General features: G+C 36.8%; 5 protein-coding genes across 8 annotated transcripts; 2 read left to right on the top strand and 3 right to left on the bottom strand.

Annotated features, from left to right (window-relative positions):
- The first annotated feature begins 1089 nt into the window (after window positions 1–1089).
- Window positions 1090–15866, top strand: LOC120772128 (spermine oxidase). The gene is made up of 2 exons (XM_040100544.1): window positions 1090–1245; window positions 13213–15866. Exon 2 carries the CDS (start codon window positions 13267–13269, stop codon window positions 14788–14790), a length of 1524 nt encoding a protein of 507 aa, XP_039956478.1. The 5' UTR covers window positions 1090–1245; window positions 13213–13266; the 3' UTR covers window positions 14791–15866.
- Window positions 15867–19624: 3758 nt separating this feature from the next.
- Window positions 19625–21260, top strand: LOC120771914 (spermine oxidase-like). The gene has a single exon (XM_040100201.1). It carries the CDS (start codon window positions 19629–19631, stop codon window positions 21258–21260), a length of 1632 nt encoding a protein of 543 aa, XP_039956135.1. The 5' UTR covers window positions 19625–19628.
- An 819-nt stretch (window positions 21261–22079) lies between these two features.
- Window positions 22080–27091, bottom strand: LOC120772356 (beta-ureidopropionase). Its single transcript, XM_040100922.1, has 3 exons — window positions 26806–27091; window positions 23024–23286; window positions 22080–22943 (listed from the first exon to the last, which is right to left on the bottom strand). The coding sequence occupies exons 1-3, from the start codon at window positions 26907–26909 to the stop codon at window positions 22153–22155; spliced, it is 1158 nt and encodes a 385-aa protein (XP_039956856.1). The 5' UTR covers window positions 26910–27091; the 3' UTR covers window positions 22080–22152.
- Window positions 27092–39703: 12612 nt separating this feature from the next.
- Window positions 39704–75185, bottom strand: LOC120772153 (MAGUK p55 subfamily member 7). Of its 4 annotated transcripts, none has more exons than XM_040100584.1 (12): window positions 73969–75185; window positions 48562–48640; window positions 48110–48291; window positions 47924–48019; window positions 47706–47837; window positions 45132–45161; window positions 42259–42426; window positions 42013–42195; window positions 41812–41950; window positions 41222–41515; window positions 40811–41154; window positions 39704–40017 (listed from the first exon to the last, which is right to left on the bottom strand). In XM_040100584.1, the coding sequence occupies exons 2-12, from the start codon at window positions 48602–48604 to the stop codon at window positions 39841–39843; spliced, it is 1788 nt and encodes a 595-aa protein (XP_039956518.1). In that variant the 5' UTR covers window positions 48605–48640; window positions 73969–75185; the 3' UTR covers window positions 39704–39840. The 4 variants fall into 4 exon arrangements, with proteins under 4 accessions (XP_039956518.1, XP_039956520.1, XP_039956519.1 ...); XM_040100586.1 differs by having other exon boundaries at window positions 41222–41398; XM_040100585.1 differs by lacking the exon at window positions 45132–45161.
- Window positions 75186–77256: 2071 nt separating this feature from the next.
- Window positions 77257–78108, bottom strand: LOC120770166 (keratin, type I cytoskeletal 10-like). Its single transcript, XM_040097374.1, has one exon. It carries the CDS (start codon window positions 78106–78108, stop codon window positions 77257–77259), a length of 852 nt encoding a protein of 283 aa, XP_039953308.1.
- Between the last annotated feature and the right edge of the window lie 27991 nt (window positions 78109–106099).

Genomic DNA, 106099 nt, shown 5'->3' with positions numbered 1-106099 from the left:
ACAGATTTTCGCCGATGCGCACTATTAAGAAGAATGCAAGATTAAGATAAGAAGAATGCAATTTTCTGCGATTCGTTCACCACGTCTGCGATGAACTGTTTGATACCCATCACACCCAATAAAGTTAATTTTCGAATCGTCAGAAAACATCACAAATTGCACTTGATTTACAACTGCGGTTTCAAATTAAGTTTTTTAGCCCAACTTAACCGCTATTATTTAATTTTTCTGGTCAAGAGTGGTTTTTTGCAGGTCACTTTATATTCCCACTTCGTTAAGCTGATTTTGTTTGGTTCGATTTGAAATATCGTTACTAAATGATTGCTGCAACTTTTAGTCTCGGCTGCGTTTTTAAATCGGTCTTGTAATCTTGTTGTAAGTTTACACAGTATTCTTAAGCTGATGCTTAGTTTTCTTTAAGAATCTTTCGTCCTTTCTAGTTCGTCAGTTTTACGATATTTTTCCAAACAAAGTTCCATTGAGCTTTTGTAAAAATGTGCTTGTGCTGTTTATTTACCAATAGAGTTTTGTGCTTATGAAAATTTTCGAAGGCCTCATTATGCTTACTGGGTGTTCTTGCAATTAAAGTTGTTTATTGTTTATTTGTGAAGTTATGTTAAGGCTCTATGTTAGCTAACATTCTTCTTTTCTCTACTCAAACTAACACTCTTTAGAATTACAGTGGACATTGAAGAAGTTAACATGATTGTATTGTATATGCTATTTGCGCTGTGTTTTATAAGGTTAAAACCAATAAATATTTTTTTAATATTAACTACATATAATTTATATTTTTACAAGATATTTTGTTCATATGTATGAATGTACATAGATATGTATATGTATATTACATGCAATATAAAACAACAAACATTTCTGCAAAATCAACAGCACACAATATTTAAACGGATTTAACATTCTTGAATTTACTTATTTCCACTGTTAAATTCGCGCTGCTAACTTTAGCCACGAATGTTAATAGAAGGAATATGTAAAATTCTCTGCTGTAGCAGCGGCGGCTGCTGCTGTAGAACGTCGATAACAGTGGAAACGGCAAACCAAACTACTGAGAGCGGCAGAGTAATGTCGGCAGCAGAAACGTGTGCTTCGTTGGCGGCGCTTTAGTGTTCGTTCGATTGAAAATATACATAATTGCACAAAATAATAATTTATAAGCACAAATTAATTATTAATACAAAAAATAATTGCTTAGAAAGGTGCCAAGTAAAGGGAATTCAAAAGCAAGTGAGTTTATTTTATAAAATGTGTATTTTCGTTGGCTGAAAAGCAGCGTGTATGGTGCGTGTCTGTGTGGTTGTCTGCAGCCCAGCAACCACCCTAGCCGAGTTAGCACGTGAACGCGCGGCGAAAATGTGCAAAACATAACATACGGAAGAGGAACAAGGCAGAATAAAAAGTGTATTAATAAAAAAAATTAAATAAATTGTTAATTTATGGTGACTATTCCTCGATAGCAATGAAAGTTGCAGCAGTTGCTGGGCGGCAATAGTCTGAGATGCAAAAACTTATCTGAAGGTCATTAGTGGTTTAATGGATTGTTGCTTGGTTGGCGACTGGTGTGTGTGTGTTGGCTTGTGGCTTGTTTGGTTGTTCAGCGCTAAATCTTGCTACGAAAATCAATTTTTCTACAACAAAAATACACGGGATAACCACAAGTTCAAAACGATTTCAATATCATAAGCTAGTCGGAACATGAAGCACCTCTCAAGCGCAGTGCTACAGATTCATATGCACATACATATAGAAGCTTCATGTACATAAATACATATGTATGTATGTATACAGTAATGTGGAAAAATTTAGCAGTGTTCATAAACAAAATTTTATCTTAAAAATTAAAGAGTAGTGCAAATTGACAAGATTTTTAATTCATTGCTCTTAAGCAATCTTCCACGCTTTATTTTTTCTTCAATTTGTAACAATTTTGAAAGATAGATGTATCTACTGGCTAAAATTTAGAAATTTTTTTTAATTAAAAGCTATATATTAAGAAAAAAGTTGCACCGGATCGAAATCAAGGAGTAAAAATTTAAGTGGCATAATTTATTTCCCTCTCTTAGATTCAATAAGCTTGTTTGCTTCCCAATTGTGATGGAGAATTGACTCACTCTCTATCGAACTTTTTATTACACAAGAGTTCTAAAATTTATTTCCATTCGCTGATTAATTAAATGACCATAATCAATATTGTTGCTATATTTTTGCTCCATATTGTGTCTGTGTCTGTCGTTTTTGTATACATACATACGTACTCGTGCATATGCTATGATACCAACATTTTTATTCGCTAGCCTATGCTCGCTCTGCGAACTAAAAATAAATAGAAGCCGGCAGAGATAATAAAATTTTCCTAATATTTATTCACATACTTTGTATACGTACATGCTTGTGTATATATTTCAAATGTAAAAGGAATAAACATTTATGTTTGTATATACATACATATGCCGCGGGAAAAGCACGAGAACCTGTAGAAAAATTCGCTTTGCCGGCGGGTTTATTGCTTGAGTAGTTAATACAATATCATAGCAAGGCCATGAAAAAACGTTAACTTCTGTTGCACCCAAGGTTATGGTAATATCCCTTACAAATACAAAAATTTTAATAAAAGAACTTGATTTTGATCAGTCATATGTATGACAGCTATATGATACAGCTATATGATACAGTGATCCGATCTGAGCAGTTTCTTCAGAGATTTTATTGTTGTCTTGGATAATAATTCATATCAAAGATATCCCGTTAAAAAAATAGTTGTCCATTCAAGAACTTGATTCAGCCAGCTTATACAGCCACTATATTCTATGGTGGTTCGATGTCGGCAATTCCAAAGCACTGAGTACTTGTTCGTATATATACGGGCATGAAATTTCAGCTCATTATGCTAATCACTTCTGTCTGTGATATACTTGATAGGGACGTTTCCTTTTGGGTTTTACAATCTCCGTGGCTAACTTAATATATCCTGCTCATGTAGTTGTGCATAAAACCGTACATTGCTTATGTACTAAATTGCTGAGCACAGGCCTAATTATAAATGTTCTCAAAACTTCTGGATATGTGCCCCGTGAAGAAAAATTGCATTATCGTAACTGTACTACTATGAGCAAAAATAGTAAAACTTTATTCATAGTTTAAAATTTTCAATTTATTCTTCAAAATCTATGTCATTCCCCTCAAAGTAGTTCACCCTGGTTTAAATACAGTTGTGCCAACGTTTGTCCCAATCCCCAAAACAGTTGTTATAGTCAATTTCCGGAACAACCTTCAGCCCTCTTTTACGAATAGCTTCGCGCAAACGATGCATAATAATCAAATAATATTCCTTGTTGACTGCAATTCGCAGCGCAACACACCTCGATAATCGAAGAACTGTTAACATAACCTTGATTTTTGACCTGCTTTCCCGTGGTTTTCTCTGCTTCGGGTCACCTTTGCCTACGATTTATGGCCAATTGATTGTTTGTTTCCAGGTCATGAGCATAGATCTAAGACTCATTACCAGTAATAATACGTTTCACGACATCCTGGTTGTCGGAAAGCATTGTTTCACAGGCGTTAAAGTGACGCTGTTTTTCGAAAAAATTTAGTGATTTTGGAACCAATCGTGCTTTCACTTTTATTAGGAATATTTAATCTTTCAAAATGCTTTTCACTTATCTTTCCGATATTCCAACGATACCATTGAGATCAGTGACTGTTAACCGTCGATTATCAAGCATTAATTCCTTTATTTTGTTGTCGTGTTCATCATCAGTTGACCTTGCTTTCCGTTCTGGACATGGTTCGTTGTCAAAAAAGCACTTGCTCGAGACTTTTTCCATTATTCTGAACGTTTTGGTATCAGAAATTTGATTCCGCACACAAAATTTCAAGGAGCTTCTTTGTTGAATAATTTCACTCATTGTAAAAATCGCCCAATGCACTTTATGTACTTCAGAAAGACACGCGTATACTAAACACTAATGACTATTTTGATGTGACATTTGCATAGATGTCACTCACAGATATATACAACTACAATAAAAAATTTTGACGAATAGGTTTTCGCGTGAAATTTATATTAAAAGTCTTACTATTTTTTTCCCACTCTTCGATTCTAATCGTAGATGTACAAGGTCTGTCGCAAAAAAAAACGGAACTTTTTAAATATAACTGTTTCTGGTGGCGCCACTTATTGGTGGGTATATGAAATAAAAAGTCGTAAAAATTTTAAGACAATTGGAAAACTACAATCGATGTTATCGATCAAAAAGTGACAGCAGCTTTTGGTCATCGGTCGTAAAATGCATTTTGAACAAAGAGCAAATATTTAATTTTGTTTTAAACTTGGGAAAACGTTTACTGAAACATTTCAAATGATGAAAAAAGTTTATGGTGATCAGTGCCTATCCCGTAGTAATGTGCATGAGTGGTTTAAGCGATTCCAGAAGGTCGTGAGGACCTCTGTGACGATCAGAAGTCAGTCGTCTTCAGAAGTCAAAAATAAAGACAATGTTGATTTGTTTTTACGATTCCGAGGGTATTGTACACCGAGAGTTCGTCCCACCTGGCCAAACGATTAATGCTGTGTTTTACCTTGGTGTTATGAGCGTCGTTTGTCATGCATTCGTCGTGCTCGACCACAATACCGTGAGGCAGGGTCCTGGCGCCTGTTGCACGATAATGCGCCGTGCCATCGGTCGACGCAAGTCACTGATTTTTTGACAAAAAACTCCATATTAACCATTAATCACTCACCCTACTCACCTGATCTGGCACCCTGTGATTTTTACCTATTTGGAAAACTTCATTTGCCCATGAAAGGACACTGGTTTCAGGACATTTCAGCTATCCAAAAGGCGACAACCGATATTCTCAAGAGCATTCCGAAAAATGACCTTAAACACTCATTTGAAATGCTAATTGACCGGGCTAAACGTCTGTATCGAAGCACAAGGAAACCACTTTGAATAAAATTATACAACTTTGAAAAATATTAATTTTTTGTTGTTTTTTTAACAGTCCTGTTTCTTTTGAGACAGACCTTGTATATACATATATAGGCCAAAATTTTTTTCTATTTTTCGTAGAAATGCCCAATCAAATAGACATGTATATTCATAAATTATTTATTGCAGCGGGAACCGATGTCCTATATTTCGCATGGCTACTTTGTTCTATGCTCAGTTTAAATTCCTGATGCTTTCCACATTCTTCGTTTTTAAATATCTGTTCATATGATAAAGAGGGTTGCGCGCCCGGAGTCCTCAGTATAAAGTTAGAGATATATATTGAGGTATCTAAAGGCTAGAGAACGTATAGTCCAATCTCGGGAATTTTTATGCAGATAACAGGGGCGTTATTTGTGCTAAAATTTACCCGATATTATTATTGAATATACTTACATACAATGTATATACAATGCACGTTGGTCTTATCCATAAGACCGAAACACCAATTCAGAATCACTCTTGCAAACAAGTTTGGACTGAGTAGGCAATTGAAGAGTAACGCACAAAACCAAGTTCTACAAGTCCCTTAGCATTCCCATTCTGCTATATGGTGTGGAGGCATGAACAATGGCATCATCTGATGGTGGACTCATTATGAGGATTCGAGAGAAACGTTTTGCGTAAGATTTATGGTCGTTTGCGCATTGACAACCGCGAGTACCGCAGTCGATGGAACAATGAGCTGTACGAGACATTGACATAGTACAGCGAGTTAAGAGACAGCGGCTGCGCTTGCTAGGTCATGTTGTCTGGATGAAAAAGCATACTCCAGCTTTGAAAGTTTTCGAAGACCTCCGATCCATTGGAGAAATCAGGTAAAGAAGGACCTGGCTTCGCTTGGAATCTTCAATTAGCACAACCTTGAGAAAAAAGAAACGACTGGTGCGTTGACGTTAACTTAGATATAACCGCGTAAGCGGTGTCTACACCAGTAAAGAATGAGATATATACAAAGAAAATACGATTCGTACCATTATGAATCGCTTTAAGCTGAAGCAGAAATCGTAGCGTTAGTATGAGCCGACAATGTCCTTATCATATATATTATATTGGCGAAACATTGTTGAAATACTTGATTTTAGGTCAATTAAGCAGACTGAAGTCTCATGGCAATTGGGGGTAACAAGAAATAATTTCGTTGGGAGTTTCTCTGCCGCTAATAAATATTTTCTTACGCAAACTTAATTTCTGATATGAACATTTTGATAGGCACTTTTTATTTCGTATCAGAACTTATGTAAGTTTTCTTCAGAAAATTCATATGCCGCTCATAGAAACTCGTACATACTACGTAAGAAATCGCTTTTCTATAGAAATAATTGATTGATATTTAAACTCAATTAAAAATGTTTATTTGCACATAGACTAAGGGATCTTAACTCTGGACAATTTTTTGTTATCTTTACTGGAAACGGAAAGCTTGCAAAAATGACAACAAACATTATACTATACATACCATGGATACTACATATGAACACATGTATGTATGCATGAAAATGCAAAGAGAACGAATACACCCTGTCAAGAAAGTATCTGGAATTCGTCATTTCCTCCCTCTCATCGCCCGCTTATATGGAAGACAGGTAAATTTTGTTTTCCAAGGTTGCTGCAACTGTCCTTAATTATGATGCCAAAAATTAGCGCGAACTGTCAGTCAGTGTGTTTACAGCAGCAGTTTATGTCAGTGACCTCATTAGCAATAGAATCAAGTCTCTTCCTTATTTGACTTCTTTTAGTCACAGCGAATCGCAGCGAAATCGCTGGAATTTGCAACCAGCACACGTGTGGTGTGAAATCCCAGGCTAATGTTGAATCCTCTCTCGCTAGTCATGACTTCTATGACCGGCAAATTGGTTAGAATTGATATAGCCGCCTTAACAAATTTGTGACAGGCTGAAGATGTTTTGTAGATATGCGACGTTTGTTTCGGTCAATACTAAGGAGTTCTGGACAAAACAACGAGCGGCCTTTTTAGCTGTACAAATGGAATGTCTGATTAACAGACCTAACCTATCCTAGAGCTAGACTGACATTGCAAATGAATGGGATAGGATCTTTAGAAGTACAGAAGTAAACTAAACAAAGCCGGGTCCATTGGCAACACAGAAACTACTGCACCCATTTTTATAATATCCAACGAATTTGTTGTATTTTCCAAAAAATACCCATAATCACTTAAGTTTACTGTGAAGGGAATTTAAAATTGATTCGATATATAAAACTTATACATTTATTTTGCTTTAGACTTCGAGAAAATCAAAGTTCGGCCCGGTGCCATTTTAAGTGTCACTTCTTTAAATATTTATGTTTTCTAGATACTTATGTATGTACCTTTATCTGATATTTCTCATCAGACAGTTTATTTAATGTCAAGTTTGTTTATAAACAACTCGGCTGTTTTTACATACCTAGAAATGTCTGCAAGTTCTCTGCTCAACATACATACACAATTAAATCGCCAACGTTCAATTCTGAACAAAAGAACATACTTTTCATATACTCAGGCGTTATTGTAGCTCTTATTGAAATAAGCATAAACATACCTTCCGTTTCCATTCATGAATCCACCCTGTAGAGAAAACGAGAACTTTATACTTAAGATAATGATATATGTAATAATTGTACATATGAGGTGTTCAGACATTTTTGATTGTGAACTGTTCTGAGACCACCCAAGGATCAGTTACCGATAAATAATAGAATTTACTAATATATTTCGCGAGTTGTTCTTAAAGATCCCGTTATGCACAATGCAGCGAGCCTCTGAACCTTTTCCATTGGCTTCTAGTAGTTGGCTTTCAGTATGCCTGTTCACCATACTACTTGTTGCCGGAGTTGGAATCCTCGGCCACCTACTACAACCATCGCAACTTACTCCGGTTGCAAGGGAGATGCGCTCGCTATCTATACAGCTTATAGGATCGTTGTGCCTGCCGGTGGTAGCAGCTTCATCTTTCACCGACACTTGGAATGATATCGCAGGTAACTCATTAGCAATGGCCGTGGTATTACCCATTCACCTATCTCTTATGATACATACAAAGCAGTCCATCACAAAGGGATGATTGGCAAAATACGCCAGTTCGCCTTGAAGCGACACCCATTGCCAAGTCGACCATTGCCGGCCAAGTTTCAAGTTAAAACTGAAGCAAAGCTAATACTGAGTTCTTGGCAACTTTTAATAAAAAATTTCGAGTGTATAAAAAAAATATAATTAATAAGTGTCTATACATTTATAATGACATTTGGTAGCTGCTGTACCAATCTTCGAAATACCCTCTTTTCTTTAATTTTTTAAGAATTTTTGGTATTCGAAACAATTAAAGAATGGGATCTTGATATACTTAAACAAATATTTATAGCAAAGTACGAACTTTCTTTTACCTAAAATGAAAACAGATCCAGTTTTTCACAAAAAAATTTAAAAGAATAACGAAAAATCTCTCGTCACTTATTAGATAATATTACTCTGGCAATAGTTCGATCGCTTAGACACCAAAGTGTATTAAATTGTGAAATGTTCTTTTTTCACTATGCTACAATTCTTTTAATTCATGACTGTTGTAAAATAAAAACAGAAATTTTTGCCTCCTTGTCCTTGATATTCCTGCAGGGGTTTGTAAATATTTACGCCACTTGATACGTTGCATGTTGCGTGTGGTTACTGGCACCTCTGTCTGCCCATTACCTTGCATTATACCATTTGAATTTGCACTTTATGAGTTGCAAAAGTGGGCTCGGCATGCATTTCCACAATTTTCACACATCAACATTTACTTATACGTATATATGTACATACATATATACTTACAGGTATATGTAAGTATGAGAGTGCATCGTTGGCTGCTTTGTTGGAACATTCGCAGAAAAACTCTTTGGTTGTGCTTTTTTCCATAAGAATGCAGCAAAGCTTTGTGTGTTGTTGTTGTTGGTCGTTTTTGTTACTTGTGTGCATAATGCGAAAAATTAAGCATTCAGTGAAACGAAACGCAACAAAAAAGTCGGCAATAAGTGGAAAAATGCACAATTTCTATTTGTTTGCAGACGACGGCATAATGAGTGGGCGTGTAGTGTCGGTGACATAAGTATCTTTTTATACATATACATACGTATAATACGTATATATATAAATGACGTATGTATGTGCGTTCACGAGTGAATGAATGAAAATGTGCGATTTCCTTGCGCAATAGCGCCACTTAATGTAAGCCGGCTTTGGGTACTTAAAGCAATAAAAGTTGTATATAGTTACCTCAGAAGGTGTTAAGAAGCTTATTTAAGACTGGCTTAATTGTATTAAAAACTATTTGTTGTTATTGTTAAGTGTGAAAATACGATTTTTATTGAATTAAGGGCGAAGAATGTTTTCAGGTAATTTTTAAAGTGTCGTACAAAAAAGGCAATTCATATTTTTACTATCCATTTTTTTACTAGTTATTTGTTAATTTTAGAAGAGTACAGAAAAAAATTCAAAACTAAAAAATTTCAAAAATTATATGCTGACGAAGTGGGGGGTCTCTAAAAATTTCCACGTGACCATACCCATGATTTCAACCCTCCTAGTTATCTGAAACCAAAAAAAAGAAGATTATTAATCTAGATTAATGTCGCAATGGCCGGAACTACGGAAAAGTGGGAAAATTTTTTTTCACAAAATGGCGACTGCCTGAAAAAAAAGTTTTTTTGGATCACTTTTTCTGACTATTTCGAATTTTTTAAAAATAAAAGTTTAGGGATGGGGCTAGTTCCAACCATAGACAAGCCTACAAAGAAGGCTCTATAAAAATTTCAAGTAAATCGGTCCAGTAGATCCTGAGAAATCGTGGGTATCGTTCCGAAAAAGTCAGTTATGAGAAAAACGCGTTTAAAGTTTCGCGTAAAGTCTTTTGTTCGATTAGTTCCGGCCGAACCAATTTGGATGCCGGGTCAGAAAAATGCCTATATCTCCGAAAATAATTTGAATTTTGAAAAACTCTCTTGTACACCTATTCTTGAATAGTTAAACTTTGAAAATATTAAAAAGAATTCAATTTTTTTGTAATTTCTAGACCAGAATACCCCCTTAATACAAATAATTAGCTTATATATGATTATATTAACGAAAAGTATAGAAAAAAAGTTTGATTAGACTTCGACCACGTTGTTTAGAGTGTAAACACTATATTGAACATACATATGCACATTAGGGTGGGTAAAAAAACGAATTTTTTTGCGTTTCATATACTGTAAAATTGGTGGATACACTTCTAAGAGAAGCTCACCTAGTATGAAATCTTAATTGTAACGGAAATAACCTCCGTCGAGCGATTTTCCATTTTTTCTTATTATCAGATAGAAATATCATATCTTGCTTCCATTTTTTCTTTATTGGCGTAGACCTTATGTGGTTATAGCTGAACTTACAAAAGCAGGCCACTCGTTTTTCCTTTTAGCTATTTGGCGCCAATTAGAGATTCCAAGCGAAGCCAGGTCCTTCTCCATCTGATCTTTCGAACGGAGTGGAGATCTTCCTCTTCCTCTGTTTCTCTCGGCGGGTACTGCGTCGAATATTCTCAGAGCTGAAATGTTTTCATCTATTCGGACGACAGGACCTAGCCAGCGAAGTCGCTGTTTCCTAATTCGCTGAGCTATATCAGAACCTTTATCTCGAAAATTCATAACGCCGACTTATCAGATGTTGTCATCGTTCATGCCTCGGTACCATATAGCAATAGGGGGATGATGAGTGACATGTAGAATTTGGTCTTTGTTCGTCGAGAGAGGACTTTACTTCTCAATTGCCTACTCAGTCCGAAGTAACACCTGTTGGCAAGAGTTATTCTGCGTTGGTGTTAATACTAGTTTCAAGATAGACGAAATTATTTACGACTTCGAAGTTACGTGGGAGCTAAGTCGCGAGTGCGACGACTGTTTGTTTGAAACGAGATCCATTTTCTTAGTTTCTTTGTCCAACCAGGAGAAAGCAGAACTAACAGCGCGGTTGTTATGGCCAATGATATCGATGTCTTCGGAGTACACCAGCAGTTGTACACTGTTGTAGAAGATTACACCTTCTCTATTCAGCTCTGCAGCTCGATTTATTTTCTCCAGCAGTATATTGAAGAAGTCGCACGATAGGGCGTCGCCTTGTCTGAAACCTCGTTTGGTATCGAACGGCACGGAGAGATCTTTCCCGATCCTGACGGAGTTTTTGGTATTGCTCAATGTCAGTTTACGTAGCATTGAATTCGACGAAGAGGTGGTGTGTGTCGTTCTTCTTTTCTCGTCTTTTCCAAGACTTGGCGTATTTATCTGGTTAGAATTGTTGATTTTCCAGGCCTGAAGTCACACTGATAAAGTCCACTCAGTTTGTTGATGATGGGACTTTCACACAACACGCTCGACAGCCTTATATGGATGTTGAAGAGGCTTATCCCACGGTAGTTGGCGTGGATTATTGGGTCTCTTTTTTTGTAGATTGGGCAGAGCAGAGCAAATCGTCGGGCAGGCTTTCACCCGACCTTATTCTATAAACAAGTTGGTGCACGATCCTTATCGATTCTTCGCTGCCGTATCGCGTTCACCACATTCATCTGTCATTGTTGGTTTGGGACATATAACTGTAAAAGCTGTATTGAGATTCTGACTCGTAAGGCGTCCTGCTAAAATCCGGAAATACTCGTAGATTGTCGTGCACTGAAATCAGCAGCGATTGATAAAATGACACTTGTCTGAAGACAGCCATGAGATTTTTGCAAGGCGAGTGTATAATGATTGATCTTTAGTCGCTGGTGGATAGTTTTAGGAAAGTAATTCCAGGTTGAACACCAACAATAATCTCTGAACTAGTTTCTTTTAAATATTTTTCACAAATTTTAGACCACTAAATTTACATTAGATTATAAGGCAAATCAGGTATGGGAAACTTTTTTATTTGAAGAAATATCTTCATGAAATTTGAGGAGTACTGGTCGCATCTAAGCTAACATTTTTTCTTATTATTTTTTTTTTGTTTTTATTCATTGTAAACTCGATTAGATTGTTCTTGAATAACACCTATAATTATCTTTATGTGGATTATGGTTTAGGATATGTCGTCGGCTCTAACGAGTACATAGCTATTGTTAGTTACCGAGAGCATTGAATGGGGCGAGTTAGACAGCGGCGCAGGGATTAGCATATACATATATGAATGGGACCAAACTAGATAATCGAGTGATAGGTGGTATAGTAGATACAGAAATCGCCTTCCCTTTACTAGACCACTGCAGTGTCTTCCAAACGGAGATCACAGCAATCAAAGGAAGTATTGTTGTTCTGACAATTAGCGTACTCACATTAAGGAATATATTTATATACCCATATGAATAGCCAAGTGGCGTTGAAATCACTGAAGTCTCCTATGGTTTCGTAAAAGTTAGTGAAAGAATACCTCGACCTCTTAGTGGATCTAACAACATATTTCTCGATAAACCTCCAATGGGTTCCAGAGTACAGAGTTTCGCTTGGTAACTGTGAAGCAGTTGAACCAGCCAAAACAGACACCAACATAGAATTAGACTCCGAAAAAGAAGGTATTTACATGCTTCTGACCACTTATAGATGTATAGCCGAGTCTCGGTGGCAACAATCCCTAACTTGCGCAACAAGCAAACGGCCGAACATGCCGACTGTTAAACTTGAAAAAGAGAACTCTAGTACGGGTGCTAACAAGTCACTGTCTGATTGGCAGACATGCCAGCATACTAAGTGCACCATGCAAAGAATATTGTTTACGCTGTCAGGAGGTAAAAGATGAGAAGACGGTAAAACATCTTCTATGCGAATGCAAGTCTCTGTACAGAAAAAGAATTGCAACTATCGCTCGGTTTCTGGATGACGTTTCAGTGATTGCAAAATTAATACTACATGTACTGATGCACTTCAGTAGAAGGACGGGGTGGTTCAGGGAGGAAATATTGGTCCTGGTGGTATCAAAATGGGCCTCCTAAAGGCCTAGATGCGTCATCAGACAGTCACTTTCGCTACTTCTCCAACTGCCGGAGACATTTTTTTTGAAATTTCAAGAAAGTGTTAACTTATCGACCAACTTTTATCAAAGCGATATTTCATTTCGGGTTTAAAAAAACAACAAAAAATTTAAAATAATTATTAAATTTATTTAATTAACCGATGAGTTTTTTAAATTACTTATTTTCCATACCTTATTTCATTTCAGACATTTTAACACCACCTGATTGCGAACATTCGAAGAGCACTCCACAGTTAGGTAATGACGAGTAGTACGGGTCCGAGAATTGTTATCATAGGCGCAGGCGTCTCTGGAATTTCCTGTGCTGTACGACTGCTCGATTATGGCTTTCAAAATGTACTACTACTGGAGGCTGAGCCTCGGATTGGCGGGCGTGTGCATACTATTCCGTTCGGCGAGAATGTCATAGACTTGGGCGCACAGTGGTGCCACGGTGAAAAAGACAATATTATCTTTGAGCTAGCCAACAAACATAATTTGCTCGAATCGACGGGCGACGTCTACGAAAATTACCAGTGTATACGCTCAAATCGAGAGGTTGTGCCCGAAAGTGTGAGTCAACGGCTGAAGGATATAGTCAACGACAGTTTAGTGACACGTCAAATGGAACTGCGGAACTGCAGCGGTTCGCTGGGTAGCTATTTAACAAATAAATTCTACGAGGCTTTGCGTAGACCCGAAAATTCCGATATCGATATGGCGATAGCTAAAGAGTTCTTTGAAAATTATCAAAAATTCGAGAACTCAGTTGAAGCCTCGGACACGTTAGATGAGGTGTCTGGACGTGGCTATTTGGAATATTGGGAATGTGAGGGTGACATACTACTCAACTGGAAGGATAAAGGATTCATTGAATTCTTACGTTTGGTGACGAAAGCGCGTGAGTTGGACAATGAATTGGGCGTACTGGAGAAGCGCGTGTTGTTGGGCAAACGCGTGACACAAATTCACTGGCGCCGCAATGATTACGGTGTGGAAGTGAAGTGTGACGATGGTGAGAAGATCATTGCTGATCACGTGATACTCACTGCATCGCTGGGTGTACTCAAGGAACAACAAATAACACTTTTCGAACCGAAATTGCCTGTGGAGAAGCAACGTGCCATCGATGGACTGGCTTTTGGCACGGTAAATAAGATCTTTGTGGAATTCCCCGAAAAGTTTTGGCCTGACGACTGGACTGGTTTTACAATGCTGTGGCGCGAGGAAGACATCAACGAAATACGTGGCACTTCACGCGCTTGGCTAGAAGATGTCTTCGGTTTTTACTGTGTTAGCTATCAGCCAAAAATTTTAAGCGGTTGGATTATTGGTGCCAACGGACGTCACATGGAGACATTACCCGAAGATGAAGTGCTTGACGGTTGCATGTATCTCTTCCGCAAGTTCTTGCAATGGGATATACCCAACCCAAGTAGCTTTAGAACTTCAGCCTGGTATACGAATGCCAACTTCCGTGGCTCTTACTCATTTCGTTCCATGAACACCGAAGAGATCGGCACCAGCGCACGCGAATTGGCGCAACCGCTCACGGTCGTCACGAGTCCGCCACTAAGTAACGGCGGCGAATCGAATGCGAATCCACTCTATCCACAAACACGTTGTGATAAGCCGATCGTGCAGTTCGCCGGCGAAGCGACCAGTGACCACTACTACTCCACCGTGCATGGCGCTGTGGAGGCGGGTTGGCGCGAGGCGAAACGCTTGGCGGATTTCTACGGCATGCCACGAAATGGCAGAAAAGAACCAAGAGCACAGTTATAACAGTTTTAGGACTTTGGGTGCTAGTAGTGACACGTGTTGGATAATTTTGTCTCACGTTAGTCACTGTTGCAGGCATTCAGAGTCCCGAATATGCATATTGAAAGACATAAATCGACAAATTTCCATTACTATCCTCAAGTAAATATACAGAGAATTGTATTCTATTAAAGACACTACCTGCTTAACTTCCAGTCAACTGAGAAAACTAAAATAAATCAGTCGGTAATTATGTAACTATAACTTTTTTTAACAGTAAAGTCAGCGCTAGTTTGCGCTTAATTTCCGAAGTTAAAATCTCTTTATTTCTTTGTAAAAAATAGTAGTGGTAGCGGTGATGCAACGCTCGGAAAACTATAAAACCACTCATAGAATTGTTTGAGATTGCTTTGTGAAGCATTGTGCTTTCGCTTAGCATACTCGCAGGCGTTCTTCTTGTTATTTTTGAGCGTCACGTATTCATTGCCTTTTCATCGATTTTATTATTTTTCATTTCGTATTCGGTTATTAAAATTCATGATAATGGTTGCCATGCAATTTACAAGATTATTAACAAAAAAAAATAAATATTAAAAAAAATAATAATAATAAAAATTAATATAAAATTAAAAAAATCCAAAAAAAAAAATAAAATAAAAAATGTAACAGTCAACAATTTTGCTATATTCACAAAAGTATAATAATCTATATTTATTTACGTACGTACAAAATTAAAACACAAACAATGGTTGATATTCTTATATAATTATATAAAGTCACGTAATAAATTTTAAAGAAACAATATTGAGCTTGATTGTTAAACAATCCATATTAATTTTAACCACTGAGAATTGTAATGTTTGCAAACTAATGTAACTTTTTAATGCATAACAATATAATATTGTACAAACTTTAATGAGAACAACTTAGAATAAGTGAAATTAGCTCCTGTGTATATTATACTGGAGAATTATCGCGCGGAATTAAATTCCAAATTTATATTTCTCAGCAGCGTATACTTCTGCTCAGACAAGTTCTACACATTTAGCCTACATTTTATGAAACTAATAAAACACAAATATTTGCTGAAAACACCAATACCAATATTGTTTTAAAATTTCCAAACAGTTGGCAACGCCGCTTAAAAATAAAGGGAGGGGGTTCAAGGTTTCAAGGTAAAAAAAGACCTTTTTGCGAACTTATTTCTTAAATTTGGATTGAGTAATTTTATTCAAACCTTTTGTACTTTATTGAGGAATTAATGGTAAAAGTGGAAGATTTCATATCTGATGAACGACAGATAAGGGCTGGTGTACCACAGTGCAGTGTTTTAGGCCCAACTCTATACATCATATACACAGCAGATCTTCCAACAGCTAATAATGTATTAACATCAACTTTTGCGGATGACACAGCTTTAGTGAGCCACATAATAACATCAAGAATATTATCGGAGCACTTAAGTTCTGTCGGAGAATGGTGTATAAATGTAAGCATGGCGAATAAATGCAAGCACGCTACTTTCTCGCTTAGATCAGAAACGTGTCGGACGTTAAAATAAACAATGTTCTAGTACACCAAACGAATGAAGTAACTTATCTTGGTATTCATCTAGATATAAGACTTACGCGGAGAAAACATATAGCGAGTAAAATAAATTGCATTAAGATAAGAGCTAGAAGTTTAATTTGGCTTTTAAATAAAAACTCTAAACTTGGCCTAGACAACAAAGTGTTTTCTTAATATAATGCAGTCATAAGTCGATTTGGATCTATGGCATTCAACTGTAGGGTATGACTTGTGCATCTAATATTGATATAATACAAAGGTTCCGATCAAAAATGCTTAGAACAATTACTTGCTCACCATGGCTTATGCGGAATGAAAATATCTATAAAGATCTTGCTATTCCTATGGTAAAGAAAGAAGTAGGAACAGCAGAATGGAATATACATATATCTAAACTCCGAGATCACCCAAAGCAATTGGCTAATTCTTTAGTACATTTCTGCGATCAAACACGCCTAAAAAGAAGAGATATGCTTGCGTACTAAAGAGCAATGTATTACCAAAAAAGCTCAATCACTTGCTTGAGCTTGTCTAGTTTTGAATAGATTTAAGATTTCATAACTTATTGTTAGGCTTTCAAAACAAAAAGCAGATCCAATAAATAAAAAATATTACAAAAAAACTTAAGAAATAAATTCGCAAAAAAATTTATTTTTACATTGATACCCCCTTAAGCCCTACTTTAAAGAAGAGAAAACCTTAACTTCGGTTGCACCGAAGCTAAAATACCTCTCACCAATACACAGATACATAAAATATTTCTTACAAGAACATTGATTGGTTAGGCAGCTATTGCTGCAGTGGTCTCATTTGAACAATTTATTCGGTGATTGCTTCATTGCTTCAAATAATTTATTCTCATGCAATTGCTTGAAGATATTTCGTCAAATGAAAAGGCTTTCCATACAAGCACTTTAGTCCGATCGTTCAATTTGTATTATAGTGCTCTAATGTCGGCGGTCTAGATCGCCCTGCATGCAGGCCTGCATGTCTAAATCGATTCAGCTCGTCATGCTGTTCATTTATATACTACTGTGAACAAAAAATAGTAAGACTTTTAAATTAAATTTCGCTCGAAAACCTATTCGTCGAAGTATTTTTTTATGTTGGTATGATTGTTTGTGACATGTGTGCCAAATGTCATATCTAAAGATTACCTTTAGTGTTTAGTATACGCTTGTCTTTCTGAAGTACATTAAGTGAATTCAGCGATTTTTACGATAAGTAAAATTATTAAAAAAAATTGCATTAAATTTGGTATGAGGAATCAGATTTCTGGTGCTGAAACGTTCAGAATGTTGGCAGAAGAAATAACGGAGACTTCGTAAAGTATATATTACTATGAGCAAAAAATAGTAAGACTTTGTTAATAGTTTTACAATTCTTAATTTATTCTTCAAAATCTATGTCTCTCTCAAAGTAATCCTCAATACACTTATTTTGAAAATGGGACAAAATGGCGCTTTGAACAAAAGTTATTCAATTTGGCCCTTTTTACGTCAGTTTTTCGTAGAAAAAAATAGAACGATTTCAAAAAACAGACTTCCATAGCGCGATAGAGAATGACGGTAAAAATGTTCTCTCGAAATTGAAACTACACATCTTCGAAACACTTTCTTGGAAGTGGAAACCGTTTGGAAAAGCAACATTCTAAGAAAAACGCGTTTAAAGATTGGAGTCGCTATGTTCTCCACTCTGTTTCCTTTCTACACGAAACGCTGTAGCGACCGCAATAATTAAAATTTCGATTTCAAAACTTGAGAAAATGTTTATTACAGTGTATAATGCCCGATAATGCAACAAAAAATCGATTTTTCGTATATTTCACACTCAGATGCTCCCTTAATATATCCTTGATCAGGGTGTATTCCATGCAAGAACTTGTTTTTGATCATTCGGTTTGTATGGTACCTATATCCTATTGTGGTCTGAAAAATAATAAAACATAGTTGGAGATTATAATGGTTCTTGGGTTATAATTTCGTGAAGATACCTTTGTCAAATAAAAGAGGACTTGAGTTTGCTACAGTCAAGCGATACGAACAACTTGTTGAAAGATTGTAGCGATGTCATGGATAATAATATTTGTTAAATTGGGTGAAGACTCTTTGACAAATTAAAGAGTTTTCTATACAAATGCTTGAATTTGATCAGTCGGTTGTATGACAGCAATTGGTAACAGTCCAACATTAGTATATTGCAAACTCACATTCTCGAAAAATTCGCAAATTCACAATCATCGTCTAATCATCACCTCAGATGAGGCCCAATTCTGGCGTAATAGCTTCGCCTGCAAACAAAATTGTCCCTATAAGGGTGAGTTAAAAGCCTCGTGTGGTTCAGGAAATGCAATTGCATCCTCAAAACTTGACTGTTTGGTGCGAATTGTGGTATGGCGGCATCATCGCGTCATATTTATTTGAAAGTAAGGTAGAAATTTCCTTTACAATCAACAGTGATTGTTATAACACGAGGTTAATGGGCCTTTTCCCTCTTAATTTGGTGAAATCGACGCGGACGCTCTCTATTTCCAACAAGAGGGTGCCCCGCATCAATTTTAAAATGGGTATATTGCGTGCTAATTTTGTTTGCTCGTTAATTTCGAGATATGGCTCAGTCTAATGGCCGCCAAGATCACGCGATTTAACGCCTCTGGATTATTTTCTCGGGTAGTAGCTTTTTTTGAGCTACTAATTTTTGAAAATGACGTTGTCATAGTTTCTAATCAAACTCCGGAGCTATATCATAATTTAAAAAATTAAATGTACTCAAATCCGATAACAAGTAATCTCAACTAAAATAATGCATTGACAACAAATAATAAGTGTTACTATATGTAGTATTGTTCAAGCGAAAAAAGATCACTAAAAAGAGAAAGAAATGGAAAATCATTTAATATTTCGCATCTCTTTATAAGTACCGGTGTTGGAACAACCGGGGTAATTTTTTTTTAAATGTGAGCGAAGACCGCTAATGCATAAAGTGTTTCTTTGTCAAGGGCCTAAGCACATCCTGATGTTGGACGGAACAGGGTTATTTTTAAAAACTTTGAATTACGTGTATTTGTTTCATCGATATTAATTAAAAAGAAAATTGTTGAAAATCTTAAATATTCGAACGGTTTCGGTACGAAAAGGCTTAAGTGCTACTTATTGCTTTTTTAAATTTTGAGTTTTCCACTCTTTGCATGCTGAAATATACTTTAAATTTACATGACATTCTACATTTTAAGATTTGTTTTGATTCCTAGAAATGATTTCAATATTTTCCTAGACAAATTTTTAAATTTGTTAATGAAAAATTCTATTTTGTGTTTTCTTTTCTTTGGCTTTGCATTTGAAATGTGTTTATTACCGGCACAGAAGAGTGGTTCCAGTTTAGACGTCAGTTTAACGTCCGTCAGTAGTGAGTCCTTCGTGCATTCAACTAGTTTCAAGGAAGGATCACAGAATATCGCAGGGGAACCCAAGTTTCTTATTGTCGGCGCCGGTGCGGCCGGTATCGCCTGTGCGGTGTCGTTGTTGAAAAAGGGTTTCAAGTGTGTGACCATAATTGAGGCGGAAAATCGGATCGGTGGACGGATTTATACAAAACAATTTAGTCACAATATCGTTGAAATGGGTGCACATTGGTGCCATGGTGAAAAAGGTAATATTGTCTTCCAAATGGTTGATGGTAAAAATATGCTGCGTTCCTCAAGTTATATCTATACGAACTTCGATTGCATTCGGTCTGATGGCGAGGTTGTGCCGAGTAATGTGGTGCAACAATTGAAAACTATATTGGCACAAATATTTGCCAAACGTGACGAGGAATTACCAACATTTGAAGGTACGCTCGGTGAATATCTTTTCAGGAATTTCTTTAAAATATTACACCGTGATGAATATAGGAATATCAATGAAGTAATCGCAAAAGAGTTTTTCGAGAATTTCGCGAAAATTGAACGATCGGAAACATCAGCGGGACTTGATGAAATGTCTGGGCGGGGTTTTCAAAGTTATAAAACCTGCGATGGCGATTACTTATTGCATTTTGAAGAGGGGTTTCTGCACTTTCTTCGCACACTAATGGGAGCCGATGAGCTTGGCAATGATTTGGGCATACTCGAAGACAAAATTCTATTCGGTATACGCGTGAAAGAGATCATATGGAACCGGCATGACTTCAAAGTCGAGGTGACTTGTGAGAACACAAGTGCCATTTTCCTCGTCGATCATGTTATAGTGACTGTGTCATTGGGTGTACTGAAAAGCAGAGTAAATGAAATGTTCACTCCTGAATTGCCAATATCGAAGCTTAATGCCATCGAAGGGCTCGGTTACGGTAGTATTATGAAAATATATCTCGAATTTCCCGCGCCATTTTGGAGTAGTCAATGGACCGGTGTGGCAATGCTTTGGCGTGAAGAAGACGCTGCTGAGATACGTGGCAGCCAACGTGCATGGTTGGAAGATATTTACGGCTTCTACAGAGTACCCAGGCAACCATGCACATTGGTCGGTTGGTTGGTCGGCTCAAATATACCACTCGTTGAAACAATGCCAGATTTTGATGTAATTGACGGTTGTTTATACTTGCTGAGACGTTTTCTACCACAATGGAAAATAAGTAATGTTGTAGATTTGGCTAGAAGCACATGGGATACCAACATAAATTTCAATGGTTCATTTTCATTTCGTTCACTCAAAACAGAAGAGTTGTCCACATCGCCGGCAGAGTTGGCACAACCAATAACTATGCTGGGGCCGGCCCCAACCTATCGTGTGATCACTCCTCTTAAAGGCGCTCTAGCCGTTAAGCCGGTTGTACAGTTCGCCGGCGAAGCTACACACGATTGCTATTTCGGTACAGTGCATGGTGCAGTAGAAACCGGTATACGGGAGGCCAAACGTTTAGAAGGTTACTATGCCGTAGATATTTAGATAACTCGATGTAATATTCACAATAAAGCATTTTACGAGTATATTGCAAAATAAAATTGTTAATTGTCTTTATATTACTCTGAAATGAAATGAGTCCGAAATGAAATATGTCTGTCAAAAGTAAAAGCCTTGAGAGACATGAAGAGCAACTATCAATACAAATAATTATAGAGACTCGATTATAGAGATAAGTAAAGTCCATTATACAGGTCCTTCATTAGAAAGTTCTAGGTCATTTTAGCACTGCCAAGTACTCCTCACCTAGTCTTATGGGTAGGTATCATATCTTTTATCCATTCATGATATACTCATAGTCCACTCCTCCATTACTTCGGACTAAATAAAGTCTCCTGTAGCAGAACTAACTATATGAGTCACTCATTATTCCTGTCCTGCTATATGGTGCAGGGTGCGTCTGATGAGTCGCCGTTTCGAGTTTTCGGGAGAGAAGTTCTGCGGAAGATTTATGGTCCTTTGCGCATTGGCAACGACGAATATCGCATTCGTTGGAACGAATTATACGACGAATTAAGAGATAGCGGCTACGCTGACTAGGTCATGTCGCCCATATGGATGAAAACACTCCAGCTCTGAAAGTATTCAACACAAAACCCGCCAGGGGAAGCAGAGGAGGAGGAAGACCTCCACTCCGTTGGAAGGACCAGGTGGACAAGGACCTAGCTACGCTTGGAATATCCAATTAGCGCCACGTAGCGAAAAGAAGAAACGATTGACGCGCTGTTGTTAACTCGGCTATAACTGCGTAAGCGGTGTCTACGCCATTAAAGAAGATCATTCTCCCGAGAAACAACTACAATATCGGTTTTTATTACAAAAGTATATTTATTTTATAAGGAACACATATTAGTTAATCACATGCTGCCTTCTTCTGTTACTCCCTTATCACTTGGGGCTTGAAATCAAGTTCAGAGGCTCGTTTAAAAGATTCAGCATACAACGGTAGACGCTGTGTCATTGGGAAGTTCCAGAAATCTTTCACCTGTCTGCACAAATTCAAATCTAGCTCGGTCACAAGTAGGCCATCACGATGCCGTGATAAGCCCGGGGTTCGTGCACCATTCGGTGCCGCTACATAAGACGAACCGTAAAAGGGTCCGAAAACTTTATGCGCCTTCTTGCCATCGCCGGAAGTATATTCATTGGGAAACTCCTCGCTACCCACACGATTTATTGCGACTGTGAAATAACTATTTGCGATAGCTGCATTCCGCGCTTCAATTCCCCAGAGTGGTTCGCTCAGTGCACCCACGGTGGCCGATGGATTAAATACAATTTCGGCACCGTTCAAACCGAACATCATCCAGTTTTGTGGATGATGGCGTCCATAGCAGATATTTATAGCTATCTTGCCAAAGTCTGTCTCGAATACTGGATGACCGGTGTTACCTTCCATATAGTAAGTGGATTCGTTGAAGTCACCAACACGTGGAATGTGATTTTTACGATGTTTGCCGAGGTAACGTCCACGATTGGATATCACGACCGTTGTATTCCAGATGGTGTCGCCATGCGCCGTATCACGCTCGAGCACTGACGACAAGATGACCATATTGTAGGCTTTGGCGAGGTCTTGCAGCATTTTTGTTGTCGGACCGTTCTCAGCCTCTTCGGCGAACTCGCACCATGGAAACTTTTCGCGTGTGCAAAAGGCAAATGGCATTGCTAGGTGTGGAGAAAACAAATGGTTCAGTCAAATTTTTATATATATTTATATATGTAAACGTTTGTTTTTTGCAACTTACTCCACGCCTCCTGCATGCATATAATATTAACTTCCGCCGCCGCAGCAGCTTTGATTATAATCTGTATTTTATTCCAGATGGCTTCGCGTTGTTTGTCCACTGGAGCGGTGGTGGGCAGTACAATAGAGTTCTGTATAGCGCCGACTCGCACGATGCGGGGCTTTCGTATGTGCTCTTTCTGTGCTGAAATGCGATAGCCCTGGATCTCAAAGTCATTGTCAGCAGCTAAGGCGGTCGCAGACGCTGGCAGTTCCAAGACATCACTGTTACAAAACAAACAAATAAAAAGTTACATGTATACATTTGTATGTAAATAAATCTTTTATAATAGTTCAGAATGTACGAAGTTTTCTTTTTAGAGAAACCGTTTAAAATGAAGTTTACCATTGATTTTGGGTTCACAGAGCAGCGGTAAGCTGCAGAATTTGGAATATAAAAATAAGTCTAAGGGTATTTAATTCCAATACGTTTAGATATTGTCTTTTGTGAGTATAATTAACTTCTCCAGAGATCAGTGTCTAATAAGGAATGTTTATTGGATCTGATAATCTTCTTAAAATTTTAATCACCTGGACTCAGTCAACTATCACAAAGGTTAGAAGAATGAGGCAAAAACAGAAGTGAGAGGTTTAGTACTAACTAATAACCAAATATAATTTTTCGTAAGTAAACTCGAAATACGAATGTGTTGTATTTATATATTTGGAACTCAATTTTTTGGTCTATTTCTATAACTCTGACAGCACGTAGCAACATTAAAAGCCAGTATTAGCCCAATAGGGACTGTTTTGTTTAGAAACGATGTTTTAAGTATTGGGTGGTGATCTTAGCGAGTTAAAAGACGTGAAATAGACGTCTGCATTAGGAGGATCTTCCCTTTCTTCCCGACAACATTAGTATACTCCAACACACTAGTGCAAACGTTTTTTCAAATCCTTGAAACAGTTGTTAAAGTAAATTCAAGAATTGCCTTCAATGCCCGGAGTGAACGAAACGGTTTCCCCGAAGCGGGATCCGACCAAACGATTTCTACAAAATTTAGTACATGTTATTCTTATTACATTTTTGTATTACATTGTGAAAGCGAACGAAATCGGACAACAACCACGACTACTTTCCATGTAGCACCATTTTAAATTCCACTAGAACGAATCTAGTTTCCAGTAAAACACATCAATAAGCAATCAATGTAACGGGATAAAACTTTGCACAAATAATGTTTTTGGCGTGGGCCACCTTATGACCGAAAATTGTTTAAATCCAAGAAAAACTGTTGAAGCCCCTAAGTACCGAATATTTAGACCCCGGTACCTAGTTGACTTTTGATCGAAAATGTCCCCCTATATACTTAAAATAAAGATTTTCGAACTTCCGGCCAATATGTGAGTTATCCCAATGAAAATAAGAGAGCGTACTTTACTCAGAACAGTGCATCTTTGTGCCCAAAATAGATAAATTCGAGCGAAAATTTGGCCTAGCTCCTCTATAACTAATATCAGTTTTTTTAAACTCTTTACAAAAACTAGTTTTCTGGGAAAAGCTGTTAAAAATAATCGTCAGTTTCTCGTTATCTCATTAATTGTTCTCCTTTTTTTTGACACCTAAGCCCCCTTTCCGTAGACCAGGTCACATATATGTTTGTATGTATGTACAGTGATGTGCAAAACAAAAGCAACAAAACGGCTATAAGGTTTCCATTGACATTTTCAACAAAAGAAACAGAGCTAAAAAAAATTTCACTCAAGTGTATGTTTACTTATGGGTAAGAAGCAATTTAAGCACCGGTACACTTCATCAAGCGGTATTAAATAAATGCAAAAATAACAAAAAATACATAATTATATTTGAATTCGAGTTGTGCAAAACAAAAGCAACAATTTACTTTAAGGTAGTAGGCGACGAAGTTTTTGGAAAATAACGGATTTACAGTTATGCAGGTGTCGTTTTACTAATGCATATAACTATTTAGAGCAAAATAAAAATTAGTTCGTTTTATATATTGGGATCAAACAGACGTTTGAAATGGCGCGAGAAATGTATTGCGATAGTTTGAAAATGAGCATTATAACTGATTATCGTAACGGAGACGCTCAAAGTAAAATAGCTAAAAAATATAATATCAATAGATCTATCATTTGTAGACTAATTAAAAAGTATTATTTGGCCAAAAGTGTTACGACAGTGCATTTAGGTGGACGACCGCGTAAAACCGACCCTCGAACTGATATGCAAATGTGTAGAGTTTTCAAGAAAAATCCATTTGCCACTTCAAATGAAGTTGTAAAAACTCTTAATTTAAATATTCATGCAAGTACAGTTCGTAGACGAGCAATCGAAAACAACTTGCGAACTTACAGACCAGCGAAGAAACCAATGCTTACAAAAAAACACTTGCAAAAAAGGTATATTGACACCTAACATCATAGGCTTCTATATATTGATGACTATTCAACCAAATTTTTTTTTCTAGATTGAATTTCGCCAATGCACATCGTAATTGGTCCGTTGCTAAATGGAAAACAGTTTTATTTAGCGACGAATCAAAGTTTAATATGATTAATTCGGATGGAATGAGTACAGTCCGCCGGCATAAAGGTAAACGCCATAGTGCAAGGAACTGTAGGATGAGTTTCAAGCATGGTGGCGGTAGCATTATGGTGTGGACGTGTTTTTCCGGCAGCGGGGTTGGTCCTTTTAAAAAAATAGATGGAATAATGGATAGGTTTTTGTACAAAAGTATTTTGGTAACCAATATGCTACCATATGCTGAGTGGAAAATGCCACTTTCTTGGGTCTTTCAACACGACAACGACCCGAAACACACATCTAAGCTGGTAAAAGACTATCTTAGGGTCAGTGGTGTTCAGGTTCTTGATTGGCCTGCTCAATCCCCGGACTTGAATCCAATCGAGAACCTGTTTGGCATTTTAAAGCGAGCAGTTTCTGATCGGCGTTTTGGCAACCGAGAAGAACTCTTTGACACGTTAAAAATGGAGTGGATAAACATCCCACAAAACACAATTGATAATTTGATAGCATCAATGCCCCGAAGATGTGCTGAGGTTATAAAAGCTAAGGGTTCTTATACAAAATATTAATATGTTGCTTTAGTTTTGCACAATTACTAATTGACCGTGAAGCATATTTTGTTATTTTTCTCAGCAATATTTACTAAGAGCAATTAATTGGAAAATGTTTTAGTTACTTTTTTTACAAGTATTTTATTTTCTGTTATACAATTTTTGTTAAAATATATTTTGAAAAAAGTATAACAAAAATTATTATTGAACTAAATTTGTTGCTTTTGTTTTGTATGTATATAGATATATTTAGTAGTTTATGCATACCAACATCGCTGGGGGTTTGTCGCGCGTAATGAATGAACTATAAAACAAAACATACACATACATATCAATAAAATATAACATATGTATGAACATACGATTTTTTATAAATATATTCGTATACACATTACTTAAAATGTTCATATCATTTACAAATCAGACGTCTAATTTATGCATCAAAATAAAGTTGTTGTCTCCAGATAAGCCTGTGTACATAGCATACCAAGAGAATATAACTTTTATGACACCCTTCTAACTGATAAGACAAAGGTTGTATTATTTATTTAGAGTCGCAGATAAATTTTTTCTAATTCACTGTTATATAATTAATGTTTGCATTCACTCAGCTGTTCCAGTTCGATTTCAAAACAAATTAGTCTCTTAGTCTATACGCAATTGAAAATTGATATTTTTATTGTTTTGCTTTCAACGACTTACTGTTCGGGGACGCCGTACAAAATACGCTTCACTTCCTTCAGCTCATTTTGCGGTATGTGTTTCTCCAGGCACTCTTCCAGGCTGTTCAAGTTGAAATCAGACATCTTGAGTTGCAGATTTTTTTAATTTATGTTTGTTGCAGTACAAATTTCGAAGCTTAAGTGTTGTTTAATACTTATTTAATTTAAGCAAATTTCTTGGTGTTTTGTAATTTATGAAAATATTCAATTTTGACCGAGTGGATCTAACCAAATCCGCTGCTTGCTCGCGAACGAATGACAATGTTTAGAGGGCTCCCTCACTTGGGTGGTGCCAATGCAATCTTAGATTGTTTAAAATTTTTGTGCCGTTCAATTGCGTGGCTCTCAATTTTTATTATTTACTCGCTACATATTTATTAAGTAGGTGAATTTTTTTGGCTCTATGTTAGCTAGAGTGTACGCTCTTAATTAGTTTGTTAGTAGCTTTTGCGAGACATCGCTGTTTGTACATGTTTATTTATAAATATTATACCTATATAGGTATATGTATGTGTATATGAGTAAGTTTATTCCACGATCAGCTGAGTTAAGTTGAGAGATAGCTAGAGAGAGAGAGAGAAAAAGCTTTATCTGTCATTTGAAATAATTTGTTTTTATTTTGAATACATGTTTTTATACCCAAAGAAAAATGTTAGGAATGCCATAAGTTCGAACCGAGATCGATAAGAAATACAAGCAGCTTTTATGAAGAAAACTTTATAGCCAGTTGAAACCAAAATGAAATGAGTCTGAAAGGAAAAAACATAATACATTTAATACTCTTGCAATTTACAGTATTTAAGGGGGGAGCCTGCTTTAGAGGCTTAAAAAATCTATTTTTTGAGGATTTTTTTGTGAGAGAAAGAAAGCGAAATTTCAAGGGTTTATAGTTATATATTTAAGCATCATTCACAAATTTTTTGCTTACGAAATCTTTGATATTCCGCCTTTGGGAATATCGGTCGTCGCCTTTTGTATAGCTGAAATGTCCTGAAACCAGTGTCCTTTCATGGGCAAATTAAGTTTTCCAAATAGGTAAAATCACAAGGTGCCAGATCAGGTGAGTAGGGTGAGTGATTAATGGTTTTTGTTTTTTGGTTTTTTGTAAAAAAATCAGTGACTTGCGTCGACCGATGACATGGCGCATTATCGTGCAACAGGCGCCAGGACCCTGCCTCACGGTATTGTGGTCGAGCACGACGAATGCGTGACAAAAGACGTTTCATAACACCTAGGTAAAACACAGCATTATCCGTTTGGCCAGGTGGGATGAACTCTCGGTGTACAATACCCTCGGAATCGTAAAAACAAATCAGCATTGTCTTTATTTTTGAGTTCTGAAGACGACCGACTTCTGATCGCCACAGAGGTCCTCACGACCTTCTTGGAATCGCTTAAACCACTCATGCACATAGGCACTGATCACTATAAACTTCACCATTTGCAATGTTTCAGTAAACGTTTTCCTAAGTTTAAAACAAAATTTAGTATTTGCTCTTTGCATTTTACGACCGATGACCAAAAGATGCTGTCACTTTTTGATCGATAACATCGATTGTAGTTATCCAATTGTCTTAATTTTTACGAAATGTCAACAAGAGATCAAACTTATTATTTCATATTCCCACCAATAGGTGGCGCCACCAGAAACAGTTATATTTAAAAAGTTCTGTTTCTTTTGCGACAGACAACGTTCAGAATGTTGGACAAAACTTTCGGCGATAATTGTTTGTCGCGACAGGATTTCACGAAACGTATTGAGTCTTGGCTCTATGGTTACGACCCGGACAAAGGTGTGCCCAAGAATTCTTAAAAAGACGCCGCAATTATGGGCCGACAATTCTCGTTTTTTGCCCCATTATAATGTATTGTCGCATACAGAGTTTGCCCAGAAAGTAATAGGACTGATTTTCTTCCACTGAAATTGTACTGTGCGTTTGAGCAGAGGTACGCGATTAAATTCTGTGGAAAACTCGGTAAATCGGCGACAGAGACCTTTGATATGATCGAGCAGGCTTACCCAGATGTTGCTTTAGCAAGAAATGGTGTTTTTCGATGGCAAAAGTCCTCTTTGGAGGGAGAGAGGACGCTGATGAAGACCAGAAGAATGAGCAAATCCACAGTGAAAACGATGCTCATTGTCTTTTCTGGCATCAAAGGCATCGTCCACCATGAATTTGTTCCTTCTGGACAAAGCGTCAACGCCACGTTTTACGTGGAAGTCCTCAAGAAACTTAAAAGAAGGGTCAATCGGGTCCGACAAGACATCGCAGCCGATTAGAAGTTGTACCACGAAAACACCACGACTCATTACGCCTTTCTTGTGAACAGCTACCTACCCACGGCCGGCATGCCAACGCTTCCGCATCCGCCCTACAGCTCAGATGTGGCCCACTTCGAACATTTTTGGTTTCATTGTCTGAAAAGGCCGATGAGGGGCAAGTATTTTGAGACGAAGAGGGGATCAAAGCAACATGCACTTCGGCTCTCCGTGACGCCTTTAATGCTTGGAAATCGCGCTGGCAGCGCTACATCGACGCAGAAGGAGCCTATTTTGAAAGTTTTTAAAGAATTGTAACGATTGGTTCAATAAATTTTTTCAAATCGACTCAGTCCTGTTACTTTCTGGACAAACCCTGTACTGCATTGATCCTTCGTAAGTTTTTTGGGACGTTTGAGGGGGACGACATGGATTATAAAAAATAAATTAAAAATTTTAATATTATGAACAAAGTCTTACTAGTTTTTGCCCTTAGCAGTACATCCTATAATAAAGAAAGCTTTCAAATTCTAAATTCATTATTAGATAAAATGTGAATGGATTTTAATTATATATTATATATATATGATTCGTAAAGTCCAAAATATTTGTATTACAATTACTCTAAATAACTCAAATTACGATACTAATTATATTAGTAATACTGTGGAAAAGTAATTACAAGTAGATATAATCATACCCTGAATAAGGTACATTCAATTTATCGCGAAGTTTATAACATCCAAAAGACTGAAGACCTTATAAAAATATAACCTATATAAAGCATATACTATATATAAATGATCAGCAAGTCTGACCGTTTGTATATACGCGAAATAAGGGACTAGTCATTTCTTGAGATATCGATTTGAAATTTTGCATATCGCCAAAAGCTGCTCGTTTTTTGGAATTGGCGATATCGGACCCCTTACGATTTAAGGGCATGCACCTGTAATGTCCGGTTCCTTAATTGGGAAGGTGCCGTTGCCCAGCTGGTTGATGTTATCGTAAAAATAAAGGCTGACATCATCGTGGTCCAAGAAGTGCGATGGACGGGACAAGGACTGAGATGAGTAGGTCCTTGTGGCATTTACCACAGTGGCCATATAAAGGAGCGCAAATTCGGTGTGAGATTCGTGGTGGGAGCATATAGCATATAGCTGCCATACAAGCAGATCAATCAACTGCTGGAAAACTTTTTTATTGAATTTAATTAATTCTCACAATTTCGGCAAATATCATTATGCTATGCATCGCTAAAATCTCCAAAGAAATTGTTCAGAGTGATCCAACATTGCATACACCTATCGCACAATCTCAGTGATAAAAACGAAGTTCTTATATGAAAACTGTTGTTTTTTTTGTGAATGGTATTACAAATTTGGTGCAACCGAATTTAGGTTTTTTTCTGTTTTTACATCCAAGGCTAACAGAAACATTCTCATCTTATTTCAATGAGAAAAAATCCATAAGAGGAACCGAAGGCATTATATGGTAGTTGAGCAATGGAAGCAAGACTAAGGTCTAAGATCTCCCAGATTGTCCAATATTTTCGGTAACCGTCAAGCGGAAGTTTGATAAAACTAAAGTATAAGAGAGCTGTTTTGGCTCGATTTTATGCATTTTTAGCACAAGGACACAACGTTGTCAGACAATTATATTCTCTGAATTTTATTAATATATCTCAAAGTCTGTCCGATATTTTCCATAAAAGCTCAGTTTTCGGTATCTGGCGTTTGAAAAATTTTAAAAATGATGGTACGATTTGGAGAATTTTTAAAAAGCGTGGTTAAAGATAGTCCTTGTTCAAAGTTCTATTCCGATACCTTCATTAGCGCTTGATTTATAAACTGTAAATTGAAAGAAGCAGATGGCATTTAAATGGTTGGTTGGTTGGTTGAACGGTTGTCTGATTATGTTCGATAACGCACATATTCAAACTGTCACTGCTTTTTACTTATATAAAATTAGAAATATTACAATTTAGAAAAAAAAAATAACGTATTTGATTAAGATTTTCTCTTCTTTTGCGTTTGTCTTTTGTAATCACTGTTAGGGGTATCTCTTTTCAAATTCCAGCAGAAGTCCGCTAACACTGACGCATCCCATCGGCCCTGGTATCTCTTTTCCATTGTCGACATATCTTGGTGGAATCGTTCACCATGCTCGTCACTTACATCACCGCAGTTAGAAGGGAAAAAAATCAAGATGAGAGTGAAGAAAATGAATTTTTAGGGACATATTGCAACCCAACTGTTGATACTTTTGAAGGAGATTGTTCACAAGTTCAACATAATTTTTATTTCTCTTATTGCCCAAAAAACCATTCCATTGCTTAAGTCTCGATCATAGTAATTCCGCTTTATCTTTTGGCAAATTTAAATCTCGTATAAGGTCGCTGAGTTCATCTTGCGAAATTCTATGAGGTTCGTCACAAAAAATATTGTCACCCACAAACTGTGGCGATTGTGAGGTTGTAGGCTCATTGTACTCAACTTCCATTGAATTAATCGCTTCTTCAGAATCTTGCTGGTATTCTTCGGGAGGTCGAGGAACAGGTAAATCGATTCCATGTAGTATAGGTCGCGATACAGAGGCTACGTCAGGGTATACTACGCTTCATTTCTTTTTTCGTGATATACCGTGCTGGATGGGTGGAGTCAGGCAAAAGTAACAGTCATTCGCATGATTGGTAGGTTCCCTCCACATCATTGGTACACCAAAAGGCAATGAACGTTTCTTTTTGTTTAGCCACTTAATCAGATTTGTGGAACTAAAATGTGGTACCAGGATTTGTCTTGGTTTTTAATTTTAATTCCAAAATAATGGAAGTAAGCAGTTTCTAAACGTTGTGTTATTGAGCATCTTTGGTTAGTAAGTGTCACCTTACCACAAATGTAGCAAAAATTGTCTGCACTATTAACACATTTACGCGACATAACGAAAACTGTAGATTTTTCACTAAAAATGACAAAAAAACGGTAACAATTTCACGTTTTAACTGTTGAACAAAACACAGTCAACGTTAAACACAACAAACAAATGTGAAATAATAAAATTTCCGCGTAATGTGATAAATCTGTCGCGCTACTCTCTATTATATTTATAAGGCATAAATGCACAATAAGAGCTAATTATGAATTTTAACTTGTATATTTATGTTCAACGAGTGAAATACAATCAATATAGTATATTTTCATGTAGAAGGCAATTTTGATGTAGACCAGTGTAATTTAATGTGAATTCAAAACTCAACTATAACCTTGTCAGCCGAGTGTCTCGAGCGTTTGGGACTGCCTACTGAAGTCCATTTCGTAATGATATACTGATGCTTTATTTATTCTCTCAAATTGTCAAAGAAACTTACTTATAGAGTTTTATCAGTGCCAGACTGTTCTTTGAAATTTTGTTTTTAATCGCGATCAAAGCTTTTTAATTTGTAAAAATGCGTGAATCACGCAATCTACGCATCGTTTTGAGGTGACAACTAACTCACTCAACTTTATGTTAGTTTCAATGGTCTATAAAATACTCACTCTATTCCCTTACTTTCGAATTTAGCCGGTTACTTTTAAACGTTTTGAAATGGCTGCTTGAGTGCCTAGCAAAGATTACGCGAGCTCTTTTTTATGTACATACTTGTATCTTCAAAAATGGTTGGTCGCCCCGGACGTTCCTTGTGCTCCAAGTCAAAATCAACACTTTTAGATAGTGCAAACCACCTTTGGCACGTTTGCTCAGTTATAACATTTTCACCATAAATTTCCACCGAAATGCGATTGTGCGTGATTCTGATAAACTAAGCATGCAAAAAATGTGTGGTTGTAATTACAGTTTGTCTGGACCTATATTTATTAATGGTGCTTAGCTGGGTGTTTAGAACAAGCTTTGATAACCTTTCTAACCTTAAATACTATTGTACCCATCATTCACATTAGTCGGTATTTCCAATAGAAGTTGCATATAACATATTTATAAAAAATAATTCCAAATAAAAGAGATTGATATTCATTGTCATAACTTTTTTATTAACAAAAATGTTCCATTCTTTATTTAAGTATGTTCTTTATAGAAGTTTAGATATTATGTTACACTTAAATAATACAACAATGTTTGATTTAGAAAAAAGCGAGTAAGTATGTTTAAAGAATAATAGCCATTGATGTAAGTTATGGAGGGTAGAGACTGCTCTTAAATTTGTGGCGATGAAGTAGAAGGCAAAATTAGACTTATGTATATGGATGGAAAGTGCAATATTTCACAATTACTCAATGTTTTAATAATGAGAAACAAGTTTATTAATTTTTGACCATTACTGTTTGAAAAGTAGAATTTGTAACGGGTGATCCAAGTATAGATCGTGTCAATTTGTCATGTTATTTTTGTTCAGTATTGTTTGGCTTTTTGTCATAGAAAGACTTAGCCCTGAATAACGTTTACAAACGCAAATTCACGTTGGGTAAAGAATGTGTGTCTTATGTTCAATATAATAGGCCTATTGAGCTCCTATTCACAATACCATCACCCATCTTGAGACCCAACATTCATTATTGGATAAGAAGAAGTGAAGAAAATATAGCAGCCATGGCTGAGAGTGTACACGAAGACCCCTGGAGAGTCGATTCGGCGCTGGTCGTAGCAACTCGGACTGACGTATGGAACGTCGAAAACCTTAAATTGAAAGAACAAAATATAGCTTTTGCAAGAATTAAAGCCGCTAGTCTTTCGCAAGCGACTTCGCTTCGCTCTATGATGTCTTGGAAAGTGCTAAGAAGATCCGACGTTTTGCAGCAAAACTTTTTTTCAGTGATTTTCTGGTTGAATGGGTATGTAAAAAAGCAAAATTGGTGCTTGAGACGAAGAGCGGCCTGCAGAAATTCAAGAGTTGCCATTTCATCTACAAATAAAACGGTTTGGTGTGGTTTGTGGGCCAGTAGAATCATCGGTCCATGTTTCTTCAAAAATGATGCCGGTAAGAATGTAGCCTGAAATTGAAGCTCGTGATCTCGGCGACATTTGGTTTCGACAAGACGGCGCCACTTCCCACACATCGCATCGATAAATGGATTTTTTGAGAGAACATTTCGGTGAGAAGATAATTTCAAGTTTTGGCTGATCGATTGGAAACCAAGATCGTGTGTTAGTACACCGTTAGACTGTTTCCTTGGATATATGTAAGGTCTAAAGTCTAAACGAACAATCTCGCCTCAATTCGGGGTTTGAAGCAAAGCATCACGTGCGTCATTCGCCAGTTACCAGTCGAAATGCTTGAACGAGTCATCGAAAATTGGACTCAACGGATGGACCATCTGAGCCGCGCCAACAGTTGAAAGAGATAATCTTTAAATAAATGGCAAAGGATGTTGGATGATAACAAACATTCCCATTGAATTTGAAGATACTGTGTTTTTTCTTTAAAAAAGTATGGAACCTCGAAATGGATCATCCTTTCCAGTAATGTAAAACAAATTCATTAATTTTTGCGATTACTTCGTGAGAAGTAGAGCTTATAGCTTAAGCATAGAGCCGATAACGTTAAATGTGTTTGGGAGTTTGCCATCTAAGTACATATACATACGAGGTGTGTTCAAAAAGTATCGCGACAGTTTGCTGACAGTTTTCTTCGATTGCAGTGGCGTGGTGCATCATGAGTTCTTGCCACAGGGAAGAACGGTCAATAAGGAATATTACCTGCAAGTTATGCGCAATTTGCGCGAAGCAATCCGCCGGAAACGCCCGGATTTGTGGAAGAACAAAAATTGGCTTTTGCACCACGATAACGCCCCTGCTCACACATCGTTGCTTGTGCGCGACTTTTTGGCCAAAAACAACACACTAATGATGCCGCAGCCACCGTATTCCCCAGATATGCCCCCCTGTGACTTTTTCTTGTTCCCTAAACTGAAGAGGCCCATGAAAGGACGACTTACGCTTCTCTTGAAGAGATAAAGACGGCATCGAAGGAGGAGCTGAAGAAGATAAAAAAAAATGATTTTTTGAAGTGCTTCGAAGGGATGGGGATTACTTTGAAGGGGACCAAATAGATATTCATGAATAAATAAATAATTTTTGAAAAAACATCGTACATTGAAGAAAATTGTTAATTTAGTTGATGTCGAAAGTTTGACATTTTGAATACTTCTGGAAAGTTACTTTGCTTTAACTCTTTTCTTTATCGCAAATTGTGGCCATAGAACGAAAGTTTCGAAAACTTACACGAAAATAATTCAAATTGCTTTCATTAACCAAATTCGACTTATGTAGAGTATGGTTCTTTAACATATTGCCACAGAAATGCATTAAAGTATGTATGTATGTGTTTATTTTTGTTTGAGTGGTGAACATACAGTTGTCATGTTTTGTCTGCAATTTTTTAACATTTTGTTGTTTTGTTTTTATTGTTTAATAAATTTTTTATTTCAACATTTTCATATTGATAACATTTCATTATATTATAATATAAGAATATGCATTTTCAATTTTAATTACAATAGATAATAATAAGGATTATTTGTTTATAATTTCGCGCTTATATACACTGTAAATATATATATTTGTTATTACACTTTGGACAATCTGCTGTTTTTATATAATTATACATATGAAATAAATAGTCACATTCTTATAGTTTAGTACTTTTATTATTGCATTTGTTCGAATAGAGTTTGGTAACATATCTTAAATTTTTGGAAACTCTATTTTTAATTTTCATTATTCCTTTCATTATTATCGCTTGTTTTATTTTTGTTCTCAGTAAATTGGTAAATTTTTTTAATGGATGTGACCTTAAAAAAAAACTGGACAATTTTATGTAACTATCTGCCACAAAAGAGACAAGCAAACTGCTTTAAAACCTTAAATAACTTTTAAATAAAAAATATAAAATACAATTTAGAATTTTAGGATTGAGGTTTTAAATATGAAAGTGAAAGCCTGATTGGTTTCAAAACCACTCAATTGATGAGTCTTGGATCTATGCTTAGGACCCGGAAATAGGTGATCAATCGACCGAATGTCATGACAAAGCAGGCCGAAAATCAAGATTATCTCGACTGTTTTCTTTGATTATCGAGGCGTGGTACACTCGGAATTTCAAACTCAAGTGCCATTTCTGACTCGCGGCTATCCTCTGCTGGTGACAAAGGAAAAGTGAGTATTATGCATAGTTTGCGCGAGGCTATTCGTAAAAAGAGGCCGAAATATGGCCTGCCAATTCTTGGTTTTTGCACCAAGATTATGCACTGTCCCATATTACATTGATTCTACGAGAGGTTTTCGATAAATTTTTAACCAATATCGTGCCGCATTCATTGTATTCGCCATATTTAGCTCCGTGTGGCTTCAGCGAACTGAAACGACCGCTCCTAGGGAACCGCTTTGAGTCAATTGAAGACATGAAACGTGAATCGCTATGCGCATTGAAGGCTTTTCTCGAAATCGATTGTTTCGAGGATTTAAAAAAACGTTGGCACAAGTATATTGTGGCCAAAGGGGATTACTTTGATGGAGACGACATAGATTTTGCTCATTGTAGTAACTTTAGATGAACACCAGTAGATTTTAAATATTTTTAGTATGTAACGTTAAGTTTGATACTACTGCCCTCAATATTTTTTATTATTATTATTAACAGATACTTATGTGTGCTTTAGAACCAAAATCTCAAATTCAACATATTTTTTGTGAATAATATGAAAAATCTTGAGATGCAATTTCGAATTGACTTTCGGCGAAAGTCACGCGCTTTTAGACGTGCGGTTTTCAATGAGACATTGCTTGTTTCGTAATTGATATTTTTGACAGCTGTTATTTGATTTACACTCAGTTTGTATTGCCATTTCGTAATGACAAGACTTCCTCCGGTTCGCGCGACACGTCGCACGCTGTGTTCGAAATACGATCGAGATAGTCGCCCAGCAGAGTCGATAATTCCACATTTATTCTATTAATAGATATTGCGCACCCTAAGAGGCGGTGAGGACCGAAAAGGCTTTTCCTGCTGTGGACCGAACGAGTTCATCCGCCATCAAACGGGTACATTCGGTTGATCGGGCGAAAACGAGTTGCCACTCATCCCGATTTTCACAAAAAAATTTTGTTCAACGACCGAGCTGACTTTTGGTTGAATAAGTACGTTACAAAAAAAAAATGGTTGCATTTTGAGGGATATAATCCAAAAGCTATTGTTGGGAACTCGTCACATCCGCAAATAGTCTATGTATGGTATTCCATAGACAGGGAACCATTTCTTTAAAAGGGCTTCGTGTACAAACAACTTTTATTTGATTCGGTTGAGCGTGAAGCACCCATGCAGTCGACTGATCTTTACTTTCGGGCGCATACGCGTAAATTTTCATCATCTCTCACAATTTCATTGACGTGTTTCGAAGCACAGCTATCGTATTTTTCCATTCGCAACACCAGCGATAAACATTAGGAATTGACGGAACTTCATCGCCAAATGCTGATATAAGTTCATCGGTGCTCTTTTGCTGAGTTAATCCCCGTCGGAAGTTATAAAAAAATCGATCAAAAATGTTCCCGGTTTAATTCTATTATATTTTTTGGTCGAGATGCAGATTTCAAGTTACTGTAAGCTTCACAAATAGCGGTCATATGTCAAAACGTTCTGAGTATGTATAACAACAAAAATGTTAAGCTTTACGATAAAGTTGTGAGTTGTCAGACTGTAACACTAGGGTTCCCAACCGAAGGAAACCTTCCTAAATACCACTGAATTATTTTGTGGGGTTATGTGAAGTCGATTATCTACGCAGATAAGACCGAGTCGATTGACACCTGAGATTAGATTAATAAATGATGATTGCACCGCGACCTAAGGTCTATTGTGCCCTCATTACCGTGTAGAGCATTATTGCTGACATACGACCATGATTGCTATAAAAAGCGGTCGAAAATAGGGCGGTCGCTTATCCGAAATCATTTTTCAAACATAATGGCAAACCCTTGTTTTTATAATAGAGCTGAATTCTTGGCTATAACAGTAAAGTATGTAGATGCATTTTATTTATTCTTGAAAAATTTTTTATTGGTTTAGACACCGCTTACGCGCTATCCGATTTTACAATAACGCGCCAGTCGTTCCTAAAAACATCTTTTATAATAAAAGTTTACAACGAAGATTTTGCATCCCAACGCGATACAACCATTTATTATAACCCGAATGCGATGTTTCGAAATTACATCTGCAAGCACCAGAATTAACGTATGGTAATAATAAATGTCAAAATATCTCTCAAAGAAGAGGTTTTAAACCCATTTTTGAGATATACATACATATTTTAAACTGAACCAATTTTTTATAAAATTTTCGAAAAATTTATCTTAAATTTTTAAAATTTAAAATGACAATAAATTTAAGATAATTATTTCTTTTAATAACAAATTTTCCAAATATTAGCAGATAAAAATACATAAACAATTATTATAATAAGTATGTGGAAAGGGTTTTGAAAATTGTGAATGCTGGAAAGGTCGTCTGTATTCAGGCAAGCATTTAAGGGTTAAAATAACGGCTTAGGACATAGACATACAATATGAATAGCATAACTTGAAAATTGATAATTTTTGCTTTTAATATATTTTTTCAAAATTACAGCGATAGCATTACTTAAATTCCTGGAGAGAGTGCTAAATATAATCTTTTTAGATATTAAAAATGTATTAATTGTTTAGGCAGTTTCAAAGTATAGCTAATATAAATTATATATTTACTATATGTATTTGCATTTCAGCAGTGAAGAAAAAGATTTTAACTAACAAATATTCGTTTGACAGCAAATATTATGACATTAAAGACATTTGCTGCTTAGAAATGTTATTTACTTGCGCTAGTTGAGTTTCAAAGTAGAAAAAGCGAACTAAAATTATAACAAAATTTAAGGAAAATATTTCTGATTAAAATTTTATAGTTTTTTATGCATTTGTAATACAATTTATTTAATATAATAATTTATTTAATATAATATATATATTTTTGCAAAACAGAATTATTTTACTTACATTTTTATATTTAGAATTTCATTAACTACATTGACGAAAATTCAGCGATAACTTCAAAATCGGTAGTATTTTTTTGTAGGATGTTTGCACAATGTTTTGTTCTTTAATTTAATTACTTTACATACACATGATTTTTGATGCAGTTGGCAACACTGAAATTATGTTTTAATTGTGTACAGACACGGAGAAGTTGATTTTTTTTCTAAATATTGTACATTAGTAATTTCAGTTTGGAATATACAGTTTTTTTTGTGTGGAGTTTATGTATGTACATATGTATATACATACATATATTTATATAAGTATGAGTTACGCATATTCTACATTCTTTATTGCATTCATCAGCTACTTACATTTCTTTGAAGGGGTTCTTGGAAACATCCCACGCCAACTTGAAATCTTTACTTCCGCTTTTGTTTCATACATTTTTGTTTATGCTTAAAAAATTCAAAATATTCGGAAACTATTCAAAAATGTTTTTTTTTCTACATATATTTTGGTGTTTTTATGTCAAATTCATTAAACGGTTTTTACTTTTTGCTTTAATAATTAAAATTAGGTATTTATTGCATGTGTATGTATGTATGCATGTATGCATGTATTATTGTATATGTATGTATGTGTATATTATATTTGTGTTATTGGTTATTGGCATTTGTTTTTAGCATATTCATCAGCAGTGTTTGTCTTTTTCTGGTTGTTCCTTCTGTTTCCACGGCCAGTTTAGCCATTTTATTGCACCCAGGCGGCGGGCGCCCACAACGGCTCATTCTCCAAACGTTGCACTACATTCATCAGCTGTTCGAAAGCCGTTAGCAGATCGTCGTTCACGATGACTTCGTCGAAGAAGTGACCATAAAGGAAATCGATGCGTTCGGCTGATTTAAGCATGTCGTTGAATTCTTCGTCCTAAATGGTAAAATGGTCTTTAGCTTTAGTTAAAAATATTTGATTTTCGTTTTGTTCTCATTCAAAGCTTAACATTTTGTTTGCTACCTTAACTGTTTGAGGAGGTTTGTAACTTAGCTAAGCTTTGGCAAAAGCTTTGTTCGGCATTCAGTGGTTGCCAACCTATTTAGTTTTAAATTCCAAAATAATGGCGGAGACTCATCTACAGCTAACATAACATATTTTTGTTGTTGTAAAAAATTTAAAAACCGAAAAAATAAAAAAAAAACGTAGCAGGTTGCAACAAATTGGCAAAAAAAAATATTGAATGAAAAATAATTGACTAGTGACTTGGAAAGAGACAAGGAGTGGTTAAACTGTTTAGCGTTAAAAACGGCTTGTCTCGATTTCCGGGAGGACAAATAAAAAAATGTTTGCGGCATATTTGTAGGTAATTAATACTTTTACTTAATAAAGAGTTAGTTTGCTTAATGTTTCAATTAATGAAATCTTATTAAAGTTTTTTCATCGCAGAAATGAATTGTGGGCATTATAATTGAGAAAAAAGCTTTTGGCAGTTTCTTAGAACTCGGATCTGGTGCGGTGCTACTGTGCTGTTCTATCCAACTTATTATTTTGACATGAATTTATTTTAAAGAAAGCTTTCTAGGAGATCTCTACACTAACTTAGGTATAATACTTGTATAATAGATAAATTTCTCAGCAAATAACTGTACTACAATTAAACTATAAGAAATACTCCTATCTGTTTTCACCTAATATTTAATCTCCCACTTTTCTCCGTTATACTTACCGTAAAACCACGAGCATTACTCTCGTCGAAAGTGGACTTGGCTCGCGACTCCGTGCGTGATTTTTTCAAAACATCAAATTCTGGTGGCTTTATATGGATTATAAACGGTTTCGTTTGTACCGTGCGCAGCGCTTTAATCGCTTGATAATGTGGACTGAGCACGCAAACACAGCCGGCATTCACAATGGATTTGACACTCTCGCCGGAAGTGCCATACAAATGACCCTTATATTCACCATGTTCGATAAATTTGCCAGCAGCGATATCGGCCTCCATTTTGTCACGTGCCACAAATATGTATTCGCGTCCTGCGACCTCGCCGGTGCGTATTGGACGTGTGGTGTCTGTTGAAATATAGAAGACATAAATAATTTTGTAAATCTCAAACGATTTCAGTTAGTAATGTCTTACATGGCACTGGACTGCGAAACTTTTCGGGGTCGCGCGCTACCAGGCGACGCCTCAGCTCATTGCGACCCACGCCTGGTGCGCCGATCAGCACAACTGGACGGTAGACGCCCGGACGTGGATATAATTTGGCAACCTCTTCATAGGTGGCGATCATTTCACGATCAAAGTCATCGTTCTCTGTCAAATCGTACATAATCTTTTTAGTTTTGGGCTGACGGCATGAGGAAGTGCTACTGCTAGAATGCAATATGGGTGTACCAGGCGGGGTGGTGCATATGGAAGCGCAAGAGCCCTCTGATGGCGGTTATTTGAAGTTGATGCGTTAGATTTTAGTTTTTCGATTTTTTGGTCGAAAGGAATTTAGTGGTCAAATTGTTTGTGGATAATGATGATGCGAACGTTGATGATGAAAATGGCGGTAAGTTGTGCACCCACATACACAAACACACAAAAGATCATGCAAAGTGAATATTATTGAAAAAAAGTTTTGGAATTCACGAGTTATTTAGTTTAGTAAAGAGTGATTTTTTGTTAGAACATTTAAATAAATAAATTGTTGTAGGTATGTGCAATGCATAAAGCTAACTCACTCTTTGAATCGGCATCATTCGTCTCCATTTGCGAACGTTCGTGGATAATGCGCCGCTCTTGCAGCGCACGACTGGGTATCAGCCCAGCGCGGGCAGTGCGTTCCGACTCCTTACGTGCCTGCCACCAATAGGCGTCGTCCTGCAGTGAGAGAAAAGTTTGTTTTTGATACAGTACAAATACCATCGTATATTTGTTCTTACCTGTGATACAATATGCAAAATATCGCCTCGTTGAAATGCCAGTCCCGCCTCTTTGCAGGGTATGTAGGGATCTGTTTCGGGATTGTAGTCGAAATGCGCACGTACACGCACCTTGGACTCACGCTGGCCGCCCTTGCCATCCGATGGCACCAATTTGAAGGTGATCGTGCCCTCAGAGTTTTGCTGCACAAAAGAAATAATTTGAAATCTAATTCGTTCCGTCATATGTCGGTCTTCGCAACTCACCAAAATACTTAGCACATCTCCGGGCGTTTTCCCCTCCACATTTATGCCGTTCACCTCGATCACCTCATCGCCCACATGTATCAGTCCGGAGCGATCGGCGGCGCCGCCGTGCATAATGCGCGCTATAATTATCTTTCCAGTCTCCTCGTCCGTTTTTATCGTTGCGCCCTAAAATTTAATTGCATGCTAAGTAAATTGGTCTGGCGTATGCGCTTAGGATTTGAAAATGCTTTCGAAAATATTTGCAACACGAAAACTAGCAATTCACCGTGGTGTAAACAAATTAGGTAAGTGTAAATTTTCAAAATACTTAACGCACATAAATTACGACATCGAAAGATGTAAATGTACTCGTGTGTTTGAAATAAATTTTTTTTTCGGGTAGTGGATGTGGGTGGGTATATATGTACATCTGGCCTCGGGTGTAATTGCTAATGGTGTTCTTATTGGTTTATGGGGCAATAATAATAAATGTAATAAATTTAAGTGGATAAAGTAATTGTTGTAATTAAATATGTAAAATTAACGATTTGGGTTCAGAGCCAAGATGTAGATGAGATGCAGCACATGCAGTCTGAAGGCGGAAGTGCAGTGGAACCTTGAACAATTTAGGTTCATAACAGTTATATATCAGGTCGCTTCTCGAGACTGAACCATTAAAATTGAAGTTCCTGGTTTCTACTAAGACCTAACCTGCAACTCAATTTATAAATTTCACTGCTGTCGGATAATTGGTTCGGCGAATAACAATTCAAAGGCTTTGCTAAATTCCGTACAAACTAGATGAAAGCCAAAGAGGTAGTTTCTGCCAAAAATATAGAACAAATCCATAAAATACAAGTAATTTTGTTTGATTGTAAAATTTAGTCATCTAATATAGCCGATATTTTAAAGAAGCCAAGAAAAGTATTGCCCAAAAAGGGTTGCCGTATGAGCTCACAATGAATCAAAGCATATCAAATCATTGAAAAGATGGCTAGATAAATTGGGCTTGAAATTGTTTCCGAATTTTCATATCATATTCTTTGGATACTCTTATCCTTTTTTTCTGTTCTCAAAAGAAGGGTTACTGAAAATAAATAACCGATGAGACCTACTTTGAAAGAAAGTTTAATCCTTGTTTTTTTTTAATCTACCCTGCCTGTTGTTTTTCCAATCGCCTTTTGTCGTGTCCTTAAATCTCATTTAATCGAGAAATAGCTGACTTCCAGTGACGAAGTAGCATCGAGAAATCGACCAAAGAATAGACTTTATCTGTTTTGTTTTTAGAAGATGTAAGACAAGGAAAAAGCTATAGAATTACTGGAAATGTTGCAAAGAAGTTTGAGAGTGTGTAGATAGAAAACTCATGCAGTTAAGTATAAAAAAAGCTAAATTTGGCGTCGTGAAATTAAAGAATAGTTGTATTTTCCAAGTTAATATCGATAACGTCGAGAGAATTGTGGATGAAAGGGTGTTTTTAAAAATAAAAATTATCTCCTATAGATTAGCCGAATATATTATAGATACGAATCTCGACGCCGCCCACATTAGGTTTGCCACGATGGCTGTAACATTCAAAAGGAAAAGTCACAGACCTCATAAAATAATTACATAAATGTTCAGTATGTCGAGCTGATTCGATTTAGTCATATCTGCCTGTGTGTACGCGAAGGAGTCCCTCAGTTTTTGTGGAACCTATCTGAAATTTCGCGCATCTTTCTTTCTCCCAAAGAACTTGCTCATTTGGAATCGCCGACATCGGACCACAATAACTTATATTTGCCTAACAAACAGACCGATCCAACTCAAGTCCTAGTAAGGAAAACTTTTTTATTTGATTTAATTAATCCCCCAAATTCGGCACAGATAACCTAGACATCGCTGCAATCTCCAAGCATCTTGTTCAAATCTGACTACTGCACAACGAACGAAATGACCAATGTGGCACGGTTTAATTCAACTGTTCGAATTTGGAATGTGATAATAAAATACTCATTCCATAACCCCACATGGGATTCCGAAGCAACCGGCGTAGACGTCAATTTCATACGAAGGTTTAGAGTAATCGCAAACTTTGCTCTGTGAATATTTTTAAGCGAAACTGTAGATGTTTTCGTTAGCATATATGTGTGGTTCTGCATGCCTCCATTTCACCATAATATTTTGATTATTGAAGGATGTAGCAGGTTAACTGAAAAGTCCCGCTGGTGAGTTGATAGGACTGTCCTTAATTACTTTACAAAATATGAGCGCGATCTGACGCGATCTTTACAGCAGCTGCTTAAGTCGGTAGACCTCAGTAGTGCGATTTTTACAATGGATAAAAATATCGAACAAAGAATTTGTCATCATAAATTGTAAATTACTGTAAAAAAATAAAATGTTTCTATAAAATCAAAACAAAAAATTATTAATTACTTCATCCACTGTGCACTGTAGTACAAAGCTGACATTTAACTGATCAGTTCAAATCAAGACAAGACAAGGGGTTTCATAACCTTTTATGCCATAAGCAATACACCTGTTGGACGTATTATAGTTTCGGTGCAACCGAAGTTAACGTGCTTATATGTATATAAATCTTCGTACTAACAAAATTGAAACAAAGTTATTTGCTAAATTCGGTTCCATGTGACATTTTCACACTCCAAAACTCGAATATCCTTTTTCTTTTGAATGCATGTTTTTGACGGCGGTGCACCTACGACTCGGATGTATGTATGTTCATATGTATGTATGGTATGTGTGTTTCGAATAGTTTATAATAATAGTTTAAAATACAGCAAAAGTTAGCGGGAACAGACATCGATATATGTACATATAGTATGTGTATGCAGGAGTTTTAAATTACATAAAGTACACATTACTTGTTCTTAAAGACAATTACTTACAACAATCGGTTCCGCACTTTGTGCTCCTGACTGTGGTTTGGAGTGAGAGAGAATGTGTGTGAAATACACGAAGTACAAATTTCGATAAAAAATCACATATTTTTGTTTTTGCATTTTTTACAATACACAAAAGTAGTATATATTTAAACTTTTTGATGAACGTTTCAACATTAGCAATATACTGAGAGTGAGCATACTTTTTGGAAAAAAATATTTGCGAATACACATAGATTTGTACAAGAAAAGGCGATGATGAGAAGTGTTCGGGTTTTTACAAGTGTAACTGTTGATTATACTCAAATGTGGGTATATGACTGAAGAAATAGTTTTGTTGTTCTCTTAAAGTTGTTTTGTAAATAATGGTAGAAGACACCATAAAAATTGTTTTTGTTTTTGTGAGGTGAAAGCAGTGCTGAAATTTATAGTAGTAATAAAAGAAGAGCTAAGAAATGAATACCTTTTTTTTTTAATTCGTCAAATACTTTAAAGTAGTAATAAAAGAAGAGCTAAGGAATGAATACCTATTTTTTTTTAATTCTTCAAATACTTCTTATTTAAGAATATGTTGTATTACTGAGAGTACAAGTAATTTTTAAATGTTTTAGATTGAAAGCTTCTGCAGCTAAATTGTGAAGGGTATGCGAGGACTTCGATAGTTCATGGATCGACTTTACCCATTTTCGGCCCCAAATATGAACATACTTATTCCGGAACATAGTTTACAAATTCTGTAAATTTAAAGGGCGATCTATTTCGAGGCTCCCTACTTTTTTAAAGGAAAAACACAAAAACTTCAAATCTAATGGGGAATGTTTATTATCATTGGAAAGAACATTCTTTGCCATTTATTATTTGAAGATTATCTCTTTTAAATGTTGGCCGCAACTACATCTCAGATGGTCCATCCGTGAAGTCCAATTTTCGATGACTCGTTCGAGGGTAAAGAAAGACACTGGTAAAGAAAGACACGGGTGATGTTTTGCTCCAAGGCCTGCATCGAAGCGGGATTGTCAGCATAGACTTTAGATTTTACATATCCCCACAGGTAAAAGTCTAACTGTGTGATATCACACGATCTTAGATGACCTATCGACCGGCTCAAACGTGAAATTATCTGCTAATCGAAGTGTTCTCTCAATAAATCCACTGATTGGTGCGATGTGTCGGATGTGACGCGGTTTTGTTGAAACCAAATGGCGCCGAGATCACGAGCTTCTATTTTAGCCATCAAATAGTCGGTTATTACAGCGCGATAACGGTCGATATTGACGGTTACGTTCTCACCGGTATCATTTTTGAAGAAATATGAAGAGCAAACCACACCAAATCGTTTTTTTTTGGATGAAATGGCAGCTCTTCAGCTTGCTATTCGCCCCAAATGTGGAAATTTTTATTGTTTACATATCCATTGAGCCAGAAATGGGTCTAGTCGCTGAATGAAATTTGGCTCGAAAACGTCGATTTTTCTTAAAAATTTTCAAGAGCCCATAGAACGATGCTATGTTGATTGGTTGACTTTCTATGGTTTTCGTGTGCACTTTCTGCTACGGCTGTTACATTTTCTTCACTGCGTGCTGGACATGGTCTATTCGGCCCAATAATGAATGCTGGGTCTCAAAATGGCTGATGGTGTTGCGAATAGTACGCTCTGTAGGGCTATTATATTGACCAGAAGTTGAGCGAAGCGTCGAAATACATTCTTTACTAAAGGTGAATTTTCGTAATAAAGTTGAATGAATCAAGCCTAAGTCTTTCCATTGTAAAATGCCAAAGAATACTGAACAAAACTAATGTGACAGCTTGGCACAACTCACCCTTGATCTGTCAAAAAAAGGCTATTGAGAAAAGTACATCTACTTGGATAACCCGTTATAATAGTTTAATGTCTTATGCTGTTTGAGCCGAATCTCAATAAAAAATAATTATGTGTAATTTTGAATATTCCAAAGGATTCCTTTTACGCCCAAAATTGAAAAGGGTCCGATATTAGAACCTATGAGAGAGTGAGTTAAATGAGTGATAACTCCCAATCCTCCCAAATTATTTGTAAAGCATATCATCAAAACAGTTTTGAAATAATTTAAAAATTACTTGTACGCTTTCTCGACTCTTTCGTAGACCAATAAAATTGCTTTTAGTGTATGGCGTTGAACCGATCCAAATAAACTGAGTAATTTATGCAGTTAAAATAAATAAAGATTGTGTTAACAAATACAAATAGCACTAACAATAACAAAAGCGATGAACAAAGAAAGCAGAGAGAAGCTTCGCGATATCCTAAACTGCGAGAGTGTAGAAATGTAGATATAAGAGTTGAGTGAGGTTATGTGTTTGCCGGTGAGTATTGTGTGGGAGCATTGATGCCACAGGCCGTTGCCTTCATGAAATGTCGATAAAATTGTCGATGATATTGGTAAACGAATGCATTGCTGAAGAAACTATGTTAATTTCGTTTATTGTTTGAAATCTTTGGTGGCTTGTGATGAAGCGATGCGGGTGAAATGATTTAACAGCAAATTTCAGTTTTTTTATATAAAATTTTTTCAATAATAGCAGGTTGAGCGGCTCACTTACCAACGGTTCGTTGCTCTTCACCAGTTGGACGATTTTAATTGTTTCCTCATCCTCATCCATTTCGATGGGTACTTCCGGCAGATGCGGATAGAAGTCCTTCTGCGCAATGGCATCGTGTGCATATAAAAGGCTCTAGAAACAACAAAAACATACACACATACAAACATATGTGATATCATGCAAGCTGTGCTGCATAAAATGAAGCTGGCAGAACTCACTTGTAAATGCGGTTCTTGCAACAAATGAAAGGCCTCTTTGCATTCCTCGTTCAGGTGGCAGCGTTGCGATAACTGCTCCAGCACTTCGTACAGTATCTGCAGCAGAAGCATTTCGTGAATTTGAATTTTTTCTTTATCTATATACATAAGTATGTGTGTGCGCTAGTTATTGGGCGATAATTTTACCTGTCCGGAAGTGGAGAGTACTGGCGCCAGTCGATCGTCTCGACCCACTTTGGCCACTTTCGTGTGTACATTGACAAGCGCATTGAGCTCCTTTGATTCGAGCAAGGCTTTAAGGAAGTCGATTTCCTGGTCATTGGAGAGATTTTCCGCCTCCTTCAGTGATGTTATGAGTTTCGATAGTGCTGCAGTCAGTTTTAGCGTGGAAGAGAAGAAAAACATGTTATGACACTAAGCAACCAGAAAGGAGCAGGGGTTGTGCAGTGTGCAAAGAGGGTGGAAAAAGTTAGCGGAACTTTCCGTGCTTGCATAACATTTTTGCAGTGTGATACTTGTGATTAAAATATTTTTATCGTTCTTAGTTAATCACAAATAAAGGATATATGGGAAAAGCGGATTTGAGAATACAATAATCTAAAATAAACTAAAAGATATCTCGAATATTTCGTACTTACCGGGGTCCCAATTTGTATCTGTAGCCATAACTTCAGCTGTCATCCTCTTAGTTCAGCAAGCGATTTTTTCTGACATGCACTGAAAGAAATCGGAAAGAGGTTACACTGTTTTCTGTTATTGACTTAATATTTATAAATTCTTTCTATGAGTCTGAAGCATTGTTTTAGAGAACTGAGCCTGTGAACTTGAATACTTTGGCTCCCAAACAAGTTTAAGCGATATTCGAGTCTAAATATTCAAAAAAAAAACGAATTTTTTTACATTTGGATAGCATAATTAATAGATAATATCTTCTCAAAAACCTTTTCCATAATTGGAATAATTTAAAAATTGAAGCTATTTTAGTATGGTGGCAACTCCGTTACTGTAGTCAGAACGAATTCTTAGTTAGAGACGCGTTTAGAATTGAGTTCTTCAAACAAATAACTGTGAATCTGAAAGTAAGTGAATAATTTCAAAGTAAAATATAATTCTTGTAAATCGTTTCGTATTTGTGGTCAAATATGCCGCGTGGAATAAACCTTTCGAAGTTTGAACTGGGACGAGCACTAGGTTTGTGTGACCGTGGTATGGAAATAATAGAAATTTGCACAATACTAAACCGTAATAGAAATGCAATTAGTAAAAAAACTCTTCAAAGGATGGAAGAACAAAGAGGTAGGGGCCAATGGATTGCCGGCCGAGCTATTCAAATACGGCGGCGAAGAATTGACAAAATTAATGCATCACCTTTCAAGTTATGGTCGGAACGTAAGTGTGCTTTAAAACAATCCAAAAAATGTGGACCCCACAATCTTCGCCAATTACCGTGGGATACGCCTCCTTAATATCGCACGTAAGGTTTTATCGTGCGTAGTGTATGAAAGACTGAAGCCTACTGTCAGAATCGGGAGGGACCTTTCCGAACCGTTCGATACGATCGATCGTATGATTTCTTCAACCAGCTCAAAGAAACAGTCATCGCATTCGCCACTTGGCTCGCATGTCATCGTTGAAGTAATTTCAAAGTAAAGACTTCTCCCGACGAACAAAGACCAGGGCCCGGCTGCACATGGCAAATAACGAAAAGAAGAAACGACTGACTCACTGTCGTTAACTTCTACGGCAGTAAAGAAGAAGAATATGGGTATAAGAGATATTGGCACCATACACAGAACCTTCTGCGCACTTGTCTCCGTTTAATACATGGCGGAGGTTCTATAATGGTATGGGCTGATTTTTGTTATGAAGAAAAAACTTCAATATGCTACGTATCAACAAAAATGCATGCACTAATGTATTTAGACTGGCTCGATAGTGAATTGACAGATTTTAGTAATCACTTGGCGCCAGGTTCGAATAATAAGTTGGATGTATCGAAGCTCCCGGAACTTATGGCGATTTATTATCGATTTGTTTGGCCAGTTGTTGACCTGATAGAACGTATTTCCTTTCCTATTAGCCAAAGCTGATCGTTTCTGGGCGACTGCTTGGTTGAATTATTGGTAGTATACCTCTGAATTAAGAGTTTGGACGTAAGTTAACAGCTCGCAGTATATTTTTTTCCGCCAATCACACCAAAAACCATAGGGTTATTATAAGCCAAGTATTCACAAAACTATCTGTTTTTTATGCTATTTATTGGGAAATCATAGATTTTATTTCGCTAGACCTTATATATTGTTTTTTTTACATATATACTATATATATATATATATTTAGTATATATTAAAAATAAAAATATTGTTTGTGGAAATTCAATTTCAAGAATTTTTAAAGTGCCATAAGCAAATGGAATTATTTACGAGCTTTAAACAGCTGATTAAACGACATAAATTTGAGGCTTTTTTTAATCGATACTTTTTATGTACAAGTATTTATAACTCTTTACTAACCATATCCAAAACTATACACATAAAACTGTATATATTTCACTTCAAGTCAATTTTTCATACGCCGCAGTAGTAGAGTACATAACATATATACTCCTCTACCCATATTGTAAATATCTATGACCTCAACAAGATTAATTTCCAAGTCCAAACACATGCAGTGTCCTTATCAATTTGGTAGAATTTTTCAAGGTTTTGCGTGCACGTAAATGAACGGCAACTCCCCCATTTTCCACATTTTTGCGCCTCAAGCTCTTTCGCATCGATTGGCAATGAATAGTAAATCTCCGCAGCATGTTCAAAAATGCAATAAAAAGTTCGTGGAAATAATTGCCAATTATTTATAAAATGTTGCTCCAGTTAAACACATTAATTAAAAGCCACAAATTGTAGTCGAGCGATTCATTCAAACCTTTCATAATATGTATATTTGATTTCCACGTTCCCCCACATCAAATTCTTAGCGATGGTGACCATATTGGATGAGTGGGAGTGTTTGCTTAGTTGTGTGTATTTGCTGTGGGGAATTCGACTCTTTGGCGCCCAAAATCACAGCATGGAAAATCATGTAGAGCGCCACAATTCGGCAATCACAAATCACAAGTAAGTCTATAAGCATACTCAACCAACCGTATATAGACGTATACAGTGGATGCCAAAACTAAAACACGAAACTTATCATTCAACTATGAAACGGAAAAACAGAAAAAATAGATTTTACGGCATCTTTTAAAAGTATTACTCTTGAGCGGTGATTTTGCAGCGGTTCACCAACGGCATGTTTTCTTACCAAAAATATCGGAGAAAAGAAACTGACATATTGTGTGGGATAAAATATCGTATATGGTAGTTGGCTATACTCGCATGTAGTATTGGCAGTCTTTGATTCGATTAAATCATACATTGGGTCTCAATAAGAGCACTACAAAAGTTATATACAACAGAAACCGTTTGGGATATAAATGAAATTCTTTACTCCTGTGAAAGTACATTCGGTGCCATTATGTATGGAACTCGATTTCTTTTGCATCGCCTCCACGGGCACGCGTGCAGAAGTCCTGACGCTGAACTCAATTTTCGACTTTTATTTTTCAAGTATAAATAGGCCAGCACTGCTGCAATTTCACGGAGCCACAGGCCACACAGCGAATAAGACAATTGACTTATTGAAAACCAAGTTTCGTCCGATTTATTCGGTTATTATTAAGCGGTTGCGATTCCCATTGACAGTGATGTGCCGGTCTTGATCATCACCGAAGAACCACCGCACCAAACCGTAATTTTTTCGGGATGCAATGGTAACACATGGAGTACGTGTGGTTTGCTTCCAGACCAATAACGCATATTTTTCTTATTCATAAAGCCATTCAGCCAGAAATCAGTCTCATCGCTGAAGATGAATATTCCATGAAAATCCAGATCATTTTCAAGTTGTTGTTGGATGTAGGCCAATATCTTCTCGCAATTTCGGTAGTAAATTTTGGTAATTTCGACTAGTTGTTGGATCGCATATATAAATAAAATATAAATATCTTTTGACGATGAAATGGAAAGCCTTACTGAAGAGAAATGTCAAAAGAGCGGCTGTATTGTTGTATTGTTTGTTCGATTCGCTACTCTCCAACGTTCGGCCAATCGAAGACAGCTAATACTTATTACTTTACCCCTTTGACATAAGTTCGTTCATTCAAGTTCGTGTTTCAATTTGGGCGCATACTGTATATACACATACATATGAATACATATTCGAGTGTTTATGTCGAAAAGTGGCAATCAGCGAATGAAGTGAAATGTGAATTCTCGATTACATTGCTGTGTATAGAATGATGGATGTATTTGAAACGTGGCAAAAAAATCAATGATTCGGCCTATTGATTAGAGTTTAGCGTGTTCACGATGAAAGCACGTGGCCTTTGATGAAAGTGGTGAAAGTTAAGAACGCGGAAGTGAGTGTATAAAAAGGACGCTTTATTATGAATAAAATATGGAATTGGTATATAAAAAATGTATATAATATTTGAAAGAGGCAACATACACACGAATATTATTACCAAAAATTTTCAATCTTGATTATTTGTATCATTATTTATTTTTATAAAACATATGTTTATGGTGGAAACTCAGATAAAATCAAAAAATTCAAGCTTCACTTAAGGTGTCTTATTATCTTCTCCACATTCTGGCGTATAAATACTTGTGACGAAAAACGAAGTACAAAAGGCGACAAAAAATTAAAACATAATGTTACATCAAATATGCTTATGAATATGACGTCAACTCCAAAAATGAGCTGAAACCGTAAAATTTGCTGAAGACACTGAAGGTCAACCCAATCATGGCTGATATACGTAAGAAGTTTATGAAAAATTGAATTAAGCATTGGTGTGCTTGAATTGGTTCAAACAAATATAAATATTTATATTAAAATACATTTCGTGTTTTTTTTTTGTTAGTCCGGGTCAAATTTGATCAGATGTATTTTGTGCGCATCCACGATTTTATGAGTCGAATATTCATTGCATTGGCAAAGATAATAACGAAGGAAGAGTAAAAGTGTGGTAAAATAATTTCCCTGTCCGCCACGGCAAAATACCTAGGGGTTGAAATCGATACCAAATTGAATTGGAATATTAACATAAAAACCCAAATAAATAAAGCGTGTATAGCCTATTGAACCAGCCAAAGAAAACTTAGCAGGAATTGCGGCCTTAAACCCTAGATTAATTTCGGCGTCGCCTTCTACTGCGTGATGGCTTTAAGTTTACTGGTCAACTCCACTTGTCAATAAATAGGGTCATCATTTTTCAAGAGCGTACAGCTGCTGGCGTATGCCGATGATATTGATATCATCGGCCTCAACACCCGCGTCGTTAGGTCTGGTTTCTCCAGGCTGGACAAGGAAGCAAAGCAGATGGGTCTGGCAGTGAACCAGGGCAAAACGAAATATCTCCTGTCATCAAACAAACAGTCGTCGCGCTCGCGACTTGGCTCTCACGTCACTGTTGACAGTCATAACTATGAAGATGTAGACAATTTCGGTCATTTAGGAACCAGTATACACACCACCAACAATGTCAGCCTGGAAATCCAACGCAGGTTAACTCTTGCCAACAGGTGCTACTTTGGACTGAGTAGGCAATTGAGAAGTAAAGTCCTCTCTCGACAAACAAAAACCAAACTTTATAAGTCACCCATAATTCCCGTCCTGCTATTTGGTGTAGAGGCTTGGAGGATGACAACAACTGATGAGACGACGTTGCGAGTTTTCGAGAGAAAAGCTCTGCGAAAGATTTATGGTCCTTTGCGCATTAGCCACGGCGAATATCGCATTCGATGGAACGATTAACTGTATGAGATATATCAGCGAATTAAAAGACAGCGGCTAGGTCATGTTGTCATGTTGTCCGAATGGACGAAAACACTCCAACTCTGAAAGTATTCGACGCAGTACCCGCCAGGGGAAGCAGAGGAAGAGGAAGACAACCACTGCATTGGAAGGACCAGGTGGAGAAGGACCTGGTTTCGCTTGGAATATCCAAATGGCGCCACGAAGCGAAAGGAAGAAACGACTGGCGCGCTGTTGTTAACTTGGCTATAATCGCGTAAGCGGTGCCTACGCCAATAAAGAAAAAGAAGAAAGATGTATACGGCCATCATTTGACCATTCTAAATTATGGAGCACTGGTTGGGTGGCCAGCATTAAAGAAACCGTATAATATCAGGAAATTAAATGGAATACAAAGATGCAAGTGCACGGTTCACTGGAACTATTAAACCATGTCCAACCGAGGCGCTTAATGTGTTCCTGCATCAACTGTTCATAGACGTGTTTACACGGAAAATTGCAGCAAGCTCTGCTATCAAAGTAAGGAATTAAGAGTTTGGAACCTGAAATATTATAGACAAAGCGCCATTCTGAACTAGCTAAATATAAGAAAATCATTCTATATTCTCCCAATGTTAGATTTCAGTAATCATTTTCGGGTAAGCTTATGGAGAAGAGGTTTATTAGAGAAGGAGAATACTAGCTTTGTCTATACCGACGGTTCAAAATAGATTGCGGTTTAGGGGCGAGGGTTTACTCCTATGATCGTGAGACCTCTCTTTTTATCCGCTTACCAAATTTAGCCAACATCTTCCAAACGAAAGTATTAATACCTGTGTTGTCCCACGGAAAGTTATAATACGAGTATAATAGAAGCCAGGCGGCATTGATGGCGTTGTCGAAGTCACAGAATAATTGCAGCGTAGTCTTCAACTGCATGAACGCTTTAAGCTCACTGGTTTCCACTTCCTCTGTGAATGTCCGCCCGACATAAAATACTTAGAACCGCTCAGGCACCAAACTTTGAATGCCCACAAAAAGCTGGATATATTTAAGTGGTTCAAAGCGTCAAATGGTTTGAGCGCAACAATGAAACGGGATAGCCAAATTATAAAGTCCTACGATAGTGTTTCAACCAGCGCTAGTTAAGCCCATGATGGCACGATTCCATGCCTACCTAAGTAATTACGATGTCTCATAATAATATTATAAAAACGATTCCGTAGAAGGTCTAAAGGTCTGTTCGTCCGTTATTGAATAAAGAAGTAGATATGTTTGTACATTGTATTGTCGAACAATGTGAGGCTATTCAGAAATAAATAACAAAATCAGTTCGATGCACTGGAAAGAAGAAAATAAGAGGACAAAAACCAAAGATGAGTAAAGTAGTGGATTATGATCTAAATTCAGCAAATCAATTATCATTTCCTCTTGATGGAGTCATTTAAATATAATATTTTAAAGTTAAATAAATCTTAAGAAGAATTAGAACAAACAGAAGAATTTCATAATAAATACGCCGTTTTGTTTTAAATTGTCAAATTAGTTTGCTGCCTTTCAGTCTACTATGTCGGAATCAGCCAGGATATGCCACACAAAATTTGCATGTACTGACATAATTCCAAAGAAGCACATACAAACGTACATGTTTCGAACTAATGTTCAAATACTGAAGTTTACATGGGCAGCAACTGCACCAAGCCTTAAATACATACATACATACGTATTATTTGTGTGCATTAAAACAAAATGAATGAGCAGTTTTTGGAGTGAATCCAAACAAAAGCCACTGGACTAAATGCGCATGAACTCATAACTCAAAATACACACAGCCATATTTACATAACGTGTTGAAGTATGAGCGCAAGCAACAGCTAAAACAATGCTGGAACTCAGTAGAATGGGCGAACAAGGCAAAAAACGTGCTTATTACATACTTACAGAATAGCGCATGTTTCCGAATAACAAAAACTATGTAAGGAAGAGGCTAATACGGGTGCAAACGGAACGACCAGATTTTCAACATACGCCTAATTTTGAAAGAGACCCGTGAAAGGAAGATCGACACACAACACCTCTTCGTCGATTTCAAAGCTGCTTTTGCCAGCACCAAAAAGAACTGCTTTTATGACAATTTGTCTGAACTTTGTTTCCCAGAAAACCTAATACGGCTGCGTAAGCTGACGTTGAGCAATACCAAAAGCTCTGCCAGGATCGAGAAGCACTTCGCCGAGTTGATCGATACCGAACGAGGTTTCAGACAAGGATACTCCCAGGTTTCTCCAGGTTGGACAAATAAGCGAAGCAAATTGGTCTAGTAGTGATCGAGGGCATGACGAAATACCTCCTGCCATCAAACATACAGCCATTGCACTCGCGACTTGGCTCTCACGTCACTGTTGACAGTCATAGCTTCGAAGTCGTCTATAGCATTAACACCAACAACAACGTCAGCCTTAAGACACAATGCAGAATGACTCTTGCCAACAGGTGCTACTTCGTACTAAGGAGGCAATTGAGAAGTAAACTCCTCTCTCGACGAACAAAGACCAAATTCTACTTGTACAAGCCACTAATCATCCCCGACAACATCTGATAAGTCGGCGTTAAGAGTTTCCGAGAGAACGGTTCTACAGAGGATTATGGTCATTGGCAACCGTGAATACCGCAGTCGATTAAGATACAGCGGCTACGCTGTCTAGGTCTTGTCGTCTGATTAGGTGAAAAAACTCCAGCTTTCAGAGTATTTGACACAGTACCCGCCGGGGGAAGCAAATGAAGAGGAAGACCTCTACTCTGTTAGAAAGACCAGGTGGAGAAGGATCTGTCTACACTTAGAATCTCCAATTACCGCCAAACAGCGAAAAGGGAGAAACGACTGGCGCGATGTTGTAAACTCGGCTATAACCTCGTAAGAGGTGTCTACGACAATAAAGAAGAAGACATATAGTAATTTTCGTTATGTTAACAAATCTTACTATATAACTTATACTTACTTAGTGCTGAATATGACACTTTGGTCTTAATTTCATATCCCTAATATCATTAATTCCGATCTTCTGGTTGACGTCTTGAAGATCAAATCAATATATCCAATTTAGCCTCTTCGGTTAAGTTTATGTCAGATATATGTACCTCGTTTGAGGATGATTTTGATATAATTTTCGTTGAATAATGAATTTTTAATTCTCTCGCAACATTTTTCGTATGAAGTTTTGTCAACACCTAAAAGTTTTGATCCGAGCATATAAAATGTTTGGTTACACAAGAATTTATCCATTCATTGCTTTCTAGTTAATGCTTCAATGGTTACAGAATTGTAATATGTTTAATAATTTTGAATTCGAAAAATTAATTCTATTTGCAATAATCTCACTACATTCTAATAAGATTTTATAGGTATTCTGATAACTTAAAGGAACTCCATAACTATCTCGATTAATCCATGATACTTGAAACAACCATTTGGTGAACCAAACCGTTATATTTGTGCAATATTACTGCCCTCGGATGTAAAGAAAATCGGCTCAGCAACTCACCAACATTTGAAATGTAGCTCCGGCGAGCTCAAACGACGAGGTAGAAACACACCGAAAGGATGCACGAGCGGTGACAAACAATAGCTGGAAAAGAGGCAGAGTTGCAGTGGCAGCTAGTTCGCATTGTTTATCGGTGCAGCAGTCGCAACTATATATTTTTGTGTTGTTGTTGTTCACTTTGTTCTTATTGCAGCTGGTTGTTTGCTTGCAACGCGATGTGCTATTGTTTTTGCAAAACGACAAGTGCAAGGATTCACCACTACTAAGTATTATATGTATGTATGTGCGAGCTAACAGCCGTTATGAGCGCACGAATGAGTTATTCAAGAGGTGCACTACTATGCACGTGATATAAGTATATGTATGTATGTACGAGTATATAAAGCTTTTGCAAGCGGTGGCAAATGGGTGTAGGGGTGCGTTGGTGTGACGGTGAAATTGTATTATGCTTATGCTGTGTAATTTGAAAAGAAAACACAAAAGTGTTGCGCTTTGTGGGCTTATGGTCGAAAGAGTGTTGCCTGTGATGCGCGGGGGGGCTTCGCAGTTTTTACATAGCAAGAAGTCGCAACGGCAAAATGGCCTTTCTATTCAATGGTTTTTAGGTCAATTTCATGAATTTAAATACCATTTTGTATGAAGTGTCACGTTTTGGTAAATTGAATCATTAGAGCAGCTGGAAGGATGAATTGAGCTTTTGGCCATTTATTTTTTTGGAAGCTTCTAAAATTAAAATTGTTATAGTATACGCTAGGTCGGCATAACTGGTGTAGAGTCTTCTCTTTTCTATGATTTATTCTCAGCATTATAAATAATTCCAATATTAGCGGTTTTCAACAAATCCAGATAAATCTGCACTAGAATCGAGAGACGGTACACTTTTTGCAATTAATGCCATTTTTTGTAAATTTCATATTAACTTGTTTGCACTTGTCGTTTTCTGGAATCTTACACATATAATAATATTAACCTTTTGGAATTAGGTATTTGAAAATTTGCAGCAAAGTTGAATTCTAGAACGATATAATAATTTCATAATCAAAAAATACTATTATTACTATACAGAGGAATCGCTGAAGAACTTAACATATCTATTGGCTCGTGGTTACATTCGATTGTAACCAGTTATTTGGCTATGAGTCCGTTTGCCGCGAAGTTTGTGCCAAAATTGCTCACTTTCGACCACAAACATTGTTGATATTGCTCAGGAGAGGTTTGACTTAGTCCGCCAGACCCAGATCTGCTCCAGAGGATCAATAGAAGCTGCCGCATGTGCTAAGATCAGAAAAAGTGCTCCAAGATAGGTCAAATGTGAAGATGTAGGAGTGTCTTGCAGCATGAGTTTTTGCCAAGGGTCGTACGACAAGTAATAAATAGTACCTGCAAGTTATGCGCGATTTCGGCATAGTAATCCTTTAGCAGCGCCTGGATTTGTGGAAAAACAAAAATTACTGAACAAAATAACACATTAATGGTGCCTCAGACACCACTGCGCTGCAGCATAATACCTGCTAAAACAGACGGTGCTAGAAGAAAACATGGATGTTGCCCAATTAGGCGAACAATATTCTCAACGTTCAGAAAGCGCTAAGATTAAAGATATAAGGGGCAAGGCAGCAATATGGTCCTGAAAAGGACAAACTTTCACATCACGCTCCAAGGAAGCCATGGGCGAACATACAAGAAATATATTTTGTAGGCTGCTATGCTCGTCCTAGCGCAACGATTAGCAAATTTGAAGATTTTCCTCTAGAGACCAGAAACAAAATATAACGGGAGATTTTAAGGCATGGTCTACTGTTTATGGTTGTAGATGTATACCTACATCATCGCGGTCGCTTCATTCTGGAATTTTTGAGTCAAATAAACCTTACGATTTTAAACAATGGCACATAAAATACCTTTCAAAGGGAAATAAGGCTTCCATAATAGACCTAATGTTTGCTAACGACGCGCTTAGCATGCATACTAAGTGAAAGTCGTCAGATATGTACGCAAATAGCTACCGTATGGTAATAATTTCGAGTACAAACGAACATTTTGTACTCCAGGGAAGCACCTTAAGGAACAAAATGTCCACCAGAAAATAGAAATCCAAGCAATTAGAATTATAGTTGAACTTTCCTCACTCAAATCCACAAAAAAAAGGGAGACTTCGAGTTATGGAAGGAAATCTGTATGAAATTTGACTTCAGGAGTTCGAGTTATAGATGTTCAACTTGATATATATGTATATACATATATATATATGTATGTATATTAGAGTGATTCAAAAAAAAAAATTTTTTTTTCGTTTCGTACTCGGAAAAATAGGTTCCTAGACACCTCTCAGAAAGCCTCTCCAAACATGAGTTTTTATTTGTAACGGGAAGGTCCTCCAAAATACAGTTTTCAATTTTTTCTTATTATCAGATAGAAAAATTTATATCTCGCTTCCAACTACTTAAAAAAATATATTGTTCCTTAGATTTTGTAGGACATTGAATGCTCTACCAAAAAGGTCTATTATGATTTTTTCGTAAGTCCAAATGTTTAAAAGATATTAACAGTTAAACTTTGATTATTTTTGGAAAATTTTTTTATTTCTTATGAATTTTATAACTCAATGAAAAAAATCATTATGAAAAAGGTTTTTGGGGAGGCTTTCTTAGAGGTGTCTAGGAACCTATTTTTCAGAGTATCAAACGAAAATTTTTTTTTTTTTTGATCCACCTTAATATGCATTGATGTTTGACGATGAATATCTCGCAAACGCTTAACTTAATCGAAAAATCATATGAGACCATTTTTATAGAGCAGTAAATTTCCTACCAAACTATGAATTTCATCATTCTTAATAATTTTTTTTCATTGAGTTATAAAATTCAAAAGAAATAAAAAATTTTCCCAAAAATAATCAAAGTTTAACTGTTAATATCTTTTAAACATTTGGATTTACGAAAAAATCATAATAGACCTTTTTGGTAGAGCATTCAATTTCCTACAAAATCTAAGAAACAGGATATTTTTTCAAGTAGTTGGAAACGAGATATAAATTTTTCTATCTGATAATAAGAAAAAATAGAAAACTGTATGTAGGAGGACCTTCCCGTTACAATTAAAGCTCATGTTTGGAGAGGCTTTCTTAGAGGTGTCTAGGAACCTATTTTTCCGAGTACGAAACGAAAAAAAAACTTTTTTTTTTGAATCACTCTAATGTATATATATGTATATATAAAACTCATGCACTCATGCACTGACAGCTTTATTCGACAAAAGGCTTGTTAGAAAAACGAAAATCATTCTACATATGTTGTATATGAGAGTGGGGGGTAGTATCATCCCGATTTTATCTATTTTTGCCAATACTACATTCTTTAAACATGCCAACTACCAATACCATTACCAACTATATGGACCCCCGGATGTTGTATGTTTATTATATGGGGGTTAGGTCAAATTTTCACCCAAGCTTGTCCATTTTAGGCACACAAACACACTGTTATCAGCAAAACACGTTATCTCATTTTCATAGAGGTAACTCATATGTTGGATGATATACTATGTATGCGGTATAAAGTCACGTGGTATTTCGAAAATCGTTGCGTTAGGTGTATGGGGGCTAAGGGAAGTATTGACACGATTTATTTTCACAAAATATCATTTGCAGACTTCTTGAAATTCTTATAACTTAGATTGGTATGCAACGCACAGCAGGCGATTTGGTATTACTTTTTGTATTTAAAAGGGTTTAATTTGTATTTAAAAGGGTTTATATTCGTACGTACATTATTAGCGCAGAATTCTTTCTATTCATGTGGTTTTCCGAATTGATATGAATCATAAAATAGCTCCGTAACTCAAAGAGAAGCATAATTTATTCGTGTTTATTTTGCCACTTCAGATATCAAATTCAAACCGTTATTTTCTAAAATATGTACAGAAATGTGTACTTCACTTTGAAACTCCTTTGGAGCACTTGAATTCCTATGAAATATAATATCGCCAAATAAAAAGCAAACACTTAAACGTGTGAGTACCACCGCCAACAGCCAAAGAAGAGGAAGCGAAAGAAGAAGAAAATAAATTCTTATGCGCTTCTCTCTTTTAAAGTAAACAAAAGTGCAAAATAGTGTGGAAGCACCGCACCAACTCGCTGTGGTTCCCGTGTTTGTATGTGTGTGTGTGTATTTGTGGTTGCTCGCATTCATATGGCAACCAAGAATAAATAAATACTCAGCTCCGGCGAAATGTAGGCGAATATGTGGATACTTGTGGACAAAAAGAAAACTTACTTTTTGCTCCGCTTTGTTGTTTGTGTGCATTTAATGTCACACAAAGTCGCTGCTCTCATATTTCACATCCTCGCATATTGCCCCACTGAACGCCCTTTTAATAACGCACTTGTATTTACTATCATACAAAGTTGCGAAATTGCTACCAGACGGCCCCCGGCTGGATCCACCATACACGAGTACCACTATATGTGTGTGTGTGTGTGCGTTTGTGCCGTCGTGTTTTGCAAATTACGCGATTCCAGTGAATTTGGCCAATGTAGCATGAATGAAAATGTGTGAGCGCCAAAAAGGAGGTATTAAATTTCTTAACTGTGATTAAAAGCCTTACAGCTACTGTAAACAACAACAACAACACTTTCAATAAAGCGTTTGCAGACCGTGAAATATGAAAATTGCACGGGGGCTTCAGAGAACTTTTGAAAATTCATAGCTGGTGCGCATTAGGGTGAGTGCATTTTGTCTTTAAACGATAGATACTTGGAGAGCGATAGAGATAGAGGTAACGACAGCTTTGTCTCAATAATTCTTATAGTTTCACAATATGTTGCTTCAGACTATTATAGTTTTGTTCACCTAATTGTTGCATGTTATAGGATTCGGACTACTGCCACGCCCACAAAACGCCATTAATTGGAAGTTTTAAGTGCCATAACTAAACTCCGCTTTAACACAAATTCTTTTGGGTAAACGAATCGCACAAAAAATGAGGGTCTGTGATTTTAAAAATTTTGAAAAAGTGTTGCTTAGGTAAATCAACCAAAATTAAGTAGGACAATGTATTTTAACACCCCCACTGCATGACGATAATGGGTGCCATCGGATTGAGTCGAAGACATTCCAAGATGATACAAGGGGCTCTTTACATCAGAACTTGTTCGACCAATTTAAATCAAATTTGATAGGTACATTATCTTGATATTCATGTAGTACTACGTTCCGAAAAATGGCGAAATAGAAATAAGTATAACTACGCTTACTCTCTTCATAACACAATCCATAAATATTAAATTCCATGTGATTAATTCGCTTTAGAGTATACGAAAAATACATCGGGATAAAACTTTGCAGAAATAGTGTCATTCTGAACAACTTTGCCTAATAGACTACGGATCTAAACCCGGTCTCGAGCTGGCGATATTTAAGGCGAAGTTTTTAATGATCATAAAAAATTGTTCGTCATCATCGGAATCATTCAGATCTGACAACTTTATTATACGTTTCTTATACAACCGATTATTCAGAGTTTCTAAACGTCTCCTTAAAAATCGTTGGCTAGAAACCAGTTTTAGATCCTTAGTCTCTAAAGCAAGTTGGCTCCAAATGATCCATAGAACATTTCCCGCATTCGAGATTTGAGAAAAAAAATTGACCCGGTCTATTATTCAAACATTTTGCCGAAAATATTGGTTAATGTGTGAAATATATTATTGAAGGTTGGAACGAATCTTTTCCTTATAATAATATATGTACTCTTGTGCCAAAAATTAATAAAATTGGGTAAATACTACATCCCTAATACACATATTTCGAACGTCGGTTGACTTTTTAGCTTATTAACCTAACTTATATGCGATTTCTTGAACCAATTAAAACAGTTCCTCTATGTAATAACAGTGTGTCCGTATGCACCTTGTCTCCATAAACCCAATATAAAAATTTCAAACTTCTTTACACCATACATATCAGTCAGTTTATTATATATCTTAGCAACATTAAGAAAACGTATAATATTGGATATACGATAGTTTAGTGCAGAAAATGAGTAAGGTTGGTCAACAATTACTTCAATCACTAAAGAACTTCTCCTAGCTCAAATACACCCAATATAATGATTTCCATTTACTGATTGATCATACACCCAATGTATTTCATTTAGTTTCTTGAGTCGATCGATTTCAACCAAATTCGACATGACGCTATTTTAATATTTTTATTTCACAGTGTGAAAATGGGCGAAATCGAACTACAACTTCGCTTACTTCCCATATAACACAATTTCAAATTCCTTTGAAGTGCGTCATCTTTTGACCAAAAATTGTCCAAAACAAACCGGAACTTTTCAAGCCTCTAAGTACCAATATTCGACCCCCAGAATCCGTAGTTGACTTTTGACAAAAAATATTGGTCAATGTGTGAGATATATAATTGAAATTCCGAGAAAATTGTTTCCTTATAATAGTATGTCTGTATATCAAAAATGGGCTAAATCGGATCAATAATTACTTTAGGACCCATATACCTACCATAAGGATTTCCGAACTATCGTGTGACTTTATATCGCATATATCGGTCAATATGTTAGTTATCTTAATGAAATTGAAGGAGCGTATTTTAGTAGTATTTCAGTGTATCTTTACTCGTAAAAGGGATAAAATTGAGCGAAAACTTATATAACTACTATTATTCCAATTATCAGGATTTGCGAACTTTACTCCATCCATTCTATGATTGATGATTGTATGTGAGGTATCTTAATGAAAACCAGGGATGTTAATTGCAATTGCTTCAAATTAAGTTATCGAGTGTACCTGAGCAATTAATTAATACAATTAGCCCTTCCCTTTCTCTGCCCCAAACAAACTCCACTTAATGATTTCCGCCTTTCCACCTGTGTTAACACATTTCAGGTTGGTCAAAATGCGTGAAGGCTATACCTTGGTCTAAACATCATACCTTTATTATTTATTTATTTATTATTAATTGCTATCCTTTTGTTGACTTTTTCCAAATCAACTCAATCTGTTCGATTTCGCCTCTTTGATGGAATTATTACCGCATATGCATCTTGAAGATGGTTTTAGTGGGCGATTATACTGTATGTGGTGTAAATATTAATATTCCAATACATTAATATATCACCTTTCTTAAGATTATAACATTAAATTTACTGTCGTTTTAAAATCTGTCAATGGAAAATACTAGATGGATGGAGTCATGTGTAGAAGCTCACGCAAGTGCGGAAATTTGGCTGAGTGCCATTCACTTGGGAGTGGCCAGAAACTATTTTTTACATATGGCTCAAGCAGCTCACGTCTTTCGTTCTTATACCAAGTATCCTCTGGGTAGCCAAAGAACAAACATCCGTTTGAAGGCGAGCTATTGAAATATTGGAATTGAAATGTGCTCTGCCCAATCCATAAAAGGGGAGTCCCTACAATTTGCGTCAACTACCGTGGGATCAGCCTCCTCGATAAAGCATATAGGTTCTATCAAGCGTACTGTGTGAAAGGTTGAAGTCCACCGTCAACAAACTGATTGGACCAGACCAAACTAGATATTCACCATGCGTCGATTTCAATGCTGTCTTAGACAGCACGAAAAGGAGCTGATTTTATGTTGCGATGTCTGAATTTGGTATCCCCGCAAAACTAAAATGCCTGTGTAATTCGACATTGAGCAACACCAAAAGCTCCGTCAGATCGGAAAGGACTTCTCCGAACCGTTCGATACCAAACGAGGTTTCTAACAAGGCGACTGCTTTTCGTCTGACTTTTTCCATCTGTACGAGATAAACGACGAAATTGACATAGTTCAGCGAATTAAGAGACGGATCTTGCGCTGGCTAGGTCACGTCGTACGAAAGGACGAAAACACTCCAGCTCTGAAAGTAGAAGAAGAGGAAGATCTCCACTCCGTTGGAAAGAACAGGCCTCGTTTAGAATTTCCAATTGGCGCCACTTTGCGAAAAGAAGACACGACTGGCGCGCTGTTGTTAACTCGGCTATAATCGCGTATGCGATGTCTACGCCAATGAAGAAGAAGAAAAATGATTTGACATTTAAAGAATAACGGTTTTAGACAGACTTTCACGTTTATTTGAGTATGTGAAAGCTTTGTGCAAGGTGGCTGTCTCAAGAATATCGATATTGTACCATAAATTAATGAAGTTTAAACAATGACGCCAAGGTAATGCTCTGTATTTGCCGAAATCGGAACCATATGTATGTATATTATGAGCTTCTAAAACCGGATGAAAATATTAATAGGGAATTTAATTGAATGAATTGGATTTAGTTGTTTAAAGCTTAAGGTCAATGGAGGTCCATGAATCTAAAAATCCGATAAACCACGCTAATTAAAGACTCAGTACACAAAGAAAAATGGGTGACTATCGGCACCAACTTGACGAAAAAAGATTATTAAGTAGCAACTACATAAGCGCGCGCTCGAGTGACGCCAGGCAGGTTCAGCTTTTCGAAGTCGCCCACTCGCGGCTTGCGTGCAGATATTATTCGTGCATATTTGCCACTCCCGCTGGCGTCGCATGCAACGTGTGCTTTGTTGTTATTTATTATTGTTTGTTCTTGTTATTCTGCTGCTGCTAGATGAGGGTGCGTTGATAACTGACATTGAACTCACACAAACACATACACACAGTTGTACGTGCGTGCTTATGCACCCACACATAAACATACATGTATATGAGTGTGTGTGTTTGTTTCTATGTTAGTTTAATAAAATAGAGCGAAAAGAGATAAAAGCGAAAGAAAACGAAGAAAGCACATTGCCGGAATAAGCAGCGGTGGAAAAGGACGTCTCAAGACCTTGAACTAGTTAAATTAATGTTACTAATGGAATGACGTTACACACTTCTCAACGCATGCACACACATCCACACACATACATATAAATGTGTGAAATGCACTTGCAAATTGTATAAGCACATGTGTAAGTACGCATAGCGTGAGCAAATGCCCGAGTTGCTTGCACATCAATTTAATGGCGGTGACAGTCAGTCGACTACCAATGCATTTAACACTAATACTCGCACACACACACATACACAAGCAAACATATGCCAACCAGTTCTCTATTCTAGTATTTACATAAGTAAATTTCAAACGACCGTGCCGCAATATCAAGTGGTTGCCATCAATCTAACAGACACCTCAAGAATTAAGTTGCCGTAAACAGAGAATTGCAGCAGCACACACACATATGCATGTACGCATGGTAATGGTGCTAACGCAGTTGGTAGCCAAGCCGTACTGCCCAGAACTCAATGGCAGCATTATTCAGTGTTTGCATTTCAGCTTGGAGTATTTTCACTTCATCAGCATTAGCACCTAGAAGCAACCGATTTTCTTTTTTAACTGGCTAAGCTCTTAACTTGTGCCTATTTATCATTTGACTTCAGAATTCGTGAATGTTTTGGGGAGATCAACCTAAAGTTGCTTGGTCTGACAAATACAACTAAATTTTTGTACTCTGAATAGGTTATATTAAGTAGCTGCCGAAGTTTATGACAACTAGCAGGAAACGCCGAGGATTTCATATTAACGGGTGATCCAAGTAGAGGTACTTTTTTCAATAGTCAAATACTTGGCTTTTCGTATAGAACGACTTATGCCTGAATAACGTTTACAAACCATTCAACTTTATTAACAAAACTTTCTGTACAGAATGCGTTTGGCGGGCTTCACTTAACTTATGGTCAATATAATTGGACTACTGAGCATACTATTCGCAACATCATCACACATCTTGAGAACAAGCATTCATTATTGGATAATATTCGATCGAATAGACCACGTCCAGCATGCAGTGAAGCTGCCGTAGCTGAGAGAGTACGCGAAGATCATGGGGATTCGATTCGGCGCCGTTCGCAGCAACTCAGACTGACTTATGGAATGACTTCTCACACTTTTCGTCGAGAGCTTAAATTAAAAGCGTACACAATACAGCATATGCAAGAGCTGAGGCCACTCGACCTTCCTAAGGCTCTTAAAAGGTTGCAAGAAGAACCGACGTTTTCAAGCTCAATTTCATTCAGTGATGAGGCCCATTTCTGGCTCAATGGGTATGCAAATAAGCAAAATTTTCACATTTGGGACGAAGACCAACCTGAAGATATTCAAGAGCTGGCATTTCATCCATAAAAAACAACGGTTTTGTGTGGTTTGTGGGCCGGTGGAATCATCGGTCCATATTTCTTCAAAAATGATGCCGGCATGGAAGTAATCGTCTATGGTGAGCGTTATCGCTCCATGATAACCGGCTAGCCTGAAATTGAAGCTCGTGATCTCGGCGACATTTGACATCAACAAAACTGCGCCACTTCCTACGCATCGCATCAATTAATGGATTGAGAGAACACTGCGGTGAGCATATAATTTCATGTTTTGGGCCGGTCGATTGGCCGCTAAGATCGTGAGGTATCACACCGTTAAGCTTTTACCAGTGGGGATATATAAAATCTAAAGTCTATCTCACTTCGATTCAGGCCTTGGAGTAAAACAACACCCGTGTCATTCGCCAGTTAGCAGATGAAATGATTGAACGAGTCGTCAAAAATTGGACTCATAGGATGGATCATCTCAAACGTAGTTGCGGCCAGCATTAGAAAGATATAATCTTCAAAAAATAAATACCAAAAATGTTCTTCCGAATCATAATAAGCATTCCCCATTAAATTTGAAGATACTGTGTTTTTTCTTTAAAAAAAAAAGTAGGATCCTCGAAATGAATGACCCTTTATATATATATAGTATAAAGCAGTTTTGAACTTTTGTATCCTAAACAGGGTCAATTAAGTTACTACCGAAGTTTGTAACAAGTAGCAGGAAGCGTCAGAAACTCAATAATATATGTATAATTTGTATGTATGTATGTATGTATATAAGTAATCAGCGTGAGGAGCTAAGTTGATTTAGTCATAACCGTTTGCCAGTATATACGCGAAATAGTCCCAGAGTTTTGAGATACCAGTCCGAAATATGCACAAGTCTTCTTTTTGCCAAGAAGCTGCTCATTTGTCAGAACCGGCGATATCGATCTGATCAAAATCAAGTTAAGGGCTTTAAAAACATCCAACTTTTTTGCAAATTTCTTAGAAGCATTCTCTGAAAATATGAATAAAGAGGTCTGTCGGTATCCTATTTAGGAATTTGAGTTAAAAAAATTTTCATCACGTACAGTTATTTTTGTCATTTTAGTAGAGGGGGTTAGTTTAAACACTACACACCTTGACTGAAACACAAAAAAATCTTACGTGTTAGAAAATTTGTACTACGATTTTGGATTAGCAACCCAAAATTAGCAAGAGCAAGGAACAGCCTCTAACTTCACAGTCGCAAAATAACTGTAAACTAGTGTAATTAGCAAAATATTGTCAGGTGCTCTGAAACGTTCGTGCAAAACTTCAAAATCGTTCTTCTCAAAGCTATGTTTTTTAAACAGGTGACTAATGCAGTTTGAAAACCGCTCGGTAGATTTCAATTGAAATTGTTTTTAGATGAATCTCCAAGGATTAATGATGGCCATCACAAGAAGGTTTGTTTGGAACTAAATCAACAAAAACAGCCATTACTTTTTAAATTATTAATAATTTTTCAAGTATGTGATAAAATGATGGTGTTGTTTTTACTTTTTAAAACAAACAAATTTAGAGACGAAAGAAATATATTCAAAACTAATTTTTTCATATATCAAAAGTTATTCTTTCAAGCCAACATTCTTTTGATTTATAGTACAATCGTTGAAATTGTTGAATATGTACCATATTCTTTAAGGGGAACATTGTGAAACTACTATGACTAAAATACACTAACCGCATTTTTTTCTCTCTGAACCACCCCGTGCTACTGAGGACGATCTTTAATACAAAAAAGATTAATGGAAATTTCGAGACATTGTCAAGCTATTTATATAACATGTTTGTTGATTAAATATCTACAGTAGCCAGAAGCATATACATTTCCTCTTTAACGTAGTCTAATTGTAGGGTCATTCCCGCTTTGGGTGTTGCATCTGAGTCACATTTTAGAGAAATATCACAGTTCGAGAAATTGGGCCATCTGTTCCATTGTCATGATTGCTCAATCTATGATTTAGTGCAAGACCTACTTTACAAAAGGCGTTGCCATCCAAATATTCATGAACGGAATGTCCAACAGGCTTTTCTGTTATCTTTAGAATATCAACTATTCCATAAATTAATTTTTGAGATGATTACTTTGTGATTTTTATTTGCTTCTTTTCTTTCACGGGTCTACTGTAGGTATTCATCGTTTTCGATGTGATTGTTTCACCTAGCTTAGAGACGAATAACAACCAACAGCTTTTTGTCATAATGTCATGCTTTTGTGAAACACCAAATTCCATTTCATAAATTTTTTTATTTCAAAAAACTCACTATGCTATATCTCACGAATCAAAGTTCGACTCCTATGAGTACAAAACTTTTCAAGATTAATTCTAACATTCAAACGTCTGAATATTCGTATCTAAGGACCACCTTATAGAAAGTAGGCACATTTTTCAGTCTGTCTAATAGGGAGTAAGTATCACAAAGGAGCAAGCTTTGGAAAAAATATCCGTAGGTAGTTCTTGAACTTTTCCCCTGTCTTCTTTTTTAATATAATCTTTAAAATCCTACAAGTTTAAGAAGCCTTCGTTTGGCTTCCCATTAAGCCAATTTTCGGTAAATCTCTGGTTAATTACCCAAGGGCACTGTTAAGATTTCTGAACAGTTCCTAAAGGCTAGAATTGTAAATAAGATATTTTTGTAAATCTGTATAGAACCAGATATCATATTACAAATATTTATGTGCTTTACCGCTAGCACATACAAATACAGTCTTAAACACAAATATGTAATTATCACTGTAATAAATTTCATTGCGGGTATATTGATTAGAGACTGTAGTATTTAATGTATGCAATGTAAAGGATCGCAAATGATCCTAAAATAATAATAGATAAGAAATAGTTGTGTATGCCGTAGGGAACACCTATGTTTAAGATATGTGTACATACTGTCGGTATGTACATTAGATTAGTATTAAGATATGTGTATGTACTCTGCATGTGGTGCATACAATAATTAGGATAAGAAAACCTATAAATAAAGACGCTCTGGGCAGCCAGAGCTGAGTACTATTTTATACGTGAAGTTAATCGGTCGTTCTTATTTAACAGGAGCTACTCGAAATTTCTGTTAACGTTTTTATGAGTTACTTAAGGCCGAATTGATAAATCTATCCGAAATTTTATACACGAGGCAGATTGTTTTTCCCTTTTTAACGCTTAGGACTTGTATTAGTTTCCACGTTAATTATTTTAATGTAGTAAGGTTCGGTAGTTGTGACTATCTTTTTATCTTAGAAGCTTATTCTTGCACGAATTTTGCGACTGTTGAATATGATATTTCGATGGCTAACATATAATTGTATCGATAGACTTTTCCTGTAAATATTAGTTGCTAATTCAAATAATTAAATCGCTTGTATCGGCATGGTGTCAAAAAACAGACGGAAACTTTGAAATTTTATACATAGAATTTTTTAGTATTTTAACTCGATAGTAGGAAATCCGTATTTTCCAAAATTGAAGTCTCCCCACCTGCAAGTTGCCTAAGTTCTAAAATTCAAGTTATTGAAACCAAAAATTGTATATTTTCTTACTTTTAAGTCATAAGGTGATGAAAATACACCCCCCTTACTACGGTGGAAAGTTCTCTTAATGTGCTTACCCAAGAAAACTTTTCTTTTATCCTTCTTATATTTTATAGACATACCTAACATATCCATATGTAAGTCTGTACGAATATATATATATATATAAACAATGATGCTTTCATATTTTTGAATTATTAACAAATAATACTTCAGTCATTCCTTTACGGTGGTGTTGCATTGTTTTCGTTTTGTTATTCACTCTAGAACAATAGGAGTGCATTTGCACTTGCTCGTGTTGGCCGATGACGTGATATAACTCAATGTGAGATTGCATGCGTCAGCAAAGGAATTTCGAAGGCAGGAAGGAAGAAACGAAGATAGGAAAGTGAAATGCTTGGAAGGATGTACACATGTCAAGTGAGTTTTGTCAATTTCATACTTTGTTTCGAAGAGCGAAGCATGCCCATATAACATATAAATTTGTTAACTATTTATGGAAATGAATATTTGTCAAACCTTGTGTTACAATGGAAAAATATCGAGAGGTATAATATTTGTACAGGATAATTTCTTCTGTAATGTGATAGTTGTTATAATATAACTAACTTTGCCTTATAGTTCTAACCTTAACTACAATACTGTCGAAAATTCACGACTTTTAAGCTAATCGTTCTCAAGTTATTGGTCTCAAAGTGACGCAAACTCTTAATAAAAAACTCTGCCCAAATATGATCCAGTATATTCAAGGGACAAGTATTGCTTGGCTGAACACTGTCATAATTGCACTAGAACAAAGTATTTTCCTCTTTGGGAAAATGAACAATAGGTTGTAATGCCAAAAACGGAAACGTGTTTACATCACTACACTACTAAGTTAAATCAGAAGTCAGTTGAATTGTCATTGCTTGGTGAGAACCATCAAAGTAAATATAAAAATCGCCTGGCAGGGTTTTCGCCAGTATTCATATAAGATTATATTCATCGAATATCGGGAATATAGCAACAATCAATTGATAACAGTTCTCTGCACTAGTTGAGATCAAAGTTAAGCCAAATTTTTGGGCCAAGCTATTTTCTCTCCAATTGGTAGTACAGTGTGTTATGGCGAAAGCGTATACAAGTATTGCTTAAAGTTCTGGTTAGTTTGGTTTTTCGGAAGAGTGGAAATCACGCAAACATTACAGATAATGCTTTGTTTAAAGCAATTAAAATATGAGATTTCACATCTTCGTAGGATTCAACCAAATTGTGTTTTCGGATATATAGCTATATTCGTGAAATTTACCAAGACATGAGAGACTTGATTATTGTTTCATTGCCTTAATATTGCGAACTTGGAAAGCTACTGTTCTTATGCGTCAGAGTATGTAATTTTCATTCATTTGAGAGTAAAAACTGACAATTTTTCTCTCAAATATGTCAAACTTTGTGTTTGAAAAAGTGTTTTTGCGCGTAATTCTTCTTCATTACTAAAATATGAAGAAAATGTCAGCCGAAAGTCATTTTGCGTAAGTTTTTGGCGAACATGCTCTATTTCAGTGAACGTGCCAAAGTTAAAGATTTTAGTTTTAAAAGTGGTGATTTTGGCGAAGAACGTTTTGGGCGGCCAAAAGAGTTTGAAGATGAGCAGATAGAAGCATTATAATATTGTTGCCAAATACAAGCAGAGTTCTCAGAATTCTTGGGAGTTACTTAAGCAGTAATTTCCAAACGTTTAAAAAAGTTGTACAGATTCGAAAGTAAGGAAATTAGTTGCCATATGATATAAAGCGAAGATATGAAGCGAAGATACGATTTTGCATGTCAGAAGTGCTACTTGAATGCTACAAAAAGTAGTCGTTTTTGCATCAGATTGTGACTGGTGATGACTGGTCAACCAGCCTAACCAACAGCAAAGACGAATGCCCATGAGACCATGACGCCGAATGAAATCATTAGTAGAAAACGCTACCGAGAAGAACTCATCAAATTCGGGCGAACGATTGCCGTAAAGCACCTGGAATGTGCGATTAGACACGAGACAATAATTTTCGAACATTGCAATGCTGGTTGAAACCAGCGGCTTGCAAGTTTTTTTCCCCTGGCTTATAACCCAGACCTTAACGCTTCTGAATTCCACTTGTTCCAGTCGATGGCTGCATTTGCATGGGTTCTGACCTGTCGATATAAAGTTCAAACTAGAACAGGTTATCAAAAGTTGGTTTGATCCATTCTTGGGCGCCAAGCCGACGCTGTTCTTTGGCATGGAATCCACAAGTATGAGAAAATGTTATAACTTCAGATGGAACGTCACTGTATACCTCTGATCGTAGTATATCGGAATGTTAGTTATCTTAGAAAAAAATCAGAGGAGTATTTGGAGTAATAACATAGATCCTCAAAATTGATGACGATTGGTTAACATCTTCCTTTAACTCCAACAAAATGAACATAGATATACTGTTTTTAATGACATAACTTGGTTTAAGTTTAAGGTACTTAGATGAGATATCAGAAGAAATTATATTTGCTCTGAGTTAAGTTATAAATGTTTTTCTTTAAGTCAAATATGTATATAAATTTGTTTCGGAAGTCTACTCCCAATATCGGCAACTATTTTACTTGCTGCAAATGGCAAAAATATTAATACTCAAATGAGCACGAAGTAATCTTTTATCTTTTCGTAGTATTCTCATTACCTTCAGAATAATATTCGCAATTTACCTAGTTTAAAGATAAAAACCGCAAGCATTGGCTATCCAGAAATGCTTTCAATTTAAGTAGCTTTGGGGCCAGGAATCAGCTACTTTCACTAAAAACCCATAAATAAGTAATTTACTCAAACATATGTCTTCGGAAATTCGAGCAGCAGTCAGCCAGCTGAGAATATGATGCCATTATCGAATTTTAGCCAAGCGCCTTAAGTTTTCCGTTTGATAAATCTAAATGACTTAGAGAGAAATATGTGCGAAAATGGCCCATAAAGAAGTTGTTGACTTCATTGTCGTGTTGCTTACCTCAGCAGGAGTAATGCAGAAGGGGGTCTCTTCGTGCGGCTGCGATAGTTGACTTCGCCTCTTTCTTACTTTTTTCTACGGCACTACAAATCACACACAATTCATTGCACACGGAATTAAAATTTCATGAAACACACACGGCTGAGATTTATGAAGCAACACATATACATACATATGTATATGTTTGTATGTATGTACTATTTATGCACTCGTCTGTATGTATGTGGGTATATGCGCCCTTTGCCGATTGTGTGTAAGTTTGTTCGCCTGTGGCACATAAATCTGCAATTACAAGGTTTCCGTGTGTTGTCGAGCCAAAGATTTTATTTTGCTTTGCCGATCTTACAAACAACAATTCACAACAACAAACTTTTAATATACCGACTGGTATTTGTTCTTTCTTGCACAATTTGGGTATTATGTTTGTACATGTGTATGGGCGTCCGTCGCTACACCCCTCTGCCGAATTGCACAACCGTCACTTTGGTTTTTTGGCCACCTTGCTCGCTCGCTTGCTTTCTTGCACAGCCACCACCGAAGGCGCAGGCGAAGACAGCGGTGAAATTATGAAATTTCTGCCTTTGATTTCACTAAAGTGCTGTCAAGTATATAACGGTACATACTTATGTATTTTATCCACACACTTCGTAGTATTCTGTGCACAATTGCAATGCGAACGTTGCGTACGCTATTTATTTACTCTCGTGCGAGATCTCAATTCACAGCACTACTTCACTTGTTTCGACTGCGACTACGTCGAGCGAAATATTTTTAACAACAAGGAATTTTTTTGGCCAGCTATTTTTAGCTGTAGACGTGTTTTTTGCGCGTTGCTCGTCTAAACGGAGCTGGCTGAAGGGAGGTCTGCGTATGAATCGAGCGTAGCAACGACCTCAGCACTGAAATGCCACACTGCGGAGGACACTTTCACCAGCTCGGAAAAGCTTTCAATAGAAATTTCATTTTCCAAATCACCACATTATCTTTAAATTTTGCTATGCACAAATTTCCACATGCCTTGTTGGCGAGCTCCCTATGAAATAATGCAGGAAAATTCTTTGTATCACTCTTTTTTCTTTTGATTTTGGTTTCTGCTTTACGTCCAACGCTTTAGCCCACACAACCGTGCCACATTACCCGTCCGTCTCAAAAGCGAATCATTTCTGAATTGTATTTTAATTTCCGTGCATCGAGTGGAGAACATGCAGCTGAGCTGACGTTTGTTGTGCGACGGTGCTCCGACGAGTGAATTGTGCTCTTTTTGCGCTCTGTTTCTGATTGGAAATGTCAAATGGTGACATTTCCTGCAACTGACAATGTCAGACAGCTTTGTTTGGGGTAGAAATGCGCATGTCTTCGGCTATAACGGTAGTCTAGTGGAAGAGGGATGCATAGCTGTTGCAAACACAGGGTGGTTTTTGTCGTTATTTTAATGAATTCACTTAAACGACAACTAATGAAACGTGTGCTTAACCCTAAAGGCGAGCCATTTCCTGTTGAATTATTTTCAAACAATAATTAATGTTATGTAATAAAGGTAGTAAAGTTATATGCGTTGTAAATATGTAAGCAATCGATAATAAAAGCAAAATTCATCGAAGGGTAGGTATCATCTGTGATTATTTGCCATAAAGGCGTTTTTTGCGTTTTAGTAAATCAACAGATTTTAAGGAAGACAATTTAAATATAGATTTTAATTATAACGGGAAGGTACTCCGCCATACATTTTATTTAAAAAACGTGTAAATTTTCAGCACTACAAAAAAGCGAAAATTTCAGCCAATCTTTGAGATAAACTGTGTCAAAAAAGTAAGTTGAATTAATTATCAATATTTATTTTGTCGCCTATAAAGTAATCCTCGTCAAATGTAATATAGTTAAGCCAATGATTTTTCCAATCCTCGTGACACTTTTCATAAGCACTTTTTGGGATGGCCTTCAGCATCTTCAAACGAATTTTGTGTTATCTCTTCGATCGACTGTAAACAGGTTCCACAGACCGGAAATTTCAGTTTGAGGAACAAGCAAAAATCCCACGGAGCCAAAGCTGGTGAGTCCGGTGGTTGATCGATGATATTCATTGCGTTATTGGCTTTAAATTAGGTCACAATCGTGGTTCGATGCGATGGTGCATTATCATCGTGTAAAATCCATAAATTGTTCTTCCACAATTCCGGCCGTTCGCATGTCAAACTCATAAACCCATGAATGTGCCAAAATACATGTTTTTGAATTATCATTTGCTCGGGTGATTTAATTACAAATTCCGGGTGCCATTCTAATAAAATTAGTTTAATCCTAATGAGAATATTTCAATCATATTTTTTTTTATTTTTATGCCGACGAAGATCAATATTGCTTATAGTTCTCATATATTTAATATAATTATTTCCAGTTTTCCAGTTGACCTTTATTAGTTTATTTAGGTCAAAATGTGCGATATTTTAACCACATAAGTTAATTATAAACTCCAACCCTTAATATTACGGCATCTCCGCCACGGGTTAATTTATCCTCAGTTTGGAGATCGACACTTATTTATATCCAGACTTTTGGAGATAAAAATATTCGAGCCAAGCATGAAATCGGTTGCCCTATATGCTGAGAGACGGGGAACATTATAGCAAGTGTTGCAGAAATCTTTTTTTAAACAATATCCTCCAAATAATATCCGTATATTTCATATATATATTCTAGTATTATTAGCAATGCTAACCTCTGGACCGCAACCAAGCAACTGCGCGTATACCATATGTAGATTCCGACGCCGTAAATGGAAATGGACCTGTAATACTTTGCGAAAATCTCAAAACGGCATTGTCAGAACAGCATCTCCAGGAGGTCGAAGAAACGGGAGACCAGCCACGACATAGATGCGTGAAGTCGAAGTAGGAACGTAGAAAATCGGTCATTAGTGGGAAGAATTTAATTTCTATCGATAAATAAATGTGATTGTAATTTGTTTGTTGAGACCCTATCTTCCATCCAGGCACTATGGGGAAAAATATACATATATAAATATATAAAAAGAAAATTTTTCATCGATCGTAGCTAATTATCACAATTTCTCTAATTTAACACACTTCTTATAACAAAAACATTACGATGTAGCGCTTTATCAGTAAGAACCATTCTGTAAAAACCCAGCCTCGCTAGCCTTCATGAAATAAGAATTCATCCAACGAGAAAGTTTTATGTTAAATATATTTTTATGCTTACGTACAAACTCTCTTAAAAAATATGTACTTAGTCACAAGTAATTTAAAATTAGTGATCGGTTTCTCTATATTAGCCTAGGAAACCGCCAGCGACACCACCAGCACCAGCGAAACCACCGCCTGAACTCTCTGCATAGCGCGCTTTGTAATGACCACCTCCGAAACCGCCGCCGATGCCCTTGAAACCACCCAAACCGCCGAGACCACCAACACCTCCAACGCCACCAAAACCTCCTAGGCCACCGCCAAAGCCTCGCGAGCGAATATGTATGCTGGTGCGGTAGCGCTTGAAACCACCGCCAAAGCCAGCACCAGCGCCTGCTAAACCACCGATACCAGCACCCGCCAAGCCACCGCCTAGTGCCGCAATGCCGGCACCACCCAAACTACGACCTTCAACACCCAGTGCCGGCTGTTGTACTGCGACCGGCTGTTGCACCACGATCGGCTGCTGCACGCTAGATATTACAGGCACTTGCTGTACGCTTTGTAGACTAGATATCACTGGAACTTGCTGAACCTGTTGCAATTGAGAATATACTGGAATTTGTTGCACTGATTGTAATGCGCTGAGGTCGCCACCGTAATTGGTAAACCCATTCAGGGCATTCGTGTAAGCGTCGGCGTTGCTGTATACTGCATTGTTGGCGCTAAGTCCACTGAGACTGTCATCCAGACCACTTGCTGCATGACTATAACTGGTACTGGGTCCACTGAAATCACTCGTTAAGCCACTGAGATCTGTCGAAAGGCCAACTAGGTCATTACTATAGTCACCATCAACGCCGAGAGAGCGCGTTTGTCTGTAGTCGGGTACACCGTAACTCGTGGCTGGCGGCGTCAGTTGCGCCTCTTCAGCATAAGCAGTAGATGTTGTGAGAGCTAACAAGCAAGCTAGCAACACTCTTGGCTGGAACCACATACTTGCAGTGTATTCTGAAAACTTAAATCGTTGTCGTATAAGATTTTCAGATTGTATTGTCAAGTCAAGTTTATCTTGCGATTGCCTGTGCTAATATAAAATCTTTTCGTAACCCCATATGTCTTATATAGTTTCACACGCTTTAAGCTTAGTAAATACTAAGTTTCGAAATTTGTTTTTGACATTTGCCGACGTGGCAAAGTAATTACACTTCACATCAACAAATTCAAGTTCAACAGATTTGCGCTCTCAAAAAGGGAAAAGTAAATACGCGTGTGCTCACCTCGGTAGTTTCCCAAGTCTTATTTACTCTTGTTTATGAAGAGTCATGTTTGATAGTCGTTATTGATCATTTCAATTATGTAGCCACGAAAAAACTTAGTTTACTCAGTTATTGCATAATCTCTGGCAGAGTACCTTGGAAGGTAATGAAAGATCAGTGGCAAGCTATTGATGACGTTTATGCCACGATGTGCTGTTGCTTGTCGTCATAGCTTAGCAGACCAAGAAACTGTTTGTACGTGATATTTTGGAGTAAGCTAGAGCTCACCGCATGTTAATGACCTTACCTCGTCTGTTTGTTTACATATCTGTCGCGGAGGTGCTAAATAACTACTGGCCCGGAATCAGAAAGTATTGAAGAATTGTTTACCAGTATAGGAGTCAATATTTTACTTGAATTTACTAGACAAAATATCATGAAAGGCATACAAAATATTGGATACTGTCAAAGAGTTTATATTTTGCTCCTTTGGTGCTTTGCTGAAGTCAAAGAGATCATTTAGAAATTTTATAAATACGAATTTCAATCCACAGTTTTAAGATCAGGAGTTATTTTTTGGAACTCTAATATTTTGAATATATTCTATATTTGAATGTAAAGTAGGAGGACGTTACCCATATTATAGTCTTTTCGATCTTCTTATCCCTGCTTTGTAGCCTATATTTTAAATCTCCAATATGGGCAAGATGCAATAAAACAAGAAACTTCCAATAAAACGTTTGATAACGCATTTTTTGTAATTTAGCACTTCTTTTTGAGCTAATTAATTAGACTATTTTCTCGCTTGAAGCTCGATGAGTCACTTTTTCTAATACTGGTTACCGGATCGGATCCAAATAATACGATAAGAGGATTAATTTTTGCTTTCGTTAGTGGTCTACGCTAGCACTTGTCAGCAAATTCAATATTAAATTTGAAGTTATGCTATTCGGTTCAGAAAAAGTTCAACAGCTTATTAAGATAACTCATAGCAAAAACATTTTATTATCTCATAATAAAATAAATATCCGATAACTGTTTTCTCAATATATCTGAGCTAGAAGGTATTTACTTATCACTTAGTCAGTATGAATTCAGATTCAAATAGTGGTCTCATCACGAAAATTTTGTTGGGTAAAGTACCAATTACTTACTAAAAGATGTAAACACGAACAGCGTACAGTAGAATCGATCAGTCAAAATGTTAACGGCGTCACATTTCACGATTGAGGCGCCAATTGACTGGGCCATTTCGTGAGATAACACGCTCACCAAACTTAGTTCGATTACCATTGAGCGGTAGCGATTCCCATTCATAGTAACGTGCCAGTCGTGGTTATCACGGAAGAAGTACGGCCCAATGAGGCCGGGCTCTTAAACCGCACCAACCCGACTTTTTTCGGGATCAATGGTGACTCATGGAGTACGTGTGGATTGCTGCCTGATCAGTAAAGCATATTTTGCTTATTGACAGAGCCATTCAGCCAGAAATGAGCTTCATCGCCGAAGATGATTTTGCGATGGAAATCCCTATCATTTTCACGTTGTTGATCAGCCCAATTCACCTGATCTTGTAAAGATGTAGACCACGATCTTTTCGCAAATTTCGCCACAACGACGTTACAGAGATGCCCAACGACTGAGAACGATGTGGGAGAGACTGATTTGGCTCCTCCTCAATTGATGCGCTAGCGGCAGCAATATTCTCGACAAAACAGGCACTTCTTCTTTTTGAAGAACAATGTCAAAAGAGCGGGGAAAAATACGGCATCGTTTGCTGCCCCTATTGGACTGCTTTTATAGTGTTCCTATTTAAAACCCCGTTATAAGAACTGACATAATTATATTACTTCTCGTCTTGGTAAGATTGTGCCGTCTTATCTGAAAAAAATGCGTGTGCCATATGTTTAGAAACAGTTTTAAAAATAAATGCCAGTGAAATTTGTAAGTTGCACGAAGTTAAATTTTCAAGATAACGGAATCTTGATTGGGCCAAAATATATGTATACAGTGCCATTTGATTCAATTTGGAGAATAGTGCAAAATGATTTCCTTCGAATCCGATGTAGTGCTAGCATTCGGATCTGTCAGCTTCCGCCCTTGAAACTTTAAACGAGTTTTTCACTGCATTTGCATTAATAGGGATCACGTTGGTTCCCACAACTCGCATGTATGCACTTTAAATTATAACTACGGATTCACAGAACATTATCTGGTGCGTACAGTTCTTTGTTAGTGAAACAACTTTTTATACTCTGAACAGGGTATATTTAGTTCGCACCAAAGTTTATAACACCGAGAACTAAATATCGAACACCTTATAAAATACATACATACATATATAAATGATCAAGTTCACAAATTTTACACACGCCTTTTTCACCCAAGAAGCTATCGGAACTGCGGAAATAGGACTTCTTCTTCTTTATTGGCGAAAACTCGCAACGTCGACTCATCAGTTGAAGTCATCGTCCAAGCCTCTGCACCATATAACAGGACGGGAATAATGAGTGACTTATAGAGTTTGGTTTTTGTTCGTCGAGAGGGGACTTTACTTTTCAATTGCCTACTCAGTCCTAAGCAGCACCTGTTGGCAAGAGTAATCTTGCGTTGGATTTCCAGGCTAACATTGTTGGTGGTGTTTATACTGGTTCCAAGATAGACGAAATTATCTACAACTTCGAAGTTATGACTGTTTGCTTGATGACAGGAGATATTTCGTGTTGCCCTCGTTCACTGCCACCACCCATTTTCTTTGCTTTCTTGTCCAGCCTGGAGAAAGCAGAACTAACGGCGCGGGTTTTGAGGCCGGTGATATCAATATCATCAGCATACGCCAGCAGCTCACTCTTATAAAAAATTGTTTCTGCTCGATTAAGTTCTGCAGCTCGAAATATTTTCTCCAGCAGCAGGTTGAAGACGTCGCACGAAATGGAGTCGCCTTGTCTGAAACCTCGTTTGGTATCGAACGGCCTGAAGAGGTCCTTCCCGATTCTGATGGAGCTTTTGGTGCTGCCCAACGTCAGTTTACACAGCCGTATTAGTTTTACGGGGATACCAAATTCAGGCATCGCGGCAAAAAGGCAGCTCCTTTTCGTGCTGTCGAAAGCAGCTTTGAAATCGATGAAGAGGTGGTGTGTGTCGAATCTATTTTCAGGGATCTTTTCCAAAATTTGGCGCATGGTAAATATCTGGTCAGTTGTCGATTTGCCAGATCGTAAGTCACACTGATCAGGTTCAATCAGTTTGTTGACAGTGGGCTTTAATCTTTCACACTTGTTACACTCGATAGAACCTTATGTGCGATGTTGAGGAGGCTAATCCCTCGGTAGTTGGCGCAGATTTTGAGCTCTCCTTTTTTATGGATTAAGCATAACAAACTTAAATTCCAATCGTTGGGCACGCTTTCGTCCAACCATATTTTACAAAGAAGCTGATGCATGCTCCTTATCAGTTCTTCGCCGCCGTGTTTGAATAGCTCGGTGGGCTGCTTTGTTGTTCTTCAGGCGGGTAATTGCTATTCCAACATCTTCATGGTCGGGAAATGGAACGTCTGCTCCAACGTCATCGATTGGGGAATCGGGTTCGCCTCCTCCTGGCATTGTACGTTCACTGTCATTCAGCAGGCTGGAGAAGTGTTCCCTCCATAATTTAAGTATGCTCTGGGTAACGTACACTGGATCATCTTTGGGGGTTCCACAAGAGTATGCTCCGATTTTGAAACCCTCCGTTAGCCGTCGCATTTTTTTGTAGAATTTTCGAGCATTACCCCTATCGGCCAGCTTATCAAGCTCTTCATATTAACGCTTTTCGGGCTCTTTATTTTTTTGTTTGCAAATGCGTCTCGCTTCCCTCTTCCCATCCCGCACGGGTTGTGGCCGATCGTAACGTTGTGAGGTAGGCAGTCTGTTTTCTCTCCGCTGTGACATGGCACTCCTCGTCGTACCAGCAGTTCGTTTGCGTTTTCCGCAAACCAATGGTTTCGGTTGCAGCTGTATGTAAGGAGTTTGAAATGCTGCCCCACAGTTAACTTGTCACATCGTTCTTTTCTTCCATCCGGACGTGGGCTCAAATCAGCGATATGTTGAAAAACCTCGCTTTGATGTGGATTGTGGCTAGACGTTCATTCACCGGAGTGAATGATAGTACTCGGCGACGGAGTCTCTCCCCCACGAATCCCATACCAAACTTGCGCTCCTTTATATGGCCACTGTAGTAAATGCCACAAGGACCTACTCGTCTCTATCCTTGTCCCGTCCATCGCATTTCTTGGACGGTGGTGATGTCAGCATTTATTTTTACTAGGACATCAAACAGCTGAGCAGCGGCACCTTCCCAATTAAGGGACCGGACATTCCAGGTGCATGCCCTTAAATCGTAGTCCTTATTTCGTTTACCATGGTCGTCATCAAAAGAGAGTCCGAGGCTGTTTTGTCTTTTTAATTGGTACTGTTTTTACGTGGCGGGTCCCAAACCCAGCGCACAACCATGTGTAGGGGATGTTTCGCCTTCTCACGTTAGCTCGCCTTCAAACGGATGTTAATAGGCTACCCAGAGGATAATTGGGCAAAGACCGGAATCGTTTCTGGCCACTCCCAAGTGAATGGTGATAAGAGATCTTTCCAACCAGACCAGATATCTTCGAAAATTTTGGCACATAAATATTATACTGTTCATCAAATCTAAAGGAAACATTTACGACTGAAGTGCTAAGAGGACTGTGTAGTATTTGAGGTGTCCTGATTACGGAATAGAGTTCTAAATTTTTCCACCACGAATAGCAAATTTTTTCATTTTAGTAATTGGTGGTGGTTTGACCGCTACAGCCCTTGATAACAACACAAAAATTTGACGTGTTAGGAAATGGTTTAGTAACCCAAAATTAGCAAGAAACAGCCTCAAATATCACAGTCGCAAAAAGACTATAAACTAGTGTTATTATCCAAGGCTACAATACAATTTCCGAACAAATTGTTCAGATTTTAGCATATAGTTGCCGTTCAACATTAAGATTAATACCTTTAAAAAATCTTTTTTAATTTTAAGTAACCTTAATTCGACTTGAATGTTGTTTAGGCATATCAGTCAACATGGTTCAAAGGAACTAGCAAAAAGCTTTTCGTGGGACGTAAGTCCTTGGTCGGCTGTGTTTTCAGCTTTAGTTTTACATATATTTGCTATAAGAAATGCACCTTTGAAGCTTACAGGAGTCGCATGAAACCATTTCCGGTGAATACGATATGAGCCGGTTTTTTTGCAAAACACTCGCGAATACTCAATGCAGTTTAATGTTTCATTATCGTAATGAGGGAGCCAAGACTTCTTTGTCCAAAATTCTCCACTATAATCACTCACCTTACTTTTTGGTCACCATAGTGTGTGTGGTTTTGGTCCGTGTATAAATAAGATATCTTTGCTGTACTGCAATTTTTCCTTACACAATGTGGTAGCACAAGTCCCTTGATTTATAGTGGTTTTATACCAAATCTATTTATAAGATTAGTATAGCATCATTGCACGGACTACCACTCGTCACAGTTAACGGTCATAACTTTGAAGTCGTAGATGATTTTGTCTATCCTGGCTGCACTTGGTATCTCGAATTGGCACCAAATAGCGAAAAGAAAAAGTGTTCGGCGCGCTGTTGTTAACTCGGCTGTAACCGTGCAAGCGGTGTCTACACCAGAAAAGAAGTTGCTATAGAAAAGTATTGAATACAAACATAAAACTTATTAAACCTTTTCGGTCCAAAGTTATTTTAAAGCTTCGCTGTCATATCGTTAAGATTAATTAAAGCCTCTGAGAATGTTTGTTAATTTTTTTAAACACAAAATATCAAAGTTCTCTTCTCCTTTACTTACTTTTGACCTATTTTTGCACAGCCTTACTCCACTGTGGCATGCCAAAAAATTGCCAAAAATAAGTTGAACATCATACGAGCTCCTATGCTTGTGGTAAGGTGCAAATTGATTTTGTAAATGGTGGTGTGCATTGTGATTATGTTTAGCACAAGCTGAAATTCAATAGCGAGTTCATAAAAAGTCAGCAGTGTTTTCAAGTTGTTTGCATAGACGAAATATAAACGCACCACTTTTTATCGCATTCCGAGACGATTTGCCAGTTGGCTTACAAAAGTGACCAGTAACGCACCGTTAGTGAAGTAATAGCCGAAAATTGTTATTGGAGAAGTTTGTGTGAATTCAGCGACAAAGTGTGACAAAATTATTCAAATTTGCGAATAATACCAAATCATCAGACATTCAGTAATCGCCGCAATATGCATAAATTCGCGGTGATCTGCGCCTTGATTGCGTTCTGTGCTTTGCAAACAAGCGCTAAACCAATACAAGACGAGTCAGTTGAAGTCACACCGGAGCCGGTGACGGAATCGATAGATGTGGAGGAGGCAAGCACTGACTCACCTGCAACGGATGCGCCAGTCGAAGAAAAAACTGAGGAGTTCGTGGAAGTGAGTCCTCAATGGATGGGCGAGGAGGTGTATGTAGCCGTGCCTGAACATGAAAGATTCGTGCGTCATATCGGTATTGGCGGCATTGGCGGTGGATTTGTGGGCGGTTTTACGGGCGGCGAAATAATCTCTCCTGCTTATTCGGTTTCCTCGATCCAAACTGTACCCGTGGTCGCCAGCGTGCCCGTAGTGTCCAGCGTACCGGTAGTGTCCACTATTTCCACTTACCCCACTTATGCTACTGGATATGGTTATGGTGGTTATTCGCCCGTTGGATTTGGTGGTTTCGGCATCGGCAAGTTCCGTTCGAGCTACTCGGTGAAAGGTTTTGGTGTCGGCGGAGGATTTATTGGTTAAAAGCTGTACCCTAGTTGAGTGCTATTAATTTTACATATCGTTAATCCAAACTTAATTTCATTTAAATTGTTGTACACTAGACGGTAGAAATGGTAAAGGTGCATGACAAGGAATATATATTTTGTATCTATTGTAACATAATACCTATATTTGAAAAACTAAATAAAACATTATTGTAATAAAAGGAATTTGTCTATTCTGATTTATCGAAAAGGATAATAGAACTTAACTTCAATGCAAAATTTTACCGAAATTTTGGGTGATTGAAACATATGGTAAATATGTATCGAAAAAAGAAAGCCTGTTCTAATGCTCTCTCTTTGCTGTTTACTCTAATGGATAATAATATCAATCTATAAATCTAAAAGTGACTCTCATCTTCTGCTAAACACATTTGTATTTCTTGAAAAAGGTGTAATTAAGTTCACCACAATGTTTGTAACACCGAAGTGGAAACGTCAACTTATAAAGTGTAAATGGAAATGTTCAGTTTGACGAGTCGAGTCGAATTAATCATGTGTCTGTTCATCTGTCTGTATAAAGACGAACTAGTCTCACAGTTTTAGTTATATCGATCTCAAATCTTATGCACGACCTTTCTCTCCGCCGATGTTACGTATAGTTACTGAGCAATGTTTCCAAATTATTAAACTTTATTATGAAAATTCACGTTCTGTAAATAATGTGTTTCCTGCACTTCGCTTTACTTATGGTTAACATAATCGGCCTACTGAGCGTACTATTTCCAAAAACATCACCCATCTTGAGACCCAGCATTCATTATTGGATAATATTTGACCGAATAGATCACATCCAATACGCATTGAAGAAAATATAGCAGCCGTAGCTAAGAGTGTGCACGAAGACTATGGAGAGTTGATTTGGCGCCATTCGCAGTAACTCGGACTGACGTATGAAGCCTTTGTTCCCAAGCGGCATCGCTTCGCTCTATGGACTCTTCAAAAGTTCTAAGAACATCCGACTTTGAAGCCCATTTCTAGCTAAGTGGGTACCGACTACTCGTTGTCTGAAATTGAACCTCGTGATCTCGGCGACATTTAGTTTCAGGTCATGAAGGAAAAGATTACGCGTGTTATTTACTTCGCATTCCTCACATTCTTTTGATTAGTAGATGTTTGCGAAAAGCTATATTTAGATGACATTTTACTTTTCCTGAGAAAAGTATTCTAGAAATTGCTTGATAACTTCTCTTATGTTTGCCTATTTCTATGTAAAAGTGTTTTCATTAGCTTTTATACTCTGCTTTTATACATGTTATTGGTGAGAAAAAAAAAAATTTTTTCACCTAACGGTTGTTAGTATAACTTAGAAATAATCGTGATAGATATAGGTCTATATAAATTTAAATTTGGTTTACTGTCTGTCTGTCCGTTCATTCGTATCCTATATCTCAGTAACTATTCGATCGATTTAAAGCAAATTTAGTGCATTATTTTTATAATTGGGTCCATACTTTTCCTAGCCTCCATATACTTATCTTTTAGAGGAATTTCAAACTTTTGATTGTCTTAACAAAATTAAGTGCTCATAATACAGTCTAACTTCCCTATAGTGAACTTTCATATAATGAAGCTCTCTTTACAATGATTAAATTTCGAAGACACAGCTTTTTCGTTCTACTTTATAAGAGATCACGAGCTTTAATTTCAGGCATCAAATAGTGAGTTATCATGGCGCGATAACGGTCGGCATTGGCGGTTACGTTCTCACCAGCATCATTTTTGAAGAAATATGGACCGATGATTCAACCAGCTCACAAAGCACACCAAACCGTGTTTTTTTCTGGATGAATGGGCAGCCTTGAATATCTTCAGGTTGCTCTTCGTCCCAAATGTAGTAATTTTGCTTGCTTACATCCCGATTGTGCCAAAAAGTTTAGCTCGAAACGTCGGATCTTCTTGGAACTTTTCAAGAGCCCCTTGAGCGAAGCGATGTCTCTTTGGAAGGTGGAGCAGCTTCTGTTCTTGCACGAGTTGTATTTTGTACGCTCTCGTTTTAAGATCTTGACGAATGCGCCAAGTCGTTCCATATGCCGAATCAACTCTCCAAGGTCTTCGTGTACACCCTCAGCTACGGCTGTTATATTTTCTTCACTGCGTGATGGTCGTGGTCTATTCGGTCGAATATTATCCAATATTGAATGCTAAGCCTCAAGATCGGTGATAGTGTTGTGAATAGTACGCTCAGTAGGCCGATTATGTTGACCACAAAAGTGACATGATAGCTTGGTTCCACTCATGCGTGATCTGTCAAGAAAGGCTATTGAAAACAGTATACATATGTATATCTAAATGGATCACTCCTTAGTTATGAAACTTAGAGAGCCTATGACTTATAATATATGTTACTAATTCAAGGTTTCGGCGTATGAGGAATTTTGAATATTTACACACGAGTGTACAAAATGTTCGTTACACCCGAACTTAGCCCTTCCTTGAGTGCTTCTAATGAAATCAGTAATACTCGTATTACGCTTGCGTGCGACTGTTTATTAGCTTAAATATTTAAGCAGTTAAATAAAGTACCGCCCGTATTCGCTGAGACTAAAGCAATTTATATGTTTTGCAAATTAACAACTTTGTTGGAAGACAAATGCAATGAACACATTGTTGTAAGTGTTTAAGGAAACCTTGTATATTAGGGTGAGTTAAACAACGAGTATTTTTTCTCCTGATAGTCTTAAGAGTAGGTTCTAAGACAATTTTAAGAAAGTCTCTCCAAGTATGAGCTCTTAATTGTGACAGGAATATCCTCCACCTTACAGCTTTCTATTTTTCCTTATTATAAGATAAAAAATCGAAATCAACTAACTCGTTTTAAAGATTTTGTAGAAAATTGAATGTTCTGCGCAAAGACTCTTACGATTTTTTCGTGAACCTAAGCATTTATGAAATATTAATGACTGAATTTTTATTATTTTAAGACATTTTTTTTAATATTTTTGTAGCTCAATGAAAAAAATCATTATTATATTATAATTTAAAAAATATATATACATACATATATATATATTATATGATGTGCGCTGATATTTAACTATGAATGTCTCGTATCTTAATCAAAAATTATGTTATTTACCTTGTTTGACCCACCCTAATGCATATACTTAGACAAAGTATAAGTACCTATGGATGTGTGAGTATACTGATGAGAGCTAAGTGATTTCTAGAAGATCATAATAAACAAATAAAACATACTATATATTTATATTTTCTTGTATAAATACGTACGTATGTACATATAATATTATACTGATATTTCTCATGTGTGCCAATTAATTTTAATGATTAAGGGCTCTCAAAAGTGCGAGATTCTTAGTAAATAAAAAATTGTACAGCCTTTATTGTATTTATATTTATAAGCTTGAAATACCAAGAACGAAATGTCTGAGACCTTTTGAAAAAAATATATACATACATTTTTTACTTCCTGAGGGGCTCCCCATTTGACGGAACCGCCGATATCGGGACATTATAGGTTATATGACACTCAAACTGACCGATCAAAGTCAAGATGAAGATGTTTTTCACCCTTTTGTGCTCTAAGAAATGCACCTGTAAAGAATATTTTAGCATTTATGCGGGCGAAATTAACTAACGGGGTTTATTGTGTATGTTATTTTATTAAGTGGCATTTTTAAAAGTTCACATAACTGAATATTGTATATTAAAAAAAAGTCAAAATAATTTACGTGTATCTAGAAATGGTATTTCAGAGATTTATACTTGTATGCTCACCTATGTTAGTATTTATAGGTGTATGTATGTAAGTACACAGCCCCAGGCGTCTATATGTTTTGATTTCCCTCTCTTTGCTTACGAAAAGTTTAGACAATACGCATAAACAGGTATTTCAATAATTCATAAATGCCGTCATCATTGTTGAAGTTGTAAACAAAAATCTCAAGTGGCAAAAAGCCAATTGTTCGGAAGCAAGCTTAATTTGGACATTTAAGGTACTGTGGAGCAAATACGTTGTAATTTATCTTTTCGAAAGGGAAACAATAGTATAAGGAAGTTTGGTAAGTTATGGGAGGGAAGAAATAGCAAGAAAGCTTTTAATTGTTTCTAAGTATTTTAAGAAAAGCGGGGTTATAAAGAATTATTTTTTCAAATAATAAAGGCATTAAGCGTGGATAAAACCTATGATTAAAAACAAATTTAAAATAGATATTACATACTTAGTTTCCATGATATAAATATGGTAGCCGTCATTGAATTAAGACTTGAAATCTCAATCATAAAGTTAACCAATATACATATATATAATCATTATATTTTATGAATTTTTGTTATTCTTGTCGAAGCCGCACAATGAGAGGTTTTAAAATGTTGACGAACTTATAAACTACTCTTCGTAATTTCGTACTCTTAAAATGCCAAATAAGGAGTATTTATTTTTTATTTGGACGGACTTCGATATCAATTTACAATTTTTTTAGTTTATTTTAACGTATTACAAACCATAATTATGTGATTAAGCCCGTTATATTTTGTTTAAAGAATTTAAGATTTAATTTTCGAAGTATGTATATAATTTATGAGAAGCTGGTTCAGATTTATCGCATTCTAAGCCGATGTACAGATACATAGGTTGCTCTTTATATTTCGGGATTAGCGAACAAATATTAACCATCGAAAATCGCTTAATTATTTTTAGAAATATTTTCCATTAAGGTCTATATACTTTTGCATGCGTTTTCACAAAATTTCAAAGCACTTTTGTCACTCTTATTGAGGTATCTCTAAAACATGCCTTTTGAACGCATCAACCGACTCTTCAGGTGTCGAATGACGGTGACCTCTTACTTTAATTTTTCCGAACGGGGGGAACGGGAAAAAAGAAGTCATTCGGTGCCAAATTAGGACTATACGGAGGTTGACTAATCAAAACGGTGTTTTGAGTGCTCAAAAATGTAATTGTTTCTGTGGATGTGTGTGAGCTAGCATTGTTGTGGTGCAGAGTGATCCGCTGTCGGTAGTTGAATTTTCAGATTTCTTGAAGGACACTTGTTGGTTTCCTATCACTCAGAAATTACAATTCTGTATTGTTCCAGTACTATGGCTGCAATATATCCAGCTTTTCCAAAAAATCGGCAACCATTTTCTTGAATCGGCTCACCTTGAGACACCTATAGAGTCGGTTGCTTTTTACTTCACGCTATCGCTATCGCATTTTTTAACACTTATCTCGACATACCTATCTTTTTATGAACGCATAGTCCAGTCATTTAAGCTTAAATTTGGTAAGAATTTCGGAATTCGATATACCCATTTATATGTCTGTAAATACTTGTATATTGACACCCTAAAGTTGTCTCAAAACCTACATATGGTAGGGTATACCTATCTTGAACTTACTATAATGTCTGGACTAGCACGAAAAACTGAGTGGGCTCCACCGTGAACAAGTATTTTTTACAGTGAAATGCCCATGTAATATTGAATATATGCTGGCCCCAATAATGCCTATAGTTGCCTCTAACTCACTATAGGTCACATAACGATCTGGCAATATTTGTTTGCGGACAGCATAAATAGTTTTCGGAACAACAACTGATTTTGGGTGGCCTTCACGATGTCCATTTTGGAATGATCTACGACCTTGATTGAATTCACCATACCGTGGCTAAACACGGTCTTTGTAAATGTATAAAAATTATCGGTAGTATTTAGTATGCGCTTGTCTTTCTGAAGTAGATAAAGTGCATTCGGCTATTTTTACGATGAGTGAAATTATTCAACAAAGAAGTGCCTTAAATTTTCTTCAGCCGAAATGTTCAGAATGTTGGAAAAAGCCTTCGGTGATATTAATCTCGAGCTAGTGTTTTTGATTGGCACAAAACAACAACAAGCATGGCCCACTGTACTCAATACTTATTGCAGCTAATTTCCGTACCTTTTTGTTTGGCTAAAACACATCTGTTTTAATGATACCGAAATGGACCTACAAAATACTATTAGAGTGTTAAAAACCAACAACAACAGCTTTAAGTACAAAAATCACCGAATTGAATATTCAATGACAAAAGCAGAGTAATTGAACTCTAAGGAAATGATCTTGAGTTCAAAATCATGACTCTGCATTATTGAGTTAAATTTTAAGCCACTCGAGGTATAAATAAAATAGCGGCTAACGCGTGAGCCTTAGTTTGCTCGGAATATTGAACGCATAAATCGTAAAAAATGCGATTGGTGAATTCGTATATTTTGTTTTTAAGTGCGGTTTTATTATCGACTGTAAGCGCCTTCACAGAGGAACCATTGGAGAATGGCGCTGTCACGGAACAAACACAGGTGAATGTGACCACGCTGCCAGTGGAAGAACCTGGACTATCCGTTGAGGCCCAGCCAGCAGAGCAGTTGTTGACGGAAACTGTAGAGCCACAAGGTCACGAAAATGCTGGTGAACGTAAGGCGCGACAATTCGGCTTTGGATTTCCGCCTCCACCACCACCACCACCACCATTTTATGGCGGTGGTTTCGGCGGTGGTTTTGGAGGTGGTTTTGGCGGTGGTTATGGTGGCGGCTTCCAACGAACCCGTGTCGTTACGCGCACTCGTGTGGTGAATCGAGTACGTGGTGGTGGATTCTATGGAGGCGGTGGAGGATACTTTGGTTAAAACAAAAAACTTTGTGCAAATAAAAAAATGAATGTGATACAAAAAGTGTGATTAAATAAAATCTAAAAATTAATTTTCTGTACAAATATAATAAATGAGCCGTTGTACGTTTCTCTTAAATAATTGAGAGAAGTAATAAATATGTAGTTCATCAGTGGAAATTTTTGTTAAGTATTTGCCAGTTCGTACAGTTGTTGACCCAATCTTAAGGTTGTAGTTACTATAAATTGTGATGGTTAAAATATGGGTTGTCGAGAGAACGCAATCAGATATAGCGGTTTAAAGTTAGTTGTGTTAGTTGAAGGCGAAAGCAGTGAATCTTATCCTGAAACTGATTATCTTGTTTCTAATTATAATTTCTTAACTCAACCTTTCAGTTCATATAAGACCTGTTGATCACTAATTACACTACCATCTTTTACTGCTCATCACATCAACTTTTGTGAATTTATATTGTTACCTAATAGAGTCTATGTTATGTTAACAGAGAATGATCTATCTATTGAATGATCCTAACCAATGTGCGTTAAGTTGTGGTAATATTTGCAAATACTAGCCTAAATAACTTAATTCAGAAGGCTTAAAAGTGAATTTATCTCGCAAGCGCTATCCATACTTTTTACCACCAAATATCATAATGATAATCGAAATATTCTAGGTTAAATGTAATGTGATGTCTTGGACATACATACATACATGTGCGCAGTAAAGTCAAACAAGGTGACAAAATTATATATGTGGAAAGTGGGAACGAATGATCATCTCTCATCCGTGTTTGACAAGGAAGTACATTATGCTGGTTGTAAAAATCGTATCTAGAATATCTAACTCAATAACTCATACCTGCTAACCAAAATCGTTATTTTGGTTAAAATAGGGATATTATGGGCCAATTTGCAAAAATTATACCCAATTTTTTATGGCATACACACAACTTGACCAATGAAATCAATGCATTAGTATTTCTTATGTCAAAAATTAATGGGACATTTAAATTTCAAATTTAACGGGCTTGGGAATCAAGTTGTAATTTTTTTATTATTTCTATACGACTCGTAAGTGTAGGTAGATTTATAAATTTTTAAACGACTAGTGTATGGAGGAAGACTTAACCTAGAATTTCATCGAAAGTAAAAATTATTTTTGAATCGACTCTAACTTGTCAGAATGAATTTGGTAAATAGGGCTCCATACAGGAGAGCCATATTCTAATATAGGTGTAACCAAAGCGGTAAAAGGTGATTTAGTAATATACGGATTTCAAAATTCTTTACACCAGCGTTTAACAAAACTGAGAATACCATTTGCTTCCAAGACTATGGTATCAGTATGAACACTAAAGTTAAGGTTAGGGCCCAAAGCAAAGTTAAAAACTTGCTTTAGTAAATAGTCTTTTATTACATAAGGAGGGGGGAAACCAGATCAACGAGAAAGGTGCATTGTCTTACATTTTCTGAGATTCAATGCCAAACCATTTCAAATTGTTGAAATCTGTTTGCAATAGGCAACTTTCATCAGCAGAAATATAAGATTTCACGTCGGCAGCATATAATAAAACATTTGAGAATTCTATGACAGAAGAGATATCGTTAATTAAAAAAGAGCGTAATCGGACCAAGATGACTTCCTTGCGGAATACCTGAAAACATATTAATTGAATTAAAAAAAGTATCCTCAAATATCCTTCGTTGTGTTCTATTATAAAGATAAGGAAACACCCATTTAAGAAATCTTGGCTGAAAGCACAGAAGATCAAATTTATGTACAAGAGTCGAGAGATTTACTTTATCGAAAGCTTTGTGTAGTGTGTTCCCTAAAACCCAATGATGCATTGTTTACAAATTCAAGTAAATTTTTTGGAGTAGATTTCCCTTTACGAAATCTAAAAGATGGTTTTAACTTTTTTAAATTAAGTAAGACGTCTTCTTCAGAAATAATTTGATCGTTTATTGAAGTATTCGGACAGAGCGCGTGCTGATAGAAAAACATTTTAGGAGAATTAGTAGAGCAGTTTGACTTGAAACATTCAGCAAATATATTGGAAATAATGTGATTTTTACATGACATGATAGATTTGTGTTTCATCGTGGAAAAAAATTTTAAAATTTTGCATTTAATGTAGATAAATGAATAAAAACTGTATTCCCATTTTCTCATCTTGTACATACGTCGGTGGAAGGGATTCTGACACCAATTTCAGCCATTTCTAGAACAAAAATGGAAAATAATTTAAATTATACATTCATTATTACACACACTATTAAAATCATTATTATTTGATGTATCCAAAATGCATGTACATCCATATCTGGCGAATCTAATTTTATATATATTGGCTGCTAAACAACATTGTGGTCAAGAAAATTTATCCACTTAATTCCTTTATAATATCAGAAATATATGCAGGTAAGAAAACCAATCAATTACGTTATGACAAGTGGACGTTTGTTCGAGAACATATTTTCACCCAGTTTCTAGGTACCACTACTACACTAGCGTAGGCAGCGCTTACGCAATTGTAGCCGAATCAAAAATCATTCATTTCTTCTTCTGGCATTTGGAAATACCAAGCGAAACCACGTAGATCTCCACCTGATCTTTCCCACGGAGCTGAGGTCTTTTTCATCCTCTGTTTCCACCAGCTGGTACCGCATAGAACACCTTCCAATCTAGAGCATACACCCATCCATCAACAATCTTAAAAGGACTCCTAGTGCCGACTCATCGGATGCTTATGCACTTCCGCACGGGAATAATGAGCGATTTATGGTGATTATTATTTGACGGCAGGTGATATTTCGATTTGTTCCCACTTCTCACCATAAACATTTGTTTCGGCTGATGAACTCATAGCAGGATCTTTCGTCATATCATCGATGTGTAGAAAAATTTGATGCAAATTGTGACTAACATTCATCGACCGGGGTGAATGGCAGAACTCTGCGATGGAATCTCTCTCAAACCACAAATCCAACACCAAATGTGCCTTCTTTGATATGGCCGCTGGACCAGACTCCCGCCGACTTTTTCCCCTACCCTCGCACTTGGACGCGTTTGACGGGCCTGTGAATGGCGCTTCGCCAATGAAGAGACTGGAAATTCCAGTATAAAATGTTAGCATGTTAGTTAAATGTTTGTCAGAAATTGTTTCCAATCGTATACTTTGACATCGACATACGAGTAAATTTTTGGAGAGAAAAAGGACGAGTGCAAAACTTCAGACAGGCATCTTGAAAATTTGGGACTAGTTCGCGTATATACAGACATACCGACGTACGCGGATAAATCGACTCAGCTCATCATACTGATTTTACATATATATTTAAAAGGGTCTCCGACGATTCCTTCTGGGTGTTACAAACTTCCTGGTAAACTTAATACTTCGCATATCTTATTCATGGTATAATAAATAAAGCCTCCATAATTGTTGAAATAATTTTGAATTTTAATACAATTGAGACATTTTGTGATATATTTTTATCACATTCGTAAAATTAAACAATTTGCTCTTAAGCTTATTGGTATGCTAATTTCGAAATGAAATGCTCCAACTACTTTTATTTCCACCAGAAAATACACACATACTAATTAGAATTATTTGGAATGTAATTAAAGAAAGCAAAAAAAAGCACTTCTTAATAAAATAAGCTTTCTCCAATCCATTTACATTTTACGACCACTTAATAAAATTTCAACAATGTCTCAAACAATTAAAATTTTTTATATAAATAGGAGTGATCTATGATGAGTGGTGCCATTTAAGCGGGGCATAGACAACTTACTTGCATTCGTAAAATGTTCGAGAAAAGTGTGCTTAAGAAAACTTTGTTTTTGTTCTTGCTGTTCTTTGGTGCGATATTTCAGCCGAGTCATGCTAAAGAGTTGGATAAATCGAATTCACTTAGAAGAGAAGTACAAAGCATGACAGTGAAAGCCAGAGAAGTTCGCGCTGACACTTCGTCAGATGAAGATTGTGAGTCTTTACAAACAAAACAGTATTAATTTTACTTTTAGAAAATGGTTAAGCCGAAATTTCCTGCTTTTCTCATATTTGGTTGGCAGCTACCGAAAAAATATTCGACGGAATTCGTTTCAAATTAAAGAGCTTTGCTAGCAATATACGTTCAAGGACCCAGAATACTATCAAGTATTTCGCAACAAAAACTCCTATGATGAATTCAACAATGCTTCATCGAAATGACACCGAAGGCGTGTTGAGACCACCATTCAGGCGTTTAAGAAAGCGTTTGCAAAAGCGCCGGAAAAATAATAACCCAACCCACGTTCTAAATACGGAGCCAGCAAATACAACGGCTTTTTACGAACCATTTCGATTAATGGACACAGGCTTAGCAATTATTGGCACCGTTATGGATTCAACGGCAATATTTGGCAATAAAACCAATTCGAATGGTACAATGCTCACAAGCTCAATTAATATGACAAATATTAGCAGAAAATAAGTGGATAAACAAGAGAATTTATAAAATCTGCTCAAAACTTTAATAATTTGGCAAAAAGACATAAATAAAGAAATATAATAATCAGATGTAAAAAATCCTATTTTTAAAATATCAAAAATTCCACAAATCACATTATTAACTTTTCTCGCTAGAGCGAAAGAAACGTTTATCATTTTTTATATATTCATTCATTATATAAGAAAACCTCAAGCTTGTAAAGAAAAAATTTACTAATAACATTAATTTATTTAAGAAATTTTTATTGGAAGAAATGAAATATAATTCCAACCACGGGTACGAAATCTAAAATATTCGTGTTTGATTGTTCGGGTACATAGGGAAAAAATAACTCAAGGCGCGAATAAATTTATATTAGTGGTAGAGAGATTTGATCCATATTCAGCTGGGGATTAAAAGGGCACTTAATTTTAAATATACACTATTGTGAGCAAAAAATTAGAAGGCGTTTTAGTTTAAAATTGGCGCGAAAACACATTTGTCGATGTGTTTTCTTTCTCGGTTGGTATGACAGTCAGTGGCATCTGTGCGAAATGCCACATGAAGTACATAAGGTACATTTGGCGATTTTTACGATGAGTGAAATTATTCAACAAAGAGTTCCATTAAATTTTGTGTGCGGAATCAAATTTCCGGTCCTTAAAGATTCAGAGTGTTTGAAAAAACTTTCGGTGATAATTTTTTTCCATAGCAAGTGTTTTTGATTTGTACAAATTATTCGGAGAACACATTGACGTCGAACCATGCTCAAAACGACCATTCACATTAGCTGGTGGTCAATAAAATAAATGAATTGGTGCATGAGAATCGACGACTAACAGTCAGAGATCTTACTTGCATCGTTGGAATATCGAAAGAATCAATGAAAAGCATTTTGGAAGAATTTTTTTTTCGAAAAACAGCGTCCCGTTAACATCTGTGAAACAATGCCTTCCGACACCTGGATCTCATGAAACGTATTATTACAGGCGATAAGTGTTGATTCTACGCTTACGATACGGAAACAGATGATCAATCGGCTGAATATCGTGGCAAAAGTGAGCCGAAGCAGAAAAAAACTCATAAATGCAGGTCAAAAATCAAAGCTATATGGACAGTTTTCTTCTATTATCAAGGTATGGTGAATTCCGAACTCCTTTCGACCTGCCAAACTGTCTTCAAGGAGTTCTATTTGACTGTTTCAGAATTGGAAAAAAAGCCACAAGTCTCTTGGGGCCAAAGGGGGCAACTTTGAGGAGGACGAGATAGATTTTGAAGGATAAATAAATACTTTTAAAATTATAAGCAAAGTCTTACTAAATTTTGCTTAAAATAGTATCAGACATATTCACCGAAATAAATCAACTGAACCGTTATAACCATTGTCGGCACAAAACAGGCAGTTATCATACCAAGTATAGGACAAAATCAGTCGAAAGTTGGAAAATTTTTGAATGTATCATGTATACAAGTACAAGGGGCGTTCCAAAGTAAACAGGACTTTTTGAATCTACTGCCCCCTGGTGGCGCCATCTATATGTCGACTGGTGCGTTAGAATCTGCTACATCTATCGATTGTCCAGTGAGAATTTCATGAAATTTCGTAAATTGGAAGTGAAGTTATTGCGTTTTAGGTGGCAGTATGTTTGTGTTATCGGTGCGAAAATGAGCTTCGAACAAAGAACCAACATTAAATTTTTGTTTCAAAATTGGTAAAACTTTTACTGAAACGTTTCAATTGATGAAACAAGCATATGGCGATGATTGCCTATCCCGTAGCAGAGTGCACGAGTGGTTTCAGCGTATTCAAAGTGGTCGTGAGGACGTGAATAACGATCAACGTGTGGGTCAATCAAAATCCGTGATCACCGGAAATTTCATCGAAACTAGACGTGATTCATCAAAAATCAGCCGAAATCATCATTGAAATTAATCGAACTGGAATTGATCATCTCCAAAACATCGATTTATCGCATTTTGACCAAACATTTGGACTACGAAATGTGTGTGTTCGGTTTGTTCCGCACAAATTGACCAAAATTGAAAGTTGGCGTTTGTTGCACGATAAGCGTCCTCTCATCGATCGACGCTTGTGACCGATAATTTGACCAAAATCACAATTTAACCATTAACCACTCGATGCCCAAGCCCATGAGAGGAAAGCGTTATGCAAACGTAGAGGCCATTCAAAAGGCTTGCACCGACATACTGGCGGCTAAAACACTCGTTCGACATGCTTTTGGACCATGCAAAAAGCTGTATTGAAGCAGAAGGAGACTATTTTGAATAAAATAAATTGATTTTGCCGTAAAAACCATTTGTTCTGTTTTTTATGTAAAAGTCCTGATTACTTTGGAACGTTCTTGTATAATAAAGATTCGCCGACAGTTTAGGTATAAAGTCAGACATTGACACTAAGTTTCACATATTTGGTATCTGCACCTTGAAAAGTTAAGGTCTGACTTCGCCAATTTTGGTCTTCTTTGGTGCTTGAAAAATACACAGTTCAGTGAAAGAATCAAACGGTGTAGTTTTTGTTCCTTTTTGCCTATTTTCAAAACATGACATAAGAATCGCGAAAAAAATATATAAACTAAATTTTGTTAATATCAGTACATTTGCTGCTGTTATATGAAAATTAGTCTGAAAGCGGTAAAGTGTAAAACCCACTGTCCAAATTTTTACATTGAGTCGCTACAATCCTTTAGTATCAACTCGGCTGTGAAAGTTTTTGACGTATTTATTTGGTAATGCATGCCAGCTATAATGACTCGATCTGAATTACTTCGGAGATTGCACCGTTGGCAAATTTGGTGAAGATATCTCGTCAAATGGAAAATACCATTCAAATGTGCTATTGGCCATAGCAAAACAATTATTTTTTTTCATTACGTTTTCAAGCATCCTGGGTCCTATAACGATGATTTTTGAGCTCGTCAAAAGTGCTTGGACTAGGGCGTACAATTTTAAATAAATCCAAAATAAGGCCAGGTAATGTCACCGTTTATTAAATCAGACTTTCAGGGAAGTTTTGTTACAATGACTTAATTATTTGATAATTCAGTGGGACATGACAGACAGTTTTATTGCAATCAATTATTTAGCGGACAGACATGAGAGTCTATTGACATCGACAGTCTCAGCGTAAAAGTGAATAACATTAAGTGAATCTCTACCTTGCCTGTTACCCTGAAAAAAAACTAGTGTTGACTAATCCTTCTATTTAAGAGTGCAAGTATCAAATCCATCAAAACGAAATTTTATAACACTTTACTACAGTATATTTCATATACATAGGTACATATAAAAATTATTTTAACTATTACTAAGTCGAATTTCACTTGGATACTAAATTTGCACTCAATTCAGTTTTCTGCAGAGGTCATATCTGCCTTCGCTTACGTCTCTTTTACCATATTTTGCCGAAAAAAGGTTTAAAGCCGCCACCAAAGCCACCGCCGAAGCCCTTCAAACCGCCGAGTCCACCGAATCCACCAAGACCGCCGAAGCTCTTCAGGCCACCAAGTCCGCCGAGTCCACCCCAACCACCGAATAAATTACCACCAAAACCGTGACCACCGCCAAGAAGCAAGCCCAAACCGCGAGCCGAACGTGCCTTTCCATCGTTATCCGTGACATCCACCACAGATTGATCTGCATTTTCAATATCCAGTAGGCTAATGGGCGCCGCTTCAGCTACATCTGCCACCTCCACAACGGGCACTTCCACGACTGCGACAGGCACAGCACGCGTTTGACCGGCGAAGCAGGCGAAAAATACAAGAAGCGCACAAATCGTTATTGATTTCATTTTGTAGATTTTTCTAAAGCGTTCACTTTGTGTTATATAATATTATTTCACTAAACGTTACGAGTTCGGGTTGGTTGCGCGCGTTCAAGACCCTTTACCACTGGTGTCGTATGCAGTTTTGTTGCTCAGAAAGTGCGTGACGGCTTTTATATGGCGCTTTTGCTGCGCGTTGCCGTCGTAGTTTCTGATCAATTACTTTCCTAGATCATTTCCCGACCATTGTTACCTACCGGCAGAAGTACTCAAACATAATACATAAGTACTTTAGTAGATGTGTATGGTAAATATGCTGTGCCTATTTGCATAGTAGCCAAGCAGCGAAGCCACGCCAACATTTCTATCCATGAAATCCATGCTGCTCGCTGTCGGAGCGAATCGTGGCACCACGTGCGTTGCGGCCAAACTCGGGCGATAATTACCAAACCAAATATTTGCGGACACAGAGGCAGCAAAAATGTTCGAGCGCGGTCAAAAAAGCAGAAGATTTACTTTCATTCATTGACGCAGCAAACAAACCATAACTGTAGCCATTTACAAATTCCCAGTCCAGCGCTCATTGATCATATTCGCCCGTTTCCAGGCTGTTGGCAACAAACCGAGTTTTGTCCACTCTGCTCAGAGTTTGAGTTGCTGATCGAATTGAGCGCAATTGGCGCTGACTTTTTGAGTGTGTTTCAATATCATTTATTTACTGTTCATTTCATAATTGCGCCCGCGTACTTATTGTTGCTATACTTATCGTGGTTTCTCGCTGGTTAACGCGATTATCAAACTGTTATTGAGCGGTAATTGTGATTTTCAGGTGAAGTTCATTTTATTTAGAGCCAATTTATTGACTTTGCTAGCCACGCATAATCAATAACATTATTTTTCTTTGTAATAAATCATCACTCCCTGAGATTTTTCAGATGAATAGGCACATGTCACTTCTTTTATGTAGTTAGTGGTTGATGAAGTACACGTGACCTTGAGCGAATATGTTTCATTTATGAGACTTGCTCAATTTAAAAGTAATTTGCAATATACATATTTATTGTATTGCAAATTGTAATAAATATCTATCATTTTTGAATTAACCTATTTAAAACCAGAGTACCAACACTTCGCAGCCATGTTTGTCGCAATTTGTTTGCACTCGTCGCAAACGGTCGCAATCTCACTGCAAACTCTTAGAAAACAAGTAAGGAAGGGCAAAGTTCGGGTGTCACCGAATTGTATACTCTCGCATGATAAAGTGATAATAATTTACATATCTTTTTATTTTGCTGTAAAATTAATTAGATTAGATCATTTTGTACTTTGAGTATTGAATTGTATTTTCATTTCCTGATGTATATATTATACAGAGAAGGCATCAGATGGAATTCAAAATAGCGTTATATTGGAAGAAGGCGTGGTTGTGAACCGATTTCACCCATATTTCGTACATGTCATCAGGGTGTTAAGAAAATATTATATACCAAATTTCATTGAAACCGGTATAGTAGTTCCTAAGATATGGCTTTTGGTCCATAAGTGGGCGACGCCACGCCCATTTTAAATTTTTAAAAAAAGCCTGAGTGCAGCTTCCTTCTGCCTGTTCTTCCTTAAAACTTAGTGTTTCTGATGTTTTTTGTTAGTCGGTTAACGCACTTTTAGTGATTTTCAACATAACCTTTGTATGGGAGGTGGGCGTGGTTATTATCCGATTTCTTCCATTTTTAAACTGTATATGGAAATACCTGAAGGAAATGACTCTGTAGAGTTTGGTTGACATAGCTACAGTAAATTCCGAGATATGTATAAAAAACTTAGTAGGGGGCGGGGCCACGCCCACTTTTCCAAAAAAATTACGTGTAAATATGCCCCTTCCTAATGTGATCCTTTGTGCCAAATTTCACTTTAATATCTTTATTTATGGCTTAGTTATGACACTTTATAGGTTTTCGGTTTTCGCCATTTTGTGGGCGTGGCAGTGGGCCGATTTTGCCCATCTTCGAAGTTAACCTTCTTATGGAGCCAAGAAATACGTGTTCCAAGTTTCATCATGATATCTTAATTTTTACTCAAGTTACAGCTTGCACGGACGGACGGACAGACGGACGGACGGACAGACAGACATCCGGATTTCAACTCTACTCGTCACCCTGATCACTTTGGTATACATAACCCTATATCTGACTCTTTTAGTTTTAGGACTTACAAACAACCGTTATGTGAACAAAACTATAATACTCTCCTTAGAAGCAAAAAATGTTCACCAATTTCTCTTTAGAAGTATTTTTCATTGTTGCGAGAGTATAAAAATTGCGAAAGACCATATGTATTGGCTCGCCGAAAAGTGGCGCTCTATTTTATTTACGGATGAGAGCAAAATTGTTTTGTTTGGTGATATAGGCTCCAGGCAGTGTGTTCATCGTCCCCTAAACACAGAATACCACCCAAGGTACACCACAAAGACAGTTAAGTATGGTGGGCTAAAGGTTATGGTGTGGGCTTGTTTCTCGTATGCTGGCGATGGTCCGATCTGTTTGATCAGTGGCATTATGGACCAAGCAGTGTCCTTTAATACATTGAAAGATGTAATGCTACCGTATGCTAGTTGGAAAATGTCGTTAAAATGAACATTACAGCAGAATAATGATCCTAAACATACGAGCAAACTAGCTAATCAGTGGTTTGCATCTGAAAACATCAACTTGATACCATCGCCAGCACAATCTCCGGTCCAAAACCCGATCGAAAACTTGTGGGGCGATGCCAAGAGAAGCGTAGCAACAGCAAAATCATCGAAAAACACAGAGATTTGGCATGTGTTTAAGGAAGCATGGGCTCAAATCTCTGGGACCTTATTGATTTCATGCCACGCCGATGCCTAGCCGTTATAAACAACAACGGATTTACAACAAAATATTAGACCTAATGAATCATATTAAATATGAGTATATGTTACTTTCATATTCTCAGTTTTATCGTCTTTTTTAATAGCTTCTACTATTATCTTGAACAGCCAGTTAGTAGCCACCGGCACTATTATTTTCGTGAACACAGCTGTATGTATATACTTATACTCTTTGTGTAAAATCGATGCAAAATTCGTTTGGCATGTGGAAAGTAGAAGAATATTTTCATCGGCTTTACCTATATTTGGTTGTACCGGACATCATATAGAGCGACAAAAGTCAACAATAGGTCAATACAAAAGTAAACGTTCTCAGATTTCATTACCACAAATCGAGTTTTCTCGTAAAATAATCGATTTTTCGGAATCGATCTTCAGTAGTCGAAGTCGATTAAGAATCGATTCTTGACATTCGACTTTCTTTCTTAGTACAAAAAAATACGAGTTCGTAGCTAAGCCATTAACCGAATAGTTATAAAGAGCCTAAGTAACTTAAAATATTGTATGCAACCCGGCGCAGGGGATCGCTGTAATAAGAGGCACCTGTGGGCCAAATATTTTGGAAAAGTGGGTGTGGCCCCGCCCTTCAATAAGTTTAATGTATATATCATCCAAACCATTCAAGCTAAAACAAAGATATTCGTTCAGAGCAAATCACTGACACTACAAAAATGGTCCAAATCGGTCTACTGCCTACTTCCTATATAACGGTACACATTAAAACTACTAAAAGCACGATAAGTCAATAACTAAATAGAGAGATATTAAATCAAACTTGGACGAAGAGCGTGGAACCGTCCTCTTTAGTTGAAATACATCGGTAACTCCTCGACTGCTTTCAACCAAATATATAAGATTCTTTTAGCATTCTCATGTTACATTATGACCGAGATCCTGCAAAAACCTTGCCTAATTCCTATAGGATTTTTTCACTTTCTGGTACACTTTTTGATTTAAGCACTCAGTGTAATGAGATTTGCTGGAATAGTGGCTTTGATGCTGGCACATCATACATTATGACCAAAAATTCTTTAAATCAAGCTGTTCGAGCCCTAGGAATTGAGTACGTGGAAACCTAATATAAAGAATTTCAAACATGCAGTTGACTTTATACCCATATATCGACCAATTTGGAAGTTATTGAAATAAAGTTGAGAGGGCGTGTTTTGCTAATAACAGTGTATGTTTGTGCCTTATGTATTCGAAATAGGGCGAAAACTTGACTTAGCACCCATATGACAAATATGTAAGATTTTAAGACGTGCGTCTGACTTTACTCCATACATGTACCTATGTATATGTTTATATACATATTTATAAAACTGCTTGAAAATAAGCAATGTCAAAAATTAATGAAATTTTCTCTTCCATTATGTTCCCAATGCTTTTAGTATAGTTTTCGCTGACGGGAAGTAACATATAGTAATAAAATTTAGAGGGTCTAAGATCTTCAAAATAATTTAATATATGTAACACCAAATTTAATTGTAATCCATCCACGATTTCATCGAGTAATGAAGTTGAACACTCTCCCATATTTTTTAATATTGGCAGCACTTGAAGTTATTTAGCCGCCTTTGATCTTTGCAAGTTGCAAGAGTACAAAATGTTCGGTTACACCCGAACGTTGTTTATAGTACCGCACGATAAGATTTTTCCTCTCATACTATTTGCAATAATAAAATCAATTCGCTGACAAAAAAAACTGGAAATTGTAATAAAACACAAAATATTTAATTATTCATCAATATTCATTTCGTCGCTTCAAAGGAGTCTCCACCAGATGTAATAAAGTTATGCCAACGATTTACCAGTCCTTGTAACACTTTCCATAAGCACTTTTTGGAATGGCCTTCAGCTTCTTCAGCGAATTTTGTTTTACCTCATCAATCGACTGGAAATGGATTTCATGGAATTTCAGTTAGGAGAACAAAAAAAATCAAACGGAGCCAAATCTGGTGAATGCGATGGTTAATTGATGGTATTCATAGCGTATTTAGCTTTAAATTCGGTCATAATCAAGGCTCGATGCCATGGTTCAATATCATCGTGTAAAATCTATGAATTGTTTGGTACACAATTCCGTCCGTTTTCGACGGATTTTCTCACGCAAACACGCATCAATACGGTAAAATAGAACACTTTATTGACCGTCTGTCCATCCGGAACAACTTCATGATGCGCCAAACCACGAATATGAAAAAACAACGAGCATCATCTTGATCTTCGAGCGGCTATGGTGTGGTTTTTACGGTTTTGGCTCGCGTTTTTCCCTCAATTCCGATGTATGAATGTTGATTTGTTTGCATGTCAAACTAATAAACTCAAGTCTCATCGGCAGTTATAATGCACGATCCAGCATGTCCAAAGAGACCTGTTTGCGGTATTCATTTCGAAAAAAAAATCAGCTTTATTGGGACTAGTCGGGCAAGAACGCGTTTCATACTCAACATATACACCAAAATCATTCGAATGAACTCGCGAGAGATGTCGAGCTCTCTTGCCATCTCTTTAATAGTTGCCTGATGATTTGCAAGGGATACAAAAAAAAGTGATGAATATGGACTTTTTTGTATTTGCATCAGTTGAAAAAGTCAAAGGTCGTTCAGAACAAGGCATGTTTTCAACGATCTCTCAACCATCTTTAAAGGCTTTTTAACACTCGTAGGCTTGTGTTTTTGATAAAACTGTGTCACATGGGCCTTTTCCAACATTCGTAACGATTCTGCATACGAAATTTCGTTAAAAATACAAAACTTAAGACAAATTATTTGTTCGATATTTTTATCCATTGTAAAAATCGTAACGCACCATTGAGGCTAATTGACTTAAGCAGGTGCTGTAAACAAACTGATTGACACTTCGAGCGCGTTTTTGACATGGTAATTAAAGACAGTCCATACAACTTAGGGAGCCACCTTTGTTATAGTATAGCCTCTGATTTAGTAGGCGCCAGATTTAAATAGTAATTGTAAATTACAATTATTTGAGTTAAGGGTAACCCCAAGCCCCTACCAACATGTGTGAAAAAAGGCTTAATAAATAATCTTTCAGATAATCATTAAAATGAATAATAGTAAGAAACAACCAATATCAATAATTATGTG

Source organism: Bactrocera tryoni, chromosome 3 (assembly GCF_016617805.1).
Source record: "Bactrocera tryoni isolate S06 chromosome 3, CSIRO_BtryS06_freeze2, whole genome shotgun sequence".
Lineage (NCBI taxonomy): Eukaryota > Metazoa > Arthropoda > Insecta > Diptera > Tephritidae > Bactrocera > Bactrocera tryoni.
The sequence above is the reverse complement of the archived record's forward strand: the minus strand, read 5'-3'. Positions and strand labels throughout refer to the sequence as shown.

Bases quoted from the DNA above. Each gene is read 5' to 3' on its own strand.
- LOC120770166 (XM_040097374.1), bottom strand. From the start codon at position 78,108: ATGTGGTTCCAGCCAAGAGTGTTGCTAGCTTGCTTGTTAGCTCTCACA.
- LOC120772128 (XM_040100544.1), top strand. From the start codon at position 13,267: ATGACGAGTAGTACGGGTCCGAGAATTGTTATCATAGGCGCAGGCGTC.
- LOC120771914 (XM_040100201.1), top strand. From the start codon at position 19,629: ATGAAAAATTCTATTTTGTGTTTTCTTTTCTTTGGCTTTGCATTTGAA.
- LOC120772356 (XM_040100922.1), bottom strand. From the start codon at position 26,909: ATGTCTGATTTCAACTTGAACAGCCTGGAAGAGTGCCTGGAGAAACAC. The intron at 23,287-26,805 runs GTAAGTCGTTGA...GTTTTGTAACAG, and splicing joins TTGTACGGCGTCCCCGAACA to TGATGTCTTGGAACTGCCAG. The intron at 22,944-23,023 runs GTAAGTTGCAAA...CTCCACACCTAG, and splicing joins ATGCATGCAGGAGGCGTGGA to CAATGCCATTTGCCTTTTGC.
- LOC120772153 (XM_040100584.1), bottom strand. From the start codon at position 48,604: ATGACAGCTGAAGTTATGGCTACAGATACAAATTGGGACCCCG. The intron at 42,427-45,131 runs GTAAGTAATTGT...ATTAAATTTTAG, and splicing joins AAAGTGCGGAACCGATTGTT to GGCGCAACGATAAAAACGGA. The intron at 41,951-42,012 runs GTAAGAACAAAT...CTCTCACTGCAG, and splicing joins TTTTGCATATTGTATCACAG to GACGACGCCTATTGGTGGCA.